This window comes from Haliotis rufescens, unplaced genomic scaffold (assembly GCF_023055435.1).
Source record: "Haliotis rufescens isolate VD_foot unplaced genomic scaffold, xgHalRufe1.0.p SCAF_8, whole genome shotgun sequence".
Lineage (NCBI taxonomy): Eukaryota > Metazoa > Mollusca > Gastropoda > Lepetellida > Haliotidae > Haliotis > Haliotis rufescens.
In genome coordinates this window covers 53,894,277-54,016,172 of record NW_025964372.1, presented here as the reverse complement: position 1 = coordinate 54,016,172, position 121,896 = coordinate 53,894,277, and the positions used below count along the sequence as shown (strand labels likewise).

The 121,896-nt window shown below is 43.2% G+C and overlaps 6 protein-coding genes across 6 annotated transcripts; 5 read left to right on the top strand and 1 right to left on the bottom strand.

Moving 5' to 3' along the window:
* Positions 1–2,985: 2,985 nt before the first annotated feature.
* LOC125377064 lies at positions 2,986–26,381 on the top strand. The gene is made up of 3 exons (XM_048389878.1): positions 2,986–3,076; positions 24,997–25,244; positions 25,710–26,381. Exons 1-3 carry the CDS (start codon positions 2,986–2,988, stop codon positions 26,379–26,381), a joined length of 1,011 nt encoding a protein of 336 aa, XP_048245835.1.
* A 2,048-nt stretch (positions 26,382–28,429) lies between these two features.
* On the top strand, positions 28,430–28,972 carry LOC125377063. Its single transcript, XM_048389877.1, has one exon. It carries the CDS (start codon positions 28,430–28,432, stop codon positions 28,970–28,972), a length of 543 nt encoding a protein of 180 aa, XP_048245834.1.
* A 3-nt stretch (positions 28,973–28,975) lies between these two features.
* LOC125377062 (cytoskeleton-associated protein 4-like) lies at positions 28,976–30,064 on the top strand. Its single transcript, XM_048389876.1, has one exon. It carries the CDS (start codon positions 28,976–28,978, stop codon positions 30,062–30,064), a length of 1,089 nt encoding a protein of 362 aa, XP_048245833.1.
* Positions 30,065–40,858: 10,794 nt separating this feature from the next.
* Positions 40,859–47,253, top strand: LOC124127413 (extensin-like). Its single transcript, XM_048389875.1, has 2 exons — positions 40,859–40,865; positions 46,481–47,253. The coding sequence occupies exons 1-2, from the start codon at positions 40,859–40,861 to the stop codon at positions 47,251–47,253; spliced, it is 780 nt and encodes a 259-aa protein (XP_048245832.1).
* Positions 47,254–47,699: 446 nt separating this feature from the next.
* Positions 47,700–49,166, bottom strand: LOC125377061 (proline-rich extensin-like protein EPR1). The gene has a single exon (XM_048389874.1). It carries the CDS (start codon positions 49,164–49,166, stop codon positions 47,700–47,702), a length of 1,467 nt encoding a protein of 488 aa, XP_048245831.1.
* Positions 49,167–56,416: 7,250 nt separating this feature from the next.
* On the top strand, positions 56,417–84,222 carry LOC124127412 (barH-like 1 homeobox protein). The gene is made up of 3 exons (XM_046490812.2): positions 56,417–57,236; positions 71,854–72,094; positions 82,897–84,222. Exons 1-3 carry the CDS (start codon positions 56,894–56,896, stop codon positions 83,150–83,152), a joined length of 840 nt encoding a protein of 279 aa, XP_046346768.1. The 5' UTR covers positions 56,417–56,893; the 3' UTR covers positions 83,153–84,222.
* The last annotated feature ends 37,674 nt before the right edge of the window (positions 84,223–121,896 follow it).

Genomic DNA, 121,896 nt, shown 5'->3' with positions numbered 1-121,896 from the left:
GGGAGCGCTCTAGTGTGACGCCATGTTTCTGTTCCTCACGTGTTTCAGTTCATGTCTGGAAATGGGCTTCTATGGCAAGATGACTTATAACTTTATTATTTCACTCGATATATATATGAACTATCCTAACATATCGTATATATGTCGCCGAAAATCATTGATATGTCTTATGAGTTATAGTTTATCACGCTGTATCCTACCTCTGTACTAGGGGTGGTGGTGTGGGTGTGGGTGTGGGGGTGGTGGGGTGGTGGGTGTGGGGGTGTGTGTGTGTGTGGGGGGAGGGGGGTTTGGGGGGGGGGGGGGGGGGTCTTGTTACTCTGGTGGCTGTTTATGTGGATGATGAACACACCCATGTTCTCCCCGCCTTCTAAATCTGTTATTGCCGACTTGGTTAAGTACCTCATTGAACAACAATTCACCAATTCACAGGTAATGTATTTCTGGCAGTTATTTACACATTTGATACGTTGAAATATTATCTTGCAGTTTTAAGTGAAATATCTGCTTGACTTAATGGTTGCACATGCTTTGTTGGCGTTAGTCACATAGCCCTCATATTGGAGGCATTTACAAGTCACGTTACAAAGGCACTGATGTTCACATAATGATACAGCGTTTTCTGTATAGCAATTCAAGAGACAAAAGCCTTGTAAGTGTGAAGCATGTCACACCAGTGACTCATAGTAACGTCTCCGTGAGGGAACGTCGTTACTCACGCCGGCTCGACTGGCCAGACAGAGGTACGGGACAGTTCGATGTTATCGCGGACGTGATGAAACCAAGCCGGTCGCAGCTCCAGGCAGGGTGGGCCGCACGAAGTCAGGGTGATAGCTATACGAGGAAGGGAGGACGTCAGAAGTCAGGGTGATAGCTATACGAGGAAGGGAGGAAGTCAGAAGTCAGGGTGATAGCTATACGAGGAAGGGAGGACGTCAGAAGTCAGGGTGATAGCTATACGAGGAAGGGAGGACGTCAGAAGTCAGGGTGATAGCTATACGAGGAAGGGAGGACGTCAGAAGTCAGGGTGATAGCTATACGAGGAAGGGAGGAAGTCAGAAGTCAGGGTGATAGCTATACTAGGAAGGGAGGACGTCAGAAGTCAGGGTGATAGCTATACGAGGAAGGGAGGACGTCAGAAGTCAGGGTGATAGCTATACGAGGAAGGGAGGACGTCAGAAGTCAGGGTGATAGCTATACGAGGAAGGGAGGACGTCAGAAGTCAGGGTGATAGCTATACTAGGAAGGGAGGACGTCAGAAGTCAGGGTGATAGCTATACGAGGAAGGGAGGACGTCAGAAGTCAGGGTGATAGCTATACGAGGAAGGGAGGACGTCAGAAGTCAGGGTGATAGCTATACGAGGAAGGGAGGACGTCAGAAGTCGGGGTGATAGCTATACGAGGAAGGGAGGAAGTCAGAAGTCAGGGTGATAGCTATACGAGGAAGGGAGGACGTCAGAAGTCGGGGTGATAGCTATACGAGGAAGGGGGGACGTCAGAAGTCAGGGTGATAGCTATACGAGGAAGGGAGGACGTCAGAAGTCAGGGTGATAGCTATACGAGGAAGGGAGGACGTCAGAAGTCGGGGTGATAGCTATACGAGGAAGGGAGGAAGTCAGAAGTCAGGGTGATAGCTATACGAGGAAGGGAGGACGTCAGAAGTCAGGGTGATAGCTACACCAGGAAGGAAGGACGTCGGTGTGATCAGCTACACCAGGAAGGGATGACGTCAAAGGTCGGTGTGAGGAGCTACACCTGGAAGGGAGGACGTCAGAAGTCAGGGTGATAGCTATACGAGGAAGGGAGGACGTCAGAAGTCAGGGTGATAGCTACACGAGGAAGGGAGGACGTCAGAAGTCAGGGTGATAGCTATACGAGGAAGAGGGGACGTCAGAAGTCAGGGTGATAGCTATACGAGGAAGGGAGGACGTCAGAAGTCAGGGTGATAGCTATACGAGGAAGGGAGGACGTCAGAAGTCAGGGTGATAGCTACACCAGGAAGGGAGGACGTCAAAGGTCGGTGTGAGGAGCTACACCAGGAAAGAAGGACGTCAGAAGTCAGGGTGATAGCTATACGAGGAAGGGAGGAAGTCAGAAGTCAGGGTGATAGCTATACGAGGAAGGGAGGACATCAGAAGTCAGGGTGATAGCTATACGAGGAAGGGAGGACGTCAGAAGTCAGGGTGATAGCTACACCAGGAAGGAAGGACGTCGGTGTGAAGAGCTACACCAGGAAGGGAGGACGTCAGAAGTCGGTGTGAGGAGCTACACCAGGAAGGAAGGACGTCAGAGTGAAGAGCTACACCAGGAAGGGAGGACGTCAGAAGTCGGAGTGAGGAGCTACACCAGGAATGCAGGACGTCAGAAGTCGGTGTGATCAGCTACACCAGGAATGCAGGACGTCAGAAATCGGTCTGATCAGCTACACCAGGAAGGGAGGACGTCAGAGTGAAGAGCTACACCAGGAAGGGAGGACGTCAGAAGTCGGTGTGAGGAGCTACACCAGGAAGGAAGGACGTCAGAGTGAAGAGCTACACCAGGAATGGAGGACTCAGAAGTCTGCGTGAGGAGCTACACCAGGAATGCAGGACGTCAGAAATCGGTCTGATCAGCTACACCAGGAAGGGAGGACGTCAGAGTGAAGAGCTACACCAGGAAGGGAGGACGTCAGAAGTCGGAGTGAGGAGCTACACCAGGAATGCAGGACGTCAGAAGTCGGTGTGAGGAGCTGCACCAGGAAGGGAGGACGTCAGAAGTCGGAGTGAGGAGCTACACCAGGAATGCAGGACGTCAGAAGTCGGAGTCAGGAGCTACACCAGGAATGCAGGACGTCAAAAGTCGGAATGAGGAGCTTCACCAGGAATGCAGGACGTCAGTAGTCGGAGTGAGGAGCTTCACCAGGAATGCAGGACGTCAGAAGTCGGAGTGAGGAGCTACACCAGGAATGCAGGACGTCAGAAGTCGGAGTGAGGAGCTACACCAGGAATGCAGGACGTCAGAAGTCGGTGTGAGGAGCTGCACCAGGAAGGGGGGACGTCAGAAGTCGGTGTGAGGAGCTACACCAGGAAGAGGGGACGTCAGAAGTCGGAGTGAGGAGCTTCACGAGGAATGCAGGACGTCAGAAGTCGGAGTGAGGAGCTGCACCAGGAAGGGAGGACGTCAGAAGTCGGAGTGAGGAGCTACACCAGGAATGCAGGACGTCAGAAGTCGGATTGAGGAGCTGCACCAGGAAGGGAGGACGTCAGAAGTCGGAGTGAGGAGCTACACCAGGAATGCAGGACGTCAGAAGTCGGAGTGAGGAGCTGCACCAGGAAGGGATGACGTCAGAAGTCGGAGTGAGGAGCTGCACCAGGAAGGGAGGACGTCAGAAGTCGGTGTGAGGAGCTACACGAGGAATGCAGGACGTCAGAAGTCGGAGTGAGGAGCTACACGAGGAATGCAGGACGTCAGAAGTCGGAGTGAGGAGCAACACCAGGAAAGGAGGACGCCAGAAGTCGGAGTGAGAAGCTACACCAGGGGGACAGGGCGTCAGCTATCGGAGTGAGGAGCAACACCAGGGAGAAAGGACGTCAGGAGCCGGGATGAGGAGCAGCACCAGACGTGGGGGGACGTCAGACAAGGGAGAGGACTTCAGACTTCAGAAGTCGGAAAAGAGAGAACGTTAGAAGCAGTGAGGAGGTGAGGAGACGACGTATACGTGGTAAACGTGGTTGGCGTAGTGGTCGTGTTGAACGTGGTAGACGTGGTGATCGTGGTAGACGTGGTGATCGTGGTAGACGATATAGACCAGGTAGACGTGGTAGACGTGATGGTCGTGGTAGATATGGTAGAGTTTCTAGGGCCTAAAGCATTCTCTCAGATCGGACATCTAGACCTTGAAGGGTCTTCACGGATGATCTGGAGCTATCCAACACTATTTGTTTAGTTTCAATAAACAGTTAACTCAACACCCCAACCGCCCCTCCCCTCCCCGACCCCCCATCTTCCCCGTGCGCTACCACATTGCGTGACGACACCGTCAGTGTGGATGTCACGGCCAACTTATACATACTTAGACCACAAGCAGGGCATTGTTGGTAACAAAGGATCTTGAAAACCGCCTTTTAACGCTTAAGAAATGAACCCGTTCAGACGCCTAGTGCTAGGCTCGTCTGCTCTCCGCTATTCACTCCCTCCCAGCCCTCAATGGCATGCTGATCTACCAGAAACGCCGATGGACAGATAAACATATTGCTTATCTCCCAGGCTCGCATCGTTAGATTACATAATTACAAACCTTAAGCAGCCCGCTATCCTGACCAGCGTTTCAGCGCGCCATCAAATGAGACCGACGGACTGTTTTCAGCTTCAATGCACGACAAATACCTCACAAGTGAGGGGTTATAGGTGTGCTGCAAATCACTATACGGGTAGAAACAAAGGAAGGGGTCGGGGCTGAGGGGAGGTGTGCATAAACCCCCACCCATCTCCTACAAGCACCCTTCCAAGGCAGGAGATGGAGGGGGGGGGGGGAGGGAGGGGGGGGGGGGGGGGGGGGGGGAATCTCTGTCATGACTCACTCTGGGCGGGATGAGGGGGAGGGGCTCTGTAACCAAACCCCCGTATTCCCGTGTCAGTGTTCAAGGCAAGCCGTGCTAGAGTGACGTTTGCCCGCTATCTGCAATCTCCATGCTGCTACCCTAGTCGACATTCCACAACTCTAGGCGCCCCCTAGTGGACAGATCTCATCTCTAACCACAACTTACTCTCAAAGTCAAAGCTTAATGAATTTGCTTTTCATTAACTACTGCATACTTGAACCTTTGAATTGCCATTAACAACACCATAACCAGTGTCGAAGGCCGCTGTTCAGTGGGACTGGCGTACTATGTTTTTGGTGTACAGTTACAGCGATTAAGTGTCGACAATAGCAGTCAGTTGTGTTGCAGAGTATCGTGTCATCACATCATATGTGTGTGCAGATCGGTGTAGTGCTCCCCGGCATGCAATCAACACATACCTTGCTTATTGGCGAAGGCATATCACAACAGAGATTGGGTTTCCAAGTCAAAAATAGTATATCAAAAATCAAAATACCATCACTTCAAGTAAATGCTACTGTTTCGTGCTGTTATGGCTGCTGGAGGTATTCATAACAGAATGACAATAAAAGGTTTCAGAGTACATAGTTTCCTAAGGTTTCATGTCCTCAAATGAACTGAGTGTGTTTATGTCATGACATCAACTGTGTGTTCATGTCTTCACATGTACTGTGTGTTCATGTCTTCACACGTACTGTGTGTGTTCATGTCTTCACATGTACTGAGTGTGTTCATGTCTTCATATGTACTGTGTGTGTTCATGTCTTCACGTCAACTGTGTGTTCATGTCTTCACATGGACTGTAAGTGTTCATGTCTTCACATGTACTGTGTGTGTCCATGTCTTCAAGTCAACTGTGTGTTCTTGTCTCCACATGGACTGTAAGTGTTCATGTCTTCACATGTACTGTGTGTGTTCATGTTCTTACGTCAACTGTGTGTTCATGTCTTCACATCAACTATGTGTGTTCATGTCTTCACATGTACTGTGTGTGTTCGTGTCTTCAAGTCAACTGTGTGTTCTTGTCTTCACATGGACTGTAAGTGTTCATGTCTTCACATGTACTGTGTGTGTTCATGTCTTCACATCAACTGTGTGTTCATGTCTTCACATCAACTATGTGTGTTCATGTCTTCACATGTACTGTGTGTTCATGTCTTCACATGTACTGTGTGTGTTCATGTCTTCACATGGACTCTGTGTGTTCATGTCTTCACATGGACTCTGTGTGTTCATGTCCTCACATCAACTGTGTGTTCCTATCTTCACATGCACTATGTGTGTTCATGTCTTCACATGGACTGTGTGTGTTCATGTCCTCACATGTACTGTGTGTGTTCATGTCTTCACATCAACTGTGTGTTCATGTCTTCACATGCACTATGTGTGTTCATGTCTTCACATGGACTGTGTGTGTTCATGTCCTCACATGGACTGTGTGTGTTCATGTCTTCACTTGGACTGTGTGTGTTCATGTCTTCACATGGACTGTGTGTGTTCATGTCTTCACATGGACTCTGTGTGTTCATGTCCTCACATCAACTGTATGTTCATGTCTTCACATGCACTATGTGTGTTCATGTCTTCACATGGACTGTGTGTGTTCATGTCCTCACATGTACTGTGTGTGTTCATGTCTTCACATCAACTGTGTGTTCATGTCTTCACATGCACTATGTGTGTTCATGTCTTCACATGGACTGTGTGTGTTCATGTCCTCACATGTACTCTGTGTGTTCATGTCTTCACATGGACTGTGTGTGTTCATGTCCTCACATGTACTGTGTGTGTTCATGTCTTCACATCAACTGTGTGTGTTCATGTCTTCACATCAACTGTGTGTTCATGTCTTCACATGCACTATGTGTGTTCATGTCTTCACATGGACTGTAAGTGTTCATGTCTTCACATGGACTGTAAGTGTTCATGTCTTCACATGGACTTATGTGTTCTTGTCTTCACATGAACTGTGTGTGTTCTTGTCTTCACATGTACTGTGTGTGTTCATGTTCTCACATCAACTGTGTGTGTTCAATTCTTCACGTCAACTATGTTTGCTATTTCATGTCTTCACGTCAACTGTGTGTTCATGTCTTCACATGGACTGTAAGTGTTCATGTCTTCACATGGAGTTATGTGTTCTTGTCTTCACATGTACTGTGTGTGTTCATGTTCTCACATCAACTGTGTGTGTTCATGTCTTCACATCAACTGTGTGTTCATGTCTTCACATCAACTGTGTGTCTTCATGTCTTCACATCAACTGTGTGTTCATGTCTTCACATCAACTGTGTGTGTGTTCATGTCCTCACATCAACTGTATGTTCATGACTTCACATGGACTGTAAGTGTTCATGTCTTCACATGGACTTATGTGTTCTTGTCTTCACATGTACTGTGTATGTTCATGTCTTCACATTAACTGTGTATGTTCTTGTCTTCACATCAACTGTATGTTCATGTCTTCACATCAACTGTGTGTGTTCATGTCTTCACATCAACTGTGTGTGTTCATGTCTTCACATCAACTGTGTATGTTCATGTCTTCACATTAACTGTGTATGTTCATGTCTTCACATCAACTCTCTGTGTTCATGTCTTCACATCAACTGTGTCTGTTCATGTCTTCACATGAACTGTGTATGTTCATGTCTTCACACGAACTGTGTCTTTTCATGTCTTCACATGAACTGTGTTTGTTCATGTCTTCACACGAACTGTGTCTTTTAATGTCTTCACACGAACTGTGTCTGTTCATATCCTCACATCAAGTGTGTTTGTTCATGTCTTCACATCAACTGTGTCTGTTCATGTCCTCACATCAAGTTTGTGTGTGTTCATGTCTTCACATGATTTGTGTCTGTTCATATCTTCACACCAACCGTGTGTGTTCATGTCTTCACATGATTTGTGTCTGTTCATGTCTTCACATCAACCGTGTCTGTTTATGTCTTCACATGAACTGTGTCTGATTATGTCTTCACATGAACTGTGTCTGTTCATGTCTTCACATCAACAGTGTGTTCATGTCCTCACATGGACTGTGTGTGTTCGTGTCTTCACATGGACAGTGTGTGTTCATGTCTTCACATCAAATGTGTATCTACTGTAACTCTTAACAATATATATCTATTGCAACACTTAACATAATATATGTAAAGAGCTCTAAAGATAACATATGTTATGCAAGTCTAATATAATGTATCCACTGTAAGTCAAAGATATGGTGTCAAATGTAACGCTTTACATACTATATATGATGCATCTCTTAAGACTATATATCTAATGTAACTCTTAAGACAATATATCTAATGTAACTCTTAACATTATATATCTAATGTAACTCTTAACATTATATATCTAATGCAACCCTTAACAAAATATAACTAATGTAACTCTTAACAATATATAGATAATGCAACTCTTAGCATAATATACATGATGGAACTCTTAACATTATATATCTAATGCAACCCTTAACAAAATATAACTAATGTAACTCTTAACAATATATAGATAATGCAACTCTTAGCATAATATACATGATGGAACTCTTAACATTATATATCTATTGTGACCCTTAACTTAATATATCCAAAACAACTCTAAAATTAATATACATAATGCAACTCTTAAGATAATATATACAATGCAACTCTTAACATAATATACCTAATGCAAGTCTAACATATTATATCTAATGCAACTCTTATATTATATCTAATGTAACTCTTAAAATAATATACCTAATGCAAGTCTAACATAAAATATCTAATGTAACTCTTAAAATAATATATCTCATGCAAGTCTAACATTATATATATAATGCAACTCTTAACATAATATATCTCATGCAACTCTTACATTATATCTAGTGAGTGAGTGAGTGAGTATGGTTTTACGCCGCTTTTAGCAATATTCCAGCAATATCACGGCGGGGGACACCAGAAATGGGCTTCACACATTGTACCTATGTCGGGAATCGAACCCGGGTCTTAACCAGCTTTAACCACTAGGCTACCCGACCGCCCCTTATGTCTAGTGTAACTCTTAACATAATATATCTAATGCAAGTCTAGCATAATATATCTAATGCTACTCTTATATTATATCTAATGTAGCTCTTAACATAATATATCTCATGCAAGTCAAACATAATATATCTAATGCAACTCTTAACATGACATATATATATTGCAACTCTAAACACAGTATATCTAATGCAAGTCTAGCATAATACATCTAATGCAACTATAAATAGACCCCTGAATCCTGCGCACCAACAAGGGGTTAGCAGCCTTAATTTGGGACGCCTGTAATAAATAAGACTTGAAGTTGAGGTGAGGTGAGGTGAAATTGGGTTTAACGTCGCGTCCAAGATTATTGCACTTATATAGCGACGTGCATGCACGTGTATGTGAGTGTGTGGCTGCTTGTACTAGTCCGGACTGATGCCGATTTATAGTGCTAGCTCACTGAGATACCATGCCGCAGTTTAACATGAATACCCCACTCAGACACAGTATACTGACTCCGAGCCGACCAATCCTTGTAAAATTTTAGCCCCTTAATGCCGAGCGCCAGACAGGGTAACAACAAGTACAATCTTTTAACGACTTTTTGTATGACGCGGTCCGGGATCGAACCCTGGACCTTCCGCTCTCCGGGCGGACGCTCTACCACAAGACCACGGAGGCGGTCTTGAAGTTGAGAATATTCTGTATGCACAGTATCTGTTAGTCCTGAAATTATTTGAGTCCAAATTAAAAAAAGAAAGAATATAAAACACGATAATACACACACCCAAGTACATTACATACCCCTTTTTTATATGACAACAGGATAGATGATGTGTATCAAGATGTCTCAGTCATGCAAAATGAAAAAATATAAATCAAGTTCATGTATTTGCTTTGGGAATGATTTTACGATACATGTCAATGTAAAAAAAAGTATCTGCGTGTCACTCTTATTGGATACATATATTTATTTTATTATCGATCATTAATAATCAGAGACAGATCCAGTTTTTCTCTCTACATAGCAATTTTCCCCTTCTGTATACACATTCTTTGCGATGTAGATAGCCAAACGTGTACAAATCGTCTTCAAATGTTGGTAGGCCTTCTAGCGGTTGTAGATTTGTTCTACCAATATTTCCTACCAAATAGTCGACATTGGCGATATCTGGTACTAGATTGCTCTGGTACGCATGTTCTAGCAATAGTTGGGGTGCTACAGATTTTGCGGCTCGTAGGCCCATACTTTGGTATGTTGTCTCCATTGTTTTTTACTCCATTGTGTGTGTTCGAAATTTGTTGCTCTATATACTTTGGGCTACCAAATGTTTAAATGGGAATTCTTCGCTACTTGTTGCTTCTATTTTGGGGTTTGCTCTAGCTTTTTTCTTCGTAGTATTTGGATTGTAGTCTGTTTTTCACTTTACATTGCTTTTAGCCCTGCCTATTTTGTAGATACTAGAGGAAATGGTTTTTGGACTCGTTGGAGAAGAAAAGTAGCAGAAAATTGTGTAGCCCTAACCAAAAATGCGCTCTAGTAAATTAACATAATCATTTTCACGTAAAAAATTCCCTCTGTAGTAGCAATATAGGTATATAAATCTGGCTCCAGTGGGGTTGCGGTAGAACCATCATTGTCTATACTAATTAATGAAATACATAAAACAAAGTTAGCTGAAATAGTCCCATGCTTTTGGTTTAGTATAAAGACAATGCTAAGAGTCAATCTATATCTGGCACATTTTACGCACAAGTAATTGTCTCATGAATTTTATTATTGATAAACATCCATTTTATTTAAACATGTCAGGATACCGTTTAACATCAGATTGTGTTCCCTGGTGTTTCCGTGTTGACATTAGACTGATCGTCATCACTCGTTAGATCAACTTCGCTTTCTTCGCTGCTGTCAAGACTATTTTGACTATCCACTGACGCTGATCGCTGTGGCGAATATGTGTATGTCAAACATAATATCTCTAATGTTACTCTTACCAGAAATATGTAATGCAAGTCTAACATAATATATCTAATGTAAGCCTAACATAATATTTCTATTTCTACTGGTAAAATAGTGTATCTGATGTAAGCCTAACATAATATTTCTATTTCTACTGGTAAAATAGTGTATCTGATGTAAGTCTAACATAATATTTCTATTTCTACTGGTAAAATAGTGTATCTGATGTAAGTCTAACATAATATTTCTATTTCTACTGGTAAAATAGTGTATCTGATGTAAGTCTAACATAATATTTCTATTTCTACTGGTAAAATAGTGTATCTAATGTAAGTCTAACATAATATATCTATTTCTACTGGTAAAATAGTGTATCTGATGTAAGTCTAACATAATATTTCTATTTCTACTGGTAAAATAGTGTATGTAATGTAAGTCTAACATAATATTTCTATTTCTACTGGTAAAATAGTGTATCTGATGTAAGTCTAACATAATATTTCTATTTCTACTGGTAAAATAGTGTATCTGATGTAAGTCTAATATAACTTGTAGCAGGATCATGGGGTTGTATGAGTCCCGCGTTAGGTTTTACACACGAACTGGAGGCAGGTGGTATAAAACCCAGCGAGGGACACATACAACCCCAGCAACCCCGAGTGATCCTGCTACACCGAATTTATCTTACCGATATATTTTAATATACATAGTAAAAGATTTCAAATAAATTCAAAATTGACAGAAAGCTGCTGTTCGATTGAGCTGAGGCTCACTTATGCTTTGTCACGTGACTTTCATTGCCTCGGAAAAAGCATGCGGCTTTTCGCATCAAAGCTTGGTTTAAGGAATTTATTCTGCCCCTCAAAAATCCACGTGCAGCCTGATTGCTTATATAATACATTTATTTCCCGATGAGAAATGTATTCCCCTCAAAGGCGGGACACACAATATTTTATCACGATCCCGTGGACCAAGAAGATATCATCATTCTACCATGGAGGTATGATAACAAAATATATTTAATACAACCCTTAACATAATATATCTAAGGCAAGTCAAACATAATATTTCACATGTAAGTCTAACGATAAATCTTAAGATAATATATGCAATTTAAAACTAACATAATATATCCTATACAAGTCTGACAGAATATTTCTATAGGAAATTTATTATGTTGATGCTGAAATGTAGACGTGATAAGTTTCCATGTGTGTGTTTCTATTCTATCATCTTTGGTATACAATATATCATAATATCTAAGTGGTTTTGTTAGAGGAATGATTATATTTTGAAACAAGTTACTTTTGTTAAAACAACCCCATCCCTCATCCCCTATCCCCACCAAATTATTTCATTTTTGTCCGACTCTAGCACGGTTTTACCATTAGCATATGCATTCAGGGGATATGTCCCTATGGTGTCTGAATATACAGCAAAGGGACGCATTATGGGGAAAAATGTTACTCGATGTTGATTATTCATAACGTCGTCATAAAAAGTGTATGATGTCTGTATTAAATTTATAGAATATCTTCAGAGGACGACGTGATATCAAGACAGTATCAGTTTGACACCTTTCGGAGAAAAAAGGTGTAATGGACTTTATAACATGCATGGGATATGTATGATATCAATACGATACATGAACAACAGATGTATAGAATATGTATATCAATGCGGAATATGTACAACAGATGGAGGGAATATGTATATCATTACGGAATATGTATAACAGATGGAGGGAATATGTATATCAATACGGAATATGTACAACAGATGTATGGAATATGTATATCAATGCGGAATATGTACAACAGATGGAGGGAATATGTTTATTAATACGGAATATGTACAACAGATGTATGGAATATGTATATCAATGCGGAATATGTACAGCAGATGGAGGGAATATGTATATCAATACGAAATATGTACAACAGATGGAGCGTATATGTATATCAATGCGGAATATGTACAACAGATTGAGGGAATATGTATATCAATACGGAATATGTACAACAGATGTATAGAATATGTATATCAATCCGGAATATATACAACAGATGTATAGAATATGTATATCAATGCGGAATATAAACAACAGATGTATGGAATATTTATATCAATGCGGAATATGTACAACAGATGGAGGGAATATGTATATCAATACGAAATATGTACAACAGATGGAGCGTATATGTATATCAATGCGGAATATGTACAACAGATTGAGGGAATATGTATATCAATGAGGAATATGTACAACATGTGTGTGGAATATGTATATCAATACGGTTTATGTACAACAGATGGAGGGAATATGTATATCAATACGGAATATGTACAACAGATGTATGGAATATGTATATCAATACGGAATATATGTACAACAGATATATGGAATATGTATATCAAAACAGAATATGTACAACAGGTGGAGCGTATATGTATATGAAAACGGTGTATGTACAACGGATGTATGGAATATGTATATCAATGCGGAATATGTACAACAGATGGAGGGAATATGTATATTAATACGGAATATGTACAACAGATGGAGGGAATATGTATATTAATACGGAATATGTACAACAGATGGAGGGAATATGTATATCAATACGGAATATGTACAACAGATGGAGGGAATATGTATATCAATACGGAATATGTACAACAGATGAAGGGAATATGTATATCAATGCGGAATATGTACAACAGATGGAGGGAATATGTATAATGAATGAATTATCAGTACGGACTTTGTACAACAGATGGAGGAAATATGTATATCAATACGGAATATGTACAACAGATGGAGGGAATATGTATATTGATACGGAATATGTACAACAGATGAAGGGAATGTGTATATTAATACTCAATATGTACAACAGATATATGGAATATGTATATCAATGCGGAATATGTACAACAGATGGAGGGAATATGTATAATGAATGAATTATCAGTACGGACTTTGTACAACAGATGGAGGAAATATGTATATCAATACGGAATATGTACAACAGGTGTATAGAATATGTATATCAATGCGGAATATGTACAACAGGTGTATGGAATATGTATATCAATACGGAATATGTGCAACAGGTGGAGCGTATATGTATATGAATACGGTGTATGTACAACAGATGGAGGGAATATGTATATCAATGCGGAATATGTACAACAGATGGAGGGAATATGTATATCAATACGGAATATGTACAACAGATGGAGGGAATATGTATATCAATACGGAATATGTACAACAGATGGAGGGAATATGTATATTAATACGGAATATGTACAACAGATGGAGGGAATATGTATATCAATGCGGAATATGTACAACAGATGGAGGGAATATGTATATCAATACGGAATATGTACAACAGATGGAGGGAATATGTATATCAATACGGAATATGTACAACAGATATATGGAATATGTATATCAATACGGAATATGTGCAACAGATGGAGGGAATATGTATATCAATACGGAATATGTACAACAGATGGAGGGAATATGTATATCAATACGGAATATGTACAACAGATGGAGGGAATATGTATATTAATACGGAATATGTACAACAGATGGAGGGAATATGTATATCAATACGGAATATGTACAACAGATGGAGGGAATATGTATATTAATACGGAATATGTACAACAGATGGAGGGAATATGTATATCAATGAGGAATATGTACAACAGATGGAGGGAATATGTATATCAATACGGAATATGTGCAACAGATGGAGGGAATATGTATATTAATACGAAATATGTACAACAGATGGAGCGTATATGTATATTGATACGGAATATGTACAACAGATGGAGGGAATATGTATGTCAATACGGAATATGTATAACAGATGGAGGGAATATGTATATTAATACGGAATATGTACAACAGATGGAGGGAATATGTATATCAATGAGGAATATGTACAACAGATGGAGGGAATATGTATATCAATACGGAATATGTGCAACAGATGGAGGGAATATGTATATTAATACGAAATATGTACAACAGATGGAGCGTATATGTATATTGATACGGAATATGTACAACAGATGGAGGGAATATGTATATTGATACGGAATATGTATAACAGATGGAGGGAATATGTATATTGATACGGAATATGTACAACAGATGGAGGGAATATGTATATTGATACGGAATATGTATAACAGATGGAGCGTATATGTATATTGATACGGAATATGTACAACAGATGGAGGGAATATGTATGTCAATACGGAATATGTAAAACATGTGTGTGGAATATGTACAACAGATGTATAGAATATGTATATTGATACGGAATATGTACAACAGATGGAGGGAATATGTATATTGATACGGAATATGTATAACAGATGGAGCGTATATGTATATCAATACGGAATATGTGCAACAGATGGAGGGAATATGTATGTCAATACGGAATATGTACAACAGATGGAGGGAATATGTATATTGATACGGAATATGTACAACAGATGGAGGGAATATGTATGTCAATACGGAATATGTATAACAGATGGAGGGAATATGTATATTAATACGGAATATGTACAACAGATGGAGGGAATATGTATATTAATACGGAATATGTACAACAGATATATGGAATATGTATATCAATACGGAATATGTGCAACAGGTGGAGCGTATATGTATATGAATACGGTGTATGTACAACAGATGGAGGGAATGTGTATATCAATACGGAATATGTACAACAGATGGAGGGAATATGTATATTGATACGGAATATGTACAACAGATGGAGGGAATATGTATATTAATACGGAATATGTACAACAGATCGAGGGAATATGTATGTCAATACGGAATATGTATAACAGATGGAGGGAATATGTATAATGAATGAATTATCAGTACGGACTTTGTACAACAGATGGAGGAAATATGTATATCAAAACGGAATATGTACAACAGATGGAGTGAATATGTATATCAATACGATATATGTACAACAGATGGAGTGAATATGTATATCAAAAAGGAATATGTACAACAGACGGAGGGACAATGTATATCAATACGGGATATGTATCACAGATGGAGGGACTATGTATATCAATATGATATATATACAGCAGATGGAGGGACTATGTATATCAATACGGGATATGTATCACAGATGGAGGGACTATTTATATCAATATGGAATGTGTACAACAGATGGAGGGACTATGTATATCAATACGGAATATGCATAAGATATGTAGGGAATATAATCATTTGTTGTCAGTGTACACATGTGTGTCATCAACCAGAATAAGAAGATAAGAACAATGTGGACAAAATAACAATAGTGTAGGCAATATTGACTGCAAAGGGGGGGCGTTGTGTGTTACATGTAACAATAGTGTAGGCAATATTGACCGCAAAGGGGGGACGTTGTGTGTTACATGTAACAAATAGTGTAGGCAATATATATTCTCTACAGGCGGAGCGTCCTCTGAGGAGAAAGGGGCGTGGTTTCAACACGTGGCTTACAGATTTACCCCGCCCCTAGGCAGGTCTGCGTTGTAAAACACATATTAAATAGCTGACGGTACTTGATGTCGAGCGATGAATCGCGGCATTAGTCGACATTAAACAGAGCGGGCACAGAGCTGCGACATATGTAAAGCTAATAACAGACTTGTAGCGGTGCACAATGAGCCCTGAAGAGACATCTAGGTATTGGATTGCTGCTTTGTTGACAACAACAGGGCACAATAATAGCACAATAGAAATTGGTGAGAGTAATAATCCACCACGACTTTCATTGGAAACGTCTGCAGATGGAGGAGTTGGGGAAATTGACTTTTGTGACATAAAGCAAGGAGCTTTGTTGACGTCCGGTCAATATGTTTTAACGAATAGCGGAGTTGGTATGTCAGTCTCTCGGAGCAGGACATATTACGACGCGAGTACACCAGAGGTCACACTTTTCACCACCACCCTACACGGGTTTATCCGGTTCATATCATTATAATATTTATTACTGGGGACAAACGGTTTTGTTGGGCTTTGCTCAGACTCTCGCTATTGGAGGAGCAAATTGGAAAACGAATGACCCCCGTCTATTGATACCTTTGAGCTGAACGGTGTAAGTCCTGCAAAAGGCTGAATGGCTCGCCTACAGAGAGCTGGTGGTTACACAAAGACCTCTCTTCTTCGTGTCCCCGTCTTTATTTCTACACTGACTTCACCACTCCATAATACTGAAAGCCTTTCATGGGGTATTAGGCCCACCTTTACACGTAAAGTCTACTATATTCATCAATTATCATACGACATGGAGGGCTGCGCAGATTAAAATACGGAGAAAACGTTGTGTGGTTGCGCGGCAAGATGTGGAAGCGTGAAGTAGCTAATCTCATTGAGCGGACTTTGCCATCAGTAATTGCGACTAGGGGACTCAGTGCTCGCCGACCTGCTGCTCACGGTGCCCACTACCCTGAAGGAAACGATGGAAATAAGTGACAAGATTTTCAATTATATGTCTTTAAAACTCCGTCAAACTGGTCGACTTAATAACAATTGGTCCATTTAGTCGGGTGTAGTGTGGGTGACACCATCGATACTGAGACATACAAAATGTGCAATATATTGCGAGGTCCACAGACATTTCATAAAAGAGATTTAATTATTAGCTATAGAATGAGATATTTATATATATGGCGTCATTGGGCTCTTCTGAAGACACGGGACCTCAATCTACATTCTTAATTCAACATATTACTTTTCATAATGTACATCTATATATTGCAGTAGATGTCATCTAGTGGTTGTGTATTATTTTAGCAAGTGATATGAACAGCTGCAACTTGAACTTTGCAGTACGTCATAGCTTCATCAACCGGAGGTTCTATTACCCGAGACAGTTCCATTCCCTGATGACAGAGCAGGGATTAAGACATATATCACCTGTCTTTGAGGACTCCTCAGCTGGGTTGAGGACATACATCTCCTGTCTTTGAGCACCCATCAGCTGGGTTGAGGATATACATATCCTGTCTTTGAGGACCCATCTGCTGGGTTGAGGATATACATATCCTGTCTTTGAGGACCCATCAGCTGGGTTGAGGACATACATCTCCTGTCTTTGAGCACCCATCAGCTGGGTTGAGGATATACATCTCCTGTCTTTGAGGACCCATCAGCTGGGTTGAGGACATATATCTCCTGTCTTTGAGCACCCATCAGCTGTGTTGAGGACATATATCTCCTGTCTTTGAGGATCCATCAGCTGGGTTGAGGATATACATCTCCTGTCTTTGAGGACCCATCAGCTGGGTTGAGGACATATATCTCCTGTCTTTGAGGACCCATCAGCTGGGTTGAGGATATATATATCCTGTCTTTGAGCACCCATCAGCTGGGTTGAGGACATATATCTCCTGTCTTTGAGCACCCATCAGCTGGGTTTAGGACATATATCTCCTGTCTTTGAGGATCCATCAGCTGGGTTGAGGATATACATCTCCTGTCTTTGAGGACCCATCAGCTGGGTTGAGGATATACATCTCCTGTCTTTGAACACCCATCAGCTGTGTTGAGGACATATATCTCCTGTCTTTGAGGACCCTTCAGCTGGGTTGAGGACATATATCTCCTGTCTTTGAGCACCCATCAGCTGGGTCGAGGACATATATCTCCTGTCTTTGAGGACCCATCAGCTGGGAACAAGATATATATCTCCTGTCTTGAAAGGCCCGTCAGCTGCAAGTTCCGGTGTTCTCTATAATGTTCTGTGACCTAAACTACTATACGACCGTGTGCGATACTCCATGAAATGAGATGCTCGACATGAGGCCCTAAAAGAAAGCCGTTATAAAATTCTATGTAATGATACATTCCCGTTTCTAAAGTATTCTCTATTCGATGCTCTGAAGGGATTTTGTATCGAGATTAGATATTTTATTGCAGTAACACCTACAAAACAAGACATTTTCCTTTTTTGAAAACTATGAGCCTGAAATATATTTGTTTTAAAGAAAACCACCTTGCAACACTGTAATTTTTGTGGTAGGAAATTTCTCTTGTTTTCAATAGTCTGGGGCATAACTATTCTTTTCAAGAATTGACGGGGACAATTTACTTTTTGCCATAAAGTCCCATGCCCCCTCCCTCAGAATATTAAATGGTCGATCACTTATACACAGTAGGATGCTCTGTATCCGAGACGGTAAAAGATGGCACTTGCAGCCTGGCCGGCTCGGAGTATGATGTGCCTGAGTTAGGTATCCCCGATAAACTGCGGCATGGTATCTCAGGCCTATATTTTGTGACTAGTACAAACAGCCACTCTCACGTGTATGCACGTCCTTCTATAAGTGAAATACTCCCGAGTTCCCTGTTAAGCCTCATTCATCTCGCCACAGATACAGTAGGCAATGGTCTGTTTAGTACTCTATGCGATGTTCTTAATTAATATGTACATGAAGTTCTATACGACGTCTACATCGTGCTCTTTATAACGTTCTATGTGGTGATCTACATGATGTTCTTTGTGGTGTTCTATATAATGCCCTTGGCAATGATATTTGTAAAGCTATAGATAATGCTTTGTGCGATTTTCTATTTGGTGCTATATATAGTCTTGTTTCCTATGTCCTATGTTATGTTAAATATACTGCTCTATACGACTTTCTGTACAATGTTCTATTAAGTGTTTTATGTAATATTTTATTCGATGATCTATATGCTCTAAATACTGCTCTATAAGATTATTCATGTAATGCGATATATGTCTGGCTCTATGCGATGTTCCATTTGGTGATATGTACACTCTTAAAAAAAAGAAACGCATAGGTGCTTTGAGAATTCCGATTATAGAACTGTCGGGAATGCTAGAAAACTGCTTTTCTGGCTTCATTTATAAATACGAGTCATATGTCCATAAAAAGAGCATATTTCAAAATAACGCGAATTGCCCTAATTTAGCCTGTCCTAACTGACACTGTGATTACCATTAAAATGTACTTTTACAGGTAAAATGATGATAAACTTATAAATAAAATAATTCGTGTGTTGTCATGTATGTATGAAATGGCCTATAACCTGAGGTAATTACCTAACACCTGTCCTGAAGTGATGACCTCATACAGTCCCGTGCATTCTCCCAGGTGCAAATGTCACCGAGTTGGGTGTGGTCTCAAAATATTGCTGTTATTGTACTTAATTGACATGCGTTGACGAGGTAGCAATTTAGGATATGTACTGCATTATATTTGCTTGGAAACATGATGGACTAGTTAAGAGCTATGAAACGGGATAAGTATTGGAGGGTTGCGGTTTTGGAATCCAGAAGTATTTGTTGTTCTACAGATGTTTTTTTTGAGGTAGCATTTATCTCCGCTGATGACGTATATGAATCTGTACTTTTGAATGTTGTGTTATGTCTTGCCACGAACCCTGTACATTTAGCCAAGATAGACACAACAGGGTTGAGCTCACAATGTCTGAATGCCGTACGTAAGACAACGTAACCGTGTTGTGCCGCCAGCACATATGTATTGTACCTTACTGATTTCTTATTCAACCGAATTTTCTCCATAAGTAGAACTTTCGTTTCATATGGTCTGAAGTCGACCAATGTCATATATTCCTGTATGGTCGCCTTCAGACTTATCATGGTTTGGGCGACAGTATCTGATTCCCAGACGTTATATTAACTGACGTTATCCATGACAATCACACTGACGTTTTTTTAAAATGGGCAATAGCTGAAGTTCCCACCAGTCTATGAACACATCACCTATAATTTCCTTATGAAAATTACCAGTATTCTTTTTCGCCTCGAAAACATCCATCAATAAGCCCCATATCATGGGTTGCAGCGTGCAAAACCATGACACGATTACCTTTACTTGATGGTACCATGGGTACTTTTTGTCCATCTGCCGATAGCCACATGTAGTCAGTGGAATGATTCATCAAGGTAAATTATCTGGACGCCCTGACTGTGATAGTTATGAATGGTTCGGAGATAATGTGACCACATTGACAGGATGGAATGTTTTCCCCTGAAAAGTGCTCGGTCATCGCCACGCGCAGTGTATCGAAATCCCATCTTTTGGAGAGCAATAGTGAATTCCTCCCAAATTCTTCTACAAGTCAGGGCTACCTTCTGTTCATAAAGCTTGTACACTATACGCCTAATCACCCTGTATCAAAGCTGTCTAATATCATTTTACGCCAAAGTTTTGTTTTTGAGACCACCCCTATACCTGTTTTGTTTTCTTATCATACCGTAGACTTGATGGTATGAATTGAAAACACCATAGCTTGGGCAGTTCGGTAATTCACCCTAGCTAAATTAATAAATGGTTTCCCTCTATCTCTCTAAAGTGTAAAGAACTTTATGCATTTCCAAGTACAGATTCCATATCGTGTACCTTGGTTATGGCTATGCACGTGTAATGTAACATGCGTCATGGGAGCAATGTTAACACAAAAAACGCAGCGTCATTTTGTCATTTTAGAAGATGCACATCTTGAATTTTCTCAAAATGATTTTTGTGTGTGGAGTAGATGTTTAATGACGACTACATTATTATCATTGTAACGGAGTCACGTGCACATATTTCTATAGTCCGTTTCAGGGCGGTCGGGTAGCCTAGTGGTTAAAGCGTTCGCTCGTCACGCCGAAGACCCGGGTTCGATTCCCGACATGGGTACAATGTGTGAAGCCCATTTCTGGTGTCTCCCGCCGTGATATTGCTGGAATATTGCTAAAAGCGGCGTAAAACTATACTCATTCTATAGTCCGTTTCAGAATGCCATCATTGGACTTAGAATAAAAGTGAACTTCCTGTTTTCGTTCGAATTTGTCTCCTGTACACTTGTCGATGGACTCCTTGTGCCTGAAATACTTCAAACCACAGGTAGGGCGATCGGTAGTTACTCAGTATTTCAATAACAACAGTCTGTGAAAAATTATATCCCTTTTTAACAGGCAAAAAGCAGTTTTTCTAGCATTTCCGACAGTACTTTAGATTTTTTCCCAGCAATCGTCATAAAGACAATTCTTATGTTTGATTCCCGTTAATCATGTCATGTTTGTTGTGCATTGCGCGCAAACACATCTCAAAAATGTTTTTTGTAAACGTTTATCAGCAAAAATGCAAAAGATGGACAGAAATTGCTTTCAGAAAAAGTTTTCAGCACAATGCACGTGCAAAATGTTGAAAACAAGAGTAGAGACACTGACTATAAAAGACCGTACAAAATTCATCAGTTCATTACGAATTTTCTGACGTGAACGGAGACCGAAAAATGCCAAGATTAACTGCAGCTGACTGAAATATTGCCATTTGACGTTTGGAAGCAGGGGATTCCCAGTCTGCCGTTGCAGGACACTTCAACGTTCACCAAAGCACCATATCTCGACTATGGGATCGAAATACCTGCACTAATTCGACTCAAGATCATCCCAGAAGTGGAAGACCAAGAGTGACCACCCCTGCTCAGGATCGGTACATCCGGTTGCATCACCTTCGGAATCGATTTGTTACAGCAACGAACACTGCAGGACAAGTGCCTGGAAAGCGAAGAATTTCCGACCAAACCATCAGAAATCGTCTGAGGGAAGTGGGAATTCGAGCGAGACGACCAAAAGTTGGACCTGTCTTGCGACGTCTACACCGTCAACGACGTGTCCGGTGGTGCAACAGCGTACAGGCATGGGATCTCAGGAACTGGCGACGCGTTTGGTTCAGCGATGAGTCACGTTTTCTTCTTCAACGACTGGATAGAAGACAACGTGTAAACCGACGTCGACATGAACGTTTTGCGCCGAACTGCGTTCGACAGGTGGACCGAGTTGGTGGCGGGAGCGTCAAGGTGTAGGGAGCCATATCCTACACGGGTAGATCACAGTTAGTGGTTGTCGAGGGCAATCTTACAGCAAACCGATACGTAGACCAAATTCTGCGTCCTCACCTCCTCCGAACTTTGGACCGCCAGAGGGAGCTGTTCATACATGACAACGTCCGCCCCTACTGAGCACGTGCAACAGTTAATTTCCTTGTTAATGAGAACATCAATGTCCTTGCATGGCCGTCCATATCGCCTGATCTCAACCCGATTGAAATTTGTGGGACGAACTTGATCGACGCGTCCGTCAACGTCACCAGCGTCCCCACACACTGGCACAACTCACCAACGCCTTACAGGAGGAATGGCGAAGAATTCCCCACGAAAAAATTCGAAGACTTATGCAATCTATGCCAAGGAGGTGTCGAGCAGTGACGGCTGCAAGAGGTGGTGTGACCAGGTACTGACCATGACGCCCCCTTGTGGCTACACATGTGCAATGACTGAACCGAATTAATGCTGGCAATGACGACAATGCTTTTGTCGATCACTGTGTCTAATTTCATTTGATTGTGTTCACGCATATTCTGCGTAGATACGTTTACATCCGCTTAATAAATATCCTTATTTTTTAAGTGCGTTCCTTTTTTTGAAGAGTGTACAATGTTCTATACGAAGATCTATGTGTTTGCTTTAATGCGATGTTCTGTATGGTCATCTATATTATGTCCTATACGACTATCTATTTTGTGGTATATGAGATGTACTATTGGGTGTTTTATATGTAATGTTTTATTCGATGATCTATATGCTCTACATACTGCTCTATACGATTATTCATATAATGCCATATATATACTGCTCTATGCGATGTTCCATTTGGTGATGTGTACAATGTTCTATACAATGATCGATTTTTTGTCTCTGAGATGTTCTGTTTGATGATCTATATTATGGTCTATACGATTATCTATTTTTTAGTCTATACGATTTTCTGTTGGGTGTTTTATATAATGTTCTTTGCGATAATATATGTAATGCTATATGCTATATATGAATATAGGCTATATAGACAATGCTATATGGGATGTTTGACAACAGAAACAGCCCAAATAAACGAGTTCCATAATTTCACCAAGTTATCTGTATGTTTGCAGCCACCTATCCAGGTTGTGAATGAAGTAATAGCTACGTCTGTGCAACACTTCAATATGTACTTAATTCCAAAAAAACGCACATCCTACAGTATGGACGTCGCCACCTGACATCAGCCGTTGACAACCGACGCACTGTGTTTGCCGACGACATGTTATTCTAGCGCTGTGCATTTTGTTGCGCAAATAGATCACTTTTATTGGATATCAATAAGATCGGAAGATACGACATGAGAAGTACGTTTCTTTTGGAACTTAGTATTCCTCCTGGTGTAAATAAGCCCTATATTGTTTGTATATCGCATACAGCATCATGGCAGACCTGGGCCGGAGATAACACCAACTTACTAAACGTATATAATTGATGGCAATTACTTGTATAGTGTTGGTGAATGCAAATCTCCAAGAATTTACGATAAGAATTAATATCGGGTGTTGTAATGCAGGTCATAATTTCTGATAGATTTCTTTCATAAAATTAAACAGAGTTCATAGCGCCGAATGAATATTGACACAACAATCAATTACTCACATATGATTTATGCAGCAGTATCGTGTGAACGTAAATACCGGCTTTTAGGCTCAGAACAGTTATGATGGGCGAGCATTCAGATGTAAGCGAGCGTAAAGATGATAACAGATAGTTTACACCCAGGTGTGTTGCTTAACTAAAATATCAATCTTATCTTGGAATCAGTCGGCTTGAATCAACTAGAACGAGGTAATTTATCAAATTACCTAAACAAAAGCCTCAAAGAGATTTGTTATTAAGTAAATCGTTCCCACCCGCCAAGGATGCAGTCTCTGTACGGCTATTGTACAACCACAAGACGTCCTACACCACGGGCTGAATGTAGAGATACAACCACAGGACGCCCTACACCACGGGCTGAATGTAGAGATACAACCACAGGACGCCCTACACCACGGGCTGAATGTAGAGATACAACCACAGGACGCCCTACACCACGGGCTGAATGTAGAGATACAACCACAGGACGCCCTACACCACGGGCTGAATGTAGAGATACAACCACAGCACTCCCTACACCACGGTCTGAATGTAGAGATACAACCACAGGACGCCCTACACCACGGGCTGAATGTAGAGATACAACCACAGGACGCCCTACACCACGGGCTGAGTGTAGAGATACAACCACGGGCTAAATGTAGAGATACAACCATAGGACGCCCTACACCACGGGCTGAGTGTAGAGATACAACCACGGGCTGAGTGTAGAGATACAACCACAGGACGCCCTACACCACGGTCTGAATGTAGAGATACAACCACAGGACGCCCTACACCACGGTCTGAATGTAGAGATACAACCACAGGACGCCCTACACCACGGTCTGAATGTAGAGATACAACCACAGCACTCCCTACACCACGGTCTGAATGTAGAGATACAACCACAGGACGCCCTACACCACGGTCTGAATGTAGAGATACAACCACAGGACGCCCTACACCACGGTCTGAATGTAGAGATACAACCACAGGACGCCCTACACCAAGGGCTGAGTGTAGAGATACAACCACAGGACGCCCTACACCACGGGCTGAGTGTAAAGATACAACCACAGGACGCCCTTCACCACGGGCTGAATGTAGACATGCAACCACAGGACGTCCTACACCACGGGCTGAATGTAAGTTGATACAACCACACGACATCCTACACCACGGTCTGAGTATAGAGATACAACCACAGGACGCCCTACACCATGGTCTGAATGTAGAGATACAACCACAGGACGCCCTACACCACGGGCTGAATGTAGAGATACAACCACAGGACGCCCTACACCACGGGCTGAATGTAGAGATACAACCACACGACGTCCTACACCACGGTCTGAATGTAGAGATAAAACAACAGGACGCCCTACACCACGGGCTGAATGTAGAGATACAACCACAGGACGCCCTACACCACGGGCTGAATGTAGAGATACAACCACACGACGTCCTACACCACGGGCTGAATGTAGAGATAAAACAACAGGACGCCCTACACCACGGGCTGAATGTAGAGATACAACCACAGCACGTCCTACACCACGGGCTGAGTGTAGAGATACAACCACGGGCTGAATGTAGAGATACAACCACAGGACGCCCTAGACCACGGTCTGAATGTAGAGATACAACCACAGGACGCCCTACACCACGGGCTGAATGTAGAGATACAACCACAGGACGCCCTACACCACGGGCTGAATGTAGATATACAACCACAGGACGCCCTACATCACGGGCTGAATGTAGAGATACAACCACAGGACGCCCTTCACCACGGTCTGAATGTAGAGATACAACCACAGGACGCCCTACACCACGGGCTGAATGTAGAGATACAACCACAGGACGCCCTACACCACGGGCTGAATGTAGAGATACAACCACAGCACCCCCTACACCACGGGCTGAATGTAGAGATACAACCACAGGACGCCCTACACAACGGGCTGAATGTAGAGATACAACCACAGGACGCCCTACACCACGGGCTGAACGTAGAGATACAACCACAGGACGCCCTACATCACGGGCTGAATGTAGAGATACAACCACAGGACGCCCTACACCACGGTCTGAATGTAGAGATACAACCACAGGACGCCCTACACCACAGGCTGAATGTAGAGATACAACCACAGGACGCCCTACACCACGGGCTGAATGTAGAGATACAACCACAGGACGCCCTACACCACGGGCTGAATGTAGAGATACAACCACAAGACGCCCTACACCGCGGGCTGAATGTAGAGATACAACCATAGGACGCCCTACACCACGGGCTGAATGTAGAGATACAACCACAGGACGCCCTACACCACGGTCTGAATGTAGATATACAACCACAGGACGCCCTACACCACGGTCTGAATGTAAGTTGAAACAACCACTGATTGAAAGAAAGTTCATACAACCACGAATGAACTATGCACAAAAACAAGGTGTGATGCTAGAACACGATGTACGAAACAAGGTGTGATGCTGGAACACGATGTAAGAAACAAGATGTGATGCTAGAACACGATGTAAGAAACAAGGTGTAATGCTAGAACACGATGTAAGAAACAAGGTGTGATGCTAGAACACGATGTACAAAACAAGGGATGATGCTAGAACACGATGTACGAAACAAGGTGTGATGCTAGAACACGATGTAAGAAACAAGATGTGATGCTAGAACACGATGTAAGAAACAAGGTGTGATGCTAGAACACGATGTAAGAAACAAGGTGTGATGCTAGAACACGATGTAAGAAACAAGATGTGATGCTAAAACACGATGTAAGAAACAAGGGATGATGCTAGATCACGATGTAAGAAACAAGGTGTGATCCTAGAACACGATGTAAGAAACAAGGTGTGATGCTAGAACACGATGTAAGAAACAAGGTGTAATGCTAGAACACGATGTAAGAAACAAGGTGTGATGCTAGAACACGATGTAAGAAACAAGGTGTGATGCTAGAACACGATGTAAGAAACAAGATGTGATGCTAGAACACGATGTAAGAAACAAGATGTGATGCTAGAACACGATGTAAGAAACAAGATGTGATGCTAGAACACGATGTAAGAAACAAGAGATGATGCTGGAACACGATGTAAGAAACAAGGTGTGATGGTAGAACACGATGTAAGAAAGAAGGGGTGATGCTAGAACACGATGTAAGAAACAAGGTGTGATGCTGGAACACGATGTACGAAACAAGGTGTGATGCTAGAACACGATGTACGAAACAAGGTGTGATGCTAGAACACGATGTAAGAAACAAGGTGTGATGCTAGAACACGATGTACGAAACAAGGTGTGATGCTAGAACACGATGTAAGAAACAAGATGTGATGCTACAACACGATGAAAGAAACCAGCTGTGATGCTAGAACACGATGTAAGAAACAAGGTGTGATGCTAGAACACGATGTAAGAAACAAGCTGTGATGCTGGGACACGATGTAAGAAACAAGGTGTGATCCTAGAACACGATGTACGAAACAAGCTATGATGCTAGAACACGATGTAAGAAACAAGGTGTGATGCTACAACACGATGAAAGAAACAAGCTGTGATGCTAGAACATGATGTAAGAAACAAGGTGTGATGCTGGAACACGATGCAAAAAACAAGGTGTGATGCTAGAACACGATGTAAGAAACAAGGTGTGATGCTAGAACACGGTGTAAGAAACAAGGGGTGATGCTGGTAAATTAGGTACGAAACAAGCTGTGATGCTGGGACACGATGCAAGAAACAAGGTGTGATGCTAGAAGACGAAGTAAGAAACAAGGTGTGATGCTAGAACACGATGTAAGAAACAAGGTGTGATGCTGGAACACGATGTAAGAAACAAGGTGTGATGCTGGAACACGGTGTAAGAAACAAGGTGTGATGCTAGAACACGGTGTAAGAAACAAGGGGTGATGCTGGTACATTAGGTACGAAACAAGCTGTGATGCTGAGACACGATGTAAGAAACAAGGTGTGATGCTAGAACACGATGTAAGAAACAAGGTGTGATGCTAGAACATGATGTAAGAAACAAGGTGTGATGCTAGAACACGATGTGAGAAACAAGGTGTGATGCTAGAACACGATGTAAGGAACAAGGTGTGATGCTAGAACACGATGTAAGAAACAAGGTGTGATGCTAGAACACGATGTAAGAAACAAGAGATGATGCTGGAACACGATGTAAGAAACAGGTTGTGATGCTTGTACATTAGGAACGAAACAAGCTGTGATGCTGGTACATTAGTTACGAAACAAGCTGTGATGCTGGAACATTAGGTACGAAACAAGCTAGATGTGTACAGTATGAAGGCAGATGTGTACAGTATGAAGACAGATGTATACAGTATGAAGACAGATGTGTACAGTATGAAGACAGATGTATACAGCATGAAGACAGTTGTGTACAGGATGAAGATAGATGTATACAGTTTGAAGACAGATGTGTACAGTATGAAGACAGATGCGTACAGTATGAAGACAGATGTGTACAGTATGAAGACAGATGTGTACAGTATGAAGACAGATGCGTACAGTATGAAGATAGATGTGTACAGTATGAAGATAGATGTGTACAGTATGAAGACAGATGTATACAGTATGAGGACAGATGTGGACAGCATGAAGGCAGATGTGTACAGTATGAAGACAGATGTGTACAGTATGAAGACAGATGTATACAGTATGAAGACAGATGTATACAGTATGAAGGCAGATGTATACAGCATGAAGACAGATGTATACAGTATGAAGACAGATGTGTACAGCATGAAGATAGATGTGTACAGTATGAAGACAGATGTGTACAGTATGAAGACAGATGTATACAGTATGAAGGCAGATGTGTAAAGCATGAAGACAGATGTGTACAGTATGAAGACAGATGTATACAGTATGAAGGCAGATGTATACAGTATGAAGATAGATGTGTACAGTATGAAGACAGATGTGAAGAGTATGAAGACAGATGTGTACAGTATGAAGACAGATGTGTACAGTATGAAGACAGATGTGTACAGCATGAAGACAGATGTGTACAGTATGAAGACAGATGTGTACAGTATGAAGACAGATGTGTACAGTATGGAGACAGATGTGTACAGTATGAAGATAGATGTGTACAGTATGAAGGTAGATGTGTACAGCATGAAGACAGATCTGTACAGCATGAAGACAGATGTATACAGTATGAAGACAGATGTGTACAGCATGAAGACAGATGTATACAGTATGAAGACAGATGTGTACAGCATGAAGACAGATGTATACAGTATGAAGACAGATGTATACAGTATGAAGACAGATGTGTACAGTATGAAGACAGATGTGTACAGTATGGAGACAGATGTATACAGTATGAAGGCAGATGTGTACAGTATGAAGACAGATGTGAAGAGTATGAAGGCAGATGTGTACAGTGTGAAGACAGATGTGTACAGTATGAAGATAGATGTATACAGTATGAAGATAGATGTGTACAGTATGAAGACAGATGTGTACAGTATGAAGACAGATGTGTACAGTATGAAAATAGATGTGTACAGCATGAAGACAGATGTGTACAGTATGAAGACAGATGTATGCAGTATGAAGACAGATGTGTACAGTATGAAGACAGATGTATACAATATGAAGATAAATGTGTACAGTATGAAGACAGATGTGTACAGTATGAAGACAGATGTATACAGTATGAAGGCAGATGTGTACAGCATGAAGACAGATGTGTACAGTATGAAGACAGATGTATACAGTATGAAGGCAGATGTATACAGTATGAAGATAGATGTGTACAGTATGAAGACAGATGTGAAGAGTATGAAGACAGATGTGTACAGTATGAAGACAGATGTGTACAGTATGAAGACAGATGTGTACAGCATGAAGACAGATGTGTACAGTATGAAGACAGATGTGTACAGTATGAAGAATGATGCATGAATTTTGATGGAAATAAGCATTTAGTCGCCACTTACGAAAAGCATAGGTTGCTCAAGATCTATTCTAACCCGGATTGTCACAGGTATAAAGCATGAAATACTATGTATAAAGAATGAAGTACGATCGAATAATTCGTGTTTTGAAATGTGAATGTATATTATGTGTACAAGATGTGAGAGCGGGTATCAGTATGTAAGGAGTTTGTGGAGTGGTATCGGATCTGGCTTCAAGCGGCAATGCTTCCCAAGACAATCACGTCATCTAGCAGACCATATCTTCACCACCTGTCATAGCTGATGTTATCCTAATCGATTTGCTGTTTTAACGCTAACTGCTTTGACTAACGTCGAGTTGGTCCTTTAGAAACAATTTAAGGTAATTTTATTCAGTACTAAAGAAGGCAGATTACCATCTACACAACAACAATTACCTTTTATGCTCTCTCTTTAAAGTCGGAAACCAAAACCGATGGGAATAAAAAGTGACATTTTTGTAGTTGTAAGTCTGAAACGCGAGATGCAGGTTACGGTATCCATCGTGTACTTAGACAGATAGGCAGTGGGACAACACACACGTGATAACAATACTTGTGTTTCAAGATGAGCAAACGTGTAATTAGTTGCTATCTGTAAGTGCAAACTATTAACGACACGCTCAGCCACAACTAAAGTGCTAAAGTACGACGCATGTGAGTTGTCACAAGCAGGTATGGCATGTATCGCCCAGTCAAGAGCCAGCTCAGTTCAGTTTATTCTCAGAAAGACTCACCAACGGTGGTACATGCGAAATAATTATAATATAAATTCATATATAATAATATCAAGATGGCAGGAATATTGTGCAAATACATATAGAGATTAGAAGTTACAATTAATTATGACAAAATTAAAGTGACAAGACTCTCACACAAGTTTTTAAGAGCTTCAACATTTCAAAAGATATTGGTATTGATGAATGTGGACAAGTTTGTCATATCTTTAACCTAATACTGGATAGATACTTTTTTCAATTGATAAATATTCGGCCTTTCGGAGAGATCTTAAGGAATGTACATAGACCGCCACTGGAGAAGAGCTTCACATCTGAATAGGTGATGAAACTCGTCACCCTCCGCGGGAGAACTACATACATTACACAAACGTTCCAACGTTGCAATGGTCTGCTTGTATGTCATGCAACTGGTACAAGATCAATGGGCAATTCCTGCAATAGTTTGTATGTGTGTCATGCAACTGGTACAAGCTCAATGGGCAATTCCTGCAATAGTTTGTATGTGTGTCATGCAACTGGTACAAACTCAATGGGCAGTTCCTGCAATAGTTTGTATGTGTGTCATGCAACTGGTACAAACTCAATGGGCAGTTCCTGCAATGGTTTGTATGTGTGTCGTGCAACTGGTACAAGAGCTATGGGCAGTACCTGCAATAGTTTGCATGTGTGTCATGCAACTGGTACAAACTCAATGGACAGTTCCTGCTATAGTTTGTATGTGTGTCATGCAACTGGTACAAGCTCAATGGGAAAGTCCTGCAATAGTTTGTATGTGTGTCATGCAACTGGTACAAGCTCAATGGGAAAGTCCTGCAATAGTTTGTATGTGTGTCATGCAACTGGTACAAGCTCAATGGGAAAGTCCTGCAATAGTTTCCATTTGTGTCATGCAACTGGTACAAGCTCAATGGGAAAGTCCTGCAACAGTTTGTATGTGTGTCATGCAACTGGTACAAGAGCAATGAGCAGTTCCTGCAATAGTTTGTATGTGTGTCATTCAACGGGAACAAACTCAATGGACAATTCCTACAATAGTTTGTATGTGTGTCATGCAACTGGTACAAGCTCCATGGGAAAGTCCCGCAATAGTTTGTATGTATTTCATGCAACTGGTAAAAGGGTAATGGGCAGTTCCTGCAATAGTTTGCATGTGTGTCATGCAACTGGTACAAACTCAATGGGCAGTTCATGCAGTTGTTTTTATGTGTGTAATCCAACTGGTACAAGAGCAATGGGCAGTTCCTGCAATAGTTTGTATGTGTGTCATGCAACTGGTACAATCTCAATGGGAAGGTCCTGTAATAGTTTGTATGTGTGTCATGGAACTAGTACAAGCTCAATGGGAAGGTCCTGTAATAGTTTGTATGTGTGTCATGCAGCTGGTACAATCTCAATGGGAAAGTCCTGTAATAGTGTGTATGTGTGTCATGGAACTAGTACAAGCTCAATGGGAAAGTCCTGCAATAGTTTGTATGTGTGTCATGGAACTAGTACAAGCTCAATGGGAAAGTCCTGCAATAGTTTGTATGTGTGTCATGCAACTAGTACAAACTCAATGGGAAAGTCCTGCAATAGTTTGTATGTGTGTCATGGAACGAGTACAAGCTCAATGGGAAAGTCCTGCAATAGTTTGTATGTGTGTCATGCAACTGGAACAAGCTCAATGGGAAAGTCCTGCAATAGTTTGTATGTGTGTCATGGAACGAGTACAAGCTCAATGGGAAAGTCCTGCAATAGTTTGTATGTGTGTCATGGAACTAGTACAAGCTCAATAGGCAATTCCTGCAATAGGCAGTATGTGTTGCATCCAAATGGTACAAGCTGTCTGTATTTTGCGCAAATGAGAACCCATGTGTATTAATAATAGGGTACCAGTCGATCCTTTCCTGGGTTTTGACCCTTAGGCTGCAAACATCATATACATACTCGTGGTTTTCAACAAAGGATTCAACTTCTGGAACTTGAATCACGTTAACGTCCCATTTCAAGATGACACGCCGTGAAATCACAACACCATTGTACGTGGAAACAAACTCACTCACTCCGTGAATATATACCGCTGCAAAGTGAGTAGATATTTCATCCGCCAGTAGGCAGTAGTCAAATGTGATGCCAACTCGATTCGGATGCTTCAGTTATGAGACGCTGTCACGTCACTGACGTCACTTCCGGGAGGCTGCAGGCTGCAACCTTGGCCATGTGCGTCTTTTTCCCGCGTTTCCGAGTGTCCTATTTGTCACGGACACATGCCACTCTTTCCACTCTTCCAATTTCCTCATCATTATCAGTTCTTTTCGCAGTCCAGTGACCACCCCTCCACCGCCGCACCGCTCAGTGCGCCCTGCAACCCAACACCGCCATCACGTGACCTGCCGGCTACCCTCAGCGAGCAAGGTGTGAGTTTCAACACATTTCGCAGTTATCCGATTCTGCGCATTAAGATGTCAGACGGGACTTCCCCTAGTGATCTCATAACACGAGCTAAGCCGTGACAGTTTGTAAAACACAGAGACAGTCACTTCCTTCTACCATTTCCCCTCCGTCTTTCTTTCTTCTACCATTTCCTCCCTATCTCTCTCTCTCTCTCCTAATCACCTTACTCACTTTCCCCCTCTTCCATTTCCCACTGCCTTTCTCTCTTCGTGTGTGTCAGCATATAGAATCAAGAATCAAGAATCAAGAATTTTTATTGTACGGAACACCCTCGTAGGGCAGGGTACAAACTATCTACATATGGAATAAATATAACTATCAACATGAAAGGTAGATAAAAATAATGTACATTATATATATAAATATTACATATTATTTCATTCATAGTGTATAAACATTTATATATATATATATATATATATATATATATATATATATCACGAGGTGGCTGGCAGCGTGTACTTTAATGTTGCTGATACTGTACAGATAAGACATAATAATCATAAGGTCATGACTTGATGTTGTCTATAAGAGAGGTTCTTTTAATAAACATGTCGGAGATAGTTTGTGAAACATATTTTGCACTTTCTGGACAGGGGTTCAGGATATTTGCTAGGATTTTATTATCATTTTGGCAGATTTGGAGGTCTAGTGTTCGAAGAAGTATCTGCCTTTCGTTCTGATAATTTGGACAGTACAAAAGGAAGTGTTTCTCATCTTCTATCTTATTTAGGTTACATAATTTATCGGCCTCTTTCAATCTCCAGATTATGGCAACTGAGTCTTAATTTGGTTAAAGCTAATCTATGATCTTTACACTTTACAGCTGAGACATACTTCTTAAGTTCAAATTTATCTGTAATAAGTCCCAAATTCCTAAGTTTGTGGGAGTTATCAGTGTTTACTTGGTCACATTCAATGAGAAATATATTTCTAAATTTTGTTTGAAGAGCTTCATAGAATTTTGAGCAAGGGGCATTTTCACTGTTGGATTTGGGAAGTAGGTGTGCCATCATCTATTTGATCGAGGATGTCCAGGATATTTTTTGTGAGGTCAAGAGAATATCCTCCTCGTACGCATCGAATAAGAGCCTGTCACCTTCCAAGCCTCTCAGGCGCTGGTAATATCTAAACATGGACATATATATTTGTAAAGTAAGAGGGTACATTCCTAATTCACTGAGGCATCCAATATTACTCGACTTTTTTGGTACTCCGAATCTGTTTTGCTATTTTGATAGTGATCTCATTACATAGTTGTTTTGACCAGTTATGATACATTTCATGGCAGGGTCTTAGAAGACTGCAGCCCCATACCTCGGCTCCATATGACGCAATGGGTACAATTAAGACATTATACAAGCGAATGAGAATGTCTGCTGGGAGATGAGAAGTTGATTTCAGTGAACTTTTGATCTTATACCATGCTCGCATGGCCTTTCCTCTCAGTGTATTGACAGCGGCCTTAAAAGATCCAGTCCTCATTAGTACTACTCCACGATAGGAGTAGGAGTCCACTACCTCAACGATTTGATGGCCCAATTTAAATTGAAGTTTATGTTCTTTTGAGGAGCTCCCAAATACAATTATTTTAGTTTTCGATAAGTTAACTTTAAGTTTCCAATGTTCAGTGAAGGTCTGTAGGCTGTTAAGACTGTTTTGCAGACCACGAGCAGAGCATGAAAATAGTACAAGGTCATCAGCAAATAGTAAGTGGGTTAGGGTCTTATCATTTAGTAGGGGGCATTGTTAGAATTGTCTGACATGAGGTAATCCTGTAGGTCATTTACGTAGATACTGAAGAGGGTAGGGCTGCAGACACATCCTTGCTTGACACCAATATTAGAACAAATTGGGGTACTGGAGCCTTCTTGAGTTTTCACAGCATAATAGAGTGTAGAGTATATATTATCAAGTAGATTATAGATTTTCCCATTTATGGTGTTATTTAGTAGCTTGTGTCTTAGACCATTTCTCCACACAGTGTCAAAAGCTTTACTAAAATCAACAAAGCAAGCATACAATTTCTTCTTAGACTTCTTATATTTCTGAATCAGAGTCCGCAGTATGAAGATGTTATCAGATGTTCTAAAATCTTTTCTAAAGCCAGTCTGTCTCTTATCAAACAACTTGGATGATTCCATGTGCGATATGATTCGCGAGTTGATAATAGGCAGCTTCCGAGGGCAATCCCTCTGTAGTTATTAACATCGTCAACATCCCCCTTCTTGTATATTGGAACAATGTAGGATGTTCTCCACTGTGATGGGAATATACCGCTATCCAAAATCATATTAAATAACTTCAGGTAGTGGTCGGCCAATAAAGTAACAGAATTACAAATCATTTCATTCAGAATCAAATCTGGGCCACCAGATTTGCCACGTTTTAATTTCTTCACGGCAGTGTAATGTTCTGAGGCTGTTATTTGAGAATTACATATTCCAGGTTTATCTTCTAGTTTATTTTCTCTTGTGTCCTGATTTAATAGGGATTCTGAGATATTACAATGAAATTCTGTGCTATCTGGTACGTCGCAATTTAGCGTAGTGAAGTGATTTTCCCACTCCTCAGTAGATATGTCACCTTGTTTTTCATCAACGTTATTTTCAGTGATTTCCCTGACAAGTCTCCAGTATTCCTGTGGGTGTCTTGAAGACAAAGTTTCAAGTTTGTTTAGTAAATCCTCCGTATATTTCTTCTCTGTCCATTTTCTACAATGTTTGTACTTTTTACGGGCATTATAAAACTGATGTTGTCTATTTCATATATGACAACACAACTATTGCTGTTTTAATTTCAACAGAAGTTTTCTACAGAGAGGTAACAATGTTTGTGATTATTATTCAGTGTACTGTCCTGCCTCGGGTCTCACCTCTTCCCCTCTTACAATCACCCCATCTCTCTATCCCCTCTTGTATCTTTCCCTCGTCTCGTCTCTCTATCCCCTCTTGTATCTTTCCCTCGCCTCGTCTCTCTATCCCCTCTTGTATCTTTCCCTCGCCTCGTCTCTCTATCCCCTCTTGTATCTTTCCCTCGTCTCGTCTCTCTATCCCCTCTTGTATCTTTCCCTCGCCTCGTCTCTCTATCCCCTCTTGCACTCGTCCTCTCACCTCGTCTCTCTATCTCCTCTTGTACTCTTTCCCTCACCTCGTCTCTCTATCCCCTCTTGCACTCGTCCTCTCACCTCGTCTCTCTATCCCCTCTTGCACTCTTTCCCTCGTCTCGTCTCTCTATCCCCTCTTGTACTCTTTCCCTCGTCTCGTCTCTCTATCCCCTCTTGTACTCTTTCCCTCGTCTCGTCTCTCTATCCCCTCTTGTACTCTTTCCCTCACCTCGTCTCTCTATCCCCTCTTGCACTCGTCCTCTCACCTCGTCTCTCTATCCCCTCTTGTACTCGTCCTCTCACCTCGTCTCTCTATCCCCTCTTGCACTCGTCCTCTCACCTCGTCTCTCTATCCCCTCTTGTACTCGTCCTCCCACCTCGTCTCTCTATCCCCTCTTTTACTCTTCCCCTCGCCTCGTCTCTCTATCCCATCTTGCACTCTTTCCCTCGTCTTGTCTCTCTATCCCCTCTTGCACTCTTTCCCTCGTCTCGTCTCTCTATCCCCTCTTGCACTCGTCCTCTCACCTCGTCTCCTAATCCCATCTCTCTACCCCCTCTTCCCCCCTTCAACTCCCCTCGTCTCTCTATCCCCTCTTTGTACTTTCCCTCGCCTCATCACCGAATCCCATCTCTCTACCCCCCTTCCCCCCTTCAACTCCCCTCGTCTCTCTATCCCCTCTTTGTACTTTCCCTCGCCTCATCGCCGAATCCCATCTCTCTACCCCCTCTTCCCCCTTCAACTCCCCTCGTCTCTCTATCCCTCTTGCACTCGTCCTCTCACCTCGTCTCTCTATCCCCTTTTTACCCCTTCAACTCCCCTCGTCTCTCTGTCCCTCTTGCACTCCTCTCGTCCATCAATCTCCTTCCCGACCCTCCCCCTCCCTTCTACTGCGGCAAAACAGGTTCGTGATGTAATTAAGAACTTCTTCGCATATAATTTTATTTTATGACTTTACAGCTTCTCTGTGACAGATAACACTTCGAATTTCCAGTTGAATATGATACATATTTCCCTTGTATTCTCCCAACCGGAAATATCCCCCAAGTCTGTGTGCGTTCATTCCCTTGCTGACAGTAGAGTAGACAATGCCGGCAGTTTTTATTACAGTTTGACGAGAATATTTTCAAATAAATTGTCAAAAAAATTAAAGCCTGTCATGGAACGGTGTAAAAAATCTTAAAAAAACAATGATGCTTAAAACTAAATAATCCAAACGTCTGTTAAAACCTTCTTTTTTTTATTCACTTTTTGTTGAATAATCTTTAGTGTGATGGCCACTTCATTTGATACAGGTTTTACTCACCCAAACGTTGACTGCGAATTTGCAACCAAATTGCGCTATTTGCCCATTTCCAAACTTTTCTATTGGTTTGCGGCATGCGAGGCCATTGCTCCCTCTTTCCGCGCCATTTCGCTTCAATTTCCGGCGAGTCACAGTCAAAGTGTGGAGCTATTTAGACAACTTCCTCTGCCGATTCATCCCTGAATGCCGACTCTTTGCCTCCGAGAGATTTAAGATTCGCTCAGCTTCTGTATCCTGTGGCGGTAATTAATCCATACAGAAGGTATTTGCCCCGCAATTAACAAGACAAAAGATCTGTAATACCTTAAGGAGACGAGATGAGATCATCTAAGTGCTCCCGTCCTCTGCATGCAGACCACCGTCACTCCCCCTCCTGCATCAGCCACTCCTGCATCAGCCACTCCGACAGCCTCCCTTGACCACTTTCAGGCACCTAGACAGGGGAGACTACTCCTCTTGAAGCAGGCAGGGTGTATCTCCTCTGGGATGTGAGTGAGTGAGTGAGTGGTCTTGCGTCGCCTTTAGCAATATTCCAGATATATTACGATGAAGGACACCAGAAAAAGGCTTCATACATTGTTCACATTTGGGGAATCGAACACGGGGCCTTTGGGTTACGAGAAAACGCATTGATCACTAGGATAACCAAATGCCTCCTCAGTGATGTAGCAGGGTATACCTACCTACTCCTAGTGTAGCAGGGTATACCTACCTACTCCTAGTGTAGCAGGGTGTACCTACCTCCTCCTAATGGAGCAGGGTATACCTACCTACTCCTAGTGTAGCAGGGTGTACCTACCTACTCCTAGTGTAGCAGGGTGTACCTACCTACTCCTAGTGTAGCAGGGTGTACCTACCTACTCCTAGTGTAGTAGGGTGTATCTACCTACTCCTAGTGTAGCAGGGTGTACCTACCTACTCCTAGTGTAGCAGGGTGTACCTACCTACTCCTAGTGTAGCAGGGTGTACCTACCTCCTCCTAATGTAGCAGGGTGTACCTTCCTACTCCAAATGTAGTAGGGTTTGTCTACCTACTCCTAGTGTAGCAGGGTGTACCTACCTACTCCAAATGTAGTAGGGTGTACCTACCTACTCCAAATGTAGTACGGTGTACCTACCTACTCCTAATGTAGCAGGGTGTACCTACCTACTCCTAGTTTAGCAGGGTGTACCTACCTACTCCTAGTGTAGCAGGGTGTACCTACCTACTCCAAATGTAGTAGGGTTTGTCTACGTACTCCTAGTGTAGCAAGGTATACCTACCTACTCCTAGTGTAGCAGGGTGTACCTACCTACTCCTAGTGTAGCAGGGTGTACCTACCTACTCCTAATGTAGTAGGGTTTGTCTACGTACTCCTAATGTAGCGAGGTATACCTACATACTCCTAATGTAGCAGGGTGTACCTACCTACTCCAAATGTAGTAGGGTGTACCTACCTACTCCTAATGTAGTAGAGTTTGTCTACGTACTCCTAATGTAGCGAGGTATACCTACATACTCCTAATGTAGCAGGGTGTACCTACCTACTCCAAATGTAGTAGGGTTTGTCTACGTACTCCTAATATATCAAGGTATACCTACATACTCCTAATGTAGCAAGGTATACCTACCTACTCCTAGTGTAGCAGGGCGTACCTACCTCCTCCTAATGTAGCAGGGCGTACCTACCTCCTCCTAATGAAGCAAGGTGTATCTACCTACTCCTAATGTAGCAGGGTGTACCGAGCTACTCATATATGTAGCAGGGTGTATATACCTACTCATTAATGTAGCAGGGTGTACCTACCTACTCATTGATGTAGCAGGGTGTACCTACCTACTCATTGATGTAGCAGGGTGTACCTATCTACTCATTTATGTAGCAGGCTGTATCTACCTACTCATTGATGTAGAAGGGTGTACCTACCTACTCATTGATGTAGCAGGGTGTACCTATCTACTCATTGATGTAGCAGGGTGTACCTACCTACTCATTGATGTAGCAGGGTGTACCTACCTACTCATTGATGTAGCAGGGTGTACCTACCTACTCATTGATGTAGCAGGGTGTACCTACCTACTCATTGATGTAGCAGGGTGTACCTACCTACTCATTGATGTAGCAGGGTGTACCTACCTACTCATTGATGTAGCAGGGTGTACCTATCTACTCACATATGTAGCAGGGTGTACCTACCTACTCATTGATGTAGCAGGGTGTACCTACCTACTCATTGATGTAGCAGGGTGTACCTACCTACTCATTGATGTAGCAGGGTGTACCTACCTACTCATTGATGTAGCAGGGTGTACCTACCTACTCATTGATGTAGCAGGGTGTACCTACCTACTCATTGATGTAGCAGGCTGTATCTACCTACTCATTGATGTAGCATGGTGTACCTACCTACTCATTGATGTAGCAGGGTGTACCTATCTACTCACATATGTAGCAGGGTGTACCTACCTTCTCACATATGTAGCAGGGTGTACCTACCTTCTCACATATGTAGCAGGGTGTACCTACCTTCTCACAGATATAGCATTGTTGATCTACCTACTCTTTATTAAAGCTGGTTGTTCCTACAAGCACAGTGACTTAGCAGGGTGTAGCTGTGCGATCTCGTACTCGTTAGTTGTGAGGCATAATCTGACTAAATGTCAGACACATTCTATGTGTACACAGACACCTATGACAGTTGTTAGGAGGCGTTGCGCACGCGTCACAATTGTTACCATGAAGACAGCTGCTAATTGTTCACGTCACGGTAAAATGATCAAGCGTTTAAATTTCAATCCAAGTCTCGGGAGACATTCTGCGCGTCCCTACAGTCATGCAATATGCAGCACAGTGAGGTCACCTCGGTCCGTCATTTGTCTACATCCGGGGACACCAAGGACTGTCGACATCCCCACTAGCGGTGTTTAAAGTTTAATCGTAAGCTCAGTCAACGAGGGACGACACTAAACACTGTTATCACTCCGTGCACACCAATCATTTATGCCGCTATTCATATCATGCCACGTGGAACGCTGCAGTGTTTAGACGCAATCTAGGCTCTTCTCGCGATCGGACGTGTGAATGGCATGGAATATCCGAGACCGATTAGACGATACAAAAGAGCTTTAGTTAGTGATCATAGGAAGGTTAATATTTCATATGGGCGATGTGACATCGATTCGATTTCTATGAGGCAACAATGGATGGTAAGCCAAGTGTATAACGGACAGGGACCCATGGGGGATGCAACCAGCCCCACACAATACACAACACTTTTAAACAGTTTTAAAGATGCAAGACAAAATACCAGGCCACTGACTGACGCGGCAGTAGGACTATTATTGGAATTTTCCGCCAGATTAGTTGGTATCCCTACTAACTTAATGACGGCGTTCGCCCAGAGCTGCTGCAATGTCTCCTCATAGAGAGGTGCAGTCTGGTTCTAATGGCTACACTATGTACAGTTATTGACTTACATTAGGACATTACCGGCGCCTCACTGTCCACATTACAAGGTGTCCACATATACTGGCGGGTAATAGCGCGTGGTCTGATGGACAAATGCACGTGCTAAATGGCAATCTCGTGCCACGTAAAAAATGACGTCATCTGTTAGTGGACAATTAAAGGGCCGGCCAGAATCTGCGCTGATCCACCACCTCCAGGTGTTAGAATCAATGTCATGATTAAAGGATATTACTGCAGGCAGCTTACGGTACAGAACGGATTGGTCAACTTATACCATTTGTCACACTGATTATTGGTAGACCCGTACAGCTATGATATTCCTCACTCTGGTTGTTGGTAGACGCTTATATAGCTATGATATTAATCACTCTGGTTGTTGGTAGATGCTTATATAGCTATGATATTAATCACTCTGATTGTTGGTAGACGCTTATATAGCTATGATATTAATCACTCTGATTGTTGGTAGACGCTTATATAGCTATGATATTAATCACTCTGATTGTTGATAGACGCTTATATAGCTATGATATTAATCACTCTGATTGTTGGTAGACGCTTATATAGCTATGATATTAATCACTCTGGTTGTTGGTAGATGCTTATATAGCTATGATATTAATCACTCTGATTGTTGGTAGATGCTAATATAGCTATGATATTAATCACTCTGATTGTTGGTAGACGCTTATATAGCTATGATATTAATCACTCTGATTGTTGGTAGACGCTTATATAGCTATGATATTAATCACTCTGATTGTTGGTAGATGCTTATATAGCTATGATATTAATCACTCTGATTGTTGGTAGACTCTTATATAGCTATGATATTAATCACTCTGATTGTTGGTAGATGCTAATATAGCTATGATATTAATCACTCTGATTGTTGGTAGATGCTTATATAGCTATGATATTCGCCACTCTGATTGTTGGTAGACGCTTATATAGCTATGATATTAATCACTCTGATTGTTGGTAGATGCTAATATAGCTATGATATTAATCACTCTGATTGTTAGTAGACGCTTATATAGCTATGATATTCTTCACTCTGATTGTTGGTAGACGCTTATATAGCTATGATATTCGTCACTCTGATTGTTGGTACATGGTTATATAGCTATGATATTCATCACTCTGATTGTTGGTAGATGCTTATATAGCTATGATATTCGTCACTCTGATTGTTGGTAGATGGTTATATAGCTATGATATTCATCACTCTGATTGTTGGTAGACGCTTATATAGCTATGATATTCGTCACTCTGATTGTTGGTAGATGCTTATATAGCTATGATATTCGTCACTCTGATTGTTGGTAGACGCTTATATAGCTATGATATTCATCACTCTGATTGTTGGTAGATCCTTATATAGCTATGATATTAATCACTCTGATTGAGTGTGTTATAGACAAGGGTGCCGTTGTACAAAACAACCTGAGCGCTAAGATCGCTTTTTACAATGGCACCAAGGAATTGTGGTCAGTGCGAGGCATGGTGTGTCCACCTGCGTCCAGAGTCCGACCGCGTGTGACCACCCAGAAGGGGCTTATTGGTATATAATCCAGCCTCAACGCCACAATCTTCTCACCTGCATGGCTGATCACGCTCGTCACTTCATGAAAACCAGGCAAAACCAGGCTTGTAGATGAGGGTATATTCACTGGCCGCAGTTCCTTGGGGGAAGCGTGACGCTTGCACTCCTTGACCCCGTGACACAACGTTATGGAGGTCACCTGGTGCTGTGGAGGGGAGGGGGGAGACACACACGGTACACCTCCATCTACTCCCGCTAAGAGGTATCCAACGCTGCTCACCCCATCCCCTCACTCCATCCCCTCACACACTCCCTCATCTCGATCTCTCACACACCCCTCACCCAAGCCCCTTACTCCACCTCTCCCCCAACCCCTCATGCCCTCCTATCACCAACCCCCCTCACTCATCCCTCTCACCCCATCCCCTCGCTCCATCCCCTTACCCCATCCCCTTACACATTCCCTCATCTCGATCTCTCACACACCCCCCTCACCCAAGCCCCTTACTCCACCTCTCCCCCAACCCCTCATGCCCTCCTCTCACCAACCCCCCTCACTCATCCCCCTCACCCCATCCCCTCGCTCCATCCCCTTACCCCATCCCCTCACTCCATCCCCTCACTCCATCCCCTCACTCCATCCCCTCACTCCATCCCCTCACTCCATCCCCTCACTCCATCCCCTCATCCCTTCCCCTCACCCCATCCCCTCACCCCATCCCCTCACTCCATCCCCTCACCCCATCCCCTCGCTCCATCCCCTCACCCTATCCCCTCGCTCCATCCCCTTACCCCATCCCCTCACTCCATCCCCTCACTCCATCCCCTCACTCCATCCCCTCACTCCATCCCCTCACTCCATCCCCTCACTCCATCCCCTCACTCCATCCCCTCATCCCTTCCCCTCACCCCATCCCCTCACCCCATCCCCTCACCCCATCCCCTCACCCCATCCCCTCACTCCATCCCCTCACCCTATCCCCTCGCTCCATCCCCTTACCCCATCCCCTCACCCCATCCCCTCACTCCATCCCCTCACTCCATCCCCTCACTCCATCCCCTCACTCCATCCCCTCACCCCATCCCCTCACTCCATCCCCTCACCCCATCCTCTCACTCCATCCCCTCACCCAATCCCCTCACCCAATCCCCTCACCCCATCCCCTCACCCCATCCCCTCACTCCATCCCCTCACTCCATCCCCTCACTCCATCCCCTTATCCCATCCCCTCACCCCATCCCCTCACTCCATCCCCTCACTCCATCCCCTCACCCCATCCCCTCACCCCATCCCCTTATCCCATCCCCTCACTCCATCCCCTCAATCCATCCCCCCACTCCATCCCCTCACCCCATCCCCTCACCCCATCCCCTCACCCAACCCTCACCCCATCCCCTCACCCAACCCCTCACTCCATCCCCTCACCCCATCCCCTCACTCCATCCCCTCACCCAACCCCTCATTCCATCCCCTCACCCATCCCCTCACCCCATCCCCTCACCCCATCCCCTCACCCCATCCCCTCACTCCATCCCCTCACCCAACCCTCACCCATCCCCTCACCCCATCCCCTCACCCCATCCCCTCACCCAACCCATTCTGATCCCGCCACCTCCACTCTCTTCCCGCCATCCTCACTCCAAACCTGTCATCCTCACTCTTATCCCGTCACCTCCACTCTCATTTCGTCACTCTCACTCTCACCCCGTCACAACCGATCTCTTCCCGTCATCCTCACTCCCATCCTGTCATGCTCACTCTTATCCCGTCACTCCAACTCTCATTTCGTCACTCTCACTCTCATCCCGTCACAACCAATCTCTTCCCGTCATCCTCACTCCATCCTGTCATGCTCACTCTTATCCCGTCACCTCCACTCTCATTTCGCCACTCTCACTCTCATCCCGTCACTCTCACTCTCATCCCGTCACCTCCACTCTCTTCCTGTCACTATCACTCTCATCCCGTCACCACCAATCTCTTCCTGTCACTCTCACTCTCATCCCCTCACCTCCACTTTCTTCCCGTCACTCTCACTCTCATCCCGTCACTCTCACTCTCATCCCGTCACCTCCACTCTCTTCCTGTCACTATCACTCTCATCCCGTCACCACCAATCTCTTCCTGTCATTCTTACTCTCATCCCCTCACCTCCACTCTCTTCCCGTCATCCTCACTCTTATCCCGTCACCTCCACTCTCATTCTGTCATCCTCACTCTTATCCCGTCACCTCCACTCTCATTCTGTCACTCTCACTCTCATCCCATCACTCTCACTCTCATCCCGTCACCTCCACTCTCATCCCGTCACTCTCACTCTCATCCCGTCACCTCCACTCTCTTCCTGTCACTATCACTCTCATCCCGTCACCACCAATCTCTTCCTGTCATTCTTACTCTCATCCCCTCACCTCCACTCTCTTCCCGTCATCCTCACTCTTATCCCGTCACCTCCACTCTCATTCTGTCATCCTCACTCTTATCCCGTCACCTCCACTCTCATTCTGTCACTCTCACTCTCATCCCATCACTCTCACTCTCATCCCGTCACCTCCACTCTCTCCCTGTCACTCTCACTCTCATCCCGCAACTCTCACTCTCATCCTGTCACCTCCACTCTCTTCCTGTCACTCTCACTCTCATCCCGTAACTCTCACTCTCATCCCGTAACTCTCACTCTTATCCCGTCACCTCCACTCTCATCCCGTAACTCTCACTCTCATCCCGTCACCTCCACTCTCTTCCTGTCACTCTCACTCTCATCCCGTCACTCTCACTCTCATCCTGTCACCTCCACTCTCTTCCTGTCACTCTCACTCTCATCCCGTAACTCTCACTCTCATCCCGTCACCTCCACTCTCTTCCTGTCACTCTCACTCTCATCCCGTCACTCTCACTCTCATCCCGTCACCTCCACTCTCTTCCTGTCACTCTCACTCTCATCCCGCAACTCTCACTCTCATCCCGTCACCTCCACTCTCTTCCTGTCACTCTCACTCTCATCCCGTCACTCTCACTCTCATCCCGTCACTCTCACTCTCTTCCTGTCACTCTCACTCTCATCCCGCAACTCTCACTCTCATCCCGTCACCTCCACTCTCTTCCTGTCACTCTCACTCTCATCCCGCAACTCTCACTCTCATCCCGTCACCTCCACTCTCTTCCTGTCACTCTCACTCTCATCCCGTCACTCTCACTCTCATCCCGTCACCTCCACTTTCTTCCTGTCACTCTCACTCTCATCCCGTCACTCTCACTCTCATCCCGTCACCTCCACTCTCTTCCTGTCACTCTCACTCACATCCCGTTGCCCCACTCTCTTCCTGTCACTCTCACTCACACCCTCATCCCGTCATCCTCCCTCTGACCATGCCACTCTTACTCTGATCCCGTCACCTCCACTCTCATCCCGTCACCTTACTCTCACCCCGTTATCCTCACCTTCATCCTGTCACTCTTACTCTTATTCCGTGACCATCACTCTGACCAAGTAACTCTCAGCATCATCCCGTCACTCTCACTCTCATCCCGTAACCCTCACCCTCATCTTGCTATCCTCATTCTCATCCCGTCACCCTCACTCTCACCCCGTTATTCTCAGTTTCATCCTGTCAACTTTTACTCTCATTCCGTGATCATCACTCTCATCCTGTCACTCTCAGCATCATCCCGTCACCCTCACCCTCACCTTGCTATCCTCATTCTCATCCCATCACCCCACTCTCATCCCGACACCGTCACCCTGATGGCGTGACGCTCAGTTTGATCCCGTCACTCTCACTCTCATCCCGACACTGTCACCCCAGTCCCGTCAACCCACTCTCATCCCGTCACTGTCACCCCAGTCCCGTCACCCCACTCTCCTCCCGACACTGTCACCCCAGTCCCGTCACCCCACTCTCATACCGTCACTGTCACCCCAGTCCCGTCACCCCACTCTCATACCGTCACTGTCACCCCAGTCCCGTCCGCCCACTCTCATACCGTCACTGTCACCCCAGTCCCGTCACCCAACTCTCATCCCGTCACTGTCACCCCAGTCCCGTCACCCCACTCTCCTCCCGACACTGTCACCCCAGTCCCGTCACCCCACTCTCATACCGTCACTGTCACCCCAGTCCCGTCACCCCACTCTCATACCGTCACTGTCACCCCAGTCCTGTCCGCCCACTCTCATACCGTCACTGTCACCCCAGTCCCGTCACCCCACTCTCATCCCGTCACTGTCACCCCAGTCCCGTCACCCCACTCTCCTCCCGACACTGTCACCCCAGTCCCGTCACCCCACTCTCATACCGTCACTGTCACCCCAGTCCCGTCACCCCACTCTCATACCGTCACTGTCACCCCAGTCCCGTCCGCCCACTCTCATACCGTCACTGTCACCCCAGTCCCGTCACCCCACTCTCATCCCGTCATTGTCACCCCAGTCCCGTCACCCCACTCTCATACCGTCACTGTCACCCCAGTCCCGTCACCCCACTCTCATCCCGTCATTGTCACCCCAGTCCCGTCACCCCACTCTCGTCCTACCATCTCCGCCCCCATCCCGCCACAATCACCCCCTCCACATATGTGAGAGTCCCTCCCACGACTGACTGAGTTGTCAGTGTGATCATGTTTACTTGTGACAAAGAGATACAGACAGTCAATGCAATCCGCCCATGAAAAGTCGTTGGTATTGATACTAAGCTCTTGCCTGTGTCCTCGCAACACATCTCATCGCCCTTGATTGGCATTTCAATAAAAGATTAACCTCATCTAAAGGGCTGCTCACTGTATGAAATTTGGATTTAGCGAGAGGAAAGAATGGCATGAGCGCTTGAGCCGAAAGCCTGGGGCCATGCAGCAGATTGGCCCGTAACGGTTCACAATCACCCTCTCACGCCGCGCAACCCCTAACGTAAGCACAGGACTCAATGAAAATGTAATTATTTTGTACAAAGAAAGAGCATTTAACTGGTGAGGCAGTCCCCGTGTTGTCGTGGGGCTGCTCGGCTGGGCACCACCTCTCATTGTCTCCCATCAGGTTCCTCCAAACACAAACCAGGCGTGGAAGTCGTCAGGATAACACTCTTCTGTAACATCCTCGAAACAGGGACTGTTACCTCGAGCGTAAGATGTGTGCCTCAGTATTGTTGAGGTGGTATATCGGTGTTGGGAGGTGAATTTGTGTGTGGTGGGAGGTGGGTTTGTGAGGTGAGGTTGGATCTGTGTGCGGTGGGAGGTGGGTTTGTGTGGTGGGAGGTGGGTTTGTGTGGTGGAGGTGGATTTGTGTGGTGGGAGGTGGATCTGTGTGCGGTGGGAGGTGGGTTTGTGTGGTGGAGGTGGATTTGTGTGGTGGGAGGTGGGTTTGTGTGGTGGGAGGTGGATCCGTGTGGTGGAGGTGGGTTTGTGTGGTGGGAGGTGGATCTGTGTGGTGGAGGTGGGTTTGTGTGGTGGGAGGTGGATCTGTGTGGTGGGAGGTGGATCTGTGTGGTGGAGGTGGGTTTGTGTGGTGGGAGGTGGATCTGTGTGGTGGAGGTGGATCTGTGTGGTGGAGGTGGGTTTGTGTGGTAGGAGGTGGATCTGTGTGGTGGAGGTAGATCTGTGTGGTGGAGGTGGGTTTGTGTGGTGGGAGGTGGATCCGTGTGGTGGGAGAAGGGTTTGTGTGGTGGGAGGTGGATCTGTGTGGTGGAGGTGGGTTTGTGTGGTGGGAGGTGGATCCGTGTGGTGGGAGGTTGGTTTGTGTGGTGGGAGGTGGATCCGTGTGGTGGAGGTGGGTTTGTGTGGTGGAGGTGGATTTGTGTGGTGGGAGGTGGGTTTGTGTGGTGGGAGGTGGATCCGTGGGGTGGAGGTTGGTTTGTGTGGTGGGAGGTGGATCTGTGTGGTGGAGGTGGGTTTGTGTGGTGGAGGTGGGTTTGTGTAGTGGGAGGTGGATCTGTGTGGTGGAGGTGGGTTTGTGTAGTGGGAGGTGGATTTGTGTGGTGGGGGTGGGTTTGTGTGGGGGGAAGTGGGTTTGTGTGGTGGGAGGTGGATCCGTGTGGTGGAGGTGGGTTTGTGTGGTGGGAGGTTGGTTTGTGTGGTGGGAGGTGGGTTTGTGAAGTGGGAGTTGGATCTGTGTGGTGGAGGTGGGTTTGTGTGGGGGGAAGTGGGTTTGTGTGGTGGGAGGTGGATCCGTGCGGTGAAGGTGGGTTTGTGTGGTGGGAGGTGGATCTGTGTGGTGGAGGTGGGTTTGTGTGGTGGGAGGTGGATCCGTGAGGTGGGTTTGTGTGGTGGGAGGTGGATCCGTGTGGTGAAGGTGGGTTTGTGTGGTGGGAGATGGATCTGTGTGGTGGAGGTGGGTTTGTGTGGTGGGAGGTGGATCCGTGAGGTGGGTTTGTGTGGTGGGAGGTGGATCCGTGTGGTGAAGGTGGGTTTGTGTGGTGGGAGGTGGATCTGTGTGGTGGGAGATGGATCTGTGGGGTGGATTTGTGTGTGGTGGGAGATGCATCTGTGTGGTGGGAGATGCATCTGTGTGTGGTGGGAGATGGATGTGTGTGGTCTGAGATGGATCTGTGTGGTGGGAGATGGATGTGTGTGGTGGGAGATGGATGGGTGTGGTGGGTGATGGATGTGTGTGGTGGGAGATGGGTGTGTGTGGTGGGAGATACAACTGTGTGTGGTGGGAGATGGATGTGTGCGGTTGGAGATGGATGTGTGTGGTGGGAGATTGATGTGTGTGGTGGGAGATGGATGTGTCTGGTGGGAGATGGATCTGTGTGGTGGGAGATGGATGTGTGTCTGGTGGGAGATGGATGTGTGTGATGGGAGATGGATCTGTGTGTCTGGTGGGAGATGCATCTGTGTGGTGGATTTGTGTGGTGGGAGGTGCATTTGTGTACTGTGGGAGATGGATGTGTGTATGGTGGGAGATGCATCTGTGGGGTGGATTTGTGTGGTGGGAGGTGCATTTGTGTACTGTGGGAGATGGATGTGTGTATGGTGGGAGATGCATCTGTGGGAGATTGATTTGTGTGGTGGGAGATGTATCTCATTGTGGTGGTAGGTGGATTTGTGTGTGGTGGGAGATGGATCTGTTTGTGGACGGAGTCGGGTTAGTGTGTGGTGGGAGGTGGATTTGGGTGGTGGGAGATATATCTGTGTGTGGTGGGAGGTGGATTTGGGTGGTGGGAGATGGATCTGTGTGTGGTGGGAGGTGGATTTGGGTGGTGGGAGATGGATCTGTGTGTGGTGGGAGGTAGATTTGTGTTTGGTGGGAGGTGGATCTGTGTGTGGTGGGAGATGCAACTGTGTGTGGTGGGAGATGGAACTGTGTGGTGGGAGATGGATGTTTGTGGTGGCAGATGGATCTGTGTGGTGGCAGATGGATCTGTTTGTGGTGGGATAGGCATCTGTGAGGTGGGATATGGATCTGTGTGGTGGGAGATGCATCTGTGTTTGGTGGGAGATGCATATGTTTGTGGTGGTAGATACATCTGTGTGGCGGGAGATGGATGTGTATGGTTGGAGATGCATCTGTGTGTGGTGGGAGATGCATCTGTGTGGTGGGAGATGCATCTGTGTGTGGTGGGAGATGCATATGTGTGGTGGGAGATGCATCTGTGTGGTGGGAGATGCATCTGTGTGTGGTGGGAGATGCATCTGTGTGTGGTGGGAGATGCATCTGTGTGGTGGGAGATGCATCTGTGTGTGGTGGGAGATGCATCTGTGTGGTGGGAGATGCATCTGTGTGTGGTGGGAGATGCATCTGTGTGGTGGGAGATGCATCTGTGTGTGGTGGGAGATGCATCTGTGTGTGGTGGGAGATGCATCTGTGTGGTGGGAGATGCATCTGTGTATGGTGGGAGATGCATCTGTGTATGGTGGCAGATGCATCTGTGTGGTGGGATAGGCATCTGTGTGGTGGGAGATGGATCTGTGTGTGGTGGGAGATGCATCTGTGTGGTGGGAGATGCATCTGTGTGTGGTGGGAGATGCATCTGTGTGTGGTGGGAGATGCATCTGTGTGTGGTGGGAGATGCATCTGTGTGTGGTGGGAGATGCATCTGTGTGGTGGGAGATGCATCTGTGTGGTGGGAGATGCATCTGTGTGGTGGGAGATGGATCTGTGTGTGGTGGGAGATGCATCTGTGTGGTGGGAGATGCATCTGTGTGTGGTGGGAGATGCATCTGTGTGTGGTGGGAGATGCATCTGTGTGTGGTGGGAGATGCATCTGTGTGTGGTGGGAGATGCATCTGTGTATGGTGGCAGATGCATCTGTGTGGTGGGATAGGCATCTGTGTGGTGGGAGATGCATCTGTGTGGTGGGAGATGCATCTGTGTGGTGGGAGATGCATCTGTGTGTGGTGGGAGATGCATCTGTGTGGTGGGAGATGCATCTGTGTGGTGGGAGATGCATCTGTGTGTGGTGGGAGATGCATCTGTGTGTGGTGGGAGATGCATCTGTGTGTGGTGGGAGATGCATCTGCGTGGTGGTAGATGCATCTGTGTGGTGGGAGATGCATCTGTGTGGTGGGAGATGCATCTGTGTGTGGTGGGAGATGCATCTGTGTGTGGTGGGAGATGCATCTGTGTGGTGGGAGATGCATCTGTGTATGGTGGGAGATGCATCTGTGTGTGGTGGGAGATGGATGTGTGTGGTGGGAGATGCATCTGTGTATGGTTGGAGATGGATCTGTGTGTTGGGAGATGGATCTGTGTGTTGGGAGATGCATCTGTGTTTTGTGGGAGATGCATATGTTTGTGGTGGGAGATGGATCTGTGTGTGGTGGGTGATGGATGTGTATGGTGGGAGATGGATCTGTGTGTGGTGGGAGATGGATCTGTTTGTGGTGGGAGATGCATCTGTGTGTGGTGGGAGATGCATCTGTGTGTGGTGGGAGATGCATCTGTTTGTGGTGGGAGATGCATCTGTGTGTGGTGGGAGATGCATCTGTTTGTGGTGGGAGATGCATCTGTGTGTGGTGGGAGGTGCATCTGTGTGTGGTGGGAGATGCATCTGTGTGTGGTGGGAGATGCATCTGTGTGTGGTGGGAGATGCATCTGTTTGTGGTGGGAGATGCATCTGTGTGTGGTGGGAGATGCATCTGTTTGTGGTGGGAGATGCATCTGTGTGTGGTGGGAGATGCATCTGTTTGTGGTGGGAGATGCATCTGTGTGTGGTGGGAGATGCATCTGTGTGTGGTGGGAGATGCATCTGTGTGTGGTGGGAGATGCATCTGTGTCTGGTTGGAGATGGGTCTCTGTGGTGGGAGATGCATCTGTTTGTGGTGGGAGATGCATCTGTTTGTGGTGGGAGGTGCATCTGTGTGTGGTGGGAGATGCATCTGTTTGTGGTGGGAGATGCATCTGTGTCTGGTTGGAGATGGGTCTCTGTGGTGGGAGATGGATGTGTGTGCGGTAGGAGATGGATTTGTGTGTGGTGGGAGATGTATCTCTGTGTGGTGGGAGATGGATCCGTGTGCGGTAGGAGATGGATCTGTGTGTGGTGGGAGGTGGATCCGTGTGCGGTAGGAGATGGATCTGTGTGTGGTGGGAGGTGGGTTTGTGTGGTTGGAGGTGGATTTGTGCGGTGACAGGTGGATTTGTGTGGAGGGAGATGTCTGTGTCTGGTAGGAGATGGATTTGTGTGTGGTGGGAGGTGGATTTGTGTGTGGTGGGAGGTGGATTTGTTTGTGGTGGGAGGTGAGTTTGTGTGTGGTGGGAGGTGGATTTGTTTGTGGTGGGAGGTGGGTTTGTGTGGTTGGAGATGGATTTGTGCGGTGACAGGTGGATTTGTGTGGAGGGAGATGTCTGTGTCTGGTAGGAGATGGATTTGTGTGTGGTGGGAGGTGGATTTGTGTGTGGTGGGAGGTGGATTTGTTTGTGGTGGGAGATGGGTTTGTGTGTGGTAGGAGGTGGATTTGTTTGTGGTGGGAGGTGGATTTGTGTGTGGTGGGAGGTGGATTTGTTTGTGGTGGGAGGTGGGTTTGTGTGTGGTGGGAGGTGGATTTGTGTGTGGTGGGAGGTGGATTTGTTTGTTGTGGGAGGTGGGTTTGTGTGTGGTAGGAGGTGGATTTATGTGTGGTGGGAGGTGGATTTGTGTGTGGTAGGAGATGGATCTGTGTGTGATGGGAGGTGGGTTTGTGTGGTTGGAGGTGGATTTGTGCGGTGACAGGTGGATTTGTGTGGAGGGAGATGTCTGTGTCTGGTAGGATGTGGATTTGTGTGTGGTGGGAGGTGGATTTGTGTGTGGTGGGAGGTGGATTTGTTTGTGGTGGGAGATGGGTTTGTGTGTGGTAGGAGGTGGATTTGTGTGTGGTGGGAGGTGGATTTGTGTGTGGTGGGAGGTGGATTTGTTTTTGGTGGGAGGTGGGTTTGTGTGTGGTGGGAGGTGGATTTGTGTGTGGTGGGAGGTGGATTTGTTTGTGGTGGGAGGGGGATTTGTTTGTGGTGGGAGGGGGATTTGTTTGTGGTGGGAGGTGGATTTGTGTGTGGTGCTTGGTTGATCTTTGTGTGGTGGGAGGTGGATGTAAGTGTCGTGGGAGGTGGATTTGTGTGGTCTGGGGTGGATCCGTTTGATGTTAAGTAAGTCGCCGGGAAAGTCTATCCCAGCCTCATCAATTTCAGCAGAATTTCTGCACTTCCCGTTCTACAAAGCGACCATTGCCATAAGTCTTACCTTAGTTAACAAATAAGAGACAAGATCGCCTTTGTTCTAAGATCAGTTTGGGAAATTGTTCTGATGATTTAAACTTCCATTTTTTTTAATTTATACAGCTGATTATACACTGGGTGAAATTACACAAATGGTGGGAATTACAGGGTGGAGGTAGGGTTGGGTAGAGGGGGTGGGGGGTGGGGTGGGGCTGGGGGGTGGGGGGGTGGAGAGAGGGGTATGGGTGGAGTTGCACGGGGTGGGGTGGGTAGGTTAGGGAAAGTGGAATTGCATGGCGGTGTGGTGAGGAGGTGGGGAAAGTGGAGCTGTACGGGGTGGGGAGGTTCGGAAAAAGGGAGTTGCACAGGATGTGGTGGGGAGATGGGGAAAGTTGAGTTGCACGGGGTGGGGAGGTTAGGGAAAGTGGAGTTGCGCTAGGTGGGGTGGGGAGATTAGGGAAAGTGGAGTTGCATGGGGTGGGGTGGGGATGTTGGAGGAAAGTGGAGTTGCACTGTGTGGGGTGGGGTGGGGTGGGGAGGTTGGTTTGGTTGTTGGTTTGTTGTTTTACCCCTCACTCAGCAATATTCAAGCTATATGACGGCGGTCTGTTAATAATCGAGTCTGGACCTGACAATACAGTGATTAATATCATGAGCATCGATCCACGTAATTAGGATACGATGACCTGCATCAACCAAGTCAGCGAGCCTGACCAGCCGATCCCGTTAGTCGCCTTTTACGACAAGCATGGGTTGCTGAAGACCTATTCTACCCCGGAATCTCTCACGGGTCGGGAGGTTGGGGGAAAGTGGGTTTGCGCTAGGTGGCGTGGGGAGGTTAAGGAAAGTGGAGTTGTACGGGGTGGGGAGGTGGGGAAGTGGAGTTGTACGGGGTGTGGTGGGGAGGTGGGGAAGAGGAGTTGCATGGGGGTGTGGTGGGGAGGTGGGGAAAGTGGAATTGCATGGCGGTGTGGTGAGGAGGTGGGGAAAGTGGAATTGCATGGCGGTGTGGTGAGGAGGTGGGGAAAGTGGAATTGCATGGCGGTGTGGTGAGGAGGTGGGGAAAGTGGAATTGCATGGCGGTGTGGTGAGGAGGTGGGGAAAGTGGAGTTGTACGGGGTGTGGTGGGGAAGTGGGGAAGTGGAGTTGAACGGGGTGGGGAAGTGGAGTTGAACGGGGTGTGGTGGGGAGGTGGGAAAAGTGGAATTGCATGGCGGTGTGGTGAGGAGGTTGGGAAAGTGGAATTGCATGGCGGTGTGGTGGGGAGGTGGGGAAAGTGGAATTGCATGGCGGTGTGGTGGGGAGTAGGGGGAAAGTGGAGTTGCACGGGGTGGAGTGGGGATAAGGGGGAAAGTGGAATTGCACGGGGTGGAGTGGGGATAAGGGGGAAAGTGGAATTGCATGGCGGTGTGGTGGGGAGGTGGGGAAAGTGGAATTGCATGGCGGTGTGGTGGGGAGTTGCACGGGGTGTGGTGGGGAGTAGGGGGAAAGTGAGTGAGCGGGTGGGGTGGAGTAGAGCTATGAGGGTGCGTTCGTGATAGGAGGGTGAGTTGATGGACGAAAAGAAGATGGGATTGTATCAGGGTAGAGAGAGACGAGGGTGGGGAGTTTGGGGAGGGTGGGGAGTTTGGTTTCTACGCCGTTATGACGTACAGTGCCATTTGTTGGTATCGGGTGTTTCGTCAATACTGGAACAACGCAGACGAGATGGGAAGACGGGTTTCATTCCGCCATACACAATATTCCATACACAATGTTCCAGTGTGTCCAAGTCAATTAAACAGTTTCCCATTGTTTCTTCAAAGACGTTGAGGACTATATACCACAGTGACAGCCATGCATCCAGTCAGGAAGATGCCATGCATATTTCACACACTGCAGCACACATTGGGGACTGCGATATTGATCCGTCACGAGTCTCAACTCGGGACGCGGGCAATTTGTATGTGTTTTGATTATGGCAAATTATTTATTAATCACTGCCTTATGCCATCACCAACATGGTTTTTTCAGCACTTTGTGTTGTTTAGGGGCTGTTAACAAAGAGTTCAAGTGATGGAGATACAGGAGGCAGCCACAACGGTGACAGTTGCAAGCAAGAAGACGCATCAGTGTACAACCAGGACCCAGCACAACGCTGTCTTAGGGCCAAGATGATCGTACTCCAATACTTTAACACAGGCTCATGACAGTCGTAGGGCTTATATCCTTTGTGCAACTGGGCCCTGGTGTTCGTGGTCTGTACGCATAAAGCGGCACTTCATAATTCCTGGTGTTTCATTTCATTTAGGCATAATGACTTCGATATAACTCGCGTACATTTCCTCCACATTAGATAACGGGTAGCTTTTGACGACATTAATATTATGGCTCATGGAAGAAAGAGAAGTGACCCTTGTAGACATGTTGACCGCTGGAGAGGATGGGTTTTGTGGTAGCGCTGATTGTAGACTCGCGTCAGTGCTGAGCAGGGCAGCAGCCCACGGTGTAAGTGACAAAATGTATTGGACTCCGCAGTAACGCCAACATGGTCAGTTACGAAGACATTGCTACAACAGGAATGGCTCAGCCCTGTGTGGACATCATAGATGAACGAATAATGCAACTATTAAAATAATTAAAATAGTGGTTTATCTTCTCGGCAAAACCTGCATCAATAATTTGCTGCTGCAATGTGCGTGTGCGTGTGCGTGTGCGTGTGCGTGTGAGTTGAGTGTGCCTAAGGAGACAGGCGCCAAGCGTCATACATCTCCATCTCCAACTGGCCTCTCCCAACATTCGCCATTGTTTCGCACTTGAGTCATTTACTGGGACAGACCAACATGGAGGACACTTTGTGCGCTAATGTGCTGGTGTTTCCGAGCTGTCGTGTTGTCGGCAGATCAGTCGTAGGGAATAATGTTTATGATTACGTCGAACACGACGACTTCCCTCCTACTTCGACAAACGAGAGCGAACGTATCCCCGCCTCGCTCCACGCGTTTGTCAATACACACTTGCCCCGCCCACTGCACTCAGTAAGCCACACCTCCTGGCGGATGATTGGCTGAATGCGTGTCAATACAGTTGTTACTGACACACATGGACAGGTCGGAGCGAATAACACGCTGAAGCATGATAGATGTCCCACCGCTCGACGCGCATAGTCGAGATAATTTGCAAACAAATCGAAATTGCAGTGATCGGTGCTGAAGAGTATTGATTCCCGCGAACTGTGACAATCTGCGCCAGTAAGTAGCGAGAGTGCCGCCCAATAGGACTCGCATCGTCCTGGCTCATTATAGCAACAAGACAGGATAAACTGAACGGCAGTGGTTGGTTGATAGCTGATTAAGTCTGATTATCCAAACTTGTGTTTCTGGATGGAATGAAGTCGTCTTACAACCGAGTCACAGACGGATGACGGTCGCCTGGAACTGTGGGAAAGATTGTCACAACATTGAGACAACATTTGGAATTGAGAGATTTCTGTATTTCTTGGAACCACAGTTTGGGTTGTGTGTTCTTTGAACAAAAGTACTGGCCACCTTCACCCCCACCCATTTACACTCGACCCTCGCGGACATTCTACATCTACTGGAGTTTGTAATTTACATCCGACATGTCCGACTCCAAGTCAAGTGTCGCCTTCAACCACAGCGACAGTGAGGGCGACGTTGTTGGAAATGATAAATGCGAAAGTCCTTCAACAACTTCAGGGGCAGATAACTCTGAGGACAGAGAGTCACCGAGGGGTGGTGTCAAATATTCGCCACCCCACAGCAAACCCTCATTTCTTATATCAGACATTCTGTCGGACAGAGGCCCGCACAGGTCCGACCCAGTGTTCCCCTCCGTGAACCCTCTCTACCGGCACCGGCCCGACCCCCCGGCAGAACTACCACACCCAGACTACTTCGTCACACAACCGGGGGACGACGAGAACGACGACAAACTTAGTGATTGTAAGTATACGCCGATAGCTATACCCATAGAGAAGTACGATAGTTATACACGTACAGCATCCCCATACATCCTGACACAGGGATGAAAGTGGATAAGAGAGCCAACAGCAGCAGCTGTACACTGGTAATTTTGTTTGGACGCACTATTTGACAAAAATATATATATATAATTAAATTAGGCAGGCCGTGGTCCATATAAAGAATTCGAAACAAGTAGCGTTTTATACCAGTTAGCCACACTCTCTGACACCTCGCAGCCCGCGCTCCTTGTAGAGAATCCTGAACATATCCAGGTTTCCTCCACACACACACACACCCCGCCACACCCGTCCACCCGTCAACAGACGACCCAGGTACATCACCACGGCTTGTCGTCGTGTGATTCAGTGATATGATTATGCACTAACAACAACTGTCACATCTGCGGAGTAATCTCACCGAGCCCGAGGAGACTTGCCTATCAGGCAAACAGCTTCACTCGTGTAAGGTCTGAAAAGGGAAAACAAATCTGTAATCACAAATCAAATTTTCACCAAAAAACTAACACATCGGAAAAAATTTAAATAATTAGGCTATGAATTGGTGATGAAGACAGGACACTTTTTTATGGATAACTACTTCTTTAATATTTGTAAACAATGTGCCAGGGCTACTTCTGGGTCCGTCATTTCCCCGCTTACACAGAATACAGAAGGTGCTTGCCTGTTCATGTTCCTCCAACATGGGAGTCAAAGACTACATTTTGATCAATTTTAATTATTACATTCCATATATATTTATGAGCTTTATTAATTTTAAAATTATTAATTAATGATCAGCTATGAAGTTGTGTTTGTAAGATCCAGGCTGGCCCACCCATCTTGCGGCAACTCATACAAGCTTCACTTTCTTAATATGTGTTCCTTGAATAATAAATCCAGACCAGTTCTATGTTGCAAACAAAGCAATTGTTAACGGAATATTTTCAATAACTGTAGAATATTGTACGAAGATGTTATATAAAGCCTTTGTTTGTATATTTTTGTAGTAGTTGTATTGGCCCCATAATTCTTTGTTATATAAAACACGGCCGAGTTTCTGCTAAATGTTGTATTTTAATGATAGCAAATCATGTCATTATTCACCCGTCACTTAAGAAGAAACAGCATGGAAATGCAGGCAACGTTTCAACCCGTGGGATTTTACATAGGATTATTTTCATACAGGTACTAATACTTTTCTTGTATTATTCTCATTTTTCTGTTAAACAATCTCTTCTTAAAATTATTTTAAAACTAGTCCTAAGCTTAGATACTATTCATATTATTGCATATCGATGAGTATTTGACAGTTGACAACAATCTGCTTTCCTTCCCGCTCCGCTGTGTATAAGTCTGTACCAATGCCGGGGTCTGTACCAATGCCGGGGTCTGTACCAATGCCGGGGTCTGTACCAATGCCGGGGCGGACGTCGCGGAACTGTCGGGCACATCAACTCCAGGTCTTCTAGAACCTTCCTCAGATCTGACGCGTTGAAATATGTGTTCAAATGAAAAATAAAAAAAACCAAGATATAATGAACAAAAGAAGCAAGAAATAATAGAATTAATTTACCATCACCAAATGCGTATTTATTTGAAGATAAATTAGTACCCACCTGAACTTTAACGCCCGTCGCAGCGGTAATTGCCAAATTATAACAGAAATATATTTTTATGTCAAAAAAGAATATTTTATACAAATATATACTTATAACAGGAATATATTTTTATGTCAAGAAAGACTATTTTATACAAATATATACTTATAACAGGAATATATTTTTATGTCAAGAAAGAATATTTTATACAAATATAATCTTATAACAGGAATATATTTTTATGTCAAGAAAGAATACTTTTTTACAAACAAGCAAACAACAGATAACCGTCTCCCCTCCAGAGGCAAACCGATTGTCTGTACCTGCTTGCTTCCACTGATGAATGTAGCAATGTAGTCAATAACACTACCCAATCCATGCATGTACAAAACATTATTCTTTAAAATCAAAATTGTATACGGTTGCAAAGTTTCCATTCTTTTCCGTTCTCGGCGCTCGGCAATTGTGTGGGTGAGCATGGCGGTGTGTGTGTGTCAGTCCGCGGCTCACACACTGTGTGTATTATTTAAGCATTAAGTGGATATGGCCTGTCGGAGTATGCTTCCATATTCTCAGCGGAGCGCGTGATATAACGGTGATGAATGCATCCAAACTCTATGGCGACTGTGTCGGGCGTCCTACAAGACACTTCTCACACAGGCAAATCGGCAGCGCCGCGCAGTAACAAAGAACATTTTTAACATACATTTAACGTAATACCAGTTTCCGATGATGAACGTATAAATTATTTACACTCCTTAAACCTTAGATAAAACTCTCCATTCAGCCATATCCACGCCATCTAAGTTTAATGTGCATGTCATTGTGAAGAAGTCAGGCCCGCTCCGTCAGGGAACTACGCTATATAGGTGATCTCCAAGTACTGCCATACAACTGCAAAACAACGGCTAGTTTCACACGGCAATATTTGTATACCGGTTAAAATTAATTATTAAAGAATTCCTGTAGAATCCCGCTTTGATCAGCAATGCAGTGGTGGATTTTAACTGCGGGTGTGCAACTGTTTTTCTACTTGACTGCCTGATGCCGTCGGGTGGTTGATGGCGGCGGCATGACGATGTTCGTCGTTGCTGAAGATGACGACACCACACGGATGACCGTATCAGTCAATTAATGAACATTTCATAAACTTTGCAAAAACTTACCCACTTTGAGACTGCGTTATTTTGGGAGTTATTTTCAATAAATGGTTTGGCGTAGGATAGGGGCCGGTGGACTAGATATGTTGCAAATACTGGTATATAAATAAACATAAAAATAAAAAAAGCAGAGCAAAAGTTAATAAAAAAATGAATAAATAAATAAATAAATAAATAAATAAATAAATAAATAAATAAATAAATAAATAAATAAATAAATAAATAAATAAATAAATAAATAAATAAATAAATAAATCACGAAAAGAGTCTACAACCAGGTACCATATCATCTATTATATGGTCTCTGCTACAACAAATGAAAAACATCTAATTTACAGAGGTTTCCTTTTCTTCATCCTGACCTGAAGCCAGCGCTCCCCCACCCCACACACCGAGGTATGTCTTTGCCCCCGCATGCCAACATACCATTTCCTCGTTATTTGTCGACAGATCCTAAGTTGCCAACTCGAGGAAATGATTGTCGATATTCAAGTCAAACGACCCTGTAAGTTGACAAATCGCCGAGCAGTTGTTGAGGAAAGCCAATTCTAACTGATCTATAGCGTGCGGAGCGGGCACATATCACACAAGCCAACATCGCGCCGGTGTGGCTGATCCCCCTCAACCCGATACGTACCCGGGAGGGTCACCTCGCACCCCCGGGTAGAACCTGCTACCCGCGACCGGCCGCGGCGCTGTGGCGGACTCCTCTACGTCGCCAGGCTGGGTGGTCAGTCAATGCGTACAACACCACCCCCGGGAGCGGCAGGGGTGGGGATAGGGGTGGGGATAGGGGTGGGGGTCAGGACTGGAGGCACAGCGATATGGGATTGGGCGGGTGAATGCGAATTGAGAGTTGTGGTGAGGAATTGAGCAGCAGGGCGGGTGTGATGGTGTCCTTGTTGTTACTGTGGATAAGATAGGGTTGGGGTGGGAGTGTGTGTGTGTGTGTGTAGGGGGGGGGGGGGGGGGGGGGGGGGGGGGCAGTTTGGGCGAGGGGTTAGGGTAGCATCTTATGCCCTTGGAATACTGTTGGCGAGGTGGGTGGGGGAGGAGACGGTTGGGGCATGATTCCAGGGCTTATCAACGCCATCTTTCCCTCCGTCAGTGTGACAGAGAAATGTATTGGTAACCGCCAGCTGATTGTATCTGCAGAAATACTTTCTACCACCAAATGCCCCCTTGCACGGCAGATACCCCTTCCACATTCCCCGCACGGGTCCGCAACAATGTTCCACCTGTAACATTAGATCTGGTCACCTATTTTATGGCAAAATTTAGAAAGACCGTATATAGCTGGGCCCAACATAGGGGGACGCCGGACCCCACAGCCACTGGTTTGGGTTCTACCCAAACATGCACCTTTTCAAATGATTGATGGAGACCACGCTCGTGCATGTCGGCTTTAATTATCCTACTCAGTGTGTTGCGTTATAGTTTTGTAAGCTTGTACAATGTTTGAAGCGCGCTTGTCCAGATACTGACAACTTAATTGATGTTGGTACTTGTTTCTCCACATATTGATACCGTGTGATGGTATTGGTACTTCTTTCTCCACATATTGATACCGTGTGATGAGATGGGTGCTTGTTTCTCCACATATTGATACCGTGTGATGAGATGGGTACTTGTTTCTCCACATATTGATACCGTGTGATGAGATTGGTACTTGTTTCTCCACATATTGATACCGTGTGATGAGATGGGTGCTTCTTTCTCCACATATTGATACCGCGTGATGAGATGGGTGCTTGTTTCTCCACATATTAATACCGTGTGATGAGATGGGTGCTTGTTTCTCCACATATTAATACCGTGTGATGAGATTGGTACTTGTTTCTCCACATATTGATACCGTGTGATGAGATGGGTGCTTCTTTCTCCACATATTAATACCGTGTGATGAGATGGGTGCTTGTTTCTCCACATATTAATACCGTGTGATGAGATGGGTGCTTGTTTCTCCACATATTGATACCGTGTGATGAGATGGGTGCTTCTTTCTCCACATATTGATACCGTGTGATGAGATTGGTACTTGTTTCTCCACATATCAATACCGTGTGATGAGATTGGTACTTGTTTCTCCACATATTGATACCGTGTGATGAGATTGGTGCTTGTTTCTCCACATATTAATACCGTGTGATGAGATGGGTACTTGTTTCTCCATATATTGATACCGTGTGATGAGATGGGTACTAGTTTCTCCACCTTTTCATAACTTGTGATGCAATTTCCACAGTATACAAATTCTCCATACGTCATATGTCGTAAGTCGATCAATAAGGGTGTTTAATTTGCATGCGGAAGGATATCCCCTGTTGACGGGAGAAGGCCAGTGACGTGTGCACATGCATGATTTAGTTCTGACAATGACGGAATCCCGTGCTGGTCGTGGTCTACATGGGCGGGTCGGACGGGGCTCATCAACAAGGATGTCGGACAAATGACCTCGCGTTTTCCTTATAAGTATCGCTAATTCTTACTGATTGTTCCAAATAATACTATTGATATGTCTGATAAGGTTTTGACCATGACATACCATATCACTTGCGTTGACTCACTTTCCTCAGAAATGTCAACAATTTTCACTAAGTCTTCCTTATTGTCCGTGTGAAGTCCTGGCGGGCTGTAAGTGAAGACAGTGTGTGAGTCTTTGTTCTCAAGTCCTCTAATTGCTGACGACACGAGAGATGCGGGTAGATATAGTCGACTACAGCCAGCACAATGAGTTTAGTTAAGTGTTATCTGGAAGACAAGACAGCACGGCTCCAAACTCTCCACTCTCCACCGGTCGCTAACGTGCATGAAAATAGGATAGAACTCGAAACCTGTTATCTTTCTAAATTTAAATGTCTATTACCTCCTAAACATGTAATAGGATCTGTGTAAAACGTTTTGTCAGCGCGTTAAATGCTGTCTTTAACTACCCTCCCGCCTTTGACTCGCTATCCACGCCATCTACAACGATGAAATCAGATAAGTTGAGTAGAAGTACGAGAACAGTTGAAAGAAGTCACTGCAGATCGACTCGCCACACGGTGTGCAGCTAATCGCCCAAACCCGATAATCCGTGAATCTCTTTGTGGTGAAAGACGTCCCCCCTCCCCCCGTTGTGCTGCGTTGTGTGCCTCGATGACAACACAGGGATCCTTTACCTGGACACGGTCTCTCACAGGTGTGTTAATTACTGGACAGGTGTCGTCTTCAGGTGTGACTGGTGGATCTGCTTGGCGTTACAACCACACCAATTAGGGGCCGTACAATAATGAGACTATAAACAGACAAGTTCTTATGCGTTTACTGCCTTCATAGCCACTTGTACAATTGCTAATATTAGCATTAGCGCAAAGCGACAAAAGAGTTTAGTAACCACTAGACGACAGTAGTGTCCAGTAATCACAACACGACAGTAGTGTCCAGTAAACACAACACGACAGTAGTGTCCAGTAAACACAACACGACAGTAGTGTCCAGTAAACACAACACGACAGTAGGGTCCAGTAACCACTAGACGACAGTAGTGTCCAGTAAACACAACACGACAGTAGTGTCCAGTAAACACAACACGACAGTAGTGTCCAGTAAACACAACACGACAGTAGTGTCCAGTAAACACAACACGACAGTAGTGTCCAGTAAACACAACACGACAGTAGTGTCCAGTAAACACAACACGACAGTAGTGTCCAGTAAACACTAGACGACAGTAGGGTCCAGTAAACACAACACGACAGTAGTGTCCAGTAAACACTAGACGACAGTAGTGTCCAGTAAACACAACACGACAGTAGTGTCCAGTAAACACAACACGACAGTAGTGTCCAGTAAACACAACACGACAGTAGTGTCCAGTAAACACAACACGACAGTAGGGTCCAGTAAACACAACACGACAGTAGTGTCCAGTAAACACTAGACGACAGTAGTGTCCAGTAAACACAACACGACAGTAGTGTCCAGTAAACACAACACGACAGTAGTGTCCAGTAAACACTAGACGACAGTAGTGTCCAGTAAACACAACACGACAGTAGTGTCCAGTAAACACAACACGACAGTAGTGTCCAGTAAACACAACACGACAGTAGTGTCCAGTAAACACAACACGACAGTAGTGTCCAGTAAACACAACACGACAGTAGTGTCCAGTAAACACAACACGACAGTAGGGTCCAGTAAACACTAGACGACAGTAGTGTCCAGTAAACACAACACGACAGTAGTGTCCAGTAAACACAACACGACAGTAGGGCCCAGTAAACACAACACGACAGTAGTGTCCAGTAAACACAACACGACAGTAGTGTCCAGTAAACACAACACGACAGTAGGGTCCAGTAAACACAACACGACAGTAGTGTCCAGTAACCACTAGACGACAGTAGTGTCCAGTAAACACAACACGACAGAAGTGTCCAGTAAACACAACACGACAGTAGGGTCCAGTAACCACTAGACGACAGTAGTGTCCAGTAAACACAACACGACAGAAGTGTCCAGTAAACACAACACGACAGTAGTGTCCAGTAAACACAACACGACAGTAGTGTCCAGTAAACACAACACGACAGTAGTGTCCAGTAAACACAACACGACAGAAGTGTCCAGTAAACACAACACGACAGTAGGGTCCAGTAAACACTAGACGACAGTAGTGTCCAGTAAACACTAGACGACAGAAGTGTCCAGTAAACACTAGACGACAGTAGTGTCCAGTAAACACAACACGACAGTAGGGTCCAGTAAACACAACACGACAGTAGTGTCCAGTAACCACTAGACGACAGAAGTGTCCAGTAAACACAACACGACAGTAGTGTCCAGTAAACACTAGACGACAGTAGTGTCCAGTAAACACTAGACGACAGTAGTGTCCAGTAAACACAACACGACAGTAGTGTCCAGTAAACACTAGACGACAGTAGTGTCCAGTAAACACTAGACGACAGTAGTGTCCAGTAAACACAACACGACAGTAGTGTCCAGTAAACACAACACGACAGTAGGGTCCAGTAAACACAACACGACAGTAGTGTCCAGTAAACACTAGACGACAGTAGTGTCCAGTAAACACAACACGACAGTAGTGTCCAGTAAACACAACACGACAGTAGTGTCCAGTAAACACTAGACGACAGTAGTGTCCAGTAAACACAACACGACAGTAGTGTCCAGTAAACACAACACGACAGTAGTGTCCAGTAAACACTAGACGACAGTAGTGTCCAGTAAACACAACACGACAGTAGGGTCCAGTAAACACAACACGACAGTAGTGTCCAGTAAACACAACACGACAGTAGTGCCCAGTAAACACAACACGACAGTAGTGTCCAGTAAACACAACACGACAGTAGTGTCCAGTAAACACAACACGACAGTAGTGTCCAGTAAACACAACACGACAGTAGTGTCCAGTAAACACTAGACGACAGTAGTGTCCAGTAAACACAACACGACAGTAGGGTCCAGTAAACACAACACGACAGTAGTGTCCAGTAAACACAACACGACAGTAGTGCCCAGTAAACACAACACGACAGTAGTGTCCAGTAAACACAACACGACAGTAGTGTCCAGTAAACACAACACGACAGTAGTGTCCAGTAAACACAACACGACAGTAGGGTCCAGTAAACACAACACGACAGTAGGGTCCAGTAAACACTAGACGACAGTAGTGTCCAGTAAACACTAGACGACAGTAGTGTCCAGTAAACACAACACGACAGTAGTGTCCAGTAAACACAACACGACAGTAGTGTCCAGTAAACACTAGACGACAGTAGGGTCCAGTAAACACAACACGACAGTAGTGTCCAGTAAACACTAGACGACAGTAGTGTCCAGTAATCACAACACGACAGTAGTGTCCAGTAAACACAACACGACAGTAGTGTCCAGTAAACACAACACGACAGTAGTGTCCAGTAAACACAACACGACAGTAGTGTCCAGTAAACACAACACGACAGTAGTGTCCAGTAAACACAACACGACAGTAGTGTCCAGTAAACACTAGACGACAGTAGTGTCCAGTAATCACAACACGACAGTAGTGTCCAGTAAACACAACACGACAGTAGTGTCCAGTAAACACAACACGACAGTAGTGTCCAGTAAACACAACACGACAGTAGTGTCCAGTAAACACAACACGACAGTAGTGTCCAGTAAACACAACACGACAGTAGGGTCCAGTAAACACTAGACGACAGTAGTGTCCAGTAAACACAACACGACAGTAGTGTCCAGTAAACACAACACGACAGTAGTGTCCAGTAAACACAACACGACAGTAGGGTCCAGTAAACACAACACGACAGTAGTGTCCAGTAAACACTAGACGACAGTAGTGTCCAGTAAACACTAGACGACAGTAGTGTCCAGTAAACACAACACGACAGAAGTGTCCAGTAAACACAACACGACAGTAGTGTCCAGTAAACACAACACGACAGAAGTGTCCAGTAAACACAACACGACAGTAGTGTCCAGTAAACACAACACGACAGTAGTGTCCAGTAAACACAACACGACAGTAGGGTCCAGTAAACACAACACGACAGTAGTGTCCAGTAAACACTAGACGACAGTAGTGTCCAGTAAACACTAGACGACAGTAGTGTCCAGTAAACACAACACGACAGAAGTGTCCAGTAAACACAACACGACAGTAGTGTCCAGTAAACACAACACGACAGAAGTGTCCAGTAAACACAACACGACAGTAGTGTCCAGTAAACACAACACGACAGTAGTGTCCAGTAAACACAACACGACAGTAGTGTCCAGTAAACACTAGACGACAGTAGGGTCCAGTAAACACTAGACGACAGTAGTGTCCAGTAAACACAACACGACAGTAGTGTCCAGTAAACACAACACGACAGTAGTGTCCAGTAAACACAACACGACAGTAGTGTCCAGTAAACACAACACGACAGTAGTGTCCAGTAAACACAACACGACAGTAATGTCCAGTAAACACAACACGACAGTAGTGTCCAGTAAACACAACACGACAGTAGTGTCCAGTAAACACAACACGACAGTAGTGTCCAGTAAACACAACACGACAGTAGGGTCCAGTAAACACAACACGACAGTAGGGTCCAGTAAACACAACACGACAGTAGTGTCCAGTAAACACAACACGACAGTAGTGTCCAGTAAACACAACACGACAGTAGTGTCCAGTAAACACAACACGACAGTAGTGTCCAGTAAACACAACACGACAGAAGTGTCCAGTAAACACAACACGACAGTAGGGTCCAGTAAACACAACACGACAGTAGTGTCCAGTAAACACAACACGACAGTAGTGTCCAGTAAACACAACACGACAGCAGGGAAGAACGTGTGCGGAAGTCGGCATTGCATACGCGAAGTAGAACCTCTAGCTGTAATTGAGATATCTTTCTTTTTGGATTTTTATAAAAAATAATCTTTTCCGAAAATACTGGAAAGAATAATGTGTCCTCATTTGTCAGAAACAAATGTATGTCTTGAAACACTCTCAAACAAATATTTCAGCAACTGCTTCGATTTACTATATTTTATGTATCATATTAAGATTTCAAAACCTGAAACATATATTAGCTACTGCAAGGAATGTGATAGTCCTGCACTATGACTTTGGAATTTATATTTTTTAGGCAATCTTTTTTAGGCAAGTCTAGATCAAACTATCCTAGTCTAGTTTGCTTGATAAAACAGCAGAAGGAGAAAGGTTCTTTCGAAGAAAATAACTAAATAAAAGACAAGTGTTTTCATTGACTAAGTGTTAGTCTAGGAATTTGAAAAAAAATAAACTGAATAAATTGAGAACTAACAGCAAATTTGAAAGTACTTAGATTCAATGTACAACTCCACGTTGTGGCACTCCCGGACCAGAAGACGATTGTACTCGGAAACGTACATTGTGAAATGATCCTTAAATGTTGCGATCACCATATTTTAGAAGGAGCCATATATTCTATAATTGTTTGTCCTATTCAGACCAAACTTCAGTTATCGGAATCAAGATTTTTGTTCACCCGAACCAGTTGCAAATTATTTCTCTAATAAATCATTAAATGTTAACGAAAAACAAATATCGTCCCAGAAAATGCCTGAAAATAAAATTTTGCTTCTGATTGTTGAAAACCAAAGACATGGTTGGCCATAAAAAAGACCTTGTCGCAAGATAAAATATTTGGGCTCAAAGTTTTAATTCGAAAAAATATCTAGTTCTGCAGATGAAGCTTAACCAAATATCTAGTCTCCATACAAAATAACTTGACCAATATTAGTGATGCGTACACAGGACGTTCATTCCTGTATCTGTATTAACTTGTATTCATATCAGTCGCTTGTAACCCTGTTAAGAGTGGCTCGTTACAATTGTAACTCAATAGTTATATGTGTTTCGTTACTTCATAGTTATTGTAACGAGGTGAGACTTACATGAACAATCTAGCTGTCGGTATCTTCATACGAACATCTTGGTGCTGAACCCCAAACATTATCGTGTGACTCCCATGTGTGATTAGACCACTTTATGTTGTTATCGTCAACTTTATGCTTTTAAAGTGTTGAATTGTCATCAGTGAATACAGTGCTGGCATCCAAACACTGACATGCATTTGTTTATGAAGTATGAACGTCTGACTATATGACATGCATTTGTTTATGAAGTTGGAACGTCTGACTATATGACATGCATTTGTTTATGAAATATGAACGTCTGACTATATGACATGCATTTGTTTATGAAGTATGAACGTCTGACTATATGACATGCATTTGTTTATGAAGTAAGAACGTCTGACTATATGACATGCATTTGTGTATGAAGTATGAACCTCAGACTTTATGACATGCATTTGTTTATGAAGTAAGAACGTCTGACTATATAACATGCATTTGTTTATGAAGTATGAACGTCTGACTATATGACATGCATTTGTTTATGAAGTAAGAACGTCTGACTATATGACATGCATTTGTTAATGAAGTATGAACGTCTGACTTTATGACATGCATTTGTTTATGAAGTATGAACGTCTGACTATATAACATGCATTTGTTTATGAAGTGTGAACGTCTGACTATATGACATGCATTTGTTTATGAAGTATGAACGTCCGAAACAAGGCGGCCTATAGACACACAGGACGTTTTTAAAAGACAGACAGACAGACAGTTTATTCAGTAAGAAGGCCATAGGCCCATAATACAGACAATGGTTGATTGCATGAACTACGCATGCCAAGGAAGTAATCGATTTAAGTTTCTCTTCGCCATTGGACTTTATATAGATATAAACATGTGTTATATACAACATCAAAGTTTTCTGATGAAATAATTTCAGTAAAAGATGTTACAGTTTGAAACGTGATATACTGTTTAAGATACATATTTCTTAGGGCTGAATAACGCTCAAGTAAAACATGAAATTCATCGTCAATAAAAGATATACCATTTTCTATGCAATATTTACATAATCGTTCAGTGTATGGGACATTTGTGTATCTCCCCAAGTCAATTGCAAGTTTAAACTTGCTACATCTGAAACGAGTCATACATATTCTCAGATGTATTGGTATGGGGAGTGTAAGATATTTTTCCACATTTAACATGGATTTAAAATGTTAATAATAAAAGGTATCAGATATACTATTGATAGAACTACACCATGATTGTTGAAGGTTATCAGATAATCTTTGCTTAAAAAGATGAATAAATATCATCACATTGCCAACAGCTTGTGTTAACCATACATATCCAAAATCTAATTTAAACAAGATGTTCTTAATGTGAGTAGCCCATGTGGTGCGACCAGAATGGTCCAGTGATTTGAGCATTAAATAGCATTGGCGAGGCAGTCTGTGCTCGTCCAAACGCAGTAGCCTGCACCAATACTTGATGGCCCTGCGGTATACACAAGTTGGAGAGGGGCTCTTCCGCACTCTCCTAAAACCATTGCATTGTTTGTTGTTTTACCTGTATTTAGAAACCATTTACACATTTTATTCTGTACGTCTTCAATAATTTTACAATATGAGATGCCCCATACTTCTGCACCGTAACAGACAATAGGCACAATCATAGCATCAAATATCTTAAATAAATCTTGACAGGGTATATTACCAACTTTCTTTTGATATCTATATAATGTCATAATGGCCTTGTTACTCTGTGCAGCAGGAGTATTTAGTGCCTTAGTCCAAACAAGTTTGGGCGTGAACACAATACCTAAATATCTATAAAACAACACAGTTGCAATATATACACTATTAAATTTCCATTTTGGCATGCGTAGTTCAGGCAATCAACCATTGTGTCTGTATTATGGGCATATGGCCTTCTCACTTAATAAACTGTCTGTCTGTCCGTTTCTAAAAGGTATTTAAGTAATACACGTAAATACAGACACACACACACACACACGTCTTGACATAGTAACAGCAGTAATAGGATGACTCGGAGTAGTTTTTGTACATATTCATAAATACACACACATATACATACACATTAATACATGCAAATGATATATAATATACATACATCTAAATACACATATAAATACATAAAATTATATATATATATAGACACATACATACATACACACACACACATGAATACATACAAATAATATAAATATACACACAAGCATACAAATAAATACATATACACACATATCCATGCACATAGATCCATACACATATTAAATATATATATATATATATATATATATATATATATATATATATGGAACACATACTTGCATATATATATATAATAAAATAATAAAGTCCACGTTAGTCCATCATCTTCTTTATATCAGTTTCATACATAGTACTTTCGCTGTCTCATGACAGCTCTTCAGTGTAACTGACAGTGATATGTCAATGTCAGTAACACTGAAGAGCTGTCATGAGACAGCGAAAGTACTTTGTATGAAACTGATATAAAGAAGATGATGGACTAACGTGGACTTTATTATTTTATTATATATCATATGTACACCGAGTGAACATTTACCTCATTTTTGTATATATATATATATTTGGAACACATACTTGCAATATAGTTTTTCCAAATACTTTATGTGTGAAAATTCCTATTGACATTTTAAAAAACCCAAACCAAATTCATTAGAAAAATGTTTTGTTTATACATTATACATGTCTCTGTTAGCAGATTTTATTTGCTTTTTCCTTTTCTGTTAAGTCTTCAGGATACTTCAACCCTACTACCGTGGTATTCCCTGGCGACTGCCTTTTTTGTATAATTTCTTGGAATTCTCGTGCAGCAGTACTTCAGATTTCGGTGGCGTTTGGGGCTCTGAATTCTATCCGTTTGTGTCATAATTACATGTTTTCACATTTGTATTTATCATTAATTAACTATCGGGGTTTGTTTCATACTTTCTTTTTTCATCATATTCTTTTGTTTTTCTTTTAGATAATGTTTATTCGTGTTGGATTTGCATGTATTAGTTTCCCTGTTTTCCATGTTGGACATTAACAATACACGGGAACATCGCTCATTAACACACCCAAGCACTTGTTCCTGCCAACGGGAACTTGTCACTGCAGTTTTATGTATTTAATCTTGATACTTTTTCCTGGTCGGAACTAAATTTGGGAGGAACAAAAACATCCTTGTGTGGTGGGTTCGACTGAAAGCTTTATGATTATTGCATCTAATCATGCCTCGCAATTACATTTCTTAAACAACTCAGTTGTTTCCAAAGTTGTATGAGATAAGTTATATGTGGGTTCCACGTTTCATTAGTTCTACATTGAATGTATTTACGAGTAACATGCCTGTGTTGTTCCAGCATTGCACGAGTCGGAGGGTGCCGGGTGCCACGCCCACGACCACGCCCACGACAACCCTAACTGCCCCTCCAAGTCCAAGAAGCCCCGCAAGGCCCGTACGGCGTTCACCGACCACCAGCTGAGCTGTCTGGAGAAAAGCTTTGAGAGACAGAAATACCTCAGTGTCCAGGACAGGATGGAACTCGCGGCCAAACTCAACCTGACCGACACCCAAGTGAAGACGTGGTACCAAAACAGAAGGTGAGACATATTTCAGCTAAAAGTAATATCACTCTCACTGTGAGGGAGACATATATCAGCTAAGAGTAATCTCACTATCACTGTGGGCGAGACATATTTTAGATTTAGAATAATCTCACTCTCACTTTGGGCGAGACACATCTCAGCTAAGATTAATCTCCTTCTCACTGTGGCCGAGACACATTTCAGCTTAGAGTAATCTCACTATCACTTTGGGTGAGACATATATCATATTGAGAATAATCTCACTCTCACTTTGGGCGAGACACATCTCAGCTAAGATTAATCTCCTTCTCACTGTGGCCGAGACACATTTCAGCTTAGAGTAATCTCACTATCACTTTGGGTGAGACATATATCATATTGAGAATAATCTCACTCTCACTTTGGCCGAGACACATTTCAGCTTAGAGTAATCTCCTTCTCACTGTGGCCGAGACACATTCCAGCTTAGAGTAATCTCACTATCACTTTGGGTGAGACATATATCATATTGAGAATAATCTCACTCTCACTTTGGCCGAGACACATTTCAGCTTAGAGTAATCTCCTTCTCACTGTGGCCGAGACACATTTCAGCTTAGAGTAATCTCACTATCACTTTGGGCGAGACACATCTCAGCTAAGAGTAATCTCCTTCTCACTGTGGCCGAGACACATTTCAGCTAAGAGTAATCTCCTTCTCCCTGTGGCCGAGACACATTTCAGCTTAGAGTAATCTCACTATCACTTTGGGTGAGACATATATCATATTGAGATTGATCTCACTCTCACTTTGGGCGAGACACATCTCAGCTAAGATTAATCTCCTTCTCACTGTGGCCGAGACACATTTCAGCTTAGAGTAATCTCCTTCTCACTGTGGCCGAGACACATTTCAGCTTAGAGTAATCTCACTATCACTTTGGGTGAGACATATATCATATTGAGAATAATCTCACTCTCACTTTGGCCGAGACACATCTCAGCAAAGAGTAATCTCCTTCTCACTGTGGCCGAGACACATTTCAGCTTAGAGTAATCTCACTATCACTTTCGGTGAGACATATATCATATTGAGAATAATCTCACTCTCACTTTGGCCGAGACACATTTCAGGTTAGAGTAATCTCCTTCTCACTGTGACCGAGACACATTTCAGCTAAGAGTAATCTCACTATCACTTTGGGCGAGACACATCTCAGCTAAGAGTAATCTCCTTCTCACCGTGGCCGAGACACATTTCAGCTAAGAGTAATCTCCTTCTCCCTGTGGCCGAGACACATTTCAGCTTAGAGTAATCTCACTATCACTTTGGGTGAGACATATATCATATTGAGATTGATCTCACTCTCACTTTGGGCGAGACACATCTCAGCTAAGATTAATCTCCTTCTCACTGTGGCCGAGACACATTTCAGCTTAGAGTAATCTCCTTCTCACTGTGGCCGAGACACATTTCAGCTTAGAGTAATCTCACTATCACTTTGGGTGAGACATATATCATATTGAGAATAATCTCACTCTCACTTTGGCCGAGACACATTTCAGCTTAGAGTAATCTCCTTCTCACTGTGGCCGAGACACATTCCAGCTTAGAGTAATCTCACTATCACTTTGGGTGAGACATATATCATATTGAGAATAATCTCACTCTCACTTTGGCCGAGACACATTTCAGCTTAGAGTAATCTCCTTCTCACTGTGGCCGAGACACATTTCAGCTTAGAGTAATCTCACTATCACTTTGGGCGAGACACATCTCAGCTAAGAGTAATCTCCTTCTCACTGTGGCCGAGACACATTTCAGCTAAGAGTAATCTCCTTCTCCCTGTGGCCGAGACACATTTCAGCTTAGAGTAATCTCACTATCACTTTGGGTGAGACATATATCATATTGAGATTGATCTCACTCTCACTTTGGGCGAGACACATCTCAGCTAAGATTAATCTCCTTCTCACTGTGGCCGAGACACATTTCAGCTTAGAGTAATCTCCTTCTCACTGTGGCCGAGACACATTTCAGCTTAGAGTAATCTCACTATCACTTTGGGTGAGACATATATCATATTGAGAATAATCTCACTCTCACTTTGGCCGAGACACATCTCAGCAAAGAGTAATCTCCTTCTCACTGTGGCCGAGACACATTTCAGCTTAGAGTAATCTCACTATCACTTTCGGTGAGACATATATCATATTGAGAATAATCTCACTCTCACTTTGGCCGAGACACATCTCAGCAAAGAGTAATCTCCTTCTCACTTTGGCCGAGACACATTTCAGCTTAGAGTAATCTCCTTCTCACTGTGGCCGAGACACATTTCAGCTTAGAGTCATCTCACTATCACTTTGGGTGAGACATATATCATATTGAGAATAATCTCACTCTCACTTTGGCCGAGACACATTTCAGGTTAGAGTAATCTCCTTCTCACTGTGACCGAGACACATTTCAGCTAAGAGTAATCTCACTATCACTTTGGGCGAGACACATCTCAGCTAAGAGTAATCTCCTTCTCACCGTGGCCGAGACACATTTCAGCTAAGAGTAATCTCCTTCTCCCTGTGGCCGAGACACATTTCAGCTTAGAGTAATCTCACTATCACTTTGGGTGAGACATATATCATATTGAGATTGATCTCACTCTCACTTTGGGCGAGACACATCTCAGCTAAGATTAATCTCCTTCTCACTGTGGCCGAGACACATTTCAGCTTAGAGTAATCTCCTTCTCACTGTGGCCGAGACACATTTCAGCTTAGAGTAATCTCACTATCACTTTGGGTGAGACATATATCATATTGAGAATAATCTCACTCTCACTTTGGCCGAGACACATCTCAGCAAAGAGTAATCTCCTTCTCACTGTGGCCGAGACACATTTCAGCTTAGAGTAATCTCACTATCACTTTGGGTGAGACATATATCATATTGAGATTGATCTCACTCTCACTTTGGGCGAGACACATCTCAGCTAAGATTAATCTCCTTCTCACTGTGGCCGAGACACATTTCAGCTTAGAGTAATCTCCTTCTCACTGTGGCCGAGACACATTTCAGCTTAGAGTAATCTCACTATCACATTGGGTGAGACATATATCATATTGAGAATAATCTCACTTTCACTGTGGCCGAGACACATCTCAGCAAAGAGTAATCTCCTTCTCACTGTGGCCGAGACACATTTCAGCTATGATTAATCTCCTTCTCACTGTGGACGAGACGTGTAATCTCATTCTCACTGAGATTGAGACATATGTGAGCTATCTCTCGGGTTTTCTGAGGTGATGCATGTGTTGTTTGTTGGCGGAAACACAGCCACCAACAGACAACTGGTAGAAGTGCAAACCCCACTTCATCACCTCAATGTAATAATCTGGCATCCACTTGACATACTACTCAAATAATAATAATAATAATAATAATAATAATAATAATAGCCCTAATAATTATTATTATTATTATTATTATTATTATTATTATTATTATTATTATAACAATAACAATGATAATGATATTATTATTATTATTGTTGTTGTTTCTTAAGCGACATGATGGATTGGCTCGATCATTTTATCACCGTCTTCGCCATGCTTGTGGTTTTGACACAGAAGTCCATCCATGGTACGACCCGGAATATTTCGAGCGCGTCATGGAAAATGATAAATACAAATTTCTTTGGAATAGGCCCGTATACAGCCTCAGACGTAGTCCTGCACCATGACCGTGGAATATATTTATTTTATGAAAAAATAATAATCTAGAAATGCATACAAAAGCAAGTCTAGCCAGCTCAAGCTAGCTATATTCTGAAATCAGCATAGGGAATTTTTTTATGTTTAGAGTCAAGAAGGATATTGTGTAATATAAGATTTCAGAGACTAAATGTTAGTCTACCTCAGACGTATCCAGGCCAATAAACGCGATCTTGTCCTTTTTGATGAATCCAATGAAATCATTTTTATATTGAATTTTTCTGTCCCTTTTGACACCAATGCGCAGAAGGCTGCAGTGTTTGGGAGTCACATTCTACGGAAAGTTCTGGTGGGTTTCACTAGGCAGCGGTTCCTGGGAGAAGTCCCATTCGCTATAAGGGCGCGTGTAGAAGGGGCAAGGGCCCTGAGCTGATGATTTGCCTAACCAGCCTGACTGTGCCAGGATCACCCAAACAATCTTTGCTGCATTTTTTTGTTTTAATAATAATAATAATAATAATAATAATAATAATAATATATGGATCATAATGTTTCATCATTTTATATAAAAGTTGCATCTGTCCCGTAATGGAATGTTTGTGCAATAAATATTTTCTTATCTTATCTAAGTAACAACAATGTATGGGACAAGTTAGATACCGGAAAAAAACATACAGCAGAAGCGTCATGGCAAGTCTGTCAACAACTCGACCGGCAACGCCTTTCAACAGACACCAGGCGCCACATTTTTGATGATGACGACGATAATTACAATGACGACACGGTGCTGTGACGAGACGACCCTTCGGGGTTTCACCGTCTACCCAGGGCATGTTTAAACGTCCCTGACAACGCACATGCGTCTCTTTGGTCGCGGCCCAGGTGCTCCGGCTGTAGGTGCTGACAGCAATATATGCAGAGGCATGTGGATAAATATTTTCATCATCTTAAGATCGGTGTAGGTGTTCCCCGACCGGGAACAGTGAGAGCCATGTGTTGCCTGTAGCGAGACACTTACTGAAGTCTCCTTCAGACAATCGGGAGGTTTAATCATGGTTTAGACGTTATGTTAGCTCCAATATTGACTTAGCTTACTATTTGTTGGGGAGAAAGGTGTCCCTATGGCCGTCGTGTCGAGCCAGCCAGGGGAGCAGGCCTAATGTTATCCTACAGTTGCACCATCTTTGATGCTACATAAAGACCAAGAGAAAACATTCTGTTTAAATAGGCGGTCTCGTTTAGCAAAGATAGCGTCATGTGTGGTACTCTCGGAGATACACACGGCGTTAAACACCGATACAGCCTTCAGTTGTGCTCTAATATATATATATCCCCTTGACGGACTCAAGTAGTTTCACACTTACCCAGTCTCCCGCACCCCCCTGCCCCCCTCCCCTCCCCCCTCTACCCGGAGTGGGGACAGCTCCGGCAACCTACAGCCAGGGTGACTCAGTTCGAGTGGACTAGACTATGATACACGTATACCCGGTGATACCTGAAAGGTAAACACCGCGGATGTAACATTTGTTGTCGAGGAAGCTGACGTGAGCGTAGACTGGGTGCAGTGGGCAGCATGGGTACTGTTTATATACTGTGTCATTTCTAGTGAAACCTGACATAACTAGACATTACAAAATACTAACCAGATTGTAGCTGGACATACCACAACGATAACCAGGGTACAACATGCACCCCAAATAACCCTCTTACCGCCATGACGGAGACGCTCTGAGTATCACTCCTCCCCCACCAATATGACGGAGACGCTCTGAGTATCACTCCTCCCCCACCAATATGACGGAGACACTCTGAGTATCACTCCTCCCCCACCAATATGACGGAGACACTCTGAGTATCACTCCTCCCCCACCAATATGACGGAGACACTCTGAGTATCACTCCTCCCCCACCAATATGACGGAGACACTCTGAGTATCACTCCTCCCCCACCAATATGACGGAGACGCTGTGAGTATCACTCCTCCCCCCCAATATGACGGAGACGGAGGACAAAACACCAGGCAGATGAAGCGCCCAGCAGCACATGCGGGTACATGCTTTTAATGACCTCACATCAACTGTTTAAAAAAAGAAATTTACTTTTAAGTATTTCAGGCAATTCTAATTGTAAAAATCTCTCACAGTTTCTAAACAGTCTGTGACTCGCCTATTGTCCCCGCGGCCCCTTGTGTCCACTATGTATTCATACGCCCGCCACCCCTGCTGGGCAAATTAGTCAGTTTGTCGGCACAGCCAACACTCACTGGTCGGAGATTGGCAAAATTAACGACTAGTATTTAACGATAATGTAATAGCATTTAATTATTCCATGCACTGGCGATAACATCTCTTCTTGGCGACTTGAGATGCGCGATGCCGGCCCCTGCTCCACGCTCCACTGACCAGTGATGGGTTGTCTCCCTTGATGCGTGCAGTGATCAGCGCCCCCCAACCTGGCCTGGCATATGGGGCAATATAAACACATACAAGAAACACCGGGGTGGGGCTGGGGTGGGGCAGAGGTGGGGCAGGGGGAGGGATATCCCTCACCGTGCCTCAACCTGCTTTAACATGTAGAGCTACACCAACAACAATGAAGATGAAGGGCGTGCCGCCAGAGGGTGGGGAGGGTGGTAGAGCATGTTAAACCCCCAAGTGACAGACGTTTGCCTCCAGGATATAACACAAGAGGTCAAAGGTGAAATGCATCTCGTTACGGCACGAGCGTCGCGAACAATAAGCAGCTATGTCACTCAGGTCACTCAGGCGACTCTCTCCACAAAAAAGCGAATAATAATAATAATAATAATAATAATAATAATAATAATAATAATGATAATAATAATGATCCTGACGATGACAATGATGGTGATGATGATGACGACGATGCCTAAGTAAGTCTGTTTGGAAAAAAATGTTCGTCCTTCCAGTCTCCGTGGAATAATAAATACACTAATGATAAGAACAATGTATATCGGACAAGCATGATCGTGCGCCACCAATCACATTTCCACTCTGCCTCCTCGCTGTACGCTCTGAAGAATGACTTCGCGTCCTATTGTCCTCAACAAAACAGGCTCAGCCATTGTCCCAATACAGCAAAAGTGAGTTGTTAATTTCCAATCACTTATTAATTTTCTGTTAAAGTAGCAGCATCGATCGCGTCTCTATTGTTTAAGATTTCAATTTTTCGCTAGATTGTATTTGTCGGCCATTGTTGAGGTGTGTGGGTTACTGGAGTGCCCCGTGCCTCCTGTCTATAGTGCTAACAGGGGGAGATGAGACGCAGCCAACCCCCCCACCCCCTCCCCTTCCAGTATCACAGTTGCCGTTCAGTGTTTAGTTGCAGTTTGTGACGTCCTTGTCGCCGCCCGAACAAATTCATGACATCTTCACGCATCGACAAACGAATTTGGCCACATCTCGCTCGCCCAGTGACGAGGGAGCGAGGCTAAATGAAGGGGAAAGTCAGGCTATTTGTATGTCGTCCTGAGATCGCGATACTAAACCAGGGATAGGGATCATCTTCATTAAAAGTAATGAGGAGAAATGGGAAAGTGATAGCTGTTCTATCATCCGTAGCGTTGTTTAGCACATTGTTTGCTTGCCTTAAGAGATATTTCTCGCCCCGCCGCCTTGGAGCAGACTCTCGTGATCTGACGGACGGGCTTCTGCATCGCGGGGCCACAAGGGTCTCGAGCTCTATTCTCTCGCTGCCCGCCCTGTCAACACAGGCGCCACAACGGCCTAAATGACCAAAACCCGCCTTGCATACAACCAGCAATACTTAAAACCGATACTTGATCACCATAACATTAAAACGTCGCGGATTCGTTAAGGATCGTTTGTCTTCGGCAGTTTCCGGAGCTGACGCCGCTGACTGTTTCTATTAAACATAAATAAAGCAGGGCATCTACTGTTGGAATATAAATAGGTGCTAAGGTATCGTCTCCCCGCGCCTACATCACACTACTGACAAATTACGTGTAAATAGTGTGTCAGTGTTCTCTCATTTAAATAATCCATACCGCGCAGAATAAAAGGTAACTTGTACACTGGCTCCTGACAGTCAAGTGGAATCTGTAATGAACAGGGTACAATCCTGGAACACAGATACGTAGTGAGCTTTTCCCACCTCACGGGTATGTGTAGGAGACATGCCTTGTGCTGAGTTTAACACCGTCATCTGTCAGTCTGAGCGATGCCTTGTGCTGAGTTTAAAACCGTCATCTGTCAGTCTGAGCGTTGCCTTGTGCTTAGTTTAAAACCGTCATCTGTCAGTCTGAGCGTTGCCTTGTGCTGAGTTTAACATCGTCATCTGTCAGTCTGAGCGATGCCTTGTGCTGAGTTTAACACTGTTATCTGTCAGTCTGAGCGATGCCTTGTGCTTAGTTTAAAACCGTCATCTGTCAGTCTGAGCGTTGCCTTGTGCTGAGTTTAACACTGTCATCTGTCAGTCTGAGCGTTGCCTTGTGCTGAGTTTAACACTGTCATCTGTCAGTCTGAGCGTTGCCTTGTGCTTAGTTTAAAACCGTCATCTGTCAGTCTGAGCGTTGCCTTGTGCTGAGTTTAACATCGTCATCTGTCAGTCTGAGCGATGCCTTGTGCTGAGTTTAACACTGTTATCTGTCAGTCTGAGCGATGCCTTGTGCTTAGTTTAAAACCGTCATCTGTCAGTCTGAGCGTTGCCTTGTGCTGAGTTTAACACTGTCATCTGTCAGTCTGAGCGTTGCCTTGTGCTGAGTTTAACACTGTCATAAGCCAGTCTGAGCGTTGCCTTGTGCTGAGTTTAACATCGTCATCTGTCAGTCTGAGCGTTGCCTTGTGCTGTGTTTAACAGTCATCTCTCAGTCTGAGCGTTGCCTTGTGCTGAGTTTAACACTGTCATCTGTCAGTCTGAGCGTTGCCTTGTGCTGAGTTTAACACTGTCATCTGTCAGTCTGAGCGTTGCCTTGTGCTTAGTTTAAAACCGTCATCTGTCAGTCTGAGCGTTGCCTTGTGCTGAGTTTAACATCGTCATCTGTCAGTCTGAGCGATGCCTTGTGCTGAGTTTAACACTGTTATCTGTCAGTCTGAGCGATGCCTTGTGCTTAGTTTAAAACCGTCATCTGTCAGTCTGAGCGTTGCCTTGTGCTGAGTTTAACACTGTCATCTGTCAGTCTGAGCGTTGCCTTGTGCTGAGTTTAACACTGTCATAAGCCAGTCTGAGCGTTGCCTTGTGCTGAGTTTAACATCGTCATCTGTCAGTCTGAGCGTTGCCTTGTGCTGTGTTTAACAGTCATCTCTCAGTCTGAGCGTTGCCTTGTGCTGAGTTTAACACTGTCATCTGTCAGTCTGAGCGTTGCCTTGTGCTGTGTTTAACATCGTCATCTGTCAATCTGAGCGTTGCCTTGTGCTGAGTTTAACACCGTCATCTGTCAGTCTGAGCGTTGCCTTGTGCTGAGTTTAACACTGTCATAAGCCAGTCTGAGCGTTGCCTTGTGCTGAGTTTAACATCGTCATCTGTCAGTCTGAGCGTTGCCTTGTGCTGTGTTTAACAGTCATCTCTCAGTCTGAGCGTTGCCTTGTGCTGAGTTTAACACTGTCATCTGTCAGTCTGAGCGTTGCCTTGTGCTGTGTTTAACACTGTCATAAGCCAGTCTGAGCGTTGCCTTGTGCTGTGTTTAACACTGTCATCTGTCAGTCTGAGCGTTGCCTTGTGCTGAGTTTAACACTGTCAGTCTGAGCGTTGCCTTGTGCTGAGTTTAACATCGTCATCTGTCAGTCTGAGCGTTGCCTTGTGCTGTGTTTAACACTGTCAGTCTGAGCGTTGCCTTGTGCTGAGTCTAACAATGTTATCTGTCAGTCTAAGCGTTGCCTTGTGCTGAGTTTAACACTGTTATCTGTCAGTCTAAGCGTTGCCTTGTGCTGAGTTTAACACTGTCATCTGTCAGTCTAAGCGTTGCCTTGTGCTGAGTTTAACATCGTCATCTGCCAGTCTAAGCGTTGCCTTGTGCTGTGTTTAACAGTCACCTCTCAGTCTGAGCGTTGCCTTGTGCTGAGTTTAACGCTGTCATCTGTCAGTCTGAGCGTTGCCTTGTGCTGTGTTTAACACTGTCAGTCTGAGCGTTGCCTTGTGCTGAGTTTAACACTGTCATCTGTCTGTCTGAGCGTTGCCTTGTGCTGTGTTTAACACTGTCAGTCTTAGCGTTGCCTTGTGTTGAGTTTAACACTGTCATCTGTCAGTCTGAGCGTTGCCTTGTGCTGAGTTTAACACTGTCATCTGTCAGTCTAAGCGTTGCCTTGTGCTGTGTTTAACAGTGTCATAAGCCAGTCTGAGCGTTGCCTTGTGCTGAGTTTAACATCGTCATCTGTCAGTCTGAGCGTTGCCTTGTGCTGTGTTTAACAGTGTCATAAGCCAGTCTGAGCGTTGCCTTGTGCTGAGTTTAACATCGTAATCTGTCAGTCTGAGCGTTGCCTTGTGCTGTGTTTAACACTGTCATAAGCCAGTCTGAGCGTTGCCTTGTGCTGAGTTTAACGCTGTCATCTGTCAGTCTGAGCGTTGCCTTGTGCTGAGTTTAACATCGTCATCTGTCAGTCTGAGCGTTGCCTTGTGCTGTGTTTAACACTGTCAGTCTGAGCGTTGCCTTGTGCTGAGTCTAACAATGTTATCTGTCAGTCTAAGCGTTGCCTTGTGCTGAGTTTAACACTGTTATCTGTCAGTCTAAGCGTTGCCTTGTGCTGAGTTTAACACTGTTATCTGTCAGTCTAAGCGTTGCCTTGTGCTGAGTTTAACACTGTCATCTGTCAGTCTAAGCGTTCCCTTGTGCTGAGTTTAACACTGTCATTTGTCAGTCCGGGCGTTACCTTGTGCTGAGTTAACACTGCCCTGTTAGTTTGTCTCACAGTCCTGAATCATATTATTTCCCCTTCCACCTAGCCCTTACTGTAATGCTGGAGCCCAAAATGAATCAAGTCTAGATTTTCCAAACGTTCAGGTTCTGAATCGCCCATCACCCTGGATTCCTTTTCAATTTAAATTCAGTTGTTTGTTTTTAACGAACATAATATATTTGCAGAGCCTAAACGTTAGTCTACATGTCTGCGCGTGTCGTATGTTGACACTGTCTGTCGTCTTTTTGCAGGACCAAGTGGAAGAGACAGACGGCGGTGGGTCTGGAACTCCTGGCGGAAGCGGGCAACTATGCCGCCGTACAGCGCATGCTCCAGTCTAGTCCCTACTGGTCGTCCTACCCCCACACGTCCACCATCCTCTCCAACATGGACGCCCTCTACTACAGACATGGCGTCGGAGCACTTCCGGTTAACAGGCCTATAATCCCGCGCATGCTCATCCACGGACTACAGCAGCACGTGAGCCACCTGCCCCCGCCTCACTAACCCACGCCACCCACAGGACTTGTCACATTCCCAATACGGGTAGCTGTGATACAGACACGGGTCGACCCATGACCTTTAGTGCAGGGATCTTAACCTTGACCTTTTGTGCAGGGATAGTGACCTTGACCTTAAAGTGCTGAAAATATTAATCATCCAGTGAAATGACATGATTTCCTTGGCAACAGAGGCGTTAACGAAACTACAACGTTACGTTTGATGTTCTTCGCTTGGAATCGCTGAAGACTGCTCTCCTGGTGCCCTGGTATCTTGATGGTGTTCAAAGTGTGATGACAAACTACGACACGTACTGCCAATGTGAGGTCAACCGCTTCAGCTGGGCGTACTCCGGAGCGTTGTCTGTTCGTTGTATATTGGGAGGCACACAAGCGGACACACACAATGTGTTTGTTACCATGGATATCCTAGTTACCAGGGAGATCCTAGACTTGGAATCTCCTGTCCCTGGGTATCTGTCCCTTGTATACAGGGAACCTCCAGACTTGTTAAGAGCGGACACAGAGTAACTGTCCGTTATATGCAGGGGATGTCAAGATACGTTTACCTGTAATTGGAGACTGAAGACTTTGAAACACGGACAATGTTGTGTTGTAGGTGCTTGACGGATCACATTGATGAGCACAATGATAACCCTCTCTGCCTGTACCGCAGAGAGGAAGTCTGTATCTATATGCACACACTATTTATGCGTAATTGAAATGTACTTGTAATATATTGACGTTATGTTCAGTATTAAGAACTTCTATAACACCACGACTATGTTGTGTTGGATTTACAGAGCCTTCCACTGCCTACTTCAATGTACAGACCAAACACTTTCCACACCACAACTTTTAGAAAGTTCCCTTAAATGTTCTTTTGTCTCAGATGTGTTTATTTATATTGTAAGAATAAGGAATTACAACGTTAAGAGACAGGGAGGTCACACAGGGAGATCGCGCGTGTGTGTCCGACAAAGAAAGCCAAACACAAGAGATTCTTCTATTACGTCACGTGGTCATATCACGTGACACACAATGTGGTTTGTGAATAAAGATGAAAGTTTCTTGAAATCAGTTTTCTTTATTCTTGTCATCGTGCCGTTGTCTGCCATTGTGCTCGCGTCACGTCTCGTCTCAGTTACACTAACAAGTCATGAATGGCCGCACTCGGCTCTCACTGCCGGCAGAATAGCTGTTAGCCGCTTCCAATCAGGTTTGGCCAATTGATGCTAGTTCCAAATTTAAATGATAATTTAATTGTCTAAACGATCATGTCCGACTAGAACTAGGGATTAGTATTGTTATTCTTTTGTGCTTCGGCTTATTGAAGGCATTCTCGATTTAAACTGGATTGATTCGTTAATTCATAGCCAATTTATTGGCTAAATTATGAACCTTTTAAATCAATCTAGCTCAGGAATCGAGAACAAAATTTAGCCTGAGCAAGTGCAAATTCGATTTCTAACAAAAAGACTCTGTATAGCCCAATTTTGCCATTTGAATGAGAAGTTTGTTTCCCTGTCGGCTAATTTACTCAATTTGCTTTAGAAAACGCGCTTGTGAGAGCAACGGAAGCCGCGATATCCATGAGAATACGAGACTAACGATCGGACTTGTTGTCTTAATTATTGCATTTCGGGGCAAGTCGAGCGAGCGTCAGAAGGAGCTGCGCTGTAATGGAGACTGATTATTGCCGAAATTGTCCCTGAATCAGCTTCGCAGATCTCTTTACTTGATCTCATTACAGAGTAATGGAAAGGATATAGGCGCATTTGTAGCTAATGCGTATTTATACAGTGCAAGCATGGAGTTGAATTAATGAGGGCCGCGAGAGACTGGGGGTAACACAAGCCTATTGTCGGGCAGGGGCTGGCCGGAGCTGGGCGACTCAATCACATGCCATCTTAGTCAGGGGCTGAAGCTTCTTTCCTGTTTAAATGCGCTCCTAATCTTCACCCTCAAATGGCCAGCCAGGCTCGACACGCCATGTAGAGGTGGCATCTTCACTTCGGCCCTTGTCAGTAATTGTTTGCGGATACTAGCGCCAGTAGCAGGGGGCTAGGGAGGGGGCGCTGGTCTTACGGTCACACAAAACCTAGCTGCAGTCACCTTTAATCCGTCTGACACTCACACAACTTTAAGCGGTGAGGTAAGATTGAAATTGAAGGGATTTCATTACAGTTACCCAAACTGCCAAGGTCACCCTATTAGTTCTAACAGCGACTTTAATAAAACCACGGATACGGCAGGTGATGGGTCTGATGTAATCGTGTCACCAACATCTAACCAGTCTAATTAAACTCCAGGTCAATTTTATCAGTTCATTGTTTCTTGCCTCTTGTTCCGACAGTCTCTCGGTTTCCTGGTACAGTCAGCAGTATCTGGTTCAGGCAGTTATATACAGTCTACTGTCTCTGGTTCAGATATAGTTACAGTCCGTCAGGCTCTGGTTCAGGCAGTTATATACAGTCAGCAGTATCTGGTTCAGATATAGTTATATACAGTCAGCAGTATCTGGTTCAGACAGTTATATACAGTCAGCAGTATCTGGTTCAGGCAGTTATATACAGTCTACTGTCTCTGGTTCAGATATAGTTACAGTCCGTCAGGCTCTGGTTCAGACAGTTATATACAGTCAGCAGTATCTGGTTCAGATATAGTTATATACAGTCTGTAAGTCTCTGGTTCAGACAGTTATATACAGTCAGCAGTATCTGGTTCAGGCAGTTATATACAGTCTACTGTCTCTGGTTCAGATATAGTTACTGTCCGTCAGGCTCTGGTTCAGACAGTTATATACAGTCAGCAGTATCTGGTTCAGATATAGTTACAGTCCGTCAGGCTCTGGTTCAGACAGTTATATACAGTCAGCAGTATCTGGTTCAGATATAGTTACAGTCCGTCAGGCTCTGGTTCAGACAGTTATATACAGTCAGCAGTATCTGGTTCAGGCAGTTATATACAGTCTGTAAGTCTCTGGTTCAGATATAGTTACAGTCCGTCAATCTCTGGTTCAGACAGTTATATACAGTCAGCAGTATCTGGTTCAGATATAGTTATATACAGTCTGTAAGTCTCTGGTTCAGACAGTTATATACAGTCTGTCAGTCTCTGTTTTAGATATAGTTATATATAGTCAGTCAATCTCTGGTTCAGACAGTTATATACAGTCTGTCAGTCTCTGTTTTAGATATAGTTATATACAGTCAGTCAATCTCTGCTTCAGACAGTTATTTACAGTCCGCAATCTCCGTTTTAGATATAGTTATATACAGTCAGTCAATCTCTGGTTCAGACAGTTATTTACAGTCCGCAATCTTGGGTTCAGATATAGTTTTATACAGTCAGTCAATCTCTGGTTCAGACAGTTATTTACAGTCCGCAATCTCTGTTTTAGATAGAGTTATATACAGTCAGTCAATCTCTGGTTCAGACATATTTATGAACCGATTGCTGTGATACAGCTGCAATAATGCTGGCTCCGGTATAAACAAAACATTCTCTCACTGTTACAATAAATATCCTTTCTATTTTTTAAAGTGTAAATTGTTGTTACACTATGTGAAATCTCAAACGGGCAAATGTCCCACACAAACATGCACGGCTGATTGCCTCCCAATGTCGTGAGCATCTGTTCGTTTACGTCCACAGTGTCGTCATGTGTAAGTATCTATCAGTGCACTTACTGTGTGTGACACTTTATACACAAATAGAAACATTCATTCACGACTACACGGCTAATTACTACCGCGCTGCAGTCGATGAATCTCGCCCGACGGCCTCGTACTGACATCCCGCATTAGAGTGGCGCGAGCACGGGTCAGAGGCCATGAATTGATGACAAATTATCAGCCTTATTTGATTTAAGTAACACATCTCCAATTAGCACATAACTCCTGAATTAATCGTATAAATGGGCAGGCAGATCGCAGGAAATTAACTTGCAATGGGGTAAACGAGCACCCTGGCTCACCACCACGCTATAAATGAGCAATCTGGACACGCCGAGAAAAGCATGAATTTGTAGGAGTTGCGGTAATGAGAGTGTCACATTGAGTTGTATTCATACACATAAATGAATTTGTTTACCATAATCATTGCCTTCAAGCATAAGTGGCGCAAATCCAGGGAAACAGAGGCAATAGCGAGTAGATTGAGGGGAGGGGGGTTCTTCGGTTGCGGGCGCACATCTTGAGCCACCGCAAGAAAAGATGGTAATTACTATAATTAGGCAAGACGTGCTTCACGTTCCGGCGAGAAACTTAAAACAAAAGCAAAAACTGTATTAAAAGGAAAAATGGTCTTTTACACCCGGGCATATTTGTTACTTTGTGAGTAGAATATCACGGGCGTAAATTGGATTATTTCCATCAGAGCTAACGTCTGTCTGTGTTTCGGGCAGGCAAAGGCGCCTCTGTAAATCTCCGACATTTTCTTAAGATAGCTCAATGGCCTTTATAGCCAAACTACTGGAGTTGAGAGTTACAATTATTCCCCAAAACTCCCACTGGGGATATATTGCCAGATCTAAAATAGTTTGGGATGTCTCCTGCTTGTCGCTACGGCCATTGTGAAAAGGGGACACTGTAACAGGGCTACACAGTCTGCGCTACAGATCTATATACACATCGCTACAGATCTATATACACACCACTACAGATCTATATACACACCGCTACAGATCTATATACACACCGCTACAGATCTATATACACACCGCTACAGATCTATATACACATCGCTACAGATCTATATACACACCACTACAGATCTATATACACACCGCTACAGATCTATATACACACCACTACAGATCTACATACACATCGCTACAGATCTATATACACATCGCTACAGATCTATATACACACCACTACAGATCTATATACATACCGCTACAGATCTATATACACATCGCTACAGATCTATATACACACCACTACAGATCTATATACACACCACTACAGATCTATATACACATCGCTACAGATCTATATACACACCGCTACAGATCTATATACACACCGCTACAGATCTATATACACACCGCTACAGATCTAAATACATACCGCTACAGATCTATATACACACCACTACAGATCTATATACACACCACTACAGATCCATATACACACCACTACAGATCAACATACACACCGCTACAGATCTATATACACACCACTACAGATCTATATACACACCGCTACAGATCTATTTACACACCACCACAGATCTATATACACACCACTACAGATCTATATACACACCACTACAGATCAACATACACACCGCTACAGATCTATATACACACCACTACAGATCTATATACACACCGCTACAGATCACATACACACAGCTACAGACAACATACACACCGCTACAGATCTATATACACACCGCTACAGATCTATATACACACCACTACAGATCTATATACACACCCCTACAGATCTATATACACACCACTACAGATGTATATACACACCACTACAGATCCATATACACACCACTACAGATCAACATACACACCGCTACAGATCTATATACACACCACTACAGATCACATACACACAGCTACAGACAACATACATACCGCTACAGATCTATATACACACCGCTACAGATCACATACACACAGCTACAGACAACATACACACCGCTACAGATCTATATACACACCGCTACAGATCTATATACACACAGCTACAGACAACATATACATCGCTACAGATGTATATACACACCACTACAGATCTACATACACACCGCTACAGACCCACATGCACACGGCTACATACCTACATACACATGGCTACATACCTACATACACACCGCTACGGTCCTACATACATACGGCTACATACCTACATACACACCGCTACGGTCCTACATACACGCTGCTACAGCCCTATGTACACATCACTACAGATCACATACACACCGCTACAGTCCTACAAACACAACGCTACAGTCCATACACACATCACTACAGATCACGTAGACACCGCTACAGTCCTACATACACATGGCTACATAAATAGACACCGCTACAATCCTACAAACACAACGCTAAAGTACTACAAACACACAGAAACAGATCACAAACACACCGCTACAGTACTACAAACACGACGCTACAGTACTACATACACACTTCTACAGTCCCACATACATGCCGCTGCAGTCCTACATACACGCCGCTACAGTCCTACATACACGCTGCTACAGTTCTACATACAAGCCGCTACAGTACTACATACATGCCGGTACAGTACTACATACACGCTGCTACAGTACTACATACACACCGATACAGGTAACAAACACATCGCTACAGTACTACATACACACCGATACAGGTAACATACACATCGCTACAGTACTACATACACACCGATACAGGTAACATACACATCGCTACAGTACTACATACACACCGATACAGATAACAAACACATCGCTATAGGACTACATACACGCCGCTACTGTACTAGACACACATCGAAACAGATAACAAACACACCGATACAGTACTACATACATACCGATACAGGTAACATACACACCGATACAGTACTACATACACACCGATACAGATAACAAACACACCGATACAGTACTACATACATACCGATACAGGTAACAAACACACCGATACAGTACTACATACACACCGATACAGATAACAAACACACCGATACAGATAACAAACACACCGATACAGTACTACATACACACCGATACAGATAACAAACACACCGATACAGTACTACAAACACACCGATACAGTACTACATACACGCCGCTACAGTACTATATACATACCGCTACAGTACTACAAACACGCTGCTACAGTACTACATACACACCGCTAGAGTACTACATACACGCCGCTACTGTACTAGACACACATCGAAACAGATAACAAACACACCGATACAGTACTACATACACACCGATACAGATAACAAACACACCGATACAGTACTACATACACACCGATAGAGATAACATACACACCGATACAGTACTACATACACACCGATACAGTACTACATACACACCGATACAGATAACAAACACACCGATACAGTACTACATACACACCGATACAGTACTACATACACACCGATACAGTACTACATACACACCGATAGAGATAACATACAAGCCGCAAAGTACTACATACATATCGATACAGTCCTAAATACACGCCGATACAGTACTACATGCACACCGATACAGATAACAAACACACCGATACAGTACTACATACACACCGATACAGATAACAAACACACCGGTACAGTACTACATACATATCGATACAGTCCTAAATACACGCCGATACAGTACTACATGCACACCGATACAGTACTACATGCACGCTGCTACAGTACTACATACACACCGCTAGAGTACTACATACACGCCGCTACTGTACTAGACACACATCGAAACAGATAACAAACACACCGATACAGTACTACATACACACCGATACAGATAACAAACACACCGATACAGTACTACATACACACCGATAGAGATAACATACAAGCCGCTAAAGTACTACATACATACCGATACAGTCCTAAATACACGCCGATACAGTACTACATGCACACCGATACAGATAACAAACACACCGATACAGTACTACATACACACCGATACAGATAACAAACACACCGGTACAGTACTACATACATACCGATACAGTCCTCAATACACGCCGATACAGTACTTCATGCACACCGATAAAGTCCTACATACATACCGATACAGATAACAAACACCCGATACAGTACTACATACACACCGCTACAGTCCTAAATACACACCGATACAGTACTACATGCACACCGATAAAGTCCTACATACATACCGATACAGATAACAAACACACCGATACAGTACTACATACACACCGCTACAGTCCTAAATACACGCCGATACAGATAACAAACACACCGATACAGTACTACATACACACCGATACAGATAACATACACGCCGATACAGTACTACAAACACACCGATACAGATAACATACACGGATACAGTGCTACAAACACACCGATACAGATAACATACACGCCGATACAGTACTACATACACACCGATACAGTGCTACATACATGCCGGTACAGTACTACATACACACCGATACAGTACGACATACATGCCGGTACAGTACTACATACACACCGATACAGTACTACATACACACCGATACAGTGCTACATACATGCCGGTACAGTACTACATACACACCGATACAGTACTAAATACACACCGATACAGTACTACATAGATGCCGGTACAGTACTACATACACGCCGATACAGTGCTAGAAACACACCGATACAGATAACATACACGCCGATACAGTACTACATACACACCGATAAAGTCCTACATACATACCGATACAGATAACAAACACACTGATACAGTACTACATACACGCCGATACAGTGCTACATACACACCGATACAGATAACATACACGCCGATACAGTACTACATACACGCCGATACAGTACTACATACACACCGATACAGTGCTACATACATGCCGGTACAGTACTACATACACACCGATACAGTACTACATACATGCCGGTACAGTACTACATACACACCGATACAGTACTACATACATGCCGGTACAGTACTACATACACACCGATACAGTACTACATACACACCGATACAGTGCTACATACATGCCGGTACAGTACTACATACACACCGATACAGTACTACATACATGCCGGTACAGTACTACATACACACCGATACAGTACTACATACATGCCGGTAAAGTACTACATACACACTGATACAGTACTACATACACACCGATACAGTGCTACATACATGCCGGTACAGTACTACATACACACCGATACAGTACTACATACATGCCGGTACAGTACTACATACACACCGATACAGTACTACATACACACCGATACAGTACTACATACACACCGATACAGTACTACATACACACCGCTACAGTACTACATGCACACCGATAAAGTCCTACATACATACCGATACAGATAACAAACACACCGATACAGTACTACATACACACCGCTACAGTCCTAAATACACGCCGATACAGATAACAAACACACCGATACAGTACTACATACACACCGCTACAGTCCTAAATGCACGCCGATACAGTACTACATGCACACCGATAAAGTCCTACATACATACCGATACAGATAACAAACACACCGATACAGTACTACATACACACCGCTACAGTCCTAAATACACGCCGATACAGTACTGCATGCACACCGATAAAGTCCTACATACATACCGATACAGATAACATACACGCCGATACAGTACTACATACACACCACTACAGTCCTAAATACACGCCGATACAGTACTACATGCACGCCGATAAAGTACTACATGCACACCGATACAGATAACATACACGCCGCTACAGTACTACATACACACCGATACAATCATATATGCACGCCGATACAGATAACATACACGTCGCTACAGTACTACATACACACCGATACAGATAACATACACGCCGATACAGTACTACAAACACACCGATACAGATAACATACACGGATACAGTGCTACAAACACACCGATACAGATAACATACACGCCGATACAGTACTACATACACGCCGATACAGTGCTACATACATGCCGGTACAGTACTACATACACACCGATACAGTACGACATACATGCCGGTACAGTACTACATACACACCGATACAGTACTACATGCACACCGATACAGTGCTACATACATGCCGGTACAGTACTACATACACACCGATACAGTACTAAATACACACCGATACAGTACTACATAGATGCCGGTACAGTACTACATACACGCCGATACAGTGCTACAAACACACCGATACAGATAACATACACGCCGATACAGTACTACATACACACCGATAAAGTCCTACATACATACCGATACAGATAATAAACACACTGATACAGTACTACATACACGCCGATACAGTGCTACATACACACCGATACAGATAACATACACGCCGATACAGTACTACATACACGCCGATACAGTACTACATACACACCGATACAGTGCTACATACATGCCGGTACAGTACTACATACACACCGATACAGTACTACATACATGCCGGTACAGTACTACATACACACCGATACAGTACTACATACATGCCGGTACAGTACTACATACACACCGATACAGTACTACATACACACCGATACAGTGCTACATACATGCCGGTACAGTACTACATACACACCGATACAGTACTACATACATGCCGGTACAGTACTACATACACACCGATACAGTACTACATACACACCGATACAGTACTACATACACACCGATACAGTGCTACATACACACCGATACAGTACTACATGCACACCGATACAGTACTATATACATGCCGGTACAGTACTACATACACACCGATACAGTACTACATACATGCCGGTACAGTACTACATACACACCGATACAGTACTACATACACACCGATACAGTACTACATACACACCGATACAGTGCTACATACATGCCGGTACAGTACTACATACACACCGATACAGTACTAAATACACACCGATACAGTACTACATAGATGCCGGTACAGTACTACATACACGCCGATACAGTGCTACAAACACACCGATACAGATAACATACACGCCGATACAGTACTACATACACACCGATACAGTGCTACATACATGCCGGTACAGTACTACATACACACCGATACAGTACGACATACATGCCGGTACAGTACTACATACACACCGATACAGTACGACATACATGCCGGTACAGTACTACATACATGCCGGTACAGTACTACATACACACCGATACAGTACTACATACATGCCGGTACAGTACTACATACATGCCGGTACAGTACTACATACACACCGATACAGTACTAAATACACACCGATACAGTACTACATAGATGCCGGTACAGTGCTACAAACACACCGATACAGATAACATACACGCCGATACAGTACTACATACACACCGATACAGTCCTAAATACACACCGCTACAGTACTACATACACACCGATAAAGTCCTACATACATACCGATACAGATAACAAACACACTGATACAGTACTACATACACACCGCTACAGTCCTAAATACACACCGCTACAGTACTACATGCACACCGATAAAGTCCTACATACATACCGATACAGATAACAAACACACCGATACAGTACTACATACACACCGCTACAGTCCTAAATACACACCGCTACAGTACTACATACAAACCGATAAAGTCCTACATACATACCGATACAGATAACAAACACACTGATACAGTACTACATACACACCGATACAGTCCTACATACACACCGCTACAGTCCTACATACACACCGCTACAGTACTACATACACACCGCTACAGTACTACATACACACCGCTACAGTACTACATACACACCGATAAAGTCCTACATACATACCGATACAGATAACAAACACACTGATACAGTACTACATACACGACGATACAGTCCTACATACACACCGCTACAGTCCTACATACACACCGCTACAGTACTACATACACACCGTTACAGTACTACATACACACCGATAAAGTCCTACATACATACCGATACAGATAACAAACACACTGATACAGTACTACATACACACCGATACAGATAACATACAAGCCGCTAAAGTACTACATACATACCGATAAAGTCCTACGTACACGACGATACAGTCCTACATACACACCGCTACAGTCCTACATACACACCGCTACAGTACTACATACACACCGCTACAGTACTACATACACACCGATAAAGTCCTACATACATACCGATACAGATAACAAACACACTGATACAGTACTACATACACACCGATACAGATAACATACAAGCCGCTAAAGTACTACATACATACCGATAAAGTCCTACGTACACGACGATACAGTCCTACATACACACCGCTACAGTCCTACATACACACCGCTACAGTACTACATACACACCGCTACAGTACTACATACACACCGATAAAGTCCTACATACACACCGCTACAGTCCTACATACACACCGCTACAGTACTACATACACACCGATAAAGTCCTACATACACACCGCTACAGTCCTACATACACACCGCTACAGTACTACATACACACCGCTACAGTACTACATACACACCGATAAAGTCCTACATACATACCGATACAGATAACAAACACACTGATACAGTACTACATACACACCGATACAGATAACATACAAGCCGCTAAAGTACTACATACATACCGATAAAGTCCTACGTACACGACGATACAGTCCTACATACACACCGCTACAGTCCTACATACACACCGCTACAGTACTACATACACACCGCTACAGTACTACATACACACCGCTACAGTACTACATACACACCGATAAAGTCCTACGTACACGACGATACAGTCCTACATACACACCGCTACAGTCCTACATACACACCGCTACAGTACTACATACACACCGCTACAGTACTACATACACACCGATAAAGTCCTACGTACACGACGATACAGTCCTACATACACACCGCTACAGTCCTACATACACACCGCTACAGTACTACATACACACCGCTACAGTACTACATACACACCGATAAAGTCCTACGTACACGACGATACAGTCCTACATACACACCGCTACAGTACTACATACACACCGCTACAGTACTACATACACACCGCTACAGTACTACATACATACCGATAAAGTCCTACGTACACGACGATACAGTCCTACATACACACCGCTACAGTCCTACATACACACCGCTACAGTACTACATACACACCGCTACAGTACTACATACACACCGATAAAGTCCTACATACATACCGATACAGATAACAAACACACTGATACAGTACTACATACACACCGATACAGATAACATACAAGCCGCTAAAGTACTACATACATACCGATAAAGTCCTACGTACACGACGATACAGTCCTACATACACACCGCTACAGTCCTACATACACACCGCTACAGTACTACATACACACCGCTACAGTACTACATACACACCGATAAAGTCCTACATACATACCGATACAGATAACAAACACACTGATACAGTACTACATACACACCGATACAGATAACATACAAGCCGCTAAAGTACTACATACATACCGATAAAGTCCTACGTACACGACGATACAGTCCTACATACACACCGCTACAGTCCTACATACACACCGCTACAGTACTACATACACACCGCTACAGTACTACATACACACCGATACAGTCCTACATACATACCGATACAGATAACAAACACACTGATACAGTACTACATACACGACGATACAGTCCTACATACACACCGCTACAGTCCTACATACACACCGCTACAGTACTACATACACACCGCTACAGTACTACATACACACCGATAAAGTCCTACATACATACCGATACAGATAACAAACACACTGATACAGTACTACATACACACCGATACAGATAACATACAAGCCGCTAAAGTACTACATACATACCGATAAAGTCCTACGTACACGACGATACAGTCCTACATACACACCGCTACAGTCCTACATACACACCGCTACAGTACTACATACACACCGCTACAGTACTACATACACACCGCTACAGTACTACATACACACCGATACAGTACTACATACACGACGATACAGTCCTACATACACACCGCTACAGTACTACATACACACCGCTACAGTACTACATACACGACGATACAGTCCTACATACACACCGCTACAGTCCTACATACACACCGCTACAGTACTACATACACACCGCTACAGTACTACATACACACCGATAAAGTCCTACATACATACCGATACAGATAACAAACACACTGATACAGTACTACATACACACCGATACAGATAACATACAAGCCGCTAAAGTACTACATACATACCGATAAAGTCCTACGTACACGACGATACAGTCCTACATACACACCGCTACAGTCCTACATACACACCGCTACAGTACTACATACACACCGCTACAGTACTACATACACACCGATACAGTCCTAATATACACACCGATACAGATAACATACACGACGATACAGTCCTAATATACACACCGATACAGATAACATACACACCGATACAGTACTACATACACACCGCTACAGTCCTACATACACACCGCTACAGTACTACATACACACCGCTACAGTACTACATACACACCGATAAAGTCCTACATACATACCGATACAGATAACAAACACACTGATACAGTACTACATACACACCGATACAGATAACATACAAGCCGCTAAAGTACTACATACATACCGATAAAGTCCTACGTACACGACGATACAGTCCTACATACACACCGCTACAGTCCTACATACACACCGCTACAGTACTACATACACACCGCTACAGTACTACATACACACCGCTACAGTACTACATACACACCGATACAGTCCTAATATACACACCGATACAGATAACATACACGACGATACAGTCCTAATATACACACCGATACAGATAACATACACACCGATACAGTACTACATACACACCGATACAGTACTACATACACACCGATACAGATAACATACACGCCGCTACAGTACTACATACACACCGATACAGTCCTATATACACGCCGATACAGATAACATACACGCCGCTACAGTACTACATACACACCGCTACAGTCCTATATACACGCCGATAAAGTCCTACATACACACTGATACAGATAACATACACGCCGCTACAGTACTACATACACACCGATAAAGTCCTACGTACACGACGATACAGTCCTACATACACACCGCTACAGTCCTACATACACACCGATACAGATAACATACACGCCGCTACAGTACTACATACACACCGCTACAGTCCTATATACACGCCGCAATAGATGACATACGCCTTGCTACAGTCCTACATACACACCGATACAGATAACATACACACCGCTACAGTACTACATACACACCGATACAGATAACATACACGCCGCTACAGTACTACATACACACCGCTACAGTCCTATATACACGCCGCTATAGATGACATACGCCTTGCTACAGTCCTACATACACACTGCTACAGGCCTACATACACGCCGCTATAGATGACATACACACCGCTACAGTTATACATACACGCCGCTAAAGGCCTACATACACACTGCTACAGTTCTACATACACGCCGATACAGTCCTACATACACACCGCTACAGGCCTACATACACACTGCTACAGTTGTACATACACGCCGCTAAAGGCCTACATACACACTGCTACAGGCCTACATACACGCCGCTATAGTTGACATACACACCGCTACAGGTCTACATACACACTGCTACAGTTCTACATACACACTGCTACAGTCCCACATACACGCCGCTCGATCGTACTGTCACTCACTCACTCGCTGTGTACAGAACACGATCTCCTTGGGAGGAATCGATAGACTAAACGAACGTTTAGAACTGAAATTAGTCAATTTGTACAGTGAAATCAAAGGTCATCATCCAAAGTGATTTAGAGTAATTAATCAACTTTCTTAATCTATTTAGCAAGCATTGCAAACACGGGTTTAATGGCAGCGTTAATAGTGTATTGAGCATGCGAGTTTTCACTAAAAGTGAGAGGTTTCCTCGCGCTGACACAACGCTGGAAATTACACCAAACACGTTTCAATTTGTCCAAGTGTGAGGGACACTACCAATATGGAATATGTAGAGTAATTCACTCAAATATTTTGCTATATCGATTTGGTCTTTTCAGCAGACGAGGGTTTTCCATTTCGCTGGCACATTAATCGAGCATGGTGGCTTTATTCCGGGGCCGAGGTATGTGACAAAATGGCAATATTTTCACGAAAGAGCTCCCCCTAAAAGCTCCTTCCGACTCATAATACGGCAATGAGTGAGTAAAAAATCTGCACAAAAGAATGAAATTACCATCCATCATAATACTGAAGCGCTTGTGATAGTTTATTGTTTATTTATTCTACAGCCACACAAACCGTATCGGCGGCGGGATAGGGAGTAACACTACCCGACAGTACGAGCGAGCATGGCTCCACCACAGCTGGGGGCATGGGATTCCACTCGTTTTAAACATTATCTATCAATTTGTCAGAATTGGAGGGAAAACTGATCATTTTGTTTCACTTTCTCTTGTCAATCCCAATGATGTTGTTTAGCTAGATGGGTTGTAACGGTCTACTTGATGACGTCGTGAATTTCCCAGTGACGTCAAGGCACTGTGGGAGACGGCTTGGAGCAGTCCTATCATCAACATTCGTTTCGCTTGATGATAGGCTCAATGATTGTATTTGACCGATGTGCACGTGTGTGCGGGGTGGTGTGTGTGTGTGTGTGCGTGCGTGCGTGCGTGCGTGCGTGCGTGCGTGCGTGCGTGTGTGCGTGAGTGTGTGTGTGTGTGTGTGATTTTTCATTGAGTAATTTCGTGCTCAAAAGTGGATACCATTTGTGTGAAAGTTGATAAAAAAGTATGTCACTCTCGTGAGGCATGGAGGTATGCAGTGTTATTTGTGTCATATATTTCATATGAATACCAGCGTCTCGGGCGTTAACAAAAACTTGATTGAGTTCAATGTGTGAAGTACTAGGCTATATACATGTGAGAACTGACGCGGTGTTACGGGGCGAGTATATCCGCCTGCAGCCGGCTGGCGTTTGACGTGTTGGATGGGCTGACTAGGCATATGGTAGTGTATGTACTGTGCTGCGACTCTAATCCTGGTATTAGTATAAGGTATTTGTTTACCAATGAATTCTGACAAGAAAGAATTATTTTTTTTAAAAAGTAGAACTAACAATGGTATTTTAAAATGTTGTTCAAATATTGTAAAAATATGACTGATTTTAAATATGTCAAAATGTTGCTGACACTTTGTGACAGTTTGATTCAAGTATTCCCAATTGTAACACGTAACTTGTGGATCTGTGAATTAAGTTAATTATTTCTAAACGCTACTAAAACTGTCAATATGATGTTACCCACATAAAGCTGTCGTATTGAGTAAAGTGTTTCTAAATGCTACAAAAACTGTGGCCATATAAATGAACAATTTTAAGTTAATTCCGTTCAAATATTTCTGAAGAATGAGTTCATATGAATTAGGTAAGTATTGCAAAATTTGAAAACCCAACTAATTGTGACCATGTTTATTTCGTTAATAATTTCTGAGCATGTCTACATGACAATGTGGTCCTTTGGTTTGTACAGTTACTCAAGGTTCTCTTGACACACTATTTTTCAAAGTGACTCTCACTAATTGTGAGGGTAAGATTTAAGTAATTCGTATTTCTACTCGCAAGGAATGGCGACTTCAGTACATTTAATGTTATATTCTACCAATGAGCCTAGTTTTATCTCTGCTGACAATTGTTGTAAATGATATTATTAAGAAACATTTTATCCAAAAATACACACTAGCAGTATCATGTTCTTTAAGACTGCAATTTAGTTAAAGTATAGTGTAGCCCGCCTTCAACGATAACCATTCCTGAAGTGTTGCAGTGTACTACAACTCGGCTGTACTGTCTCGCCGTGTGAAACAACCTCGGCACAGCGTCACCTCTAACGTAATATCATGTTTGCTGCAACTCAAAGTGAAAAAATAAAAAAATATCTCCTTGATGTTCCTATATATTTACTTCTATATCGTATTATAAGTAATATTTCAAATTGTAAATAGCATATAATTGCGAATTATTTTTAAAATTGTATTGTAATTTACATTTTAAAAAATCTATTGTAAATTACATTTTAAAATTGTATTTTAAAATATATTGTAAAATGTAATGTAAATACATGATATATGTTGGATGTTATGTGTGAACACAGCCACCGTATTATGGTGAGAACTGCAGAGTGAAGATAATTGTGGTTGCCTGTGGTTGCCAGTGACGAGTTGTCTTCATTCTGTAAGGGATGCTTCTTGAAAAACGCATATTGCAGCGAAGTTGCGGTGATGTTTTTCATTCTGTTGTATTTTTGTTCAAAAAACTACATGCACGTACTTAGACACTGTTTGCTGTCACAGATATTGTAAAACACTAACTAATTCTTGAGTCACACAGTTTTTCATCTTTAATCTCAGAATTCAGTAGTTAAATCCATATACTACATGTGCATTTTCGCTGACACTCTTTAATTCTTAAATGTACCTGAACCTGATCTGACTGGAATATGAATCCACACACACCTGTGTTTACACTTGAAGTTATTACTCAAAACATGGATTTACAGAACAACTTGAACCGGACTGCAAACGGTGATCAAATAAATACACCAAGCTCGTCATTTGATTCGCTAAATATATATATATTTCCATAAACGATAATTGAAAATATCTTCCCGTTCGTGCGTCTAAATTACCATTTTGTATTTCGTGTGTATGGAAGTGATCTGTCAGCCATTACCGCAGGAGAGTAAGTTTGCATATTTCATTTTGTTGCAAGCAATCTTCGTCTCACATACCCTCAGCTGCACGATAAAGAATATAAGAAACAGAAAAGCGTTGACATATATTGACTTTCACAACAAATGACACAATCAGACGCTTGTGGGAGACGTCCAGGGCTAGTCATTCCTCGTTAAACTCTGGGATTTGGTCCGAAATTGAAGAATGTTACAGATTTGATAAAAACCCTGCACTTTCTGAATTCCACATGTGTTTTGTTTATGGCGTCTTGTAGACTGTACAGGGTGCCAAGCCCCACCCTCCGCCCCCGTACTCACACGCGGGTAGGGGCTGGGTTACTCAGTCAGGGTCGCTCGTGTCCGAGCTGGTCAATGGAACCGACAAGTATTTTTCGAGCATCCCACTAACTGCAAACATTGGCCGGGACGTGCGTTCTTCCCGCTTGCCTTGCCGTCCGACACGCGACCATCGCTCAGCGGCTACACCTGTGCTGCGGTAGAGTGCCCGACCACATTTGCAGTTTTTAGCTGTCACTGCTCTCTCAATAAACAGCCCTCACGTACGGGTGAGGAAATGTAGGGGTTATTTACACACCTATAAATGCCATATTACATACATTACTTTGTAATAATTACATAAACAAGTTTCAGTCCTTGTTTTGTAGGACTTGTACACACAGTACTTCAATTCGTTATTAGTCATTACGTACACACTGGTGTAATTGTCGTGAAGTCATTATATAAACTAGTTGCATTGTCTGTTTGTCATTTCATAAACTAGTTTTATTGTCGCGTGTAGTCCACACAATGAATCAATGATTGAACGAACGAACGAACGAACGAACGGACGAACGGACGAATGAATGCACGAAATAATTACTTAATGTCTTTATTTCTTCCCTAGAACCAAAGTGTTGTATTGAAATTACACAATTATACATTTCTTTTTACAATGTACAAACATCAAGCACTGACGATTCACATTCACCGTGTTAGGCAAACCCAATGTCCAAGACGTTTAGAAATGTATTCAAATAGCATGAGAATCCAATCAAAACATAATAGCATGTTGTGTTGTTCACAAAACCCCTAAGAAAAAATGCTACCATGTTTTTGTTGTCCATTATCTCAAGTGACACACACTCTGAATGGCATTCACCTGATGAAGGAGTAAGCGTATACTCCGAAACGTTGTGTTCCTCATGATAAAGAAGTTGACATCCATAAGTTCTCTTCCTTATCTAGATTGTCAATTAAACTGTTATAAGGGTCATCTCTTTCTCTGGGAACACATTCACAAGTCAACATTCCACGACGGTCCCCATCACAGGCACATCTGTTGCATGATGGATAGTCACGTGATCATGTGGATCTGGATCTGCATCTCGTCATCCTGGACACAATCTGTGTAAAGTATGTGCGGAGCTAAGCATGTGTGAATTTGTTAATTTCGTAACAGATCGTTTAGGAAAAAAGACGTTTCTGTTTCAAAAGCTCACTTAATTAAAGTTGTATGTACAATAATTTGTCACCACTTGATTGTTTTGTTTTGTGTGTTGTTTAACACCGCACTCAGCAATATTCCAGCCATATGACGGCGGTTTGTAAATAATCGACTCTGGATCAGACAATCCAGTGACTGACATCTAATGATAAGAAACATGATGAAGTTGATCCCACTTTTAGCCGTTAAGAGCAGCATTCCACACAAAAAATATTTGAATCACTTTTGCTTAGATAAAACAAAGATATACCAACACAAAAATTAATTGTATCAAATGATGAAAGTGTTACTGCGCCGTCCTAAAATATGCTGTTTACATTTAGCTATGTAGCCTGCTATACCCCAGAGACATAAGTGAGCTATTGTTGAACAGGCAGGAGAACGTTTGCTAAAACCTTGTACTATCCCTGCAAAATATCGTTGAGTGCCTTCAACAAATTCAATATCTTTACCATGTAACCAAGGCAACAACTCACAGCCATACAGACGTGTTGATAACATCATTCTTTTCCAAAATGCTACATTTGTAAATTAGTGAAAGTCCTTTATTGCTGAGACAGAGAAATATTAAAGAATGTACAGTTAGTCTGGCTTCGGCACAACTTCCCCCGAAACAAGGCTATGTCAACATCGGCATACTCTATATCATATCACACATACATACATACATACATACATACATACATACACACATACATACACACATACATACATCATAATTAGTAAGATTGTAGGCATGTTGACACAATCCCCGATTTTTATTATGAAATACAATACTATTACTTTTTGCATTTTGTAAATAACCTCCACTTTGAAGCATATTTACTGACAGTATCTAACGCAGCTTGAAAAGGGCTTGGCCTGAAACTAATAAGCCTGGTGTTACCAGGTAAAAGTACACAGGTATTTTATGTTATAAATACATATACCAGTGGCTGTTTGACGTAAGTCAGTGATGAGAATGTAAACTAAGAATAGTCAAACTGAGATAACTCTTCCAACACCCTGTCTTACATCAGCCACGTGAGACCCATCGCCATTATGTTGTACGTGTCGTATGTATATTGTATATCAGCCACGTGATACCCATCGCCATTATGTTGTACGTGTCGTATGTATATTGTATATCAGCCACGTGAGACCCATCGCCATTATATTGTACGTGTCGTATGTATATTGTATATCAGCCACGTGAGACCCATCGCCATTATGTTGTACGTGTCGTATGTATATTGTATATCAGCCACGTGATACCCATCGCCATTATGTTGTACGTGTCGTATGTATATTGTATATCAGCCACGTGAGACCCATCGCCATTATATTGTACGTGTCGTATGTATATTGTATATCAGCCACGTGAGACCCATCGCCATTATGTTGTACGTGTCGTATGTATATTGTATATCAGCCACGTGATACCCATCGCCATTATGTTGTACGTGTCGTATGTATATTGTATATACATGGGTGTGTAACAATGATATAGCAATGCCCACATTGACCGATACCGCCCAGGTTATACTAGTCTGATGAAAGACCAGAGTGTGAGGGTTAGGGCTAGGTTAGGAAGAAGAAGAAGCGTTAGGTTACGTTAGGGTTAGGGTTAGGGTTAGGGTTAGGGTTAGGGTGCCATTGTACAAAACAACCTTAGCGCTACGACTGTCGTAGGTCTGTGCTAAGGTGTGGGAGTTACGATCACCTTGGCGCTAAGATCACTTTGTACAACGACACCCAGTGTGCCGCATGCGCTTCTTGTTGTCGAGAAATACAACCTAATCTTCAGACCCTCTGTTGACATAGGTTTTTATACAATCTATTATTGTAAAGAAGGATATTATAGCACCGTGCTCTAGCACCAAACTGAAGATTATAAGGAAATGTATTGACATTGCTTGATACAAATTCTTCAAGTCTATCAAGAATAACCTTTTCAAAAAGTTTCCTCAAGCAATAGGTAAAAGTAGTGCCTCTCCAGCTGGCTGGATGTTATTTTTCACTTTTTTTCCATTTATATCGGAATAATAACTCCAGGTCTATAGGCGCCAGGGACATACGGCCACTTAAGAAGAACAATTAATTTGTAACAATCGTCATCAGTTCACCTCCGAATATAAAATACGCTCATATTTGATACAGTATGGGTAATTTATTTCTGGGAGATTTACATATAAAACAGTCAACTTCAGAAACAGAAATGCCACTGCACAAAATATTTCGTTAGTGGGATGCTTAAAATGGAATTAAACAAATGGTATATTTGGGATAACACGTTCCGAAAAAGTATAATTCTAGTACTATCTATCTAGCACCTATTCGTCGGCATACAAGTCAGGGATCAACCGCGCATGCGTGGCTTAGATCGGTGACTTTGTGTGCTTGCGATTAGGTGCCTCACTCAGAGAGTGTGGGTTCAAATTCCGGATGGGACTTAACCCCAAAAGTACTAGAAACAGTACTTTACTAAGAAAGTGTTATCCCAAATATAATATTTGTTACATTTTACCATTTTCTACCAGGCATTGTGTTTTAATCACAATCAAATTGTCCACAATTACACGTTAAAAAAAGGTCAGCATAATATACTGAATCGCAAAAGAAACGTCACCCCAAGTAATATTGCTTGAAGAGTTGTCATTTAAATATCTTGGTATTTTTTGTCAAAGTTTCCTAAAGGGCCAAACTGCTTGCGACGACGTTTATACAATGTTTGGCCCTCACTCTATGAAGGTTCATACTCCAATGAACTCACACAAAGTGAAAGTCAATACTTATATTTTTTTGTCACAATTTCTTACCTCAAAGAATGTAGGCCAAGATCTAAACACAATTTTATTTAGAACGTTTCACCTCATGTTTACACTGACAGCCATACAACAACCAGCTATATCGCGAGATGTGACATAGGCGTATGGACGCACAACTTGCTCTCCATAAACATCTTACGCAGCACATGTGTTCAAATCATATCCTCATTAGATGACAGAGGTCTGTAAAGAACTACCTCAGTAAGTCAGTCACAATGACAGCGCGTCGTAATACATTTACATCAAGTACAAGACGTCAAAATGGCCGACACGATAAACGTGACGGGAGAGATTTCCGAAGCTGTTAATGAACCTGTGGCGGTTACATGTGTTAGTCATCATTGATCAACTGGCCGATCATTGAAAGGTGAATAAAGATGCGTCAAACAGACACTAAGGTAAATTCATAGATTGCTGGAGACGGCCAATATCATCCTAGGCACGGATTGAGTCGATACTGCGATAGTTTAGGTGTGCATTTCTTCGTTTGTTCATTAGGATAGGCCGTAGCGAGGATATTCGTGAACAATCATGCAGTCACGCTCTCTGACATTTCTCAATGTATACTGAAACGCTGAGACCAAGAATAAAGGTTCTAAATGATAAGAAAGAACGCTTCCGTATGTATTCGTGCTAGGGAATTCCCAGGGGTTTCCCCAGGAATGTGGAATGTAGTCCGTCAGTGTTTACGTCATTTCAAGAACACGATCTCATGAAAAACATATGAACGTCAAATTGTGTCGTTCATACACTTATGAACGTCAATTTCGCGGTCATGTGACCGACCTCCCGTCCAATGGAAAAGCCGTATATCGTGTAAACTTCAAATTAAAAAATTATACATATGTAACCGGGGTCAGCATAATAAGTCGCCACAGTATACAAAAATCACCGGGGTCAGCATAATAAGTCGCCACAGTTTACAAAAATCACCGGGGTCAGCATAATAAGTCGCCATAGTTTACAAAAATCACCAGGGTCAGCATAATAAGTCGCCACAGTGTGCACATATCACCAATGTTTATGTAATAAGTAATTGCTCACATCACAGTAAATTAACAACTATCATAGTAAACTACCCGACAACAGTTACAATAGTAACCTAACAATCGTCACAGTCAACTACCTGGCAACAGGCAAAATTCTAACTTAACGATCATCACAGTACACTACCTGACAACAGGCATCACAGTAACTTAACGATCATCACTTGTACACCACCTGACAACAGGCATCACAGTAACTTAACGATCATCACAGTACACTACCTGACAACAGGCATCACAGTAACTTAACGATCATCACAGTACACTACCTGACAACAGGCATCACAGTAACTTAACGATCATCACAGTACACTACCTGACAACGGGTATCCGATTAACTTATTAATCATCAGATTAAACTGACTGAAGACAGGTATAATAGTAACTTAACAATAATTACATTACACAAACAGACAAGAGGTATAATTGTAACTAACCAATCATCACAGTCAACTGACTGACAACATGTATAATAGTAACTTAACAAATATAACAGTAAACTAACTGACAAAAAGTATCCTATTAATCTATCAATCATGAGAGTCAAGTACCTGACAAGAGATATAATATTAACTTAACAATCATCACAGTAAACTACCCGATAACTTAATTATCATCACAGTAGGCCAACTGACAACAGGTATAATAGTAACTGAACAATCAACACATTCAACAAGCAGAGAACGGGTATCCTAGTACTGAACAATCAACACATTCAACAAGCAGAGTACAGGTATCCTAGTACTGAACAATCAACACATTCAACAAGCAGAGAACGGGTATCATAGTAACTGAACAATCAACACATTCAACAAGAAGAGAACGGGTATCCTAGTTCTGAACAATCAACACATTCAACAAGCAGAGAACGGGTATCCTAGTAACTGAACAATCAACACATTCAACAAGCAGAGAACGGGTTTCCCGGTTACTGAACAATCAGCACATTCAACAAGCAGAGAATGGGTATCCTAGTAACTGAACAATCAACACATTCAACAAGCAGAGAACGGGTATCCTAGTAACTGAACAATCAACACATTCAACTAGCAGAGAACGGGTATCATAGTAACTGAACAACAAACACATTCAACAAGCAGAGAACGGGTTTCTTAGTAACTGAACAATCAACACATTCAACAAGCAGAGAACGGGTATCCTAGTACTGAACAATCAGCAAATTCAACAAGCAGAGAACGGGAATCCTTGTTACTGAACAATCAACACATTCAACAAGCAGAGAACAGGTATCCTAGTAACTGAACAACCCACACTTTCAACAAGCAGACAACAGGTTTCCCGGTTACTGAACAATCAACACATTCAACAAGCATAGAACGGGTATTTTAGTAACTGAACAATCAGCTAATTCAATTCAACAAGCAGAGAACGGGTATCCTAGTAACTGAACAATCAACACATTCAACAAGAAAAGAACGGGTATTTCGGTAACTGAAAATCAACACATTCAACAAGCTGAGAACGGTATCCTAGTTAATAAACAATCAACACATTCAACAAGCAGAGAACGAGTATTTTAGTTACTGAACAATCAACACATTCAACAAGCAGAGAACGGGTATCTTAGTAACTGAACAATCCACACTTTCAACAAGCAGACAACAGGTTTCCAGGTTACTGAACTAAAAGCACATTCAACAAGCAGAGAACGGGTATCCTAGTAACTGAACAATCAGCACATTCAATTCAACAAGCAGAGAACAGGTATCCTAGTAACTGATAAATCAACACATTCAACAAGTAGAGAACGGGTATTTCGGTAACTGAAAATCAACACATTCAACAAGCTGAGAACGGGTATCCTACTTACTGAACAATCAACACATTCAACAAGCAGAGAACGGGTATCCTAGTAACTGAACAATCAACACATTCAACAAGCAGAGAATGGGTGTCCTACAAACTGAACAATCAACACATTCAACAAGCATAGAACGGGTATCCTAGTACTGAACAATCAACACATTCAACAAGCAGTGAACGGGTATCCTAGTAATTGAACAATCAGCATATTCTATTCAATAAGCAGAGAACGGGTATCCTAGTAACTGAACAATCAACACATTCAACATGCAGAGAATGGGTATCCTAGTAACGGAACAATCAACACATTCAACAAGCAGAGAACGGGTATCTTAGTGACTGAGCAATCAACACATTCAACAAGCAGAGAACGGGTTTCTTAGTAACTGAACAATCAACACATTCAACAAGCAGAGAACGGGTATCCTAGTAACTGAACAATCAACACATTGAACACGCAGAGAATGGGTATCCTAGTAACTGAACAATCAACACATTCAACAAGCAGAGAACGGGTATCCTAGTAACTGAACAATCAACACATTCAACAAGCAGAGAACGGTTTTCCGGGTAACTGAACAATCAACACATTCAACAAGCAGAGAACGGGTACCCCGTTAACTGAACAATCAAAACATTCAACAAGCAGAGAACGGGTATCCTAGTAACTGAACAATCAACACATTCAACAAGCAGAGAACGGGTATCCTAGTAACTAAAGAATCAACACATTCAACAAGCAGATAGCGGGTGTCCTTGTAACTGAACAATCAACACATTCAACAAGCAGAAAACGGGTATCCTAGTAACTAAACAATCAACACATTCAACAATCAGAGAACTGATATCCTAGTACCTGAACAATCAACACATTCAACAAGCAGAGAACGAGTATCCTAGTAACTGAACAATCAACACATTCAACAAGCAGAGAACGGGTATCCAAATAATTAAACAATCAAAACGTTCAACAAGCATAGAACGGGTATCCTACTAACCGAACAATCACAACATTCAACATGCAGAGAACGGATATCCTAGTAACTGAACAATCAATACATTCAACAAGCAGAGAACGGGTATCCTAGTAACTGAACAATCAACACATTCAACAAGCAGAGAACGGGTATCCTAGTAACTGAACAATCAACACATTCAACAAGCAGAGAACGGGTATCCTAGTAATTAAACAATCAACACATTCAACAAGCATAGAACGGGTACCCTAGTAACTGAACAATCAACACATTCAACAAGCATAGAACGGGTATCCTAGAAACTGAAAAATCAGCACATTCAACAAGCAGAGAACGAGTATTTTAGTAACTTATCATTCAGCACATTCAACAAGCAGAGAACGGGTATCTCAGTAACTTATCATTCAGCACATTCAACAAGAAGACGGGTATCCTACTAACTGAAAAATCAGCACATTCAAAAAGCAGAGAACAGGTATCTTAGTAACTTATCATTCAGCACATTCAACAAGAAGAGAACGGGTATCCTAATAACTGAAAAATCAACACATTCAACAAGCAAAGAACGGGTATCCTAGTAATCAAACAATCAACACATTCAACAAGCATAGAACGGGTATCCTAGTAACTGAACAATCAACACATTCAACAAGAAGAGAACGGGTATCTCAGAAACTGAAAAATCAACACATTCAACAAGCAGAGAACGGGTATTTTAGTAACTTATCATTCAGCACATTCAACAAGAAGAGAACGGGTATCCTAGTAACTGAAAAATCAACAGATTCACCAAGCAGAGAACGGGTATCTTAGTAACTTATCATTCAGCATATTGAAAAAGCAGAGAACGGGTATCTTAGTAACTTATCATTCAGCACATTCAACAAGAAGAGAACGGGTATCCTAGTAACTGAAAAATCAACACATTCAACAAGCAGAGAACGTGTATCGTAGTTACTGAATAATCAACACATTCAACTAGTAGAGAACGGGTATCCTAGTAACTGAACAATCAACACATTCAACAAGAAGACAACGGGTATCCTAGTAACTGAACAATCAACACATTCAACTAGCAGAGAACGGGTATCCTAGTAACTGAACAATCAACATTCAACAAGCAGAGAACGGGTATCCTAGTAACTGAACAATCAACACATTCAACAAGAAGAGAACGGGTATCCTAGTAACTGAACAATCAACACATTCAACTAGCAGAGAACGGGTATCCTAGTAACTGAACAATCAACATTCAACAAGCAGAGAACGGGTATCCTAGTAACTGAACAATCACCACATTCAACAAGTAGAGAACGGGTATCCTAGTAACTGAACAATCAACACATTCAACAAGCAAAGAACGGGTATCCTAGAAATCAAACAATCAACACATTCAACAAGCAGAGAACGGGTATCTCAGTAACTTATCAATCAGCACATTCAACAAAGCAGAGAACGGGTATCCTAGTAACTGAACAATCACGACATTCAACAAGCAGAGAACGGGTATCCTAGTAACTGAACAATCAACACATTCAACAAGCAGAGAACGGGTATCCTAGTAACTGAACAATCAACACATTCAACAAGCAAAGAACGGGTATCCTAGTAATCAAACAATCAACAAATTCAACAAGCATAGAACGGGTATCCTAGTAACTGAACAATCAACACATTCAACAAGAAGAGAACGGGTACCTTAGAAACTGAAAAATCAACACATTCAACAAGCAGAGAACGGGTATTTTAGTAACTTATCATTCAGCACATTCAACAAGAAGAGAACGGGTATCCTAGTAACTGAAAAATCAACAGATTCACCAAGCAGAGAAAGGGTATCTTAGTAACTTATCATTCAGCATATTGAACAAGCAGAGAACGGGTATCCTAGTAACTTATCATTCAGCACATTCAACAAGCAGAGAACGGGTATCCTAGTAACTGAACAATCAACACATTCAACAAGCAGAGATCGAGTATCCTAGTAACTGAACAATCAACAGATTCAACAAGCAGAGAACGGGTATCCTAGTAACTGAAAAATCAGCACATTCAACAAGCAGAGAACGGGTTTCCGAGTAACTAAACAATCAACACATTCAACAAGCAGAGAATGGGTGTCCTACTAACTGAACAATCAGCACATTCAACAAGCAGAGAACGGGTATCCTAGTAACTGAACAATCAGCATATTCAATTTAACAAGAAGAGAGCGGGTATCCCAGTAACTGAACAATCAAGAAATTCAACAAGCAGAGAACGGGTATCCTAGTAACTGAACAATCAACACATTCAACAAGAAGAGAACGGGTATCTTAGAAACTGAAAAATCAACACATTCAACAAGCAGAGAACGGGTATTTTAGTAACTTATCATTCAGCACATTCAACAAGAAGAGAACGGCTATCGTAGTTACTGAATAATCAACACATTTAACAAGCAGAGAACGGGTATTTTAGTAACTTATCATTCAGCACATTCAACAAGCAGAGAACGGGTATCGTAGTTACTGAATAATCAACACATTCAACAAGCAGAGAACGGCTATTTTAGTAACTTATCATTCAGCACATTCAACAAGCAGAGAACGGGTATCTCAGTAACTTATCATTCAGCACATTCAACAAGAAGAGAACGGGTATCCTAGTAACAGAAAAATCAGCACATTCAACAAGCAGAGAACGGGTATCTTAGTAACTTATTATTCAGCACATTGAAAAAGCAGAGAACGGGTATCTTAGTAACTTATCATTCAGCACATTCAACAAGAAGAGAACGGGTATCCTAGTAACTGAACAATCAACACATTCAACAAGCAGAGAACGGGTATCTTAGTAACTTATCATTCAGCAAATTCAACATGCAGAGAACGGGTATCGTAATTACTGAATAATCAACACATTCAACAAGCAGAGAACGGATATCCTAGTAACTGAACAATCAACACATTCAACAAGCAGAGAACGGGTATCCTAGTAACTGAACAATCAACACATTCAACAAGCAGAGAACGGGTATCCCGGTAACTGAACAATCCCCAAATTTAACAAGCAGATAACGGGTATCTTAGTAACTTATCATTCAGCACACTGAAAAAGCAGAAAACGGGTTTTTTAGTAACTTATCATTCAGCACATTCAACAAGAAGAGAACGGGTATCCTAGTAACTGGACAATCAACACATTCAACAAGCAGAGAACGTGTACCCCGTTAACTGAACAATCAACACATTCAACAAGCAGAGAACGGGTTTCCGAGTAACTGAACAATCAACACATTCAAAAAGCAAAGAACGGGTATCCAGGTAACTGAACAATCAACACATTCAACAAGCAGAGAACGGGTACCCCTTAAGTGAACAATCGACACAGTCAACAAGCAGAGAACGGGTATCCTAGTGACTGAGCAATCAACACATTCAACAAGCAGAGAACGGGTATCCTATTAACGGAACAATCAACACATTCAACAAGCAGAGAACGGGTATCCTAGTACTGAACAATCAGCACATTCAACAAGCAGAGAACGGGTATCCTAGTACTGAACAATCAGCACATTCAACAAGCAGAGAACGGGTATCCTAGTAACTGAACAATCAACACATTCAACAAGCAGAGAACGGGTATCCAGGTAACTGAACAATCAATACATTCAACAAACAGAGAACGGGTTTCCGAGTAACTGAACAATCAACACATTCAACAAGCAGAGAATGGGTACCCCTTAACTGAACAATCAACACATTCAACAAGCAGAGAACGGGTTTCCGAGTAACTGAACAATCAACACATTCAACAAGCAGAGAACAGGTATCCTAGTAACTGAACAATCAGCAAATTCAACAAGCAGAGAACGGGTATCCTAGTGACTGAGCAATCAACACATTCAACAAGCAGAGAACGGGTATTTTAGTAACGGAACAATCAACACATTCAACAAGCAGACAACGGGTATCCTAGTAACTGAAAAATAAACACATTCAACAAGCAGAGAACGGGTTTCCCGGTTACTGAACAATCAACACATTCAACAAGCAGAGAACGGGTATCCTATATACTGAACAATCCAAACTTTTAACAAGAAGACAACAGGTTTCCCGGTTACTGAACAATCAGCACATTGAAGAAGAAGAGAACGGGTATCCTAGTAACTGAACAATCAACACATTCAACAAGCAGAGAAGGGGAATCCTAGTAACTGAACAATCAGCACATTGAACAAACAGAGAACGGGTATCCCAGTTACTGAACAATCAACACATTCAACAAGCAGAAAACGGGTATCCTAGTAACTAAACAATCAACACATTCAACAATCAGAGAACTGATATCCTAGTACCTGAACAATCAACACATTCAACAAGCAGAGAACGAGTATCCTAGTAACTGAACACTCAACACATTCAACAAGCAGAGAACGGGTATCCAAATAATTAAACAATCAAAACGTTCAACAAGCATAGAACGGGTATCCTACTAACCGAACAATCACAACATTCAACATGCAGAGAACGGATATCCTAGTAACTGAACAATCAATACATTCAACAAGCAGAGAACGGGTATCCTAGTAATTAAACAAACAACACTATCAACAAGCAGAGAACGGGTATCCTAGTAACTGAACAATCAACACATTCAACAAGCAGAGAACAGGTATCCTTGTAACTGAACAATCAACAAATTCTACAAGCATAGAACGGGTATCCTAGTAACTGAACAATCAACACATTCAACAAGCAGAGAACGGGTATCCTAGTAACTGAACAATCAACACATTCAACAAGCAGAGAACGGGTATCCTAGTAATTAAACAATCAACACATTCAACAAGCATAGAACGGGTACCCTAGTAACTGAACAATCAACACATTCAACAAGCATAGAACGGGTATCCTAGAAACTGAAAAATCAGCACATTCAACAAGCAGAGAACGAGTATTTTAGTAACTTATCATTCAGCACATTCAACAAGCAGAGAACGGGTATCTCAGTAACTTATCATTCAGCACATTCAACAAGAAGACGGGTATCCTACTAACTGAAAAATCAGCACATTCAAGAAGCAGAGAACAGGTATCTTAGTAACTTATCATTCAGCACATTCAACAAGAAGAGAACGGGTATCCTAATAACTGAAAAATCAACACATTCAACAAGCAAAGAACGGGTATCCTAGTAATCAAACAATCAACACATTCAACAAGCATAGAACGGGTATCCTAGTAACTGAACAATCAACACATTCAACAAGAAGAGAACGGGTATCTCAGAAACTGAAAAATCAACACATTCAACAAGCAGAGAACGGGTATTTTAGTAACTTATCATTCAGCACATTCAACAAGAAGAGAACGGGTATCCTAGTAACTGAAAAATCAACAGATTCACCAAGCAGAGAACGGGTATCTTAGTAACTTATCATTCAGCATATTGATAAGCAGAGAACGGGTATCTTAGTAACTTATCATTCAGCACATTCAACAAGAAGAGAACGGGTATCCTAGTAACTGAAAAATCAACACATTCAACAAGCAGAGAACGTGTATCGTAGTTACTGAATAATCAACACATTCAACTAGCAGAGAACGGGTATCCTAGTAACTGAACAATCAACACATTCAACAAGAAGACAACGGGTATCCTAGTAACTGAACAATCAACACATTCAACTAGCAGAGAACGGGTATCCTAGTAACTGAACAATCAACATTCAACAAGCAGAGAACGGGTATCCTAGTAACTGAACAATCAACACATTCAACAAGAAGAGAACGGGTATCCTAGTAACTGAACAATCAACACATTCAACTAGCAGAGAACGGGTATCCTAGTAACTGAACAATCAACATTCAACAAGCAGAGAACGGGTATCCTAGTAACTGAACAATCACCACATTCAACAAGTAGAGAACGGGTATCCTAGTAACTGAACAATCAACACATTCAACAAGCAAAGAACGGGTATCCTAGTAATCAAACAATCAACACATTCAACAAGCAGAGAACGGGTATCTCAGTAACTTATCAATCAGCACATTCAACAAAGCAGAGAACGGGTATCCTAGTAACTGAACAATCACGACATTCAACAAGCAGAGAACGGGTATCCTAGTAACTGAACAATCAACACATTCAACAAGCAGAGAACGGGTATCCTAGTAACTGAACAATCAACACATTCAACAAGCAAAGAACGGGTATCCTAGTAATCAAACAATCAACAAATTCAACAAGCATAGAACGGGTATCCTAGTAACTGAACAATCAACACATTCAACAAGAAGAGAACGGGTACCTTAGAAACTGAAAAATCAACACATTCAACAAGCAGAGAACGGGTATTTTAGTAACTTATCATTCAGCACATTCAACAAGAAGAGAACGGGTATCCTAGTAACTGAAAAATCAACAGATTCACCAAGCAGAGAAAGGGTATCTTAGTAACTTATCATTCAGCATATTGAACAAGCAGAGAACGGGTATCCTAGTAACTTATCATTCAGCACATTCAACAAGCAGAGAACGGGTATCCTAGTAACTGAACAATCAACACATTCAACAAGCAGAGAACGAATATCCTAGTAACTGAACAATCAACAGATTCAACAAGCAGAGAACGGGTATCCTAGTAACTGAAAAATCAACAGATTCAACAAGAAGAGAACGGGTATCCTAGCAACTGAACGATCAACACATTTAACAAGCAGAGAATGGGTATCCTAGTAACTGAACAATCAACAGATTCAACAAGCAGAGAATGGGTATACTGGTAGCTTATCATTCAGCACATTCAACAAGGAGAGAACGGGCTTCCTAGTTACTGAACAATCAACAGATTCAACAAGCAGAGAACGGGTATCCTAGTAACTGAACAATCAGTACAATTGAGTACCAGACAACGGATCCACCTTAGGGAAGAACGATGGAGCAAACTGTCATGGACACAATGATAACCAAGGTACATAAAAGACAGCTTAGTCCTGCATCTTTCTGAATCACAGGGTATACGTTCTAATTTAATTAATCCGAGATACTGTTCTACTGACAACATCTCATCTTTTAATCATGCCCTCTGTTGTTGCCTTATTTTTTTATTCAGGTAATTATCTGTCGCTGAAGCTTAGAAGCCACGGTTCTGTGGTTGTTTAAACTCGCCAATGTCCAGACTCCTGCCAGGGCTTTGTCCTACTCTTATCTGTCACAAACCAAGCTGATTTCACTTAATATTTCATAGGCTGCTGAAGCAATCTCCCTGTACACGATATGTTGTTGGGTAAACATTACTCACTCTCCGTAATACCCGATCACAAACCAATAGGAGGGACACACGCGGGGAATGGCTGCGAATACTACCTTCTCAAATTTCAATTTCTGGAACACATGTAACACCTAGATCTTAATTTGTTAACCCTGATCAAATAATTAGTGGCTTGTCCTGATAGCAGGACGAGAGAATTGGACCCCATTAAATGATGGAAACAAATAAGTGTATTAATGTTTCATGGAAGAGTTTTATTACCGATGTTAGCGGACGCTTTGAGTTTCTTCCGCGCGCTTTTTTGCAGCAGTACAGAACATGTAGCTGAGATGACAAATTCAGATGTACCCTACAACACAAAAAATATAACCAGGAACACACAACACCTACTCCAGAACACACATCACATACTCCAGAACACATACCACATACTCCAGAAAACACATCACATCCTCCAGAGCTCACACTACAACCTCCAGAACACACATCACATCCTCCAGAACACACATCCCACCTTACAGAAAATATACCACATCCTCCATAACACACGTCACATCCTTTAGAACACACATCACATCCCCCAGAGCACACACCACATCCTCCAGAATACACACCACATCCTCCAGAGCACACACTACGTACTCCAGAACACACATCACATCCTCCAGAACACACACTACGTACTCCAGAACACACATCACATCCTCCAGAACACACACCACGTACTCCAGAAGACAGACCCCACCTTCCAGAACACACATGACGATCTCTAGAAAACACATCACATCCTCCATAACACACATCACATGCAACGGAACATCTATCACACATAGATGTGAACACACACCCCACCTTCCAGAACACACACCACGTACTCCAGAACACACACCCCACCTTCCAGAACACACACCACGTACTCCAGAACCGGCATCAAATCATCAAGACCACACACCACATCTTCCACAACAAAAACTACACGCTTCAAAACACACATTACACCCTCTGGAACACACATCACATCCTCCAGAACACACATTACATCCCCCAGAACACACACCATATTCTCCCAAACACACACCACATCCTCCAGAACACACAACACATCCTCCAGAGCACTTATCACATCCCCCAGAACACACACCACATTCTCCAGAACACACACCACATCCGCCAGAACACACATCACATCCTCCACAACACACAACACATCCTCCAGAGCACTTATCACATCATCCACAACACACAACACATTCTCCAGAACACACACCACATTCTCAAGAACACACACAACATCCTTCACAACACACATCACATCCTCCACAACACATAACACATTCTCCAGAACACACAACACATGCTCCAGAACACACACCGCATCCTCCAGAAAACACATCACATCCTCCACAACACACAACACATTCTCCAGAACACACACCACATTCTCCAGAATACACACCACGTCCTCGAGAACACACACCACATTCTCAAGAACACACACCACATTCTCCAGAGCACTTATCACATCCTCCACAACACACAACACATCCTCCAGAGCACACACCACATCCTCCACAACACACACCACATCCTCCACAACACACAACACATCCTCCAGAGCACTTATCACATCCTCCACAACACACAACACATCCTCCAGAACACAGACCACGTACTCCAGAACACACACCACATCCTCCACAACACACAACACATCCTCCAGAGCACTTATCACATCCTCCACAACACACAACACATACTCCAAAACATACACCACATCCTCCAGAATACACTTCACATCCTCCAGAATACACACCACATCCTCCACAACACACACCACATCCTCCACAACACACAACACATCCTCCAGAGCACTTATCACATCCTCCACAACACACAACACATCCTCCAGAACACAGACCACGTACTCCAGAACACACACCACATCCTCCACAACACACAACACATCCTCCAGAGCACTTATCACATCATCCACAACACACAACACATTCTCCAGAACACACACCACATTCTCAAGAACACACACAACATCCTTCACAACACACATCACATCCTCCACAACACATAACACATTCTCCAGAACACACAACACATGCTCCAGAACACACACCGCATCCTCCAGAAAACACATCACATCCTCCACAACACACAACACATTCTCCAGAACACACACCACATTCTCCAGAATACACACCACGTCCTCGAGAACACACACCACATTCTCAAGAACACACACCACATTCTCCAGAGCACTTATCACATCCTCCACAACACACAACACATCCTCCAGAGCACACACCACATCCTCCACAACACACACCACATCCTCCACAACACACAACACATCCTCCAGAGCACTTATCACATCCTCCACAACACACAACACATCCTCCAGAACACAGACCACGTACTCCAGAACACACACCACATCCTCCACAACACACAACACATCCTCCAGAGCACTTATCACATCCTCCACAACACACAACACATACTCCAAAACATACACCACATCCTCCAGAATACACTTCACATCCTCCAGAATACACTTCACATCCTCCAGAATACACACCACGTACAACTGAACCCTTCACCCTTAACTACGACTCGTCTCCAGATTATGACTCTCCCCTTGATAACTGCTCTCTTCCAGACAACCGCTCTCCCCAACATTAATCTCGCCTCTAGATTACCGCTCTCCCAAAGATTATCGTTCGCCTCTTGGTTATCGCTCCACTCTAGATTACCTCAACTGCTACACTAATTATTGCCCTAAGACTGCTACTCGCCCTAGTGTATCGCTCCTCTCTAGATTACCGCTCGTCCTAAATCTTCCGGCCTCACCTTGGCTCCAGAGTACTCAGTGGACTTCCCTGCCAGATCGTGCCTTGTCCGCCCCAGCCCGAGTCAGTCATGGGAGAGCAAACAGCGCGTGTTGATCTCGAACATGCATGCTAGCACCCTTCTCATTTCTTCTCAAATTTTCTCGATTTTCTTCCTTGAGAATTATTACAGAGACATCTACCGAGAGTGATCGCGGAAGTTAGGGTATTTAATCGAAAAGAACCAATATTATTCTACCAATTCCTGGTCGAAAAGTGCCCCGGTTTCACTGACAGCCGTGTTGACTCAGTGCCGGACATCTAATCTTTGCTTGTACCGGCCTTCTGGAAGCCTTCACAATCAATTGGCTGTGTGCAGATCATCACAAGCTGATCATAACACTCTTGTCAGAACGAAACAGAATAATCTGCTCCATTCCGGTGTCAAGTGACATGTAGTTATTGCTTGAACCCTTGCCGATAAATTGTTATAGGCTGAAGAATCAAAATATATAGACGCGACATATAAATATACGATGATCTGAAATACTTTAAATTATAAGCACGAAAATAAAGACGATGTCAGACAATAGTTAACGAAAGAGACTTTTTAGTACAGAACGTCATGGACCCCATCTGATTTTCACTGATATTATTAGTACAAAACGTCATGGACCCCATCTGATTGTTCACTGACATTATTAGTACAAAACGTCATGGACCCCATCTGATTTTCACTGATATTATTAGTGTAAAACCTACATGGACCCCATCTGATTGTTCACTGACATTATTAGTACAGAACGTACATGGACCCAACCTGATTGTTCACTGACATTATAAAAAAAGAACGTACATGGACACCATCTGATTTTTCACTGATATTATTAGTACAAAAGGCACATGGACCCCATCTGATTCTTCACTGACACTATTAGTACAAAACGCACATGGACCCCATCTGATTGTTCACTGACACTATTAGTACCAAACGCACATGGACCCCATCTGATTGTTCAATGACAATTTTAGTACAGAACGTACATGGGCCCAACGTGATTGTTCACTGAATATATTAGTACAGAACATACATGGATCCCATCTGATTCTTCACTGACATTATTAGTACAGAATTTACATGGACCCCATGTGATTGTTCACTGACATTATTAGTACACAACGAACATGGACTCCATCTGATTCTTCACTGACACTATTAGTACAAAACGCACATGGACCCCATCTGATTGTTCACTGATACCATTAGTACAAAACGCACATGGACCCCATCTGATTGTTCAATGACAATTTTAGTACAGAACGTACATGGACCCAACGTGATTGTTCACTGACATGGATCCCATCTGATTCTTCACTGATATTATTAGTACAGAATTTACATGGACCCCATCTGATTCTTCACTGACATTATTAGTACAAAACGCACATGGACCCCATCTGATTGTTCACTGACATTATTAGTGCAGAAAGTACATAGACAACAACTGATTGTTCACTGACATGGATCCCATCTGCTTCTTCACTGACATTATTAGTACAGAATTTACATGGACCCCATCTGATTTTCACTGACATTATTAGTACAAAACGTCATGGACCCCATCTGATTTTCACTGATATTATTAGTACAAAACCTACATGGACCCCATCTGATTGTTCACTGACATTATTAGTACAAAACGTTATGGACCCCATCTGATTTTCACTGATATTATTAGTGTAAAACCTACATGGACCCCATCTGATTGTTCACTGACATTATTAGTACAGAACGTCATGGACCCCATCTGATTTTCACTGATATTATTAGTGTAAAACCTACATGGACCCCATCTGATTGTTCACTGACATTATTA

Bases quoted from the DNA above. Each gene is read 5' to 3' on its own strand.
- LOC125377064 (XM_048389878.1), top strand. From the start codon at position 2,986: ATGCAGGACGTCAGAAGTCGGTGTGAGGAGCTGCACCAGGAAGGGGGG. The intron at 3,077-24,996 runs GTCAGAAGTCGG...GTCTGAATGTAG, and splicing joins CTACACCAGGAAGAGGGGAC to AGATACAACCACAGGACGCC. The intron at 25,245-25,709 runs GTAAGTTGATAC...ATACAACCACAG, and splicing joins TCCTACACCACGGGCTGAAT to GACGCCCTAGACCACGGTCT.
- LOC125377063 (XM_048389877.1), top strand. From the start codon at position 28,430: ATGAAGGCAGATGTGTACAGTATGAAGACAGATGTATACAGTATGAAG.
- LOC125377062 (XM_048389876.1), top strand. From the start codon at position 28,976: ATGAAGACAGATGTGTACAGTATGAAGACAGATGTATACAGTATGAAG.
- LOC125377061 (XM_048389874.1), bottom strand. From the start codon at position 49,166: ATGCATCTCCCACCACACAGATGCATCTCCCACCACACACAAATCCAC.
- LOC124127412 (XM_046490812.2), top strand. From the start codon at position 56,894: ATGTCCGACTCCAAGTCAAGTGTCGCCTTCAACCACAGCGACAGTGAG. The intron at 57,237-71,853 runs GTAAGTATACGC...GTGTTGTTCCAG, and splicing joins CGACGACAAACTTAGTGATT to CATTGCACGAGTCGGAGGGT. The intron at 72,095-82,896 runs GTGAGACATATT...GTCTTTTTGCAG, and splicing joins ACGTGGTACCAAAACAGAAG to GACCAAGTGGAAGAGACAGA.